The following is a 144,179-nucleotide window of genomic DNA, read 5'->3' on the forward strand; positions in this document are numbered from 1 at the left end:
TGTCACTACACGGCAGGCCTTTGCCATGCGCCACTGTAGGCAAAGTTTTTACTCTTTGCCGTCCGCCGCCGACGGCAAAGCCTTTGCCGTCAGCCACTGTAGGCAAACTGACCAAATTGGTCAGCCTCCCAGGAAGCACAGTTCCCTGCCACGTGGCCTCTTTGCCATCGGCTGCTGATGGCAAAGATCCCTTTGCCATCGGTGGCAGATGGCAAAGAGCCTGCATATTGTCTCTTTTTTCTGTTTTTTTAATCCAACAATTTTCACAGCAAATATATATGACATATATAGATATATTTAATAGCAAACATAACACATATCCAGCACATAACTCCATATACATATTACATAGCAAAGTTTCATCAACATAGCAAGTTCTATCATAGCAAGCTAGATACAATGCAAAGTTTTAGCAAAGAAAAAGCAAGCACTCCATCATAGCAAGCTAGCTTCCATGAAGTGAGTGAAATCTGCAAAATGGTAAATAAGAAAGTTAGAAATAGGTGAATAGAACAAGAAGAAGACTAGAACAAGAAGTATATGCCATTTATGAGCTAACTTAGGTGAAATGGATCATATATGAGCTAACTAAGTTGAAATGGGTTGTTTATGAGCTAACTTAGTTGAAATGGATCATTTATGAGCTAATTAGTTGAAATGGGTCATTTATGAGCTAACTAAGGTGAAGGGCATCGTTTTTGAGCTAACTAAGGTGAAATGGATCGTTTTTGAGCTAACTAAGGTGAAATGGATCGTTTTTGAGCTAACTAAGGTGAAATGGATCATTTTTGAGCTAACTAAGTTGAAATGGATCGTTTCTGAGCTAACTAAGGTGAAATGGATCGTTTTTGAGCTAAGTTAGGTGAAATGGATCATTTATGAGCTAACTTAGGTGAAATGGATCATTTATGAGCTAACTTAGTTGAAATGGGTCGTTTATGAGCTAACTAAGGTGAAATGGATCGTTTTTGAGCTAACTAAGGTGAAATGGATCGTTTTTTAGCTAACTTAGGTGAAATGAGTCATTTTAGGGCTAACTTAGGTAAAATGGCTCGTTTATGAGCTAACTAAGTTAATTATGCAATTTTTGACATAAGTAAGCTAAGTACATATCGTTTTAGAGCTAACTTAGGTAAAATGGATGGTTTATGAGGTCAGTAAGCTTATTAAGTCATTTTGGAGGAAAAGAAGCTAACTCTAGGTCATTATGGTAAGCATATTGGAGGAAATAAAGCTAAGTCTAGCTCTTTATGCATTTGTTAAGCAAAACACTAGAGAAACTTACCGTGATCACGGAGGTGTAGGAGCGAGCTGGCTCGCGCTGGTAGCTGGAGAAGGATCGTGTGATGCGTTTCTAGAGTTAAGCTGCACCAAAGATCATTTCCAATGTCTCGTTAGCATTATGACACTCAAATGTTAAGACTAGCAAGTAATGTCCATTCAAATTAAACTCACCGTGCTCCCAGGAGCAATCACTGGCATCGGCAGAGCGGTCTGACCGGACTTCTCGCACACAGACTGCACATTTGGTTTTCACAACAGAGTCATACTAGTTAGTAATGAGACTCAAATGTTAAGACTAGCAAGTAATCTGTAGAAGAAACTTACCACAAGGAGCTCGTACATGGCCCTTGCCTGCATGTCATTCCGTGCCCTCTCCTCCTCCAACATCTTTGTCGTCCTCTCCTCCAACTCCCACTGCCTCTCCGCCGCCTCCGCCAGAAGTTTCTCCGTTCTATCTCTCTCACTCTGTATAGCAGCCTGCAACACCACTCACATGACCATTTGTAATCATTGATGGAAGCGCACACAATGTAATGGAGAAAGATAGCTGAGTACGTATAACTAACCTTGAAGGCGAGTTGGACTGGCCGTTCACGAGACCTTATCTCAGGAGCGGAGCTCGACTGGCGCGCCTTGATCTCCGGGAGAGTGCTAGGACAACGGATAAGTCCATCTCCCATGGCTATGGAGCCATGGGACCTCCCGCCACCAGATATCATCAGCAGCTCTGTATCAATGGGACCCTGGCTCGGGTTAAAGTCCTCCCCTTTCCTCGCCTTCCCCTGATCTCTATGTAGCACGAGCTTGTCCTGGGCGGAGATGTTGGTGAAGTTCTTTGGATCATCGAGGTCAGACGCAGAGAATGCCTTGACTTTCTTGTAAGGGCCAGTGTGGGCCATGGCATACATGTCGTACACCTCTGGCACCTTATCCGCCTTATTGTAGCGTGCCTGAAAGAGAGAAACAAAGTAAATTAGTAATTAAAGGGCTAAAGCTAGCATGATGAATGAATTGCATGAATCATGAAGCAAACCACATACCCAGTTCCGCCCGTACTGAAATAAGTTGGAGCTGCCTTGGTGGTGTGGCACACCTTCCATTTGGCCTCTTTGTGGGTGGCCAGCCATTCTTTTGAGCACCACGCATTAACCAACACCTCCCAACAATCCATCCAATCCGCACACCATCTCGGAGGGGCCTAAGTTAGCAATAGAAACTTGAGCGCTACGGCTATGAATTACTAAATGAAGGAAGTAAGTACAAGCCCTTAAGAATTACCTTCATGTACTTCTCCTTACTCAAGAACTTATCGCGGCACTCCTGCTTGAGCTTCTTGATACCACGCCCGGTGTAGTAGTCTCGAACAGCCTGCACCCGAACCTCATGTCGTAAGTTCTGAAGTAGGCGCTTGCACTCCTTGTGGATAACATCTGCCGCCTCCTCCTCGTATCCCTCCTCACACCTGTAGAATGTCTGCAATCAAATGAGACAATATTGATTAGTACAATTAATAACTAGCTAGTTGAAGATTTTTAATTGTGTAAAGGAGCAATTACCCAGAACTTTCTGATCACCACGTCTGCCCTCGTCTTGCACAAGACACCGTCGATAATCTCACCGGGCGGGGCCGGGGCAGCCAAGTAGTGCTCCCAAGTCAATCCAACCTCTGGAAGCCGACCCTCACCAGGCAACGTGACAAACCCCGGGAAGTTTTGCCGAATCAGAACTCCAAGGACGGAGTTGGGCCGGCGGACACTTTCATGGTGGTCCCAACCCTTGCAGCATGACAAGGCCAACACATCAGTTATTTGAAGAAACGTGAATGCAGAAGGTACAAAAAGATTAAATGCACTTACCTCTCCCCATCAGGGAAAATCAACCACCTCTTCTCGCGGGTTGCCGGCACGGACGGGAGCCGTGTAGCACCACGCTGGTAGACGTTGCCCCCCTCCTCCCCCTCCTCATCAGTCGGCTCCCCGCCATCATCAGCATGGCCACTCGGCTCCCTGCCATCATCAGCATGGCCACTCGGCTCCTCAGGCTGACCCGACCAGTTAGCCCATCTAGATGTGTGCTCCTCCGGGGTCTCGTGGGCCCAAGTCTCGTGGGCCGATGGCTCGTCGACCCGAGGCTCGTGGGCCGAAGACCCGTGGACCGGAGGCTCGTGGACCGGAGTCCGTGCAGCCACCTCCTTAGATGAGTCCACCCTAGCAGTCATGTGCTCGGGTGAAACAGCTGGGGGCGGCGGTGAGGAAGGCGCCGTAAGAGTCACCCTACCTCCTCTCCCGCGACCACGTGCTCCACCTCCTCTCTTCTTCTTACCTTGTCCCCTGTTGGGCACCACGGTCGACGAAGAAGGGCACGGCGGTGTCGCCATACTGTCCAGCAACGCTCGGCGGAGAGGTGTGTGTGGAATGGAAGACCTCGCACCACGCGCCGACGAAGAAGGGGCCTCGGCGCGCTCCCGGCCAGCGCCCACCATCTTTCAACACCTGCCATGACAAAGAATAAACGAAATTAGTACAACATAAAAAAGTACCGACATGAATAATAATATGTATATCACTTAAGTGTATCATCATCAAGTACAACATAAAAAATTGAATACCTGACACTACTAATAATCTCGATCAGTATCATCAATAAATGCATAATCATCATCATCACTGTAATCAATGATGGGCTCATAGGGTTCATTGGCATCAACATGTGCAAGGCCACCTTGACGTAATCAATCAAGCATTGACAGGTCATCCGCAGCAGTAACCTCTTCTTGTTCCGGCTCTTCTTGTTCCTCCTCTGGGGGTGATGTCGGATTCATTGTCGCCGTCTACTTCAATGTTTTGGGGTGAAGTATAGTGGTTCTTGAAACTCTTTTTGGAAAGACGTGTCTCTTGGAAGAATTCTCCTTCATATGTGTCTGGGTTAATGTGAGGCTCATAATCCTCTTCCTTTGGGGGAGAAAGTCCAGCACATGGCGGCACTTCATAAACGACATCCCAACCTTTCAGATTTGGATTAGTTTGGCAGGCCCAAGGTAGATAGAATACTTGGGTCGCCTGTTGAGCTGTAATATAGACATCAGGAACATCTAAATGGGTGCTTTGGTTGATTTCAACTAGCCCTATATGTTCATGAGTCCTTCTAGTCTCCTTCGGCTGAAACCAATAACATTTGAAGACTACAACATTCGGTGGGTTTTCACCATAGAACAGAAGTTCATAAATTGCTTCAACTCTCCCATAATACTCGGTACCTCCTTCGCCGATAGCAGATACACAACAATTTGTAGACTTTCGGTCGGCCATAGATAGCTCTTTGCCATAGGTACGAAAGCGATACCCGTTGATGTCGTACTTGTCAAATGAACGGACCTTATAGTCAAAACCATTAGCGACTTGTCTCAATTCGGCGTCCATAGACTCTGAATTAGCCTACAAGTTTAATATGAAAGGATTTTTGCATTACGCACAAATTAGCGAATGAAATGAAATTGTCTAATAGAAATTACCGTTTGTTTGAACCAAGAGATGAAACCGGGATAGCCGCCTCCTTGCTTTGCGAGAAGCTCATACTCTTCGACGAAATCCTTTTGGATCTCCGCTCCATACGAGAATATGGCGACGTATCGACTGTATGACATATCCAGGAATAAGAGCAGTTCAAAGGAAATAGAAGTTGCGAAAGAATGTACCGAGAACTTACTCGATGTATGGCCGCACTTCTATCAGGTTGTTGAAGATATACAACGAAATGGTCCGCCATTCTTCGTTATCCAAAGATACTGGATGTGAAACACTAGCTGGTGCGAGATTCCCTTTGAATAGGCTGAGGTTGGATCCACCCTTTTTAGGGTCGTCAGCATTGTACCGAGGCTTCGGATTATGCAAATGACGATTTTTGGCTTCGTAGTGCGCTGTTACGAAGTTTGCCGCCTCCTCTGTGATGAATGCCTCAGCCATCGATGCTTCAATTCTACGTTTATTTTTACATTTTTCTCGAAGCGTCTTCTGCATCCTCTCAGTTGGGTAGCACCAACGATTTTGCACGGGCCCCCCAATCTTGCCTCGGTCGGGAGATGCAAAATCAAATGCTGCATTGGATTAAAGAAGCCCGGTGGAAAGATCTTCTCTAACTTGCAGATCAACTCCGGCGCCAACTCTTCCATTTCTTCTAGCACGCCAGGCGATAGTTCTTTCGCACAAAGAACACGGAAGAAATAGCTGAGTTCTGCCAGTACTAGCCATTCATCCTCAGGGATGAAGCCACACAACATCACCGGCATTACCCGCTCAATCCATATGTGCCAATCATGACTCTTGAGACCAAATATCTTCAGTTTATCAAGATTCGCTCCCCTCTTTAGATTCGCTGCATACCCATCGGGGAACATCAACTGCTGTTGCACCCACAAGATAATTTCCCTCATAGCTGGCCTTCCAAGATTGAACCATGCCTTTGGCTTCGTCCAGTTCTTCTTTCCTTTCGGTTCTTTCATGTTTTGTAATGGCCTACCACATAGCGCCTCCAGATCGACTCTAGCCTTAGTATTATCCTTTGACTTCCCATCTATGCCGAACAATGTACCAAAAGGTGCCTCGGCGATATTCTTCTCAGTGTGCATCACATCGATGTTGTGTGGGCAAAGGAGGTCTTTGAAGTAAGGCAGATCCCATAAGCATGTTTTGTGAGTCCACGCGTGCTTAGTATTATACCCCTTGAAGTACCCTGGACGTTGTGGATCTGGCTCGAGAGCGTTTAACTGATCCAGGGTCTGTTGGCCTATCAATGCAGGTGGTGCAGAGTTTTTGACAACTCTACCCCTGATGAAGTTCTTCTTGTCTTTCCTGAACTTATGGCGAGGATCCAGGAACTGTCTATGCATGTCGAAGCAAGAAAACTTGCGACCGGCCTGAAGCCAACGAAACTCAAGAGCTCCCTTGCATGTGGGGAACAGGAACCTTCCATGCACACACCAGCCAAGGAATAGCGCATACGCCGGCAAGTCATGCGTAGAGTACATGTACCAGACACGCATTATGAAGTTCCGTTTGCTAAAGGCGTCGTATGTCTTGAACCCATTATGCCAGGCTTCTTGCAATTCGTCCTTAAGCGGCTGCATGTACACATTCATATTTTTCCCCGGATAGTTGGACCCTGGAATTATCAACGTCAGGAAAATGTTCTTTCTTTGCATAATCTATCCGGGGGGGAGATTGAGTGGAAAGACAAATACGGGCCAACAACTGTATTGGGCTGCCGTCATACCAAACACACTGAACCCATCCGTGCTGATGCCGACTCGAGGATGCCTCGGATCTGCCGCTTTGTCAGCATGTAATTCATCAAACTTTTTCCATGCAACACCATCCGATGTGTGTACCATCATCAGATTCCCATCTGCATCTAGTTCGGTTCTTTTTCCTGTTTTGTGCCATGTCATCTGTCTGGCCGTCTCTTCGACCATGAAAAGTCGTTGAAGTCTTGGTACGATTGGCATATACCGAAGAACACTAACGGGGATTTTGGTCGGTGTCTTCTCACCCATACCGTTGTCTACCACAATATACCTGGAAGACTTGCAAATGGGAAAATAGTTCAAGTCCGCATAGTCAAGCCTAAATAAGGCACATCCTTTCTCACAGGCATGTATCTTCTCATAGGGCATCTTCAGTGCACGGAGGATTTTGTCCGACTGGTACAGGTTTGCAGGCATTACATGGCCTTTGGGTAGAAAGCGTCCAAATACTGTCATAATTGCGTCATAGCATTCTCTGCCCAAGTTGAACTGAGCCTTCAGAGCCATTACTTGTGAGATGGCATCCAACTGACAAAGCTCAGTGTGCTCGTGGAGCGGACGTTTTGAAGACTCCAACATTTCATTGAAGGCCTTTGTAGATTCCTCCATCTCCTTGTCCGGATCCCGAGCATCATCATAGTCTTTCACCATGTTTTCCATCCCGGTACCATGCTCATCGGTGCAACGACGATCCACCTCAGCTCGGTCACGTTGGGCAGACTCACCATGAAATGTCCACACCGTATAATCGGGCGTAAAACCACTCTTCTACAGGTGTTTTCCCATTTCAGCCTCTGTCTTCTTTTCCCAATTGCCGCACCGGAAACAGGGGCACCAGGTTTTCTTCTGGCCATTTGCAAATGCGGCTTGCACAAACCCCTTGGTTTTTCTAAACCATTCAGCGCTCCATTTGTTCTGACCAGTGTGACCGGTATACATCCACGCACGCTCACTCATCTTGACTTTCAGAGCTACTGGACACACAACAATTATATATGTAATTCACCATGTATATATTCATCAGTTGATCTACTTTGTCAATTTTATTACGTCCATGCAACCTACACTCTAATAGGTAATGATAGGTCCTAATCCGACCCGTGTATGTGTAGATTGGGTTCATTTTCCCATGCTATGCTCCGGATCCGACGCAAAATTTTGGCAGCACCTCCCCACTGTTCTCCTGATACACGTCTCTGCAATAAACAGAGAGGATGTGTACCTGGAGAACAACAGGGGAGGCACTGACAAAATTTATGCGTCGGATCCGGAGCAAAGCATATGGGAAAACGAACCCAATCTACACATACTCGGGCGGTCCATGGATAGAGTTGGACAATTTGAAAGAATCAAGGTTATAAATATGCAAATGCATGCATATTTATAACTATGACACTTTCGAACGGGAGACACATATTGGTTACGCGTACTAATGATTCAAGACACATATATAGCTAGCTATCAAGTTTCATCGGAATAGATCAAATAATTAATGGGGGAGGAGGACATGTCATTTGTGCTCACCCACGAACGAAGGGGCAGAGCTCGTCAAACGCACGGCGAGGTCATCGAACACCAAACCTCGCAGCGATAAAACAACTGCACATTTAAAACTACCCGATCAACACAATTAGATATGATGTTTTTCATAACAAAATCGAAAAATATATGACCTAACTAATAATTCACAAATATATGACCCCGTCGGCCTCTGCAAGGCCAAAGAACACCTTTTGGGAGGTGTTGGGGATCGGGGTGTCGTGTCGGTGTCGGGGTGCCGTGTCGGGGTCGGGGTGCTGTTTCGGGGTCGGGGGGTCGGGGTGTCGTGTCGGTGTCGGGGTAGTGCCGTGTCGGGGTCGGGGTTCTGTTTCGGGGTCGGGGTGTGGTGTCGGGGTCGGGGTGTCGGGTTAGGCTCGGGGTCGGGGTGTCGGGTCAAGCTCGGGGTCGATCGGGCTGTCAGGGTCGGGGTCTCGGGGTCGGGGTGTCGGGTCGGGGTGCTGGGTCGGGGTTGGGGTGCCGTGTCGGTGTCGGGTCGGGGTGTCGGGTCAGGCTTGGGGTCGGGGTGTCGGGGTCGGGCTCGGGGTCGGGTTCTCGGGGTCGGGGTGTCGGGTCTGGGGTGCCGGGTCGGGGTGCCGTGTCCGTGTCGGGGTCGGGGTGTCGGGTCAGGCTCGGGGTCGGGGTCGGGGTCGGGGTGTCGGGGTCGGGGTCTCGGGGTCGGGGTGTCATGTCGGGGTGCCGGGTCAGGGTCGGGGTACCGTGTCGGGTCGGGTTTTTTTCCCTCTTTTTTCCTTTTCTTCTTATTCCTCTTCTTCCTTTTCTTCCTTTTTTTCCTTCTTCTTCTTCTTCCTTTCCTTTTTCCTCTTCTTCTTCTCCCCCTCTCCTCTTTTTTCTTCTTCTTCTTCCTCTTCTTCTTTTTTCTTCTCCTCCTCCTCTTCTTCTTCTTCCTTTCCTTTTTCCTCTTCTTCTTCTCCTCCTCTCCTCTTTTTCTCTTCTTCTTCTTTCCTAAAACTAAACTAAACCTAAACCTAAAACTAAAAAAACAGAAAAAAAGGAAAAAACTAAATCTAAACCTAAAACTAAACTAAAACTAAACCTATAAACCTAAAACTAAACCTAAAACTAAAACTAAAACTAAACCTAAACTAAACATAAACCTAAAACTAAAGAAATAGAAAAAAGGAAAAAAAAAGGAGGCAGAGCTCACTTGGGGTGGAGGAGGGGGGCGGGGCGGCCTGGGGCAGCGGCGCCGGGCGGCAGTGGCAATGGGGCCGAGCCCGGCCGGGGCGGTGGGGCGCGGCGTCGCCCAGACGGCAGGGCGGCGGGGGCGACGGGGCGGGCGGCGGCGGGGGCAACGGGGCGGGGGGCGGCGGGGCGCCGGGCGGCTGCGGCGACGGGGCGGGGGCGGTGGGGCGGCGCGCGGGGTGGTGGGGCGACGGGGCGGCGGCGAGTGCTGGGGGCGGCGGCGCGCGTGTGAAGAAGAGAAAGAGAGAGAGAGGGGGCGGGCTGGGGCGCAGCCGTTAACGTTAGTGGGGCCCCTCCCTCTTTGCCGTCCGCCCCCCTTTGCCGTCCGCTTATTTTCTCTTTGCCGTCTGCTAGCGGACGGCAAAGAGGGGGGGCATTAGGTTTTTTTTAAGCAGCTCGTCAGTGGGGCCCCTCCCTCTTTGCCGTCCACTAGTCGATGGCAAAGAACTGGCTGATGGCAAATTAGGTCTTTGCCATTAGCCAGTTCTTTGCCGTCTGCTTTTTGGTAGCTGATGGCAAAGAGCTTCTTTGCCGTCCGCTAGCTGACGGCAAAGAGCTGGCAGATGGCAAAGTACCTGATTCCAGTAGTGGGTGTTGCTATGGCCGAAGAATCTTATTCGTCTGGAGCCGGCCGAGAGCACACCAATAACCAAACATCAACGAGCATGTGCGGAGACCACCACCCCGCCTATGCAATTACCAGCTGTTGTAGTGCCGAGTGAGAGCGGCAGACAACGTGATGAAGGGGGTGCAATAGTACTGGCTGATGTAATCGGTCCTGTAGAACAGAGAATGGATGATGAGACGGAGGTCGACCCTATGGGTTTCCACAATACAAACGCATATGACTGTGACATAGATATGATGAGTCAACCATATGACGAATCGGGCTATCAGCATGCTAATGAGGATATGGATGATATGCCCGGGCAGGAAGGTCGTTGGAAGGATTGCAAAAAGTCTCTCTTCATGAATTCCTCACACGACACGCCTGGAGATATCGCCTCAACACATGATCAACTAGCCGGGGGTCGTACAGTGCTTAGCCCGAGAACCTTGGGGCAGGGGTTAAGGAAGGGTTTGGAAGGTGTGCCCAAGAAAAAGGAGAGGAAGAGATCGGGGAACATAACTGCCTCCAAACAAGCCAGAGCACAAAGAAGCTAGATGATGCATTCTGAAGAGCGTGTACCCGTGAAAGGTGCGGCCATGTTCCATCTGACGGGCGAGCCAATGCTACCGCCGAAACCGCTGGAGGAACTATCAGGGGATCTCAGGAGACTGCACGACCATGTGCTGTCGACTGAGAAAAGCCTACTAGCCTCAAAGGATCCAGGATATCCGACATACGCGGCTCGTGTGCCCAAGGGGAAGTGCTACGTCGATACACGGCCCGCGGAGGTGTTCTTCCTGCGGTTTGACCGTATCTTTGAGATGTTTCGGACAAGGCGGCTCGATTTTACAATCGTCCGCCTTTTTGCGCTACATATGAGCTCCTTCATGAAGAGTGAAGAAGTGTCGGAAATCTGTGTGGTGGATCCGTACTACATGCACGAGTATTTATTGAGTCTCGACGACTTTGAGCGTGAAACTGCTAGGGAGTACCTCCAAAACTTCATGGTACAGAATAAGGACCGGGAAATTGTCCTCGTGCCTTATTGTCCAAAGTAAGTCAGTTTTGGACAACCCTTTCGTACATTTCAATCATTCCTTCTCTCTCATATGGGGAATAATTTGAGGTGTCTTTTCCCCGCAGCAACGGGCGCCCCATCCTTATCGTTCCTTACCCTCAAGTCTCCCACACCGTGTATTTTGACCCTTCCAGAGACTACGAGAAAAAAGACTACACCCACATAATGAATATTCTAGATGATGCTCTCCAAGGCTTCAGCATTAGAGGTGGCCACATGCAGATCAGGAAACAAAGGAACAAGAAGATGGGTTTCGCGCATAAAACTAACTTCTCCTGCATCCATGTCCCAAAACCAAGCAAGAAGGATGGATTCTACATCGTCCATCTCATGATTCAGTTTAACACGGATCACCAAAAGCTTCGCATGAGAAGCAGAAATGATGATCATATCCACAAGTGGCTATAATCTCATGGATAAGCGGATTATAAACTTAGAGATGACTTCTTTCGCATCCAAAGCGACATTGCGACGATCATCATGAAAGAAGTAGTCGATGAGAAGGGGATGTTCCACCACGGCCCTATATCGCGAGCTGACGTCCGAACTCGCATAGGCATGCAACGTCTAGACCTCACGCCATTCAAGAAGCTAGGGTCCATCATCGATGATATGGAAGGATGGAACTTCTAGTGATTTATGATGCCGATGATGATGATATGTGTCGGCTGAACTTGTATACTTTTTGTAGCGATGACACTTTGTGATGTCCACGGTCCCTGCCAAACTTGCGTAACACTACTTTGTTAGTTTGCGTATGATGACCTGCGTACCTCTAGTTAATTAATTTGCATACTGTATGTTGCATCTAGTTGCTAACCCTTTCTTTTTCGGTGTTGCTCTAGTATATTTTGTTGCATATATATGATTGTACATCCTCTTCATGAACATGCATCTCTAACAGGTACCTAGTTTCTTGATGGCGAGATGGAAGTGCTATGTCGTGTACAAAGGGAAGGTTCCGGGGGTGTACAACGAGTGGCATGAGTGTCAGGCGCAAGTGAATGGGTTCTCAGGCGCCAGTCATAAAGGCTTCAAAAGCAAACAAGAAGGAGAAGCTAGTTACTTGAGGTTCACGCTAGCGCGAGAGAGGACTCGTAACCGCCACCTCATGTACTGCATAGTTCCGCTCTGACTCATAGTGATAGCTCTTCTCGCGTATACCTTTGTTTAGATGGATGATGTTGTAGTTGCAAGTATTCAAGACTTTCATGTATCGCTATTTTCGAGATGATGACAAGATACCACTTTGTGTTGGATGATGATTATGATGAGACTATTTGTATGTATATGCTATGATTACATTTGTGGTCTTGCAGGCATTTGTATGTGTATCATGATGACATTTGTATGTGCTAAAGATTCTTCTATAAAGCCTGTTCAAATACAAAACAAATATGCCGATAAAAAAATTAGCAGTAGCGTGTGGAGAACAGTTAGCAGCAGCACGGTAGTAGCAGTAGCGCGCACAAGAGAAGCGCGCTATAGCTATTAGCAGTAGCGAGCTTCCATTAAGCGCGCTGCTGCTACACTTGTGTAGCAGTAGCGCTGGTGAGCACGCCCTACTGCTACGTGTTAGCGGTAGCGCCTTATTAGTAGCGCCGGTCCCCGCGCTACTGATACACCTAAAACCCGTGTTGCTGCTAGCCTTTTCACTAGTAGTGCATGCTCCTAGCATGCTGAACATGGAACTTTCCCCTCTCTTTCATCTGTCCAGAAAATGCCTAACACCAGGAAAACCCCTTTGGATGTTTTCCCTCTCCGTCTTCAACGTGTAGTACCGCGTTAGTTCACCTCCAGCACCGCGTATTGCCATGTTATGCCTTGTGATGCCTTGTTTTCTCTGTATTTACTGTTTCTTCCCCCTCTTCTCTCCGGTAGACCCCGAGACTAATGCTCCCCCTGTGATTGACTACGTCGACGACGACACTTCTTCCTTTTCAGCAGAGCTTCCAGGCAAGCAACCCCCCCCCTTGAGCATTCCGATATCTCCCATTTCTTTCCCTCTCATGCTTGCATTAGAACTGCTATTGTTTTCTGTATGATCCTACTCTGATGCATAGCCTGTTTTTGTTACCTGCTTATTGTTACCTTACCTGCTTATCCTAAACTGCTTAGTGTAGGTGGTTAGTGATCCATCAATGACCCCCACCTTGTCCCAGTTGCCCTGCTTTATGTTCGATGACTCGATCAACATGATCGACGTCCAGCCCCGACACCGCACATCACCCCGTAGTTGTACGACTCTACAGAGTTACCATCGAGTGCCGAGGGTGGAACCTCTTACCTCACTCCTGATGAGACCTCCGTAGTGTAGCTCTTTGGTCATCGAGGGTGATTTCCTCCTTAGCCACTTCCGATACGGCTCTGTCGTGAAACCCCTCAAGTGTGAACCTTGAGGGTGGATCCTCTTACGTTCACCCTGCTGATTACATCGAGTGGAATTCACCGGGGGTGATTCCTCGGGTTTTCCCCTTGATGTTTGGACACACGGATACTTAGACTTTACAACTGTTACTTGGAAAGGCGGATCGGCCCTGAGGGGTACCCGCGAGTGATGTGGAGACGGGTTGACCTGGAGGGTACCCAAGAGTTGAACACAAGGCGTGGCTAGGCATTCTTAGCCCTTGTCGCAAGTACTCGAGACGGGGCGACGGGGTCCCATCTTTCATGAGTCTCTGCTCGTGACCGCACTACCAACACACTAACAGTTTGGATATTTGAACCGAGGGGCCTTTGGCTTGATAGCACTAACCATCACGTGGGCATAGTATGGGCGTTCTGCGTCGTATACATCAGCCGAAGCTTAATAGACGCCAGCGACTGAGCGGCGCGTGCCGGGTTGGACTGCGTAAGCTCCTGCCTTGTTTAAGGAGGTAGCTAGGTCTGCTCACCGGCCACGTACGCAACGTGCAGGAGTTTCCGGGGAGATGGCCCATGACCCCTGGGGGCATAGGCTTAGTTTGGCGTGCTGACCTCTCTATAAAGCCTAGGTCGGGTTGCGGCGTATTGTTTGCCGAGGCCAGGCATGACCCAGAAAAGTGTGTCCGGCCGGAGTTAATCGAGCGTGGAAGGTAAGTCGGTGCAGCCCTGCAGGGAAGAAAACATCTATCAATAGCCTGTCCTACGGTAACGGACACTTGGAGTTGTATCCCGATCGATACAACTAGAACTGGATATTTGTGATGAGAAATGGATATTATGGCTCTGGGATTTCTTTCTCGCAAGGGGGTCGAGAAAGGATCTCTGGGCGAGGTTGATAACACTACTACTACTTTACTTTATGCTACTGTTATCCCTTCTGATGCTGCATGATGCTTGAAGATGCTAGTCTTCGATAGGACTAGGCTTTCCACTCTATTTTTGCATTTCTGCAGCCCAGTCCACATATACATCCTTCCTTTGATAATGTTGCATATGTAGTGTAGATCCTTGCTTGCGAGTACTTTGGATGAGTACTCGCGGTTGCTTTGCTCCTCCTTTTCCCCTTTTATTTCTTCTTGCTGGTTGTTGCAACCAGATGGTGGTGTCCAGGAGCCAGATACCACCTTTGATGACTGCTACTACTCCCGAGGGTGCCTACTACTATGTGAAGACCGTCGACGACCAGGAGTAGTTAGGAGGCTCCTAGGCAGGAGGCCTTGCCTTTTCGATCGATATTGCTTTTGTGCTAGCCTTCTAAAAGAAAACTTGTTTAACTCATGTCTGTACTCAGATATTGTTGCTTCCGCTGACTCTTGTGTATTCGAGCTTATGTATTCGAGCCGTCGAGGCCCCTGGCTTGTAATATAAAGCTTGTATTATTTTAATTTGTGTCTAGAGTTGTGTTGTGATATCTTCCCGTGATTCCTTGATCTTGATCGTACACATTTGCATGTATGATTAGTGTATGATTGAATCGAGGGCGTCACAGAAACTGTCTGGAAAAAAATGCAGTTTTTCATCGGATCATCAATTACGAGTAGCAAAGTAAGGAAAAACCAATTAAGCGATGATGACTTCAACAACAAAGAGTACATGAATTACTAGACAACAAACCCACATTAGGTAAGCAATACGCACACACAAACCATGGCCGGGTCGACACGACATTTTTTTACAGCACACACGCCGCAGAAACTAACGCGCGCCGCCCACGCGGCTAGCCAGATTGGACGGGCTTGTCCTGCAATTCTTCTACTGCTGGCTTTGGCTCCGGCTCCCCGGTGCCTACATTCGGCACCGACACGTCGTTGGACAAGCTCTCCCCGTCGGCACAGGCTCCTCCGTTGCTGCCACCTGCGCCGACGCTCCTTCGCCGTAGTCGTACCTGTAGTATTGCTGGCCACGACACACATTGATGTGTTTTCCCCCTGCGTATGCACGTGCGGTTTGCTGAAAGGAAAGTTGGTGCAAGTTTATCAATCATGTGCGCGATGATGCCCTTTCCACCGCTCCACGCCAGCCTGCGGCACGCACCCCATCAGTACAACAAGGTCAGACACTTCCCTTTCCAGCTATGCGCGCAAGATGTCACCACCGGCCAATGGCTTCGAAGTACGTATGCCGCTCCAAACTCATTCATGACCACTTTGCTAACCGACGCACATATGTATGTACATGTGGCGACAGAGCCAGAGATATAGATAGATAGATAGATAGATAGATAGATAGATAGATAGACAGATAGATAGATATAGAGAGAGTATGACTTCTGTTTAAGCATGAGAGATCGTATGACCCGTGAATATGACATATTCGTGACATCATACGAAGGTCTAATTTGCAACGCAAAATATTATGTACTACAGTGTGCATCACAATGATACAAAAGTCGGAAACCCTTTTGAAAACAAATGTGGTTTTTCACCCGGTCATCAATGATGAGTAGCTAAATTAAGCAAAAACAAATTAAACGACAATAACTTCAACAACAAAGAGTACATGAATTACTAGAGGACAATCCCACGTTAGATAAGCAGTACATGAATTACTAGAGGACAAGCCCACATTAGGTAAGCAGTACGCACACACAAACCATGGCGGGATCGACACGGCAAATTATTACAGCACACAGGATGCACAAGCTAAGGCACGCCACCAACGCGGCTAGCCAGATTGGACGGGCTTGTCCTGCGATTCTTCTGCTGCTGGCTCTGGCTCGGCTCCTCCGTGCCCTCCCCCGGCGCCGGCACATCGTTGGACGAGCTCTCCTCGTCGCCAATGGCGGCTCCTCCGTTGCTGCTACCTGCGCCGTACGCTCCTTCCCCATACCCATACCCGTAGTATTGCTGGGTCATGACACGCTCTCCACCGAACACCTGGTACTGCCCGCCGACGTTGGCTCGCACGGGTGCCATTCCGACGGCGTACCCATGCACTGGAGCCCGGGGCCCATAGATGCCCCGCTGCATCTGAACCTGTAGCAGAGCCGGGGGAGCGTACACAGGCCGCTGCACCTGATTCTGAACCTGCACCGGAGCCGGGGGAGCATACACGGGCCGCTGCATCTGATTCTGAACCTGCACCGGAGCTGGGGGCGCGTACATCGGGCGCTGAGCCTGCAGCGGCACGGCGTGGATCACGGGCCGGGCCGCGCGCGGAGGCGCACTCGTCATGGCGCGGCTGTCGCCTGCAGCGGCACGACCTGTCCCCGCCTCGGGGTCGCGCATGCGGTGCAGGAAGACGCTGAGGGGCACGACGTAGTCGTCGAAGCCGAGGCGGTTTAGGGTCCACATGATGTCTTCGGCGTTGACGGTCTTGCGGTGCTGCATGCGGCACCGTTCGTTGGCCTCGCCGATGACGAAGCTGATGAACTCCGACACGCATTCCTGGATCGCTTCCTTGGCGTCGTCGGAGATCTTGGCGTGGGCAGGGAGCGCGCGGCGCATGATGCGGATCACGTTTGCGTTTGGCATCAGCCGGTCCTGCTCCCGCCCCACCGGCGTCGCCTGGGTAGGCGCCGGCGCCGCTGGTCCGTTGGGGACGCCGTCGTTCTCCATGGTTAGGGCTAGGCAAGGTCCAATGCAGGTAGTCGCACTTGGCTTTAGGGCAGTGCTTCTGATCGAGTTGCTTCAGTGTGTTAAATAGGCTGAGATAGGTATTAGGTGCTGCCTTAGCTGTCCTTTGTGTTGCAGATCAAACGACAAGTGTCCATTGAGTGGTTCTGGCGAAGACATGTACTCATGCATGAGGCTATTAATCAGAGGAAAACGATAAATCATACATATATGTATAAATGTGATCTCATCCCCTCCACATAGGATTGAAACTGTTGGTGGTTTTGAAACTGAAATGGCACATTAAGGGCATGGGCTACGGAGGCTATAGCAAATGCTGGTCTCATCCCCTCCACGTAGGATTGCACTGGTGAAGCAATCGCTGCATGTGATTGTCCTTGTTCATCCACTCATGCAACAAGCAGGTTTCCCCCCCTTTTTCCTTTCGCTCATGCTTTCCGCGGCCAAGCAGCAGCGCCTTCTGCAGGCGACTCTGACATGCTGCGAAGCCACCGTCCTAAACACAAAGCAACAAAGCTGCAACGTAATGACAACCAAATCAATGGCGGCACAGGATTTTGGAGAAGGATATCCAGAACAAGAAAACCAATGAAACTACAAGCACGAAAGAGATTGAATCTGTAATTTGCAAGTAAAAAGAGAGTGAATGTAAAGTAAACCTATAAAATTACAAAATTTTAATAAAATTATAAGGAAATGAATATTCTGTAGAGATGTGTGTAGTAATGTCAAAAATATATAATAGAAGTGAAAGAGAGAAAAAAAAAGAAACAATACCAAGAGAAAAGTACATGAAAAAAAGTTACGAAATAAGCTGAAATAAAATGCTAGGAGGAGATACTGAATTAAACCAAGACCTCTTACTTCGATGCATAAGAAACAACTTACTAAGCTACTGTAATCCCCCTATTTTGAATTTTTCTTCTTAATTATATCGTGCCTACGAGACAAGGTGATATTAACATATTAAAGTTTGCTTACCAATATATTTTGATATTTAGCTGAATACCTATGAATTATGATTGGATTGCTCCTGAGTCAAATGGAAACGAGTAGTATCAGCGATCTCACACACCGCGGAGCTTCAAAAAAATATGGGTAGGTGCAATTCAATCTCCGCGGTGTGTGAGATCGCACATTATCTTGAGATTGACGAAGTCTCGACAGACGCCTACGTAGTTGACGAGAACGTCTCCTCTCACTTAATGCACATTGCCAAAACTTGTCAGTCTCATGAGCCACTTTGGTAGCCCCTCTCTTGACTTTGGTTAGATTGAAATTCAATAGTAGTCCAGAGATTCCGAGCACCTCTATCTTCAAACTAACCAAAGTGGATCCGCTCAAAGAGTGATTAGAAAAAATCCAATGAGCAAACATGTAATCAATCATCGAAGTAATAGGATGGTCCAAAGTGAGAGCGATGTAAAGTCCCACCAGGCATAGACGCAACTCAACCACTTCATCCTAGGTTGAAACCAAGATCTTGCCCTCAGAGCCTCTTGCCATAACTCCCGGGCTAGCCAACTGGACATTTTTAGCAACAAAGGTAGCATCCACATCTAAGTTAGTGCAACAATCGATCGGAAGTGGCTCCCACAACAGACTTCTAGAAGTTGGTTTGTCACCAAGTTGCTACGGAACACCAGTGATTTGTCTTTAAATTCAAGTACTGAAGAAGACATGGTAAAACTCAGAAAAAAGGACCAATAGTTGTCCAAAATATTAACGGATGCCATGATAGACGCATTTCCTCTCCAAAAATAACATCATTCCTTAAGGTCCAGGCCCTCCAGAATATAAATAAAATCTTGGAATGAGTGGAAGTATCAACTCTGTCCACCAAGACCAACAACCGATCCACACTTGAATTCATGAAAACATACTCATATGGGAAATTCCAAATGTTTCAGAGACCCAAGCGTAAAGTGCAACCTTCATACAAGTTACTATGACATGAAAAAGATACTCTTCGGTAGAATCACATATGAAACACACCCCACAGGTGTTTTTCCAATGCTTCTTTCTATTAACATGTACAATGAGATTGTTCGACACTCGCCAAGCAAAGACTCAAATTTCTATGGCACATTAGCCTTCAACACAAGACTCCACATCTTCCTTTCCCCATACGTCGCTGCTATACCATAACGGATGAATACCCAATATTTTGGACGTGCTGGAACGTGAAGTTACCTTAGCTTGCTAAGATATAAGCTTGTGTAGATTTTCAAAAAGTGCATTTTTGTCTTGTGCTTCAAACTTTTTTTGAGAAAATGGTGAGTAGGCAACAGATATGTCTCAAACGTATTTATATTTTTTTATTGTTTCATGCTATATTTATGTCATTGTGGTATAGCTTTGACACAAATTTCTCAGTGCCATTTATTGTTTTTGAAGTTTCCACGAAAATCATTTTTTGGGACAAAAAAAATCCAGAAAAAATCAGCGGAAATATGAAGTCTAGACGCTTCAAGGAAGCTCCAACATAGGGCAGGGTGGCACACAGGGGACCCACGCACCAGGAGGGAGCGCGTGTGGTGGGCTCATGTGGGCCCGCTTAACCTCCGATCCACCACCTCTCAGTCCCTGAGCCATTATATACCTTCGAAACCCTTCATTATTTCTAAACCCGAATTTTTTGCCACCGCACACCTCTATTTTTCACGATCCAATATAGAGGCCTTTTTCGGTACTCTGACGAAGGGGAAATTGTTCACGGTGGCCATCTCCATCAACATGAAGGCCGTCATGATCACCCGTGAGTAGTTTTGTTTGGACTATGGTTCCATAACAGTAGCTAGATGGTTCCCTTGCTTCTCAATACATCTCATGAGCTCCCCTACATGATTGCGATCCATCTAATGTAATCTGTTGGTGTGTTTGTCGGGATATGATGAATTGTCGTTTTATGATCAAATTTATTCATGAGTCTTTTTTAGATATATTTGGTTTCTTTGCTAAATAATTCTTATTCCTATATGCTCTCCGATCTATTCTTCTTTGTTTGGCCAAGTTTGGGGTTTGATCTTGAAGAGGGAGCTGTGTATGATAGTTGGCTTCAACTATGCAAGTAAGCTACCAAAGTGATAGAAAGTGGAAAAGTCTTGTATCGTGTTGTTGCCACTAGGGATAAAAATATGCTTGTGTAGTTGCCCATTGAACACATAGTGAAGACAATATATCATCTACTTCATGTCATCATACGCAGTGCAATAATCTGGTTTTACTTAATACTTTAAGATGCATGCTGGATAGCAGTCTTGCATGGATTATTAGTTATATATAGATACAGTTGGATAAAAGTCTATAGATCTACGAACGTGATGGCATCAGTGTTCACACATAGTACATTTCATTGTTGGATCTTGGCATGGCTATGTGAATCGAGAGAGGTGGAAGGAATATGAATCATGGAACCACATGCAATAATTAACATAGTTGTGAATTTGATGATTGAATGGGAGTAGACACATTCAACTCTCATGAGAGTGCCAACTCCAGCTCAACGTGAGCGGTGGCTCCCGACCGGGAACAGCTAGATCAAAGCTAATGAGGATGGTGCACTATCCTGTTTTGGGAAGAAGGGGGAGTTGTGTGGTGCTGAGAGACCACAGTGGAGCGTTTTGGGTAGGCGTGTGTCATTTTTTTCCTGTCAGCATATGTGGAACCCCGAGCGGACAAAGGTTTTGTCGTGTCATACGGAGAATCTCTTCATTTAGTGAGATTTTGAGCACCAACATGTTGTCATGCGATGACACATATACCTCTGTGTTGTTGCTTCTATCCTATCAGGACAAAGTGGCTTGCATGCATTTATTGTGTGTGCTACCTCTTGAGCACTGTGTTGGTTTTCCCTTAAAGAGGAAAGGGTGATGCAGCAAAGTAGAGTAAGTATTTCTCTCAATTTTTGAGAACCAAGGTATCAATACAGTAGGAGACTACACGCAAGTCCCTCGTACCTACACAAACAAATAAGAACCTCGCAACCAACGCGATAAAGGGGTTGTCAATCCCTTCACGGTCACTGATATCTGATAGAGATAATAATAATAAGATAAATATTTTTGGTATTTTTATGATATAGATTGAAAGTAAAGATTGCAAAGTAAAATAGATTGGAAACTTGTATGATAAAAGATAGACCCGGGGGCCATAGGTTTCACTAGTGGCTTCTCTCAAGATAGAATAAGTATTACGGTGGGTGAACAAATTACTGTCGAGCAATTGATAGAAAAGTGCATAATTATGAGAATATCTCGGCATGATCATGTATATAAGCATCACGTCCGCGACAAGTAGACCAAAATGATTCTGCATCTACTACTATTGCTCCACACATCGACCGCTATCCAGCATGCATCTAGAGTATTAAGTTCATAAGAACAGAGTAACACATTAGGCAAGATGACATGATTTAGAGGGATAAACACAAGCAATATGATATAAACCCCATCTTTTTATCCTCGATGGCAACAATACAATACACACCTTGATGCCCCTGCTGTCACTAGGAAAGGACACCGCAAGATTGAACCCAAAGCTAAGCACTTCTCCCATTGCAAGAAAGATCAATCTAGTAGGCCAAACCAAACTAATAATTCGAGGAGACTTGCAAAGATAACCAATCATACATAAAAGATTTCAGGGAAGAATCAAATGTTGTTCCTAGATAAACTTGATCATAAACCCACAATTCATCGGATCCTGACAAACACACCGCAAAAAGAGTTACATCAAATAGATCTCCAAGAAGATCGAGGAGAACATTGGATTGAGATCCAAAGAGAGAGAAGAAGTCATCTGGCTAATAACTATGGACCTGAAGGTCTGTAGTAAACTACTCCCACATCATCGGAAAGGCTATGGTGTTGATGTAGAAGCCCTCCGTGATCGATTCCCCCTCAGGTGGAGCTCCGAAAAAGGCCCCAAGATGGGATGTCTTGGGTACAGAAGGTTGCGGCGGTGGAAATAGGGTTTCGTGGTGCTCCTGGATGTTTTTGGGTTATATGTATATATAGGAGGAAGAAGTAGGTCGGTGGAGCTATGAGGGGCCCACGAGGTTGGGGGGCGCCCAGGGGGGCATGCATGCCTGCCTACCTCGTGGCTCCCTCATTTCTTTCTTGACGTCCACTCGAAGTCCCCTGAATCATGTTTGTTCCAAAAATATCTCTCCCGAAGGTTTCATTCCGTTTGGATTCCGTTTGATATTCCTTTTCTGTGGAACACTGAAATAGGCAAAAAACAGCAATTTGCACTGGGCCTTGGGTTAGTAGGTTAGTCCCAAAAAGAATGTAACAATGTATAAATAAGCCCATTAACATCCAAAACAGATAATATAATAGCATGGAACAATAAAAATTATAGATACGTTGGATACGTATCAAGCATCCCCAAGCTTAATTCATGTTCGTCCTCAAGTAGGTAAATGATAAAAACATAATTTTTGATGTGGACTGCTACCTAGAATAATTCTTATTGTAATTTTCTTTATTTTGGCATGAATGTTAAGATCCGAAAGATTCAAGACAAAAGTATAATATTGACATAAAAATAGTAATACTTCAAGCATACTAACTAAGAAATCATGTCTTCTCAAAATAACATGGCAAAAGAAAGTTCATCCCTACAAAATCATATAGTTTAGTCATGCTCCATTTTTGTCACACAAGAATGTTCTCATCATGCACAACCCTAATGACAAGCCAAACAATTTTTTCATACTTTTTTCAACTTTCACGCAATACATGAGCGTGAGCCATGGATATATAACTATGGGTGGAATAGAATATGATGATGGAGATTATGTGGAGAAGACAAAAAAAGGAGAAAGTCTCACATCGACGTGGCTAATCAACGGGCTAGGGAGATGCCCATCAATTGATGTCAATGTAAGGAGTAGGGATATTGCCATGCAACGGATGCACTAGAACTATAAATGTATGAAAGCTCAACAAAAAAAAACTAAGTGGGTGTGCATCCAACTTGCTTTCTCACGAAGACCTAGGGCATTTGAGGAAGCCCATTGTTGGAATATACATGACAAGTTCTATAATGAAGAATTCCCACTAGTGTATGAAGGTGAAAAAACAAGAGACTCTCTATCATAAAGATCGTGGTGCTACTTTGAAGCACAAGTGTGGAAAAAGAGGATACTAGCATTGTCCCTTTTTATTTCTTCTTTTTTGGGGCCTTTCTTTTTTTATTTGGCCTTTCTCCTTTTTATTATTTTTTTATTTGGGACAATTCTCTATTAATGATGATCATCACACTTCTATTTATTTACAACTCAATGATGACAACTCGATACTAGAACAAAATATGACTCTATATGAATGCCTCCGGCGGTGTACCGGGAAGGCACACTAGTAGAAAAAGGGGCTTTGGTCCAGCCAGAAAAGAGCATTAATCCCGGTTGCATTACGAACCGGGACTAATGTGAGCATTAGTCCCGGTTCAAGCGGCGAGGGCACCATACATGCATTAATCCCGGATCAAATGGGACCTTTAGTCCCGGTTCGTGGCACGAACCGGTACTAAAGGGTGCGATGCCCATTAGTACCGGTTCGTGGCACGAACCGGTACTAAAGGTCTCAACCCCATTAGTACCGGTTCGTGACCTTTAGTACCGGTTCGTGCCACGAACCGGTACTGATGGGGTTGAGACCTTTAGTACCGGTTCGTGCCACGAATCGGTACTAATGGTGCAATTTTCAAATCCTACCCCCCTGGTGCATCGCCTTTTCAGTTTTGTAAAAAGCAAAAGAAAATGATAGAAACTTCAAAATTTAAAATCCTTCGAGAGGTAGTTATGTTACTACATCTACTAGTTAGGAAAATTTAAAAACATAAATTTGGACATGTTTTGTAAAAAATGTAGGGAAAATGTAAAATGGCTATAACTTTTGCATACGATGTCGGAAAAAAACGTATAATATATCAAAATGTTCGGAACGAAAATCCGCATCCGATGGAGACCGCCTACGGCCTGTTTGCAAATTTTTAGAATCCTCAAATTCTAAAAGGAAAAAAGTTATGCTCAAATTTTAGTATTTTTTTTTGAATTTTTGTTAAATCTGGTCAAACTATGGTCAAACTACTTATTCAAGAAGTATTAGTGTTACTAAATAATTATTCAAGAATATTAGTGTTACTAAATAATTATTTCAGTTTTTTTTAAATTTTGGTCATCAAACTGTGGTCAAACTATGGTCAAACTACCTTATTCAAGAAATATTAGTGTTACCAAATAATTATTGATTTTTAGAACAATAGTTTCAAACTCAAACAGTGAAATGTGTGACTTCATGCTCAAGCTAAATTCCTGAGGGTTAATAGGATTGCCATCTTACTATTGTCAGGAAAACAACAAGTGCAGACTTGGAAACAATGGAGAATAGAACTCGGAAGTTAAGCGTGCTCAGGCTGGAGTAGTGAGAGGATGGGTGACCGTTCGGGAAGTTAGATGATTTGGAAGGATGAGGGGTGATTAGAGATTAAAGGTTAAATTGAGCAGTGATGAGGGATGATTAGAGATTACAGGTTAAAATAATTCAGAAAATTGAAATTCAAAAAAAAATTCAAAAAATATTCAAAAAAAGTTTTCAAAAAAAATCATAAAATATCCTTGCAACGGCCACGTGGAGGGCCTTTAGTCCCGTTTCCAGTTAGAACCGGGACTAAAGGGGGAGGCTTTAGTACCGACCCTTTAGTCCCGGTTCCAGAACAGGGACTAAAGGCCCTTATGAACCGGGACTAAAGGCCCTTTTTCTACTAGTGGCAATGAATCAAGAGTAACATGTATGATAAATTATGCATGGTGGCTTTGCCGCAAATACGATGTCGACTAAATGATCATGCAAAGGAATATGACAATGATGAAGCGTGTCATAAATGAAACGGTGGAAAGTTGCATGGCAATATATCTCGGAATGGCTATGGAAATGCCATAATAGGTAGGTATGGTGGCTGTTTTGAGGAAGATATAAGGAGGTTTATGTGTGATAGAGCGTATCATATCACGGGGTTTGGATGCACCGGCCAAGTTTGCACCAACTCTCAAGGTGAGAAAGGGCAATGCATGGTACCGAAGAGGCAACCAATGATGGAAGGGTGAGAGTGCGTATAATCCATGGACTCAACATTAGTCATAAAGAACTCACATACTTATTGCAAAAATCTACAAGTCATCAAAAACCAAGCATTACGCGCATGCTCCTAGGGGGATAGATTGGTAGGAAAAGACCATCGCTCGTCCCCGACCGCCACTCTTAAGGAAGACAATCAAATAACACCTCATGTTTCAAATTTGTTACACAACGGTTACCATATGTGCATGCTACGGGACATGCAATCTTCAACACAAGTATTCTCATAGTATTCAATGCACTTTCTATGATAGTTTTTATTATACCCATCTTGGATGCCTATCATATTACGACTAATTTCATAACCAAAGAAAATTACCATGTTGTTCTAAAGGACTCTCAAAATAATATGAATGAAGCATGAGAGATCAATAGTTTCTATAAAATAAAACCACCACCGTGCTGTAAAAGATATAAGTGAAGCACTAGACCAAAATTATCTAGCTCAAAAGATATAAGTGAAGCACATAGAGTATTCTAATAAATTCCAATTCATGTGTGTATCTCCCAAAAGGTGTGTACAGCAAGTATGATTGTGGTAAACTAAAAAGCAAAGACTCAAATCATACAAGACGCTCCAAGCAAAACACATATCGTGTGGTGAATAAAAATATACCCTCAAGTAAAGTTACCGATGGAAGAAGACGAAAGAGGGGATGCCTTCCGGGGCATCCCCAAGCTTAGGCTTTTGGTTGTCCTTGAATTTTACCTTGGGGTGCCTTGGGAATCCCCAAGCTTAGGCTCTTGACAATGCTTATTCCATAATCCATCAAATCTTTACCCAAAACTTGAAAACTTCACAACACAAAACTCAATAGAAAATCTCATGAGCTCCATTAGTATAAGAAAACAAACCACCACTTAAGGTACTGTAATGAACTCATTCTTTATTTATATTGGTGTTAAACCTACTTTATTCCAAATTCTCTATGGTTCACACCCTCCGATACTAGCCATAGATGCATCAAAATAAGCAAACAACACACGAAAAACAGAATCTGTCAAAAACATAACAGTCTGTAGTAATCTGTAGGTTTCGAATACTTATGTAAGCCCAAAAGTTCTGAAATAAATTGGTGGACGTGAGGAATTTGTCTATTAATCATCTTCAGAAAGAATCAACCTAATTTCACTCTCCATTAAAAAATGGCAGCAACTCTCGTGAGCGCTAAAGTTTCTGTTTTTTATAGCAAGATCGCTAAAACTTCCCCCAAGTCTTCCCAAAGGTTCTACTTGGCACAAACACTAACTAAAAGCATAAAAAACATATAAACAGAGGCTAGATGAATTATTTATTACTAAACAGAACCAAAAATCAAGAAACAAAAATAAAATTGGTTTGCCTCCGAACAAGCACTATCGTTTAATGCCCCTAGCTAGGCATTGATAATTTCAATGATGCTCACATGAAAGACAAGAACTTAAGAATAAAGAGAGCATCATGAAACACGTGACAAACACATTGATACGTCTCCGTCGTATCTACTTTTCCAAACACTTTTTCCCTTGTTTTGGACTCTAACTTGCATGATTTGAATGGAACTAACCCGGACTAATGCTGTTTTCAGCAGAATTGCCATGGTGTTATTTTCGTGCAGAAATAAAAGTTCTCGGAATGACCTGAAAATCAACGGAGATTATTTTTGGAATATATAAAAAATTATGGAAGAAAGATCCACATCAGGGGGCCCACACCCTGTCCACGAGGGTGTGGGGCGTGCCCTACCCCCCTGGGCGCGCCCCCTGCCTTGTGGACAGGGTGTGGGCCCCCTGATGTGGATCTTTCTTCCATAATTTTTTATATATTCGAAAAATAATCTCCGTTGATTTGACAACTCAGCTGCTAATACTTGAGTATATTCTTTGGCTGCCCTTGTGTCGAATCAATAAATTTGGGTTGAATACTCTACCCTGGAAAACTGTTGCGATCCCCTATACTTGTGGGTTATCAAGAACATTTTTTGGCGCCGTTGCCGGGGAGCATAGCTCTATTCTTTGAGTCACTTGGAATTTATATCTTCTTATCATTATGAAGAAATTGAAAGATCAAAGAACCAATATTTTCCCCTCAACAACGAGGGGAGGTAAGGAACTGCCATCTAGCTCTACACTTGATTCACCTTCTGTTTTGAGTAAACTTGCGACACCTACACCTGCTATTCATTCTGATATGTCGCATGTTATTGATGATGCCTCTTCTACTTTGCATGATACTTATCATGAAACTACTTCTATGCTTGATACCACTGTGCCACTTGGTGAATTTCTTGATGAACAACTTGCTAGGGCTAGAGAGAATGAAATTATTGAAACTAATAATATTGATGAAAGTGATGATGAAGATTCTCCCCCTAGATATGAATTGCCTGTTGTGCCTGATGATTATGTTATGGATGAAAAAACTTCTGGAGACTTTCTTGCCTGCAATGATAGAAGTGATCTTAAGAAACTATTAGCTAAGCTGAAAGAAAAATCTCTGAATGCTAGAATGAAATATGATCCTACTTATGCTACTTCACCTATCTTTATTAGTGATAAGGATTAGGATTTCTCTGTTGATCCTGAGATAATTACTTTGGTTGAATCTGATCCTTTCTATTATTATGAATCTGAAACTGTTGTGGCACATCTTACTAAATTAAATGATATAGCTACCCTGTTCACTAATGATGAGAAAACTCGCTACTATTATATCCTTAAATTTTTTCCATTCTCATTAAATGGTGATGCTACGATATGGTTTAATTCTCCTGATCCTGGTTGTGTGCGTAGTCCCCAGGATATGATTTGCTACTTCTCTCCTAAATATTTCCCCACTCATGAGAAACAAGCTGCTTTAAGGGAAATATATAATTTTGTGCAAATTGAAGAAGAGAGTCTCCCACAAGCTTGGGGAGGCTTATCCAATTACTTAATGCTTTGCCTGATCATCCTCTCAAGAAAAATGAAGTACTTGATATTTTTTATAATGGACTAACCGATGCTTCCAGAGATTACCTGGTTAGTTGTTCTGGTTGTGTTTTTATGGAAAGAATAGTTGATCAAGCTGAATTGCTATTGAATAATATGTTGACTAATGAAAATAATTGGACACTTCCTGACCCAACTCCTAAGCCAACTCCGAAGAAAAGGGGTATTCTATTTCTTAGTCCCGAAGATATGCAAGAGGCAAAGAAATCTATGAAAGAAAAAGGTATAAAAGCTGAAGACGTTAAGAATTTACCTCCTGTTGAAGAAATACATGGTCTTAATTCATCACCTATTGAAGAAACACATGGTCTCGATAACCCGGCACAGCTAGTAAAGGTAAATTCTCTCTATAGATTTGATGAAGGTGATATTCCCCGTAATAAGTCTGCTAGCCAATGCTTAGATGAGTTTGATAATTTTATTGTTAAACAATAAAACTTCAATGCTTATGTTGGTAGACAATTGAAACATAATGCTTATATGATTGAACACTTGAGTGATTATATGGCCAGTGTTAAAGGTGAACTTAAACTTATTAGTAAACATGCTTCTATGGTTACCACTCAAGTAGAACAAGTACCCTAAGCTCAGAATAATTTGCTTAATGAATTGAATAGTAAGAATAATGACTTTGCTATTAGAGTTGCAACTAGAGGAGGTAAAGTGACTCAGGAACCTATGTATCCTGAGGGCCACCCTAAGAGAATTGAGTAGGATTCTCAGAGAAATAACATTGATGCACCTAGTCCTTCTAAAAGGAAGAGAAAGAAAAATGATAGGACTTTGCATGCTTCTAGTGAACCTATTGTAGACACACTTGAGAATCCCAATGATATTTCTATCTCCGATGCTGAAACACAATCTGGTAATGGACATGAACCTAGTGATAATATTAATGATGATGTTGATGTTGATGCTCAACCTAGTAATGATAATGATGTAGAAATTGAAGCTGCTGTTGATCTTGATAACCCATAATCAAAGAATCAACATTATGATAAGAGAGACTTTGTTGCTAGGAAGCACGGTAAAGAAAGAGAACCATGGGTTCAGAAACCCATGCCTTTTCCTCCTAAAGCATGCAAGAAAAAGGACGATGAGGATTTTGAGCGCTTTGCTGAAATGATTAGACCTATCTTTTTGCGTATGCGTTTGACCGATATGCTTAAAATGAATCCTTATGCTAAGTATATGAAGGATATTGTTACCAATAAGAGAAAGATACCGGGAGCTGAAATTTCCACCATGCCTGCTAATTATACTTTTAAGGGTGGAATACCAAAGAAACTTGGAGATCCAGGAGTACCAACTATACCATGCTCCATTAAAAGAAACTATGTTAAAACTGCTTTATGTGATCTTGGAGCCAGTCTTAGTGTTATGCCTCTCTCTTTATATCGTAGACTTGATTTGAATAATTTGAGACCTACTGAAATATCTTTGCAAATGGCTGATAAATCAACTGCAATACATGTCGGTATTTGTGAGGATGAGCCTGTTGTGGTTGCAAACCTTACTATTTTAATGGACTTTGTTATTCTTGATATTCCCGAGGACGATAGTATGTCTATTATTCTTGGAAGACCCTTTTTGAATACTACAGGGGCTGTTATTGATTGCACCAAAGGCGATGTCACTTTTCATGTTAATGGTAATGAGCATACGGTACACTTTCCGAGGAAACAACCTCAAGTCCATAGTATCAATTCTATTGGAAGAATTTCAACAATCACTATTGGAGGTTTTGAATTTCCTCTTCCTACTATCAAGAAGAAATATGATATTCTTATTGTTGGGGACATGCATATCCCCGTTGAGGTAACCTAGTGTTATTCGAAATTTCTCCGGTTTCATGTAATTTGGAATGAGTTTGTTAATAAGACTTGATCAACCTTGTTAGCGGATTCCTTTTGATGAGCATGAGATGGATTAAGTTAGAAAGCACAACCTTCAGTACCTTCTTTTTACTTTCTGTTATTTATATTAAATAAAGTAAAAATAGAATTTTTTGTCTGTTTTCTGAATTATCCGTGCAATAAAAATTACCCCAAAAATAAAAGTTCTCCAAATGCCCTAAAAATCAAATATGATTTTTTCTAGAATATTTGAGAATATCTGGCACTCAAAACACACTAGGGGAGCAAGCACCTGGCCACGAGGGTCCAGGGCGTGCCCACCCCCTTGCGCGCCCCCTGCCTCGTGGGCCCATGGTGGCTCCCCTCCACTTATTCCAGTTACTACACACTCCTTCTTCCTCCCAAAAAATCACCAACCAGCTCAAGCACGAGTTCTAGCTCATCTTGCTACCATTTTCGATCTCCTAGATCAAAGCTCCATTCACAAAACTGCTTTGGGGGATTGTTCTTTGGTATGTGACTCCTCCAATGGTCCAATTAGTTTTTTTCTATTGCTTTATTCATTGCAAATTTTTGCTACTTAGGTGACCCTGTTCTTGGGCTTGCATGTCAGATTTATATGGTCAAAAGTAGTTTTAATGCATGATATTGCCTCTAGGCACTTGTTGGAGTAGTTGCTATCAACATTGTTGAGTTTGGTTCACTTTTATATTGAGTTACTGAAAATTTCGGAAATTTTCTGAAAAAGATGAAGAGATTTTTGAGGGGCTCATAGAGCCGAAGCTCGAAGGATAAACAAAGTGAAGAGAACAAGAAGCCCAAGTATAATTTCCCTCGCACCGCGGAGGTTTGGCCGTGTGAATGGCCTTGTGATGATTTCTTGAGAGCAGCCAGGATTTATGATGATTTCTATGAGTTGGCTGAGAACGCAGGCCTCACCGCCTTCCTCCACGACCAATGTGAACAGTATCTCTTACTCACCAATATCTTTGTGCAAAACTTTCATTTCCATGCTAGGAGATGTCACTTCGTGATTTTTGTCGGGTTTGTTTGATCCCTTTTGAGGGCGGTGTAGAGGAACCACATCGTGACGATGTGGAAGGGTTTATTGATACAATTGCTGTAGGGGAAACGAGGAAGGTTTCCGATGCAAGAATTACTAGCATACATTTTCCTGTTTTATGTTACTTTGCAATATTTGCTAGTAGATACTTAATTGGTCGCGGAAACTGTGGCAACCTTAGTTCCCCTGATATTGTTATTTTGTGCCATGCCTTTTTCCGTGATGACACATTTAGTATGGGCGCTATTGTTGCAAAGCGGTTAAATCTTAACCGTACTAAGGGCCCCATCTTGGGAGGTATCTTTGCCTCGCGCCTCGCTGCACACTTTAACATACCTATTAGGCATTATGAGAAGTAAGAGAAGTTGTTGCCTCCTGTTTTTCTAGACTATAAGAGTATGGTAGCACATGATTTTATCGTTAAGAATAAGGAAAAGATGCTTAAGTACAAGCTGATTTTTGATAAAAATCACCCTGAGACTATCACTTTGCCTGCTCCTTCCTTGTTGGACTTATCTGCAGGCAAGTACCTTGTTCCGCCGGAGGCCATTCACGCCTACCGAAACCCCACACCAGCTACAGAGCCAGAGCCGGAACCACAATTTGACCCTCACCGACAGTCTGTTTATCAGTGGAATCCAGAAGAGATCGCCAACCAGTGGCACCAGGGGGATCCTTCTTAGTATGATCCCAAGTATAACTTCGGATATCCGCCAGGCCAGCCATGGCCATAGACCAACTTAAGCCAAAAGCCTAAGCTTGGGGGAGTACGTATTTCTCACCAACATTGCATTCGACATAATTCTCCATCACCGATCCAATTCCTACGAGCTTTTCATATATTGTTCTTTGCTTATTTAATTTTCCGCTGCTACTGTTCCAATCACTATAAAACCGAAAAATATTACTTTTGCTACCGTTACCTTTTGCCACCATTACCACTACTATCATATTACTTTGCTACTAAATACCTTGCTGCAGATATTAAGTTTCCAGGTGTGGTTGAATTGACAACTCAGCTGCTAATACTTGAGTATATTCTTTGGCTGCCCTTGTGTCGAATCAATAAATTTGGGTTGAATACTCTACCCTCGAAAACTGTTGCGATCCCCTATACTTGTGGGTTATCAAGAACATTTTTTGGCGCCCTTGCCGGGGAGCATAGCTCTATTCTTTGAGTCACATGGGATTTATATCTTCTTATCATTATGAAGAAATTGAAAGATCAAAGAACCAATATTTTTCCCTCAATAACGAGGGGAGGTAAGGAACTGCCATCTAGCTCTGCACTTGATTCACCTTCTATTTTGAGTAAACTTGCGACACCTACACCTGCTATTCATTCTAATATGTCGCATGTTATTGATGATGCCACTTCTGCTTTGCATGAGACTTATCATGAAACTACTTCTATGCTTGATACCACTGTGCCACTTGGTGAATTTCTTGATGAACAACTTGCTAGGGCTAGAGAGAATGAAACTATTGAAACTAATAATATTGATGAAAGTGATGATGAAGATTCTCCCCCTAGATATGAATTGCCTGTTGTGCCTGATGATTATGTTATGGATGAAAAAACTTCTAGAGACTTTCTTGCGTGCAACGATAGAAGTGATCTTAAGAAACTATTAGCTAAGCTGAAAGAAAAATCTCTGAATGCTAGAATGAAATATGATCCTACTTATGCTACTTCACCTATCTTTATTACTGATAAGGATTATGATTTCTCTGTTGATCCTGAGATAATTACTTTGGTTGAATCTGATCCTTTCTATTGTTATGAATCTGAAACTGTTGTGGCACATCTTACTAAATTAAATGATATAGCTACCCTGTTCACTAATGATAAGAAAACTCGCTACTTTTATATCCTTAAATTATTTCCGTTCTCATTAAAGGGTGATGCTACGATATGGTTTAATTTTCTTGATCCTGGTTGTGTGCGTAGTCCCCAGGATATGATTTGCTACTTCTCTCCTAAATATTTCCCCACTCATGAGAAACAAGCTGCTTTAAGGGAAATATATAATTTTGTGCAAATTGAAGAAGAGAGTCTCCCACAAGCTTGGGGAGGCCTATGCAATTACTTAATGCTTTGCCTGATCATCCTCTCAAGAAAAATGAAGTACTTGATATTTTTTATAATGGACTAACCGATGCTTCCAGAGATTACCTGGTTAGTTGTTCTGGTTGTGTTTTTAGGGAAAGAATAGTTGATCAAGCTGAATTGCTATTGAATAATATGTTGACTAATGAAAATAATTGGACACTTCCTGACCCAACTCCTAAGCCAACTCCGAAGAAAAGGGGTATTCTATTTCTTAGTCCTGAAGATATGCAAGAGGCAAACAAATGTATGAAAGAAAAAGGTATAAAAGCTGAAGACGTTAAGAATTTACCTCCTGTTGAAGAAATACATGGTCTTAATTCATCACCTATTGAAGAAACACACAGTCTCGATAACCCGACCCAGGTAGTAAAGGTAAATTCTCTCTATAGATTTGATGAAGGTGATATTCCCCGTAATAAGTCTGCTAGCCAATGCTTAGATGAGTTTGATAATTTTATTGTTAAACAATAAAACTTCAATGCTTATGTTGGGAGACAATTGAAACATAATGCTTATATGATTGAACACTTGAGTGATTATATGGCCAGTGTTAAAGGTGAACTTAAACTTATTAGTAAACATGCTTATATGGTTACCACTCAAGTAGAACAAGTACTTAAAGCTCAGAATGATTTTCTTAATGAATTGAATAGTAAGAATAATGACTTTGCTGTTAGAGTTGCAACTAGAGGAGGTAAAGTGACTCAGGAACCTATGTATCCTGAGGGCCACCCTAAGAGAATTGAGTAGGATTCTCAGAGAAATAACATTGATGCACCTAGTCCTTCTAAAAGGAAGAGAAAGAAAAATGATAGGAATTTGCATGCTTCTAGTGAACCTATTGTAGACACACCTGAGAATCCCAATGATATTTCTATCTCCGATGCTGAAACACAATCTGGTAATGGACATGAACCTAGTGATAATATTAATGATGATGTTGATGTTGATCATGATGCTCAACCTAGTAATGATAATGATGTAGAAATTGAACCTGCTGTTGATCTTGATAACCCATAATCAAAGAATCAACGTTATGATAAGAGAGACTTTGTTGCTAGGAAACACGGTAAAGAAAGAGAACCATGGGTTCAGAAACCCATGCCTTTTCCTCCTAAACCATGCAAGAAAAAGGACGATGAGGATTTTGAGCGCTTTGCTGAAATGATTAGACCTATCTTTTTGCGTATGCGTTTGACCGATATGCTTAAAATGAACCCTTATGCTAAGTATATGAAGGATATTGTTACCAATAAGAGAAAGATACCGGAAGCTGAAATTTCCACCATGCCTGCTAATTATACTTTTAAGGGTGGAATACCAAAGGAACTTGGAGATCCAGGAGTACCAACTATACCATGCTCCATTAAAAGAAACTATGTTAAAACTGCTTTATGTGATCTTGGAGCCAGTCTTAGTGTTATGCCTCTCTCTTTATATCGTAGACTTGATTTGAATAATTTGAGACCTACTGAAATATCTTTGCAAATGGCTGATAAATCAACTGCAATACATGTCGGTATTTGTGAGGATGTGCCTGTTGTGGTTGCAAACCTTACTATTTTAATGGACTTTGTTATTCTTGATATTCCCGAGGACGATAGTATGTCTATTATTCTTGGAAGACCCTTTTTGAATACTGCAGGGGCTGTTATTGATTGCACCAAAGGCGATGTCACTTTTCATGTTAATGGTAATGAGCATACGGTACGCTTTCCGAGGAAACAACCTCAAGTCCACAGTATCAATTCTATTGGAAGAATTTCAACAATCACTATTGTAGGTTTTGAATTTCCTCTTCCTACTATCAAGAAGAAATATGATATTCTTATTGTTGGGGACATGCATATCCTCGTTGAGGTAACTAGTGTTATTCGAAATTTCTCCGGTTTCATGTAATTTGGAATGAGTATGTTAATAAGACTTGATCAACCTTGTTAGTGGATTCCTTTTGATGAGCATGAGATGGATTAAGTTAGAAAGCACAACCTTCAGTACCTTCTTTTTACTTTCTGTTATTTATATTAAATAAAGTAAAAATAGAATTTTTTGTCTGTTTTCTGAATTATCCGTGCAATAAAAAATACCCCAAAAATAAAAGTTCTCCAAATGCCCTAAAAATTAAATATGATTTTTTCTAGAATATTTGAGAATATCTGGCACTCAGAACACACCAGGGGGAGCAAGCACCTGGCCACGAGGGTCCAGGGCGTGCCCACCCCCTGGGCGCGCCCCCTGCCTCGTGGGCCCATGGTGGCTCCCCTCCACTTATTCCATTTACTACACACTCCTTCTTCCTCCCAAAAAATCACCAACCAGCTCAAGCACGAGTTCTAGCTCATCTTGCTACCATTTTCGATCTCCTAGATCAAAGCTCCATTCACAAAACTGCTTTGGGGGATTGTTCTTTGGTATGTGACTCCTCCAATGGTCCAATTAGTTTTTTTCTAGTGCTTTATTCATTGCAAATTTTTGCTACTTAGGTGACCCTATTCTTGGGCTTGCATGTCAGATTTATACGGTCAAAAGTAGTTTTAATGCATGATATTGCCTCTAGGCACTTGTAGGAGTAGTTGCTATCAACATTGTTGAGTTTGGTTCACTTTTATATTGAGTTACTGAAAATTTCGGAAATTTTCAGAAAAAGATGAAGAGATTTTTGAGGGGCTCATAGAGCCGAAGCTCGAAGGATAAACAAAGTGAAGAGAACAAGAAGCCCAGGTATAATCTCCCTCGCACCGCGGAGGTTTGGCCGTGTGAATGGCCTTGTGATGATTTCTTGAGAGTAGCCGGGATTTATGATGATTTCTATGACTTGGCTGAGAATGCAGGCCTCACCGCCTTCCTCCACGACCAATGCGAACAATATCTCTTACTCACCAATATCTTTGTGCAAAACTTTCATTTCCATGCTAGGAGATGTCACTTCGTGATTTTTGTCGGGTTTGTTTGATCCCTTTTGAGGGCGGTGTAGAGGAACCACATCGTGACGATGTGGAAGGGTTTATTGATACAATTGCTGTAGGGGAAACGAGGAAGGTTTCCGATGCAAGAATTACTAGCATACATTTTCCTGTTTTATGTTACTTTGCAATATTTGCTAGTAGATACTTAATTGGTCGCGGAAACTGTGGCAACCTTAGTTCCCCTGATATTGTTATTTTGTGCCATGCCTTTTTCCGTGATGACACATTTAGTATGGGCGCTATTGTTGCAAAGCGGTTAAATCTTAACCGTACTAAGGGCCCCATCTTGGGAGGTATCTTTGCCTCGCGCCTCGCTGCACACTTTAACATACCTATTAGGCATTATGAGAAGTAAGAGAAGTTGTTGCCTCCTGTTTTTCTAGACTATAAGAGTATGGTAGCACATGATTTTATCGTTAAGAATAAGGAAAAGATGCTTAAGTACAAGCTGATTTTTGATAAAAATCACCCTGAGACTATCACTTTGCCTGCTCCTTCCTTGTTGGACTTATCTGCAGGCAAGTACCTTGTTCCGCCGGAGGCCATTCACGCCTACCGAAACCCCACACCAGCTACAGAGCCAGAGCCGGAACCACAATTTGACCCTCACCGACAGTCTGTTTATCAGTGGAATCCAGAAGAGATCGCCAACCAGTGGCACCAGGGGGATCCTTCTTAGTATGATCCCAAGTATAACTTCGGATATCCGCCAGGCCAGCCATGGCCATAGACCAACTTAAGCCAAAAGCCTAAGCTTGGGGGAGTACGTATTTCTCACCAACATTGCATTCGACATAATTCTCCATCACCGATCCAATTCCTACGAGCTTTTCATATATTGTTCTTTGCTTATTTAATTTTCCGCTGCTACTGTTCCAATCACTATAAAACCGAAAAATATTACTTTTGCTACCGTTACCTTTTGCCACCATTACCACTACTATCATATTACTTTGCTACTAAATACCTTGCTGCAGATATTAAGTTTCCAGGTGTGGTTGAATTGACAACTCAGCTGCTAATACTTGAGTATATTCTTTGGCTGCCCTTGTGTCGAATCAATAAATTTGGGTTGAATACTCTACCCTCGAAAACTGTTGCGATCCCCTATACTTGTGGGTTATCAAGAACATTTTTTGGCGCCCTTGCCGGGGAGCATAGCTCTATTCTTTGAGTCACATGGGATTTATATCTTCTTATCATTATGAAGAAATTGAAAGATCAAAGAACCAATATTTTTCCCTCAATAACGAGGGGAGGTAAGGAACTGCCATCTAGCTCTGCACTTGATTCACCTTCTATTTTGAGTAAACTTGCGACACCTACACCTGCTATTCATTCTAATATGTCGCATGTTATTGATGATGCCACTTCTGCTTTGCATGAGACTTATCATGAAACTACTTCTATGCTTGATACCACTGTGCCACTTGGTGAATTTCTTGATGAACAACTTGCTAGGGCTAGAGAGAATGAAACTATTGAAACTAATAATATTGATGAAAGTGATGATGAAGATTCTCCCCCTAGATATGAATTGCCTGTTGTGCCTGATGATTATGTTATGGATGAAAAAACTTCTAGAGACTTTCTTGCGTGCAACGATAGAAGTGATCTTAAGAAACTATTAGCTAAGCTGAAAGAAAAATCTCTGAATGCTAGAATGAAATATGATCCTACTTATGCTACTTCACCTATCTTTATTACTGATAAGGATTATGATTTCTCTGTTGATCCTGAGATAATTACATTGGTTGAATCTGATCCTTTCTATTTTTATGAATCTGAAGCTGTTGTGGCACATCTTACTAAATTAAATGATATAGCTACCCTGTTCACTAATGATGAGAAAACTCGCTACTATTATATCCTTAAATTATTTCCGTTCTCATTAAAGGGTGATGCTACGATATGGTTTAATTCTCTTGATCCTGGTTGTGTGCGTAGTCCCCAGGATATGATTTTCAACTTCTCTCCTAAATATTTCCCCACTCATGAGAAACAAGCTGCTTTAAGGGAAATATATAATTTTGTGCAAATTGAAGAAGAGAGTCTTCCACAAGCTTGGGGAGGCTTATCCAATTACTTAATGCTTTGCCTGATCATCCTCTCAAGAAAAATGAAGTACTTGATATTTTTTATAATGGACTAACCGATGCTTCCAGAGATTACCTAGTTAGTTGTTCTGGTTGTGTTTTTAGGCAAAGAATAGTTGATCAAGCTAAATTGCTATTGAATAATATGTTGACTAATGAAAATAATTGGACACTTCCTAACCCAACTCCTAAGCCAACTCCGAAGAAAAGGGGTATTCTATTTCTTAGTCCTGAAGATATGCAAGAGGCAAACAAATGTATGAAAGAAAAAGGTATAAAAGCTGAAGACGTTAAGAATTTACCTCCTGTTGAAGAAATACATGGTCTTAATTCATCACCTATTGAAGAAACACACGGTCTCGATAACCCGACCCAGGTAGTAAAGGTAAATTCTCTCTATAGATTCGATGAAGGTGATATTCCCCGTAATAAGTCTGCTAGCCAATGCTTAGATGAGTTTGATAATTTTATTGTTAAACAATAAAACTTCAATGCTTATGTTGGCAGACAATTGAAATATAATGCTTATATGATTGAACACTTGAGTGATTATATGGCCAGTGTTAAAGGTGAACTTAAACTTATTAGTAAACATGCTTCTATGGTTACCACTCAAGTAGAACAAGTACTTAAAGCTCAGAATGATTTTCTTAATGAAGTGAATAGTAAGAATAATGACTTTGCTGTTAGAGTTGCAACTAGAGGAGGTAAAGTGACTCAGGAACCTATGTATCCTGAGGGCCACCCTAAGAGAATTGAGTAGGATTCTCAGAGAAATAACATTGATGCACCTAGTCCTTCTAAAAGGAAGAGAAAGAAAAATGATAGGAATTTGCATGCTTCTAGTGAACCTATTGTAGACACACCTGAGAATCCCAATGATATTTCTATCTCCGATGCTGAAACACAATCTGGTAATGGACATGAACCTAGTGATAATATTAATGATGATGTTGATGTTGATGCTCAACCTAGTAATGCTAATGATGTAGAAATTGAACCTGCTGTTGATCTTGATAACCCATAATCAAAGAATCAACGTTATGATAAGAGAGACTTTGTTGCTAGGAAGCACGGTAAAGAAAGAGAACCATGGGTTCAGAAACCCATGCCTTTTCCTCCTAAACCATGCAAGAAAAAGGACGATGAGGATTTTGAGCGCTTTGCTGAAATGATTAGACCTATCTTTTTGCGTATGCGTTTGACCGATATGCTTAAAATGAATCCTTATGCTAAGTATATGAAGGATATTGTTACCAATAAGAGAAAGATACCGGAAGCTGAAATTTCCACCATGCCTGCTAATTATACTTTTAAGGGTGGAATACCAAAGAAACTTGGAGATCCAGGAGTACCAACTATACCATGCTCCATTAAAAGAAACTATGTTAAAACTGCTTTATGTGATCTTGGAGCCAGTCTTAGTGTTATGCCTCTCTCTTTATATCGTAGACTTGATTTGAATAATTTGAGACCTACTGAAATATCTTTGCAAATGGCTGATAAATCAACTGCAATACATGTCGGTATTTGTGAGGATGTGCCTGTTGTGGTTGCAAACCTTACTATTTTAATGGACTTTGTTATTCTTGATATTCCCGAGTACGATAGTATGTCTATTATTCTTGGAAGACCCTTTTTGAATACTGCAGGGGCTGTTATTGATTGCACCAAAGGCGATGTCACTTTTCATGTTAATGGTAATGAGCATACGGTACGCTTTCCGAGGAAACAACCTCAAGTCCACAGTATCAATTCTATTGGAAGAATTTCAACAATCACTATTGGAGGTTTTGAATTTCCTCTTCCTACTATCAAGAAGAAATATGATACTCTTATTGTTGGGGACATGCATATCCTCGTTGAGGTAACCTAGTGTTATTCGAAATTTCTCCGGTTTCATGTAATTTGGAATGAGTTTGTTAATAAGACTTGATCAACCTTGTTAGTGGATTCCTTTTGATGAGCATGAGATGGATTAAGTTAGAAAGCACAACCTTCAGTACTTTCTTTTTACTTTCTGTTATTTATATTAAATAAAGTAAAAATAGAATTTTTTGTCTATTTTCTGAATTATCCGTGCAATAAAAAATACCCCAAAAATAAAAGTTCTCCAAATGCCCTAAAAATTAAATATGATTTTTTCTAGAATATTTGAGAATATCTGGCACTCAGAACACACCAGGGGGAGCAAGCACCTGGCCACGAGGGTCCAGGGCGTGCCCACCCCCTGGGCGCGCCCCCTGCCTCGTGGGCCCATGGTGGCTCCCCTCCACTTATTCCATTTACTACACACTCCTTCTTCCTCCCAAAAAATCACCAACCAGCTCAAGCACGAGTTCTAGCTCATCTTGCTACCATTTTCGATCTCCTAGATCAAAGCTCCATTCACAAAACTGCTTTGGGGGATTGTTCTTTGGCATGTGACTCCTCCAATGGTCCAATTAGTTTTTTTCTAGTGCTTTATACATTGCAAATTTTTGCTACTTAGGTGACCCTGTTCTTGGGCTTGCATGTCAGATTTATACGGTCAAAAGTAGTTTTAATGCATGATATTGCCTCTAGGCACTTGTAGGAGTAGTTGCTATCAACATTGTTGAGTTTGGTTCACTTTTATATTGAGTTACTGAAAATTTCGGAAATTTTCAGAAAAAGATGAAGAGATTTTTGAGGGGCTCATAGAGCCGAAGCTCGAAGGATAAACAAAGTGAAGAGAACAAGAAGCCCAAGTATAATCTCCCTCGCACCGCGGAGGTTTGGCCGTGTGAATGGCCTTGTGATGATTTCTTGAGAGCAGCCGGGATTTATGATGATTTCTATGAGTTGGCTGAGAATGCAGGCCTCACCGCCTTCCTCCACGACCAATGCGAACAATATCTCTTACTCACCAATATCTTTGTGCAAAACTTTCATTTCCATGCTAGGAGATGTCACTTCGTGATTTTTGTCGGGTTTGTTTGATCCCTTTTGAGGGCGGTGTAGAGGAACCACATCGTGACGATGTGGAAGGGTTTATTGATACAATTGCTGTAGGGGAAACAAGGAAGGTTTCTGATGCAAGAATTACTAGCATACATTTTCCTGTTTTACGTTACTTTGCAATATTTGCTAGTAGATACTTAATTGGTCGCGGAAACTGTGGCAACCTTAGTGCCCCTGATATTGTTATTTTGTGCCATGCCTTTTTCCTGATGACACATTTAGTATGGGCGCTATTGTTGCAAAGCGGTTAAATCTTAACCGTACTAAGGGCCCCATCTTGGGAGGTATCTTTGCCTCACGCCTCACTGCACACTTTAACATACCTATTAGGCATTATGAGAAGTAAGAGAAGTTGTTGCCTCCTGTTTTTCTAGACTATAAGAGTATGGTAGCACATGATTTTATCGTTAAGAATAAGGAAAAGATGCTTAAGTACAAGCTGATTTTTGATAAAAATCACCCTGAGACTATCACTTTGCCTGCTCCTTCCTTGTTTGACTTATCTGCAGGCAAGTACCTTGTTCCGCCAGAGGCCATTCACGCCTACCGAAACCCCACACCAGCTACAGAGCCAGAGCCGGAACCACAATTTGACCCTCACCGACAGTCTGTTTATCAGTGGAATCCAGAAGAGATCGCCAACCAGTGGCACCAGGGGGATCCTTCTTAGTATGATCCCAAGTATAACTTCGGATATCCGCCAGGCCAGCCATGGCCATAGACCAACTTAAGCCAAAAGCCTAAGCTTGGGGGAGTACGTATTTCTCACCAACATTGCATTCGACATAATTCTCCATCACCGATCCAATTCCTACGAGCTTTTCATATTGTTCTTTGCTTATTTAATTTTCCGCTGCTACTGTTCCAATCACTATAAAACCCAAAAATATTACTTTTGCTACCGTTACCTTTTGCCACCATTACCACTACTATCATATTACTTTTCTACTAAATACCTTGCTGCAGATATTAAGTTTCCAGGTGTGGTTGAATTGACAACTCAGCTGCTAATACTTGAGTATATTCTTTGGCTGCCCTTGTGTCGAATCAATAAATTCGGGTTGAATACTCTACCCTGGAAAAGTGTTGCGATCTACTATACTTGTGGGTTATCAAGAACATTTTTTGGCGCCGTTGCCGGGGAGCATAGCTCTATTCTTTGAGTCACTTGGGATTTATATCTTCTTATCATTATGAAGAAATTTAAAGATCAAAGAACCAATATTTTTCCCTCAACAACGAGGGGAGGTAAGGAACTGCCATCTAGCTCTGCACTTGATTCACCTTCTATTTTGAGTAAACTTGCGACACCTACACCTGCTATTCATTCTAATATGTCGCATGTTATTGATGATGCCACTTCTGCTTTGCATGAGACTTATCATGAAACTACTTCTATGCTTGATACCACTGTGCCACTTGGTGAATTTCTTGATGAACAACTTGCTAGGGCTAGAGAGAATGAAATTATTGAAACTAATAATATTGATGAAAGTGATGATGAAGATTCTCCCCCTAGATATGAATTGCATGTTGTGCCTGATGATTATGTTATGGATGAAAAAACTTCTAGAGAATTTCTTGCGTGCAATGATAGAAGTGATCTTAAGAAACTATTAGCTAAGCTGAAAGAAAAATCTCTGAATGCTAGAATGAAATATGATCCTACTTATGCTACTTCACCTATCTTTATTACTGATAAGGATTATGATTTCTCTGTTGATCCTGAGATAATTACTTTGGTTGAATCTGATCCTTTCTATTGTTATGAATCTGAAACTGTTGTGGCACATCTTACTAAATTAAATGATATAGCTACCCTGTTCACTAATGATGAGAAAACTCGCTACTATTATATCCTTCAATTATTTCCGTTCTCATTAAAGGGTCATGCTACGATATGGTTTAATTCTCTTGATCCTGGTTGTGTGCGTAGTCCCCAGGATATGATTTGCTACTTCTCTCCTAAATATTTCCCCACTCATGAGAAACAAGCTGCTTTAAGGGAAATATATAATTTTGTGCAAATTGAAGAAGAGAGTCTCCCACAAGCTTGGGGAGGCTTATGCAATTACTTAATGCTTTGCCTGATCATCCTCTCAAGAAAAATGAAGTACTTGATATTTTTTATAATGGACTAACCGATGCTTCCAGAGATTACCTAGTTAGTTGTTCTGGTTGTGTTTTTAGGGAAAGAATAGTTGATCAAGCTGAATTGCTATTGAATAATATGTTGACTAATGAAAATAATTGGACACTTCCTGACCCAACTCGTAAGCCAACTCTGAAGAAAAGGGGTATTCTATTTCTTAGTCCTGAAGATATGCAAGAGGCAAAGAAATCTATGAAAGAAAAAGGTATAAAAGCTGAAGACGTTAAGAATTTACCTCCTGTTGAAGAAATACATGGTCTTAATTCATCACCTATTGAAGAAACACATGGTCTCGATAACCCGACACAGGTAGTAAAGGTAAATTCTCTCTATAGATTTGATGAAGGTGATATTCCCCGTAATAAGTCTGCTAGCCAATGCTTAGATGAGTTTGATAATTTTATTGTTAAACAATAAAACTTCAATGCTTATGTTGGTTACAATTGAAACATAATGCTTATATGATTGAACACTTGAGTGATTATATGGCCAGTGTTAAAGGTGAACTTAAACTTATTAGTAAACATGCTTCTATGGTTACCACTCAAGTAGAACAAGTACTTAAAGCTCAGAATGATTTGCTTAATGAATTGAATAGTAAGAATAATGACTTTGCTGTTAGAGTTGCAACTAGAGGAGGTAAAGTGACTCAGGAAACTATGTATCCTGAGGGCCACCCTAAGAGAATTGAGTAGGATTCTCAGAGAAATAACATTGATGCACCTAGTCCTTCTAAAAGGAAGAGAAAGAAAAATGATAGGACTTTGCATGCTTCTAGTGAACCTATTGTAGACACACCTGAGAATCCCAATGATATTTCTATCTCCGATGCTGAAACACAATCGGGTAATGGACATGAACCTAGTGATAATATTAATGATGATGTTGATGTTGATGCTCAACCTAGTAATGCTAATGATGTAGAAATTGAACCTGCTGTTGATCTTGATAACCCATAATCAAAGAATCAACGTTATGATAAGAGAGACTTTGTTGCTAGGAAGCACGGTAAAGAAAGAGAACCATGGGTTCAGAAACCCATGTCTTTTCCTCCTAAACCATGCAAGAAAAAGGACGATGAGGATTTTGAGCGCTTTGCTGAAATGATTAGACCTATCTTTTTGCGTATGTGTTTGACCGATATGCTTAAAATGAATCCTTATGCTAAGTATATGAAGGATATTGTTACCAATAAGAGAAAGATACCGGAAGCTGAAATTTCCACCATGCCTGCTAATTATACTTTTAAGGGTGGAATACCAAAGAAACTTGGAGATCCAGGAGTACCAACTATACCATGCTCCATTAAAAGAAACTATGTTAAAACTGCTTTATGTGATCTTGGAGCCAGTCTTAGTGTTATACCTCTCTCTTTATATCGTAGACATGATTTGAATAATTTGACACCTGCTGAAATATCTTTGCAAATGGCTGATAAATCAACTGCAATACATGTCGGTATTTGTGAGGATGTGCGTGTTGTGGTTGCAAACCTTACTATTTTAATGGACTTTGTTATTCTTGATATTCCCGAGGACGATAGTATGTCTATTATTCTTGGAAGACCCTTTTTGAATACTGCAGGGGCTGTTATTGATTGCACCAAAGGCGATGTCACTTTTCATGTTAATGGTAATGAGCATACGGTACACTTTCCGAGGAAACAACCTCAAGTCCATAGTATCAATTCTATTGGAAGAATTTCAACAATCACTATTGGAGGTTTTGAATTTCCTCTTCCTACTATCAAGAAGAAATATGATATTCTTATTGTTGGGGACATGCATATCCCCGTTGAGGTAACCTAGTGTTATTCGAAATTTCTCCGGTTTCATGCAATTTGGAATGAGTTTGTTAATAAGACTGGATCAACCTTGTTAGCGGATTCCTTTTGATGAGCATGAGATGGATTAAGTTAGAAAGCACAACCTTCAGTACCTTCTTTTTACTTTCTGTTATTTATATTAAATAAAGTAAAAATAGAATTTTTTGTCTGTTTTCTGAATTATCTGTGCAATAAAAAATACCCCAAAAATAAAAGTTCTCCAAATGCCCTAAAAATTAAATATGATTTTTTCTAGAATATTTGAGAATATCTGGCACTCAGAACACACCAGGGGGAGCAAGCACCTGGCCACAAGGGTCCAGGGCGTGCCCACCCCCTAGGCGCGCCCCCTACCTCGTGGGCCCATGGTGGCTCCCCTCCACTTATTCCAGTTACTACACACTCCTTCTTCCTCCCAAAAAATCACCAACCAGCTCAAGCACGAGTTCTAGCTCATCTTGCTACCATTTTCGATCTCCTAGATCAAAGCTCCATTCACAAAACTGCTTTGGGGGATTGTTCTTTGGTATGTGACTCCTCCAATGGTCCAATTAGTTTTTTTCTAGTGCTTTATTCATTGCAAATTTTTGCTACTTAGGTGACCCTGTTCTTGGGCTTGCATGTCAGATTTATATGGTCAAAAGTAGTTTTAATGCATGATATTGCCTCTAGGCACTTGTAGGAGTAGTTGCTATCAACATTGTTGAGTTTGGTTCACTTTTATTTTGAATTACTGAAAATTTCGGAAATTTTCAGAAAAAGATGAAGAGATTTTTGAGGGGCTCATAGAGCCGAAGCTCGAAGGATAAACAAAGTGAAGAGAACAAGAAGCCGAAGTATAATCGCCCTCACACCGCGGAGGTTTGGCCGTGTGAATGGCCTTGTGATGATTTCTTGAGAGCAGCCGGGATTTATGATGATTTCTATGAGTTGGCTGAGAATGGAGGCCTCACCGCCTTCCTCCACGACCAATGCGAACAATATCTCTTACTCACCAATATCTTTGTGCAAAACTTTCATTTCCATGCTAGGAGATGTCACTTCGTGATTTTTTTCGGGTTTGTTTGATCCCTTTTGAGGGCGGTGTAGAGGAACCACATTGTGACGATGTGGAAGGGTTTATTGATACAATTGCTGTAGGGGAAACAAGGAAGGTTTCCGATGCAAGAATTACTAGCATACATTTTCCTGTTTTACGTTACTTTGCAATATTTGCTAGTAGATACTTAATTGGTCGCGGAAACTGTGGCAACCTTAGTGCCCCTGATATTGTTATTTTGTGCCATGCCTTTTTCCATGATGACACATTTAGTATGGGCGCTATTGTTGCAAAGCGGTTAAATCTTAACCGTACTAAGGGCCCCATCTTGGGAGATATCTTTGCCTCGCGCCTCGCTGCACACTTTGACATACCTATTAGGCATTATGAGAAGTAAGAGAAGTTGTTGCCTCCTATTTTTCTAGACTATAAGAGTATGGTAGCACATGATTTTAGCGCTAAGAATAAGGAAAAGATGCTTAAGTACAAGCTGATTTTTGATAAAAATCACCCTGAGACTATCACTTTGCCTGCTCCTTCCTTGTTTGACTTATCTGCAGGCAAGTACCTTGTTCAGCCGGAGGCCATTCACGCCTACCGAAACCCCACACCAGCTACAGAGCCAGAGCCGGAACCACAATTTGACCCTCACCGACAGTCTGTTTATCAGTGGAATCCAGAAGAGATCGCCAACCAGTGGCACCAGGGGGATCCTTCTTAGTATGACCCCAACTATAACTTCGGATATCTGCCAGGCCAGCCATGGCCATAGACCAACTTAGGCCAAAAGCCTAAGCTTGGGGGAGTACGTATTTCTCACCGACATTTCATTATAATATCCATGCTAGTTTATTTTCATTTTCTCTCTTTCTTCTTGTGTGTTTAATAAACCTTAGGAAAAAAACAAAAAATTAGTTGTAGCTTTTAGTTAGTTTACTTTCCATGCCTGTAGTAGTAATTAAAAAGAAAACCCAAAAAGATTTCTCTTTGTTCTTTTGCTTGTCAGGAGCTTTCGTGTGTAAATAGTTTTGTTTCTTTTCCTTCCTTTGGGGGTCGAGAGGAGAAGACCATAATGAAAATGTTGAGTGGCTCTCATATGCATTATTGTTGATCTAACAAAGAGCCCATATTACCTTGTCTTCTCTCTTGAATTGAATGCTTGCAGATTCCAGCTTAGTCTAATGCATGTGCACTATTATTATTATCCACACTATTCGGTCGTGCAAGTGAAAGGCAATAATGATGATTATATGATGAATTGATTGAGATGAGAAAAGCTGGTATGAACTCGACCTGTCTTGTTTTTGTAAATATGATTAGTTCATCATTCCTGATTCGGCCTATTATGAAAGAAACAGGTTTGCAATGACTATTAGAGATTGTAGTTGCTTATGCCATGCTTAATTAGCTAGGAGCTTATAATGATTTACCTTGCATGCCAACATGCTATTAAAATGGTTGTGATGTGGTATGATAGGGTGGTATCCTCTTTTGAACGATTCGAGTGGCTTGACTTGGCACATGTTCACATATGTAGTTGAAACAAAATCAACATAGCCTCTATGATATTAATGTTCATGGTGCATTATATCCTACTCATGCTTGCATTCGGTGTTGATTAATTTTAATGCATGTTCATGGCTGTTGTCGCTCTCTAGCTGGTCACTCCTCAGTCTTTTTCTAGCCTTCACTTGTACTAAGTGGGAATACTGCTTGTGCATCCAATTCCATAAACCCCAAAGTTGTTCCATATGAGTCCACCATACCTACCTATATACGGTATTTACCTGCCATTCCAAGTAAATTATTATGTGCCAAACTCTAAACCTTCAAATAAACATTCTGTTTTGTATGCTCGAATAGCTCATGTATCAACTAGGGTTGTCTGTATCTTCCATGCTAGGCGGGTTATTCTCAAGAGGAGTGGACTCCGCTCCTCACTCCCGAGAAAATGGCTGGTCACCGGGATGCCTAGTCCCATGCTTTATGCAAATCAAATCAAAATAACTGCAAACAAAACTCCCCCGGGACTCTTGTTAGTTGGAGGCACTCATTGTTTCGAGCAAGCCATGAATTGATGCTTGTTGGTGGAGGGGGACTATAAACTTTACCATTCTGTTTGGGAACCGCCTATAATGTGTGTAGCATGGAAGATATCGAGATCTCTCGGTTGTTATGTTGACAATGAAAGTATATTGCTCAAAATATTATTCATATCTATTTCAAAATCGAGCTCTGGCACCTCTACAAATCCCTGCTTCCCTCTGCGAAGGGCCTATCTATTTACTTTTATGTTGATTTATCATCCTCTTATTAAAAAGCACCAGTTGGAGAGCACGCCCTACCCCCTTGGGCGCACCCCCTGCCACGTGGGCCCCCTGACGCTCCACCTACCTCAACTCTAACTCCATATATTCACTTTCGGGAAAAAATCAGGGAGAAGGATTCATCGCGTTTTACGATACGAAGCCTCCGCCAAGCCCTAAACTCTCTCGGGAGGGCTGATCTGGAGTCCGTTCGGGGCTCCGGAGAGGGGAACCCGTCGCCATCGTCATCATCAACCTTCCTCCATCACCAATTTCATGATGCTCACCGCCGTGCGTGAGTAATTCCACCATAGGCTTGTTGGACGGTGATGGGTTGTATGAGGTTTATCATGTAATCGAGTTAGTTTTGTTAGGGTTTGATCCCTAGTATCCACTATGTTCTGAGATTGATGTTGCTATGACTTTGCTATTCTTAATGCTTGTCACTAGGGCCCGAGTGCCATGATTTCAGATCTGAACCTATTATGTTTTCATCAATATATGAGAGTTCTTGATCCTATCTTGCAAGTCTATAGTCACCTATTATGTGTTATGATCCGTTAACCCCGAAGTGACAATAATCGTGATACTTACCGGTGATGACCGTAGTTTGAGGAGTTCATGTATTCACTATGTGTTAATGCTCTGGACTGGTACTCTATTAAAAGGAGGCCTTAATATCCCTAAGTTTCCAATAGTACCCCACTGCCACGGGAGGGTAGGACAAAAGATGTCATGCAAGTTCTTTTCCATAAGCACGTGTGACTATACTCGGAATACATGCCTACATTACATTGATGAACTGGAGCTAGTTCTGTGTCACCCTATGTTATGACTGTTACATGATCGATCGTATCCGACATAATTCTCCATCACCGATCCAATGCCTACGAGCTTTTCATATATTCTTCTTCGCTTATTTACTTTTCCGCTGCAACTGGTACAATCACTATAAAACCCAAAAATATTACTTTTGCTACCATTACCTTTTGCCATCGTTACCACTACTATCATATTACTTGGCTACTAAATACCTTGCTGTAGATATTAAGTTTCCAGGTGTGGTTGAATTGACTAGTCAGCTGCTAATACTGAGAAAATTCTTTGACTCTCCTTGTGTCGAATCAATAAATTTGGGTTGAATACTCTACCCTCGAAAACTGTTGCGATCCCCTATACTTGTGGGTTATCACACATCTAAGTCTAACATACGTCCTGTGCATAGGCATATTATAGGAAAACAAATTATCAAGGCAAGCAAAAAACTCTCATATGCAAGGAAGCGGAACGAAACAATAGCAATCTCAACATAACGAGAGGCAATTTAGTAACATGAAAATTTCTACAACCATATTTTCCTCTCTCATAATAAGTACATGTAGGATCATAAGCAAATTCAACAATTAATATAGCTATCACAAAATATATTCTTAACAAAATCCACATGTATGAAAAGTTGACACTTCCAAAATAGTGGGATTAACAATAACTAAAGTCATGACCTCTCCAAACACACTTCTATCAAAAACTTCATAAGATTGAACATTCTCCAAATATGTGGGATCTAAAGTTGACACTCTTCCAAACCCACTTTCAGTAATATTGCAAACACCATTATCAATATCATATTCATCATGGGGCTTAAATAAATTTTCAAGATCAAAAGAAGTATCACCCCAATCACGATCATTGCAACAAATAGTAGTCATAGCAAAACTAGCATCCCCAAGCTTGAGGTTTTGCATATCATTGACATAATTGACATTAAGAGCTTTTATGATAACATCATTGCAATCATGCTTTTCATCGAAGGAACTATCAAGTATGGGTGCAATAGCAACGATCTCATGTTTAACATAGGGGACTATAGCAAACTCATCTTCATAAATATTGGTATCATGGCCACAAGAATAGCAAGCATCATGTGAAGGAAATATGCCCTAGAGGCAATAATAAAGTGATTATTTATTTCCTTATATCATGATAAATGTCTATTATTCATGCTAGAATTGTATTAACCAGAAACATAATACATGTGTGAATACATAGACAAACAGAGTGTCACTAGTATGCCTCTACTAGACTAGCTCATTAATCAAAGATGGTTATGTTTCCTAACCATAGACAAAGGAGTTGTTATTTGATTAACGAGGTCACATCATTAGTTGAATGATCTGATTGACATGACCCATTCCATTAGCTTAGCACCCGATCGTTTAGTATGTTGCTAATGCTTTTCTTCATGGCTTATACATGTTCCTATGACTATGAGATTATGCAACTCCCGTTTACCGGAGGAACACTTTGGGTGCTACCAAACGTCACAACGTAACTGGGTGATTATAAAGGAGCATTACGGGTGTCTCCAAAGGTAGATGTTGGGTTGGCGTATTTCGAGATTAGGATTTGTCACTCCGATTGTCGGAGAGGTATCTCTGGGCCCTCTCGGTAATGCACATCACATAAGCCTTGCAAGCATTGCAACTAATGAGTTAGTTGCGAGATGATGTATTACAGAACGAGTAAAGAGACTTGCCGGTAACGAGATTGAACTAGGTATTGGTACCGACGATCGAATCTCGGGCTAGTAACATACCGATGACAAAGGGAACAACGTATGTTGTTATGCGGTCTGACCGATAAAGATCTTCGTAGAATAAGTAGGAGCCAATATGGGCATCCAGGTCCCGCTGTTGGTTATTGACCGGAGACGTGTCTCGGTCATGTCTACATCGTTCTCGAACCCGTAGGGTCCGCACGCTTAAGGTTACGATGAGAGTGATATTATGAGTTTATGCATTTTGATGTACCGAAGGTTGTTCGGAGTCCCAGATGTGATCAAGGACATGACGAGGAGTCTCGAAATGGTCGAGACGTAAAGATTGATATATTGGAAGCCTATATTTGGATATCGGAAGTGTTCCGGGTGAAATCGGGATTTTACCGGATTACCGGGAGGTTACCGGAACCCCCCGGGAGCCATATGGGCCTTATTAGGCCTTAGTGGAAAAGTGAAAGGGGCTGCCCATGATGGGCTGCGCGCCTCCCCCCTCCCCTAGTCCAACTAGGACTAGGAGAGGTGGCCGGCCACCTCTCTCTCTCTTTCCCACTTGGGAATCCTATTTGGAATAGGATTGGGGGGGGGAGTCCTACTCCCGGTAGGAGTAGGACTCCTCCTGCGCCTCCATAGGGCTGGCCGCACCCCACCCCCTTGGATCCTTTATATACGGAGGCAGGGGGCACCTCTAAACACACAAGTTGATCCACGTGATCTATTCCTTAGCCGTGTGCGGTGCCCCTCTCCCACCATATTCCTCGATAATACTGTAGCGGAGTTTAGGCGAAGCCCTGCTGCTGTAGTTCATCAAGATCGTCACCACGCCGTCGTGCTGACGGAACTCTTCCCCGACACTTTGTTGGATCGGAGTCCGGGGATCGTCATCGAGCTGAACGTGTGCTCGAACTCGGAGGTGCCGTAGTTTTGGTGCTTGATCGGTTGGATCGTGAAGACGTACGACTACTTCCTCTACGTCGTGTCATCGCTTCCACAGTCGGTCCGTGTTGGGTACATAGAAAACACTCTTCCCTCTCGTTGCTTTGCATCACATGATCTTGCGTGTGCGTAGGAATTTTTTTGAAATTACTACGTTCCCCAACAGTGGCATCCGAGCCTAGATTATTTATGTTGATGTTATATGCACGAGTAGAACACAAGTGAGTTGTGGGCGATATAAGTCATACTGCCTACCAGCATGTCATACTTTGGTTCGGCGGCATTGTTGGACGAGACGACCCGGACCAACCTTACGCGTACACTTACGCGAGACCGGTTCCCCCGACGTGCTTTGCACACAGGTGGCTTGCGGGCGACTGTCTCTCCAACTTTAGTTGAACCAAGTATGGCTACGCCCGGTCCTTGCGAAGGTTAAAACAGAGTCTATTTGACAAACTATCGTTGTGGTTTTGATGCGTAGGTGAGATTGGTTCTTGCTTAAGCCCGTAGCAGCCACGTAAAACTTGCAACAACAAAGTAGAGGACGTCTAACTTGTTTTTGCAGGGCATGTTGTGATGTGATATGGTCAAGGCATGATGCTAAATTTTATTGTATGAGATGATCATGTTTTGTAACCGAGTTATCAGCAACTGGCAGGAGCCATATGGTTGTCGCTTTATTGTATGCAATACAATCGCGATGTAATGCTTTACTTTATTGCTAAGCGGTAGTGATGTTCACCAATGAAACTACTCCATCTCACGTGATGATCGGACATGGATTAGTTAAGTTGGATCACGTGATCACTTAGAGGATTAGAGGGATGTCTATCTAAGTGGGAGTTCTTAAGTAATATGATTAATTAAACTTAAATTTATCATGAACTTAGTCCTGGTAGTATTTTGCAAATTATGTTGTAGATCAATAGCTCGCGTTGTTGCTTCCCTGTGTTTATTTTGATATGTTCCTAGAGAAAATTGTGTTGAAAGATGTTAGTAGCAATGATGCGGATTGGATCCGTGATCTGAGGTTTATCCTCATTGCTGCACAGAAGAATTATGTCCTTGATGCACCGCTAGGTGACAAACCTATTGCAGGAGCAGATGCAGACGTTATGAACGTTTGGCTAGCTCAATATGATGACTACTTGATAGTTTAGTGCACCATGCTTAATGGCTTAGAATCGGGACTTCAAAGACATTTTGAACGTCATGGAGCATATGAGATGTTCCAGGAGTTGAAGTTAATATTTGAAGCAAATACCCGAGTTGAGAGATATGAAGTCTCCAACAAGTTCTATAGCTAAAAGATGGAGGAGAATCACTTAACTAGTGAGCATGTGCCCAGATTGTCTGAGTACTACAATCGCTTGAATCAAGTGGGAGTTAATCTTCTAGATAAGATAGTGATTGACAGAATTCTCTAGTCACCATCACCAAGTTAGTAGAACTTCGTGGTGAACTATGATATGCAAGGGATAACGGAAACGATTCGCAAGCTCTTCGTAATGCGGAAATTGACGAAGGTAGAAATCAAGAAAAACATCAAGTGTTGATGGTAGACAAGACCACTAGTTTCAAGAAAAGGGCAGAGGGTAGAAGGGGAACTTCAAGAAGAACAGCAAGCAAGTTGCTGCTCAAGTGAAGAAGCCCAAGTCTGGTCCTAAGCCTGAGACTAAGTGTTTCTACTGCAAAGGGACTGGTCACTGGAAGCGGAACTACCCCAAGTGATTGGCAGATAAGAAGGATGGCAAAGTGAACATGAGTATATTTGATATACATGTTATTGACGTGTATTTTACTAGTGTTTATAGCAACCCTCAGTATTTGATACTAGTTCAGTTGCTAAGATTAGTAACTCGAAACGGGAGTTGCAGAATAAACAGAGACTAGTTAAGGGTGAAGTGACGATGTGTGTTGGAAGTGGTTCCAAGATTGATATGATCATCATCGCACACTCCCTATACTTTCGGGATTAGTGTTGAACCTGAATAAGTGTTATTTGGTGTTTGCGTTGAGCATGAATATGATTTGATCATGTTTATTGTAATACGGTTATTCATTTAAGTAAGAGAATAAATTGTTGTTCTGTTTACATGAATAAAACCTTATATGGTTACACACCCAATGAAAATAGTTCGTTGGATCTCGATCGTAGTGATACACATAATCATAATATTGAAACCAAAAGATGCAAAGTTAATAATGATAGTGCAACTTATTTGTGGCACTGCCGTTTAGGTCATATTGGTGTAAAGAGAATGAAGAAACTCCATGCTGATGGGATTTTGGAATCACTTGATTATGAATCACTTGATGATTGCGAACCATGCCTCATGGGCAAGATGACTAAGACTCCGTTCTCCGGAGTGAGCAACTGACTTATTGGAAATAATACATACTGATGTATGCGATCCAATGAGTGTTAAGGCTCACGGCAAGTATCATTATTTTCTGAACTTCACAGGTGATTTGAGCAGATATGGGTATATCTACTTGATGAAACATAAGTCTAAAACATTTGAACAGTTCAAAGAATTTCAGAGTGAAGTGGAAAATCATCGTGACAAGAAAATAAAAGTTTCTACGATATGATCGTAGAGGTAAAATATTTGAGTTACGAGTTTGGCCTTCAATTAACACAATGTGAAATAGTTTCACTACTCACGCCACCTGGAACACCATAGTGTAATGGTGTGTCTGAACGTCATAACCGTACTTTATTAGATATAGTATGATCTATGATGTCTCTTACCGATCTACCACTATCGTTTTGGGGTTATTAAATAGGGCACCATCAAAATCCGTTGAGACAACGCCTTATGAACTGTGGTTTGGCAAGAAACCAAAGTTGTCGTTTCTTAAAGTTTGGGGCTGCGATGCTTATGTGAAAAAGCTTCAACCTGATAAGCTCGAACCCAAATCGGAGAAATGTGTCTTCATAGGATACCCAAAGGAGACTGTTGGGTACACCTTCTATCACAGATCCGAAGGCAAGACATTTGTTGGTAAGAATGGATCCTTTCTAGAGAAGGAGTTTCTCTCGAAAGAAGTGAGTGGGAGGAAAGTAGAACTTGACGAGGTAACTGTACCTGCTCCCTTACTAGAAAGTAGTACATCACAGAAAACTGTTTCAGTGACACCTACACCAGTTAGTGAGGAAGCCAATGATAATGATCATGAAACTTCAGATCAAGATACTACTGAACCTCGTAGATCAACTAGAGTAAGATCCGCACCAGAGTGGTACGGTAATCCTGTTCTGGAAGTCATGCTACTAGATCATGATGAACCTACGAACTATGAAGAAGCGATGGTGAGCCCAGATTCCGCAAAGTGGCTTGAAGCCATGAAATCTGAGATGGGATCCATGTATGAGAACAAATTATGGAATTTGGTTGACTTGCCCGATGATCGGCAAGCAATTGAGAATAAATGGATCTTTAAGAAGAAGACTGACGCTGATGGTAATGTTACTGTCTACAAAGCTCGACTTGTCGCAAAAGGTTTTCAGCAAGTTCAAGGGATTGACTACGATGAGACCTTCTCACCCGTAGTGATGCTTAAGTCCGTCCGAATCATGTTAGCGATTGCCGCATTTTATGATTATGAAATTTGGCAGATGGATGTCAAAACTGCATTCCTGAATGGATTTCTGGAAGAAGAGTTGTATATGATGCAACCGGAAGGTTTTGTCAATCCGAAAGGTGCTAACAAAATGTGCAAGCTCCAGCGATCCATTTATGGACTGGTGCAGGCATCTCGGAGTTGGAATATACGCTTTGATAAGTTGATCAAAGCATATAGTTTTATACAGACTTGCAGTGAAGCCTGTATTTACAAGAAAGTGAGTGGGAGCACTACAGCATTTCTGATAAGTATATGTGAATGACATATTGTTGATCGGAAATAATGTAGAATTATTCTGTAAAGCATAAAGGAGTGTTTGAAAGGAGTTTTTCAAAGAAAGACCTCGTTGAAGCTCTTACATATTGAGTATCAAGATCTATAGAGATAGATCAAGACACTTGATAAGTTTTTTCAATGAGTACATACCTTGACAAGATTTTGAAGTAGTTCAAAATGGAACAGTCAAAGAAAAGGTTTCTTGCCTGTGTTACAAGGTGTGAAGTTGAGTAAGACTCAAAGCCCAACCACGGCAGAAGATAGAAAGAGAATGAAAGTCATTCCCTATGCCTCAGTCATAGGTTCTATAAAATATGCCATGTTGTATACCAGATCTATTGTATGCCCTACCACTGAGTTTGGCAAGGGAGTACGATAGTGATCTAGGAGTAGATCACTAGACAGCGGTCAAAATTATCCTTAGTGGAATAGGAGAGGTGGCCGGCCACCTCTCTCTCTTTCCCACTTGGGAATCCTATTTGGAATAGGATTGGGGGGGGAGTCCTACTCCCGGTAGGAGTAGGACTCCTCCTGCGCCTCCATAGGGCTGGCCGCACCCCTCCCCCTTGGCTCCTTTATATACGGAGGCAGGGGGCACCTCTAAACACACAAGTTGATCCACGTGATCTATTCCTTAGCCGTGTGCGGTGCCCCTCTGCCACCATATTCCTCGATAATACTGTAGCGGAGTTTAGGCGAAGCCCTGCTGCTGTAGTTCATCAAGATCGTCACCATGCCGTCGTGCCGACGGAACTCTTCCCCGACACTTTGCTGGATCGGAGTCCGGGGATCGTCATCGAGCTGAACGTGTGCTCGAACTCGGAGGTGCCGTAGTTTCGGTGCTTGATCGGTTGGATCGTGAAGACGTACGACTACTTCCTCTACGTTGTGTCATCGCTTCCGCAATCGGTCTGCATTGGGTACGTAGACAACACTCTCCCCTCTCGTTGCTATGCATCACATGATCTTGCGTGTGCGTAGGAAATTTTTTGAAATTACTACGTTCCCCAACATCATGTTCATTAAGGGATATTTCAATCAAATCATCGGAATCATAATTATCTATAGATTCATGCATATCATTATTTTCTTTCGAAGTAATGGTCATTTTTTCAATAAATTCCTTGACATAGACATTATGAGCATAGTTTTCATGGAAATATTATGTCAAAATTTTCAGATTCATAGAGAGTGATATCATACTTTTCAATCAAAGAAGCAACTTCATAGGCACCCCTAGAAGCAACAAATTCTTCAACTTGTTCCATATCATAGTAACTATAAACACCCTTTGCATAAGAAGATAAGATTTCATTACCATTAAACTCACATAGGTAGGGGAGGTGTTTTTTAGCGTTCCTAGAGCAACAAGTAAGATCACAAATTTCACAAAGATTCCAAGCATAACATAGCAATCTCTTTATTTGATCCCATAAGAGTCTCCCTTTTTCAGACAAACGGTGAAAGCACAAAATGAGCATGCTCATCTAAAGATTTCCCATCAACTAGGCTAGTTGGGGTTCTAGCACGAGCGCATAAGGATCAAAGATGATCCAAGTAGAACACTTTAAGTGGATCCATATCAATAGATTTTTTGCAAGCAAAGATGCAAGCAAATAGAAGGCACATGGAAACACAAACAAAGATACATAGGGGAAGAAGGCTAAGAAAAGGCAAAGGTGTAGTGAGGGAGAGGAAAACGAGAGGCAAATGGCAAATAATGTAATGCGAGGGATAAAAGTTTGTGATGGGTACTTGGTATGTCTTGACTTGTGAGTAGATCTCCCCGGCAACGGCGCCAGAAATCCTTGTCGCTACCTCTTGAGCACTGCGTTGGTTTTCCCTTGAAGAGGAAAGGGTGATGCAGCAAAGTAGCGTAAGTATTTCCATCATTTTGTGAGAACCAAGGTATCAATCCAATAGGAGACTACACGCAAGTCCCTTGTACCTACACAAACAAATAAGAACCTCACAACCAACATGATAAAGGGGTTGTCAATCCCTTCACAGTCACTTATGAGAGTGAGATCTGATAGAGATAATAATAATAAGATAAATATTTTTTTGTATCTTTATGATATAGATTGAAAGTAAAGATTGAAAGGTAAAATAGATTGGAAATTTATAAGATAAAAGATAGACCCGGGGGCCATAGGTTTCACTAGTGGCTTCTCTCAAGATAGCATAAGTATTACGGTGGGTGAACAAATTACTGTCGAGCAATTGATAGAAAAGTGCATAATTATGAGAATATCTAGGCATGATCATGTATATAGGCATCACGTCCGTGTAGCGATCCAACCTCAAACGGTTGAATCTCTGTGCATAAGTGTCATCCCTGGGTCGGTAATGCTGACACACACAATACTTCGAAGGATTTATAACAGAGTGGAAATCACACACTTATTACATCGATAGTCTCAAAAGAGAACTTATTACAGTAAATAAGATAACATCAGAAGGCTTGGAAGATAAAGTGAGTCCATCAACTACAACGACATAGCTGAGTGCACGACAACGACCTAGCACACCTTACTCTTCATCTGAAAAGTCTGCAACATGATATGTTGCAGCCCAAAACGGGTCAGCACATGGAATATGCTGGCAAGACAACATGGTAGAGCAATGAAACAAGTAAAAGCTATCACTACATGAATATATGGCTGGTGGAGGCTCTATGGATATAATGTTTTTGCGAAAAGCCAATTTTTTCCTACAACAAAGGAATATATTTTATTTAACTATCATGGTAGTTCAAAAAAACATTGAGAATGGTAAAACCCCATCTCAATCCCAATTAAAAGTAATTAACATCCCAACAAATTTAATTTAGGGTGATGAGATCCACAGGATAATCCAAGAACCAGATACTCAAGATGTCCTTAACCGGGGACACGGCTAACCATGATTATTTTGCACACTCTGCAGAGGTTTGTGCACTTTTCCCCACAAGACTCGATCTCCTCCGTTGGATTCCTCACACTATGATACGTCTCCAACGTATCTATAATTTATGAAGTATTCATGCTATTATATTATCAACCTTGGATGTTTTATATGCATTTATATGATTTTTGGGACTAACCTATTCACCTAGTGCCCAGTGCTAGTTTCTGTTTTTTCCTTGTTTTTTAGTTTTACAGAAAAAGGAATATCAAATAGAGTCCAATTGACATGCCAATTTTGACGATTTTTTATGGACCAAAAGAAGACCCCGTAGTAAAAGAGTTGGGCCAGAAGAGTCCCGCGGCGTCCACGAGGGTGGGGGGCATGCCCGCCCCCCATGCGCGTGGGCCTGCCTCGTGGACACCTATGGCACCTCCTTGACGTGAAACCGATGCCAAAAATTCCTATAAATACAGAAACCTCGGAAAATTAACCTAGATCGGGAGTTCCGCCGGCTGAAGCCTCCGTAGCCACTGAAAACCAATCTAGACCCTCTCTGGCACCCTGCCGAAGGGGGCCATCATCACCGGAGGTCATGGAGGAGGATCCCGGAGGGGACATTATCGTCATGAAGGCCAAGGACTAGAGGAAGAACCTCTCCCCATCAAGGGGGAGGCCATGGAGGAAGCACAAGGGGAAGAACCTCTCCTCCTCTCTCTTGGTGGCACCGGAGTGCCATCAGGACGGGAATCATCGCCGCGGTGATCTTCTTCATCAACATCACCATCCTCATCTCTTTTACGTGGTCCACTCTCCCGCACCCTGCTGTAATCCCTACTTTAACATGGTGCTTTATGCCACATATTATGATCCAATGATGTGTTGCCATCCTATGCCTCATATCTTTTGTCTTTGGGTTGATTGATGATCTAGATTGGTATGAGTTGTATGTTTTACTTTGATGATGTCCTATGGTGCCCTCCATGTCGCGCAAGCGTGAGAAGTTCCCGCTGTAGGGTGTTGCAATACGTTCATGATTCGCTTATAGTGGGTTGGTGAGTGACTGAAACACAAACCCGAGTAAGGGGGTTGTTGCGTATGGGAATAAAGAGGACTTGATGCTTTAATTCTATGGTTGGGTTTTACCTTAATGATCTTTAGTAGTTGCGGATGCTTGCTAGAGTTCCAATCATAAGTGCATATGATCCAAGTAGAGAAAGTATGTTAGCTTATGCATCTCCCTCATATGAAACTGCCATAGTGATTACCGGTCTTGTTAACGATTGCCTAGAACAATTCCGCACACCGATCCACCATTATTCCACACTCTCTATTTATAATATTTAGTAATATATTCTAACTTTATGATAACAGCACCTACTTTTATATTTTAGCTCTCCGATATCATACAAAGTTATCCTCTTCATACCCACAACATAGTTTTATTTCTCGTTGCTAGTTGGAAGCAAACGTTCGGTGTACATAGAGTCGTATCAGTGGCAGATAGGACTTGAGAGAATATTGATCTTACCTTTAGCTCCTTGTGGGTTCAACACTCCATACTTATCACTTCCACCTTTTGAAATTGCTACGATGATTCCTTGCACTTGGGGATTATCACACTCTTTTCTGGCGCCGTTGCCGGGAAGCAATAGCGTGGAGTTGATATTCTCGTGTGTGCTTGTTTGCTTTCTTCACTAAGTAATTTTTTTCCTTTTTTGTTTGTGTTTTAGTTGTGGGTGAAATATGCAAAAAAATTAAAAGAATGAAAATACCAAAAAAATTACTTGCCCCTCATGCCTAAAAAGTTTTTCAAAAAGAGAAGTGATTGGAAAGTTATGCATTGAAGAAGTGAGGGTCGACCTTGAGCACTTTTGTTCATGCTCACGGAAACAATGTAGAATTTTTCATGGAAGTTTCTCTGTAAATAATTATCCCCTTATATATATCCATTATATTATAAAAATAATGTGCCAAGCTTTGGTTTTAGAATGATTAGATTGCTTGTTCACTATGTGCAGAACAAAAACAGAAACTTTGGCTATAGCGCGTGATTTTACATTGTTTAATGGAAAGTCAAATGGGTCTGAAATTTCTTGCACATTACTTCCATATAAATTTTTCAAATTTTCAAATTTATTTCATAATTTATTGAGTTACAAAAGTTTACTAAAGCTCCATATTACTATAGACTGTCCTGTTTTAGACAGATTATGTTTTCTATGTGTTGTTTGCTTATTTGGATGAATCTATGAGTAGTATCGGAGGTTATGCACCATGTATGAGTTGGAATACAGTAGACATTACACCAATATGAATTTAGAATGAGTTCACAACAGTACCTAAAGGTAGTGATTTGCTTTATTATACTAACGGATCTCACAAAGTTTTTGTTAAAATTTTGTGTGGATGAAGTGTTCAAAGATAGGCAAGAGCTCAAGCTTGGGAATGCCCAAGGCACCCCAAGTAAATATTCTAAGGATACTGAAGCATCTAAGCTTGGGGATGCCCCGGTTGTCATCCCATCTTTCTTCTTCAACAAATTATCGGTACACCTCGGTTTTTGTTTTGTTCACATGATGTGTGCCCTTTGTGTTTTTCTTTTTCTTTTAGAACCATGCTAGTATGAGATGTCCCTTCATCAATTTATAGAATACTTCATGCGCTTCACTTATATCTTCTAAGTATGATCTTACAGAATTTCTCTTTGAGCTTCACTTAAATCTTTTGAGTATGGTTTTATAGAATGCTTCGTGCACTTCACTTATACATTTTGAACTTTGATATTGGTTAGTCTATATTAATTGTAGAATTATCCATGAACTTCACTTATATCTTTTGGAGTATGAATAACACTATCATCTAAAGCGGGTTTGGAAGAGGGTCAACTTTAGGAATTAGTGATCCCGCTATGCCGAATGAGGAGAATTTTGCTTATATGGAGAGTAGTAAAATTTCTATGCTCGTAGATCATGAAAAGAATGCTTTATGTGATGGTTATATTGTTGAACTCATTCATGATGCTACTGAAAATTATTATGAGGGAGGAATACATGCTTATAGGAGTTGCAACAATATCAATTTTCCTCTCTATGTGCATAAAATTTTGAAGTTATACTTGTTTTGCCTTCCTATGCTAGTTGATTCTTGTTCCTATAAATTGTGTTCTCACAAAATCCCTAAGCATAGGAAGTTGGTTAGGTTTAAATGTGCTAGTCATATTCTCCATGATGCTCTTTTTATGCTTCAATTCTTATCTTTTATGTGAGCATAATTGAAATCATCATACCTAGCTAAAAGGCATTAAAGAAAAGCGCTTGTTGGGAGACGACCCAATATTTACCCTTACTCTTTTTGTGTGTTTACATGATTAAGTTGTTGTAGTAATCATGTTTTACAGCTTTTGTTTCAATAAAGTGCCAAGTAAGCTGCTGTAGTAATCATGTTTTACAGCTTTTGTTTCAATAAAGTTATTGTGATCTTGCTGTAAAAAACAGAAACTTTGCACTCACGAGATTGGCTGCCATTTTTTACAGAAGAGTGCTTTGGTGATGATTATTTTTTCAGAATATTAATAGACAAATTACTCACGTCCACCAATTTATTTCATAATTGTTTTAGTAGAAGAAGTATGGTTAGTGTTCGGATCATTACAGACTGTTCTGTTTCTGACAGATTCTGTTTTCATTGCATAGCTTGCTTGTTTTCTAGTTTATATGACTTATATTTCTCAATATAAATTGTAGAAATGATATGTTACAGTAGGCATTGTGTGATAACAATTATGAACCTTGTCTTTGACAGTACCAAAGTGAATTGTTTACTATTTATCATACTAACCTATCTCACGAAGTTCCGTTAAGTTTTGTGTGATTGAAGTTTTCAAGCTTTGGGTGAGATATCGATATGAGGAGAATAAGGAGTGGATAGACCCTAAGCTTGGGGATGCCAAAGGAACCCCAAGGTAATATTCAAGATAGACCCTAAGCTTAGGGATGCCCCGGAAGGCATCCCCTCTTTCGTCTTCAAAACTATCGGTATACCTTACTCGGAGCTATATTTTTATTCGTCACATGATATGTGTTTTGCTTGGAGCGTATTTTAAATTTTACTTTATGTTTGAATAATATCATTGGATCTGAATTTTTAAATGCAAAAGAATCCTCCCATGGCTAGTTATTTGTTTGACAACTCTGTGTCCTTCACTATTACACTACTAGAAAAAGGCCTACTAGTGGCGCACTAGTTTTGCCTACTAATGGCGCACTACTGCTGCGCCACTAGTACCACGTCACTAGTATTTTTTACTAATGGCGCACCACTGGTGCACCACCAGATACTAATGGCGCACATGTAGTGCGCCATTAGTATGCCTAGAGGTGCGCCATTACTATCTGACTTAGTAATGGCGCACCACATAGAAGTGCGCCATTAGTAATAATTTTTTTAATTTTTTTTAATTTTTTCTTAATCTCAGGTCAAATTGCACTCCGTGGTCAAACTTCCCAAAAGGTCACCCATCCTCACACTACTCCAGCCTAAGCACGCTTAACTTCAGAGTTCTATCCAACCCCAGCACCAGCTCACTTCACAGGTACTTGTTGATATATCTAGCATATCAATCCTATTAAACCTTTTTGATGTTTAGGACTTTGTTCATGTTCATGAGTGTGATGAAATTTTGAAAAAATATTTCAAACTTCCTTTCATATTACATATCATATCTTGAAAAAAATTCCCAAAAAAATCAAAACTAATTTTTTTTTCTGTTACTAGTGGCGCACCTAGCATACGGTGCTGTAACATCCCAAATTTTCAATTTGGAATGTTATACATTAGATCATCAATGCATATCATATTTTATTGCTTTTCTGGTTGATCCTAGAAATTCTACGCAACTCAAGGACCCTCAGAGAGAGTTGGGGATTTCGTTATTTTCATATTTGAGTTTTCTCAAATTTTGAAATAGGGATCATTTGATCTTCAATTATTTCTATAATCAAAATATGAGAGAGGGAATAAAATGACTTTCCCAAAATAAGGAAATATTGAGGATTTAATAAAAAATCAAAGAAGATTTTATTTTGGTTTTATTTGTTATTTTATTTGAATTTAGGAAAAATTGCACGTTTTCAAAAATTGCATTTAGAGCCAAAAAATGTTCATCCTGTTCTAAATATTTTATTTAGACGGAGAATTTTTTTTGGCATTTACAGATTTTTATTTATTTTTCTAGATTTTTTTAGGCGCAGCGAAATTGTTAAAAAAAACCCCGCGCCCGACTGGGCCAAGGGCCGAGCAGGCCGGCCCAGCCAGCCGCCGCCTCCAGCCGATCGGGATCGGAGTCCCGATCGCCGCCGCCGCCGTGTCCCGGGAGGACACGCCTCCCGAGGCCGACCCCTCCACCAAGTCGACCTCCCCCGCCCCCTTTATAACCGCCGCCACCCTCCCTGCAACCCCACACCGCTACCCCACCGCCTGCACTGCCCGGAGCCGCCGCCGCGCCGCTTGTCGCGCCGCCCGAAGCCGCCGCCCCGCCGCCGGAGAGCCGCCGCCGAGGTAGCCGCCAGCCGGTTTTTTAAAAAAAAAACCGATTCGGTTTTTTTAAAACCCTAGTTTCCGTTTTTTTTAATAAATAGATCGGTTTTTTCCGGTTTATTTATTTAGCGAGCGCCCATTCGTCCGTTCATTTTAACGAACACATTTTTCATTTAGTTTCTGTTAACGAACGTTCGTTCGTTAATTGTTCGTCGTTTTTCTTTTTATCGGATTAAATCCACTGTTTTTCTGATCGCGATCTCTGATCCGATGTTCATTCTAGTTTATCTTTTCGCTTGTTTATCGGAATCAGGCGATTCAAGCGCCTGGAGTTTCGTCTCGAAACCCTCTTTCCGTTTAACCAACTCAAACAAGTTTTTTCCACTGAAAAAAATTGCCTTAGATCTAGAATAGTAAACGAAGCTTGTTTCTTTTGCCGTTTGTCTTTCGTTGCTTCGTTCCTTTTGGTTCTTTTTGCCAACCAGAGTTCTTAAGTTGAACTTTCTGGTTAGATCTTTTGTTCGAGTTTTACCTGTGCATTAGTTGAGTACTTATTGTGTGCTTGTTTGTTTGCGATAGAGTACCCGGAGTGCGCCGCTTTCTACTTCGAATCGCTAGGTTTCCCGAATCATTAGCAAGGCAAGTAACACTTTGATCATACCTCCTACTAACCAGTTTTATTGCATTAGATCAATCCTCACACATTGCATGATTAGGATCTAATTAAATCATGGGTTTGGGGAGTAGTTGAGGTAGAACCTATTACCTGTTTATTATCAAACCTTTGGGAGTTACTCTACGTTTGCTTATTATTGCTATGCTATGCTAATAGACGTGGATTCGGTGAGTGTATCCATGACAGATGTGAGCTTTGTTAATTAATGGTTTATTTAAGGTGGCAACCTAAACACACATCTGGGTGGATTGAGGCACCTGGGTTTCCAGCGATTGCCTGTTTTCTTTTGGACCGCCACCCAGGCTGAAAGGATCATGAGATTATTCATGCTAGAAACTTCCGTGTGCAGCCACAAGCTACTATGGGCTCTAGCATAGTTGACTATGTTGTGCGAACTCTTACAGTGGTAGACTAGCAGATGTAGGGGATGTAGGTTGGTACGGTCTACCCGTTCGTAAGGTGCTAGAGCTTCTGAAAGACTATGTCTCGGTCATCCGTTTTTCAAACACCATGCAGTGCGAGAAAACCAATGGAGGAAATAAGTGCGCAAACCTCTGCGGAGTATCTAGTACCTGGATTATCATGTGAATCTCATCATGTTACTCTAAAGTTAATTGTTGGGTTTTTAATGATGATGCTTAATTGGGATTGAGAATGCTGTCAACCATTCTCAATGTTTAACAACTACCATGATAGTTAAATAAAATTTATTCCTTTGAAGTAGGGAAAAATTGGCTTTACGCAAAACTGTAACCATAGAGCTTTCCACCAGCCATATATGCATATAGAATAGCCATATTCTTGTATTACTCTCTATGTGTTACTTTGCCAGCATATTCCATGTGCTGACCCGTTTCGGGCTACAACATTAATGTTGCAGACTTTTCAGACGACGATTAATGTGCTTTAGGTCATGGTTCTATACTCAGTGATGCCGCTGGAGTTGATGGACTCACTTATCTTCCAAGCCTTCCGCTCTTATCGTTATTAGATGGCCTTAAGCCATATTTATTGTAATAACTTCTCTTTTGAGACACTCGATGTAATAAGTGTGTGATTGCTACTCTGTTATAAATCCTTCAAGTACTGTGTGGTGTCGGCATTACTAATCCAGGGATGACACCAGAGCACAGAGATTGGACCGTTTGAGGTCTGGTCGCTACAGGTGCGCCACTAGTAAGTTTGAATTTTTTTTGAATTTTTTTGCCTCCAGATCTTAAAAGCCCCGTAAATGTTTAACGGGGTTCATATAGAAAACTTTTCGAGTAGATGATTTTTCATATAGAAATTTTTTTAATCCGAGTTCGTATGCAAAAGTTATGCCCATTTTACAAATTCCAGAGATATTTTGCAAATAAAGTCGAAATTCATGTTTGTAAATTTTCCCAACAACTATACCACATATCACATGGGAAACTTATTTTCTTTTATTTTTTTTGACACTTTCATCATTTTCTTTTATTTTTTTTAAAACTGAAAAGGCCGTCCAGGGGGGGTGCATGCGAGGGAATATTTGGGCCAAGTCAGTAATGGTGCACCATGGGTTACTATTTTTAAAAAAAATATAAAAAAACTGGAAAAAAAATTGAAAAAAAATTACTAGTGGCGCACCGTGGATGTGGTGCACCATTACTAGTTTGAATAGTAATGGCGCACTATCCCTTGGTGCGCCATTACTAGTTTCGAAAAAAAATTGAAAAAAATTTGAATTTTTTTTACTAATGGCGCACCGTGTATGTGGTGCGCAATTACTAGTTAAACTAGTAATGGTGCACCACACCCACGGTGCGCCATTACTAGTTTTGAAAAAAAATAAAAAAAATCTTGTTACTAATGGCGCACAATGGATGTGGTGCGCCATTAGTATTTGGACACTAATGGTGCACCAACACATGGTGCACCATTAGTATATAGTAGAGGCGCACCACATGTCTGATGCGCCATTAGTGTCAATTTCATCTATAGCCCTTTTCCTAGTAGTGTTATCTTTTGGAGTAGATTGTCATTTACTCACGTGCTTCACGTATATCCTATGAGTAAATGGTTGAATAATTGAAATATCATTAACCTGAATTTATATATGTTTCATATGCTTACCATGGGGAGTAATGACTTCACATAGAACAATTATAGGCAGTAAACTTATTGAAAGTTAGCAAACATAGAATTGGTCACTTGAACAATTCATGAAAGAATATTGAAGGAAGAGAGATTTCACATATAAATATACTATCATGGACATCTTTTGTAATTGTGAGCACTCATTAAAATATGACATGCTAAAAGGTTGATGTTGGACAAGGAAGGCAACATAATGGGTTATGTTTTCTTATATCCGAAAACTGACAAATCCGACGGCGGCGGCTTCCGGGGGAGCTCTGGCGAGGCGCGGGGTGGCGTGACGTGGCGGAGCGGCGGTGGCGGCTGGCGGCTTCGGCGGTGGTGGCGCGGGACGAGGATAGGAGGGCGACGGGGGCTCCGGTATTTAAAGGGGGGGGGGGGCGGGGCGGCTCCGACTTGCGCGAGGGGCGACGCGGGCGGCGTGGCGCGGCCGGACTCCGGTGAGTGCATGTCGCGCCCGACTCAGGGAGGCGGCGGCGCTCGGATGGGCCGGCGGGGCCTTCAACCCAGGTCGGTCCGAAACTTTTTAAAAAAATACGGTTCCGCCGAGAAAAAATTCTAAATAAAATAAAATAATAATCTGAAAATACCAAAACAAATTTTCACCGTCTAAATAAAATATTTAGAACTTAGTGAACATTTTCTTGGCCTAAAAATGCAATTTCAAAAAAATGCATATTTTTCTAATTCAAATAAAATAGCAATAAAATCCAAATAAAATACCTTATTTGATTTTAATGTTTTTCCTCCAATATTTCATTTATTTTGAAGAAGTCATATATCTCCTCTCATATATTTTTGATATGAAATATTTTCGGAGAGAAAAATAATAAAACCAAAATGATCCACTTTTCAATATTTGAGAAATTTCAAATATGAAAATAATAAAATCCAAACTCTCTCAGTGGGTCCTTGAGTTGCTTAGGATTTTGGGATCACAAAGCCAAAATGCAAATAAAATATGATATGCATATGATGACCTATGTATAACATTCCAAATTGGAAATTTGGGATGTTACAAACCTACCCCCCTTAAGGTGAATCTCGCCCTCGAGATTCGGGTTGGCTAGAAAATAGGTCTGGGTGGTCTTTCCGTAGATCATCCTCTCATTCCCAGGTGGCTTCATCCTCGGTATGGTGGCTCCACTGAACTTTGCAAAACTTGATAACCTTGCTGCGTGTGACTCGGCTGGCAAACTCGAGAATCTTGACTGGTTTCTCCTCATAGGCCAGATCAGTATCCAACTGAATTTCTTCCAGGGGCACTGTATCTCTCAGAGGAATATCGGCCATCTTAGCATGACACTTCTTCAACTGGGAAACGTGAAACACATCATGAACTCCTGATAGTCCTTCGGGTAACTCCAACTTGTAGGCTACTTCACCCATACGTTCCAAAACTCGATATGGTCCTACAAATCTTGGGGCTAACTTTCCCATAACTCCAAAACATTTAACTCCTCGCAGTGGTGACACACGAAGATATGCTCTGTCTCTTATTTCATATAATACCTCCTTGTGTTTTGAGTCTGCAAAGTTCTTCTGCCTGGACTGAGCTACGGCCATCAGTCTGTCTCGAATCAACTTAACCTTCTCTTCTGACTCTTTGATCATATCTGGCCCAAACAACTGGCGGTCTCCAACTTCATCCCACATCAACGGTGTTCTACACCTTTGTCCATACAAAGCTTTGAAAGGTGCCATCTTCAGGCTAGCTTGTTAACTGTTGTTGTATGAGAATTCTGCGTAGGGCAAATTATCATCCCAACTAGAACCATAATCGAGTGCACAAGCTCTCAACATGTTCTCGAAAATCTGATTGACTCTCTCGGTTTATCCATCTGTCTGCAAATGAAAGGTTGTACTGAACTCTAGCCTGGTGCACAAAGTCTGGTGCAGCTGGTGCGAAAACTTTGAAGTAAACTATGTTCCTCTATCTGATACGATAGTCCGCGGAACTCCATGCAGATAGACGATCCTGGTCATATATATTTTGGCCAACTTTGCACTTGTATAGGTGGTTTTCACTAGGATAAAGTGAGCCACTTTGTTCAAACGGTCCACTACTACCCAAATAGAATCGTATCCCGATCGGGTCCTGGGTAATCCGGTGATGAAATCCATGCCAAGCTTGTCCCACTTCCATTCGGGTATCGGCATAGGCTGTAGTAATCCTGCTTGCTTTTGATGTTCTTCCTTCACCCTCTGACATACATCACATATGACTATATACTCGGCAATATCCTTCTTCATACCAGTCCACCAGAAACGCTCCTTCAAATCCAAATACATCTTGCTGTTTCCGGGGTGTATCAAGTATGGCGAGTCATGAGCCTCCTGAAGTATCAACTTCCTGATCTCTGCATTATTGGGTACATAAACACGGTCCTCAAACCACAAGGTGTCGTGCTCATCCTCACGAAAACCCTTGGCTTTTCCTTTGCTCATTTTCTCCTTTATCTCTGCAATTCCCTTATCATCCTTTTGAGCTTCTCGAATTTTTCCCAATAATGTCGACTAAATTTCAAATGCTGCAACAAAACCTCTAGGGACTATCTCCAAATGTAGCTGCCTGAGATCTTTAGCTAACTCTGTTGGTAATCCTCCGCTTATGAGGTTATTGGCGTAACTCTTTAGGCTCAAAGTGTCTGCTACGACAATGTTCTTGCCTGGATGATAGTGACACTTCATATCATAATCCTTTATAAGCTCCAACCATCTCCTCTGCCTGACATTCAACTCATTCTATGTGAAAATGTACTTCAAACTCTTATGATCTGTGTACACATCACAATGATTTCTAATAACAAAATGTCTCCAGATCTTAAGTGCATGCACTACAGCTGCTAACTCCAAATCATGTGTGGCATAATTCAACTCATGCGGTCGAAGCTGAAGTGAGGCATATGAGACAACTCTTCCGTATTGCATAAGCATGCCTCAAAGTCCTAAGCGAGATGCATCGTAATACACTTGGAAATCCTTGTGTAAATCTGGCAGAATCAACACTGGTGCTGTAACCAGACGTTTCTTCAACTCTTGGAAACTTGCCTCACATTCATCTGTCCACTTGAACTTGGTGTCTTTCTTCAACAATTCCGTCATGGGCTTCGCTATCTTAGAGAAATTCTCAATGAATCTCCGATAATATCACGCGAGTCCAAGAAAACTGCGGATCTCTCCAACTGAGGTGGGTGCCAACCACTCAGTGACTGACTGAACCTTAGTAGGGTCTACTAGTATACCTTGTCCTGATATAACATGTCCAAGGAATCCAACTTCTTTCAACCAAAACTCACATTTTCTAAACTTGCCGTATAACTGATGTTCCCTGAGCTTCTCGAGAACTAAACGCAAATGCTCCTTGTGTTCCTCTTTATTCTTCGAGTACACCAAAATATCATCAATGAACACCACAACAAATTTATCCAAGAACTCCATGAACACCTTATTCATCATACTCATGAAATAGGCACGGGCGTCTGTTAGTCCAAATGACATAACTGTGTACTCATATAGCCCATACCTTGTGGTGAAGGCTGTCTTGGGTATATCCTGTTCGCGGGTCTTCAGTTGGTGGTATCCAGATCGAAGATCGATCTTGGAAAATACTTTAGCTCCTTGCAGCTGGTCAAACAAATCATTGATCATAGGCAATGGGTACTTGTTCTTGATCGTCACTTCATTCAATGCACGATAATCAACCACCATTCTCAGAGATTTATCCTTCCACTACTAGGAAAAGGCTAAATATGAAATTGACACTAATGGCGCACCAGAGAAGTGGTGCACCACTACTATATACTAATGGCGCACCAGGCACACGGTGCGCCACTAGTAACAAAATGTTTTTTTCATTTTTTCAAACATACTAATGGCGCATCCGGGCAGAGTGCGCCATTAGTAGTTAGAACTACTAATGGCGCACCAGCCATAGAGTGCGCCACTACTGTATTTTTTTTACTTTTTTGCAAAAATACTAATGGCGCACCATTGCATAGTGCACCATTACTAGTTTAAACTAGTAATGGCGCACTGTGCCACGGTGCGCCATTAGTATAAAAATTATTTTTTTACTTTTTGCAAAACTACTAATGGCACATGTCTGTGTGGTGCGCCATTAGTATGTTGGGTTACTAAAGGCGCATGGCTGTGTGGTGCGCCATTAGTAACCTGGGACCAGCTAGATATTTTTGGACCGCCACACCTACACACTCACTTTCCCCACCTCATTCCCCCCACCTCCTTCTCTAAGCTTGTCGGCTGCCTCCTCCTCCTCACCTCATTTGCACCATAGATTCATCAAAATTAAGTGTTGAAATTACCTTTTTTGATAGGTAAGTAAGGGGAAAGCTATCTTCATGCTGTAGATCTACTTTTTTTCTCCCTAGCTCGCTCCAACAACGTGCACATGCACTTTTTTTTGCCTAGCTAGATCTATGTATGTTTGTGGTGTTGCATATGTTTGTGGTGTTGCATATATGTTTGTGTTTGCAGGTACCGGTATTTGAAATATGATAGTTGCCAATATTTTGCCGGAATGTTGATTCATTTCCGTTTCGGCGACAATTTTGGCACTATGCATTCTTTTTGGTCCTATTTTTAGGGAAAGTCGTGCCAAATTTTTTCTTGGTTCTAAAATATCGTTTTGCTCTACCCCGCAGGCGACCATGGTCCGCACGATGACCAAAGGCATCGTGAATAGGTTTTTGAGCTCAGAGAAGGCCGAGATGCTTCAAAAGAACGAGACGGAGATAAGATGTCTGTGTCGAAGATGCAAGATGAAGAGCCTTATTGCGAACCCGGATTCCGGGCAGGTGCGGGACCACCTGCTCTTGCGTGGTTTCATGGATGGCTATCGGTGGCAAGGTGATGAAGATGACTATGAATTCGTCCATGGGGGCCAGGCAAGAAATGAGGAAGGGCAGCAACATAACCACCGCGGCTCGGGCGAGCGAGAAGATGAAGAATCTCCAGGACATGATCACGACGGTGATGCTGTACACAGTCATCATGTAGAAGATGCCGGACATGATGATGAGGAAGATGCCGGAGCAGACGAAGGCCATGATCATGAAGATCAAGATGCCGGAGGATCAGACGACGATGGACCATCGATGGGCTGGGTGCAGGACCCTCATATTCAAGAGCTGCTTCTCAAGCAGACGGATAACGCAAGAGCTGCCGCCCGATAGAAAGCCAAGCTGGATCAACTGGAGATAGACGCAGTTACTCCATTGTATGAAGGATGTAGACCCGAGGATACCCGCCTGAAAGTAACTCTCATGGCTTTGGAGATGAAGGTAAAACACAAAATGACCGACGCATGCTTCGACGAGAACATGTCATTCTGGCACGAACGTCTTCCCAAGGGGAACAAGTGCCCGACCAGTTTCGAGGAGGCGAAGAAAGTCGTGTGTCCTCTGGATTTACCGCACGTGAAATACCATGTGTGCATGAACAATTGCATTATTTATCGGGGCGAGCACGCGGAGTCTACCATATGTCCGGTGTGCGTCGTCACTCGATACAAGAAGAGGAAGAAAGCTCCTCGAAAAGTGGTGTGGTACTTTCCGTTAACTCCTCGTCTGCAGCGGTATTTCGCGGACCCTAAGGTAGCAAAGCTCCTACGTTGGCACGCGGATAGGGATGAGAAGAAGCGAGAAGATGACGCAAATGATCTGGAGATAAATAAAAAAGACAAGATGCTGAGTCACCCTAAGGATGGGAGCCAGTGGCAAGCGTGGAACTTCAAACACCTAGAATTTGGGAAGGATCCAAGGAACATCGTGCTGGGCGCGAGCACCAATGGAGTCAATCCGTTTGGCAGCCAGAGAAGCACACATAGCACCTGGCCTGTGTTTGTGTGGATGTACAACCTTCCCCCCTAGTTGTGCATGAAGAGGAAGTACATTCACATGAGTATGCTAATTGAAGGGCCGAAACAACCAGGGAACGACATCAATCTGTATCTGGGGATGCTGAAAGAGGAGCTAGACACGCTGTGGAAAACGCCAGCCAATACGTGGGACGCCGCAGAGAAAGAATATTTCCCTATGAGAGCCGCACTGCTCACGACGGTGCACGACTATCTCGGTTACGGATATCTCGTGGGGCAGGTGGTCCATGGATTTTCTGGATGCGTCAGGTGCATGGATGAAACAACGTATCGGCAGCTAGATAGAGATCCCGGGTCTTCCAAAACCGTGTTCATGGGACATCGAAGGTGGCTTCACGACGATGACCTGTGGAGGAAACGCAAGGATCTGTTCGATGGTGAAACCGAACTCCGAAGACGCCCGCGTACGAGGAGCGGCGAGGAAATAGACGGGCTATTCAAAATTTGGAAAGATTGCCCACTGCCGGGAAAGAAGCAAAAGGCACCAGAGCTAGGAAGGAAGTGAAAGGCGCCAGAGCCGCTGCTGAAGGTATGGAAAACGAGGTCTGTTTTCTGGGACTTTTCGTACTGGAAGATCCACCGTGTGCCTCACAGCCTTGATGCCATGCATATCACAAAGAATGTGTGCGAGAGTCTGCTTGGTACCCTGCTCAACATGCCAGAGAGGACCAAAGATGGGCCGAAAGCAAGGGCAGACTTGAAATCAATGGGCATCAGGCAGGAGCTTCCCGCTAATGATGATGATGATGATGATGATGATGATGATGAGGCGAAGCAGGACACAGAAAGTCGTCGCAAAGGCAAAAAGGCCAAGAAGACCGGAAATGACTATCCTCCCGCGTGCTTCACTCTAAGTGAGGAGGAGATCGAGCAGTTTTTCACCTGCCTCACAGGAGTAAAACTTCCTTACGGTTACGCGGAGAAGATAAGCAGATACCTAGACCCAGCGAAGCAGTAGTTCAGCGGGATGAAGTCTCATGACTGTCACGTGCTGATGATGCAGATACTTCCAGTTGCAATCCATGGGATCATGGACGCGCACGTCCGTGAAACGCTATTTGGCCTATGCAACTTTTTCGACGTCATCTCTCGGAAGTCGGTTGGCATGAGGCAACTCAAAAGGCTACAGGAAGAGATCGTGGTGATACTATGCGAGCTTGATATGTACTTCCCGCCCGCATTCTTCGATGTTATGGTGCGTCTACTGGTCCATATCATGGAGGATATCATCCAACTCGGGCCGACGTTCCTGCACAGCATGATGCCGTTCGAAAGGATGAATGGTGTCATCAAAGGATACGTTCGCAACATGTCACGTCCAGAGGGAAGTATAGCCAGGGGCTTTCTGACCGAAGAGTGCATCTCCTACTGCACGAATTATCTAGGCATCGAGAACCCCATTGGTCTGCCCGTCAACAGGCACCTTGGTAGGCTCGCTGGATGGGGTCACCGTGAGGGTCGCCGTGAAATGCATGTCGACTTCGAGGGTCGACTCGCCGACTTTGAAAGAGCAAACCTAGTCGCGCTACAACACATAGACATGGTCGATCCTTGGGTGGTAGAGCACAAAACCTTTATTGAGAAGACGTACAATGACCGAGGCCAACAGAGGACGGACGGAGATATAATCAAAGAGCACAACTCATGTTTCACGCGTTGGTTCAAGCAGAAGCTTCTGTCGTACCCTTTACATGAGGATTCTTCCGCGGAAGAACAACTCATATTCGCCTTGTCACAGGGCGCCGAGCACAACCTGATGACCTATGAGGCGTACGATATCAACGGCTACACATTCTACACCGAGGACAAGGACATGAAGAGCGATGGTTATCAGAACTCCGGGGTAATGATGGAATCCTACACCGTCGGTAACGACAAGGACAAATACTATGGAAGGATCGAGGAGATCTGGGAGCTGAGCTATGCTGGAGAGAAGGTCCTGATGTTCCGTGTCAGATGGGCCAAGAGCGTCCTAAAAGAAGACCGGTATTTCACCACCATGGTTATACGCGAAGCCAAATCCAAGACCGTGGGCGCAAACGTCACCACGAAAAATGAGCCATGGGTACTGGCTTCACAAGTGGACCAATGCTTCTTCATTACCGACCCGTCAAAGCGCAGTCGTGTTGTGGTGAGGAGAGGCAAAAGGAAGATCATTGGAATGGATGGAGTAGCCAATGAGCAAGACTTCGACAAGTACGGCGACCCAAAGATCGAACATGACGACGACGATGAAGTAGCAGCATACACCACAAGAAGAAGCAGGACCACCCTACCTAAAGGACGTCCGTTCCACAGAAGAACTCCATTTGTGAAAAAGAAGGGCAAGAAGATTGTGAATAGATAGCTAGCTAAGATCGATTGTATTTAAATTGTAGCCTTCATTTCTCGGGCACTTTTTGATATCATGAATATTTTTAAATTTCATGGGCACTTTTTGAATTCATGAATATCTTTTCAAATTTGATGATATTTTTTCATATTCAATATGAAAAAATATTGAATATTCATGAGGAGACTTGATCTCGATCCCCCTCCCTCTCGATAGCTATCCCCCTCGCCAGATCCCCCTTACCGCCGAGCACCCCCCGCACCCTCCCCCCGCTCCGCCGCCGCCGACGACCCCCGCACCCTCCCCCGCTCCACCGCCGCCGACGACCCACCGCACCCTCCCCTGCTCCATCACCGCCGACGACCCACCGCACCCTCCCCCGCTCGACCGCCGCCGATGACCCACCGCACCCTTCCCCGCTCCACCGCCGCCGCCGACACCCCGCACCTTCCCCGGGCCCGCTCCACCGCCGTCACCGACACCCGCACCCTCTCCCACTTTTTGAAGATATTTTTAAATAACAAATTTGATGATATTTTCAAATAAGAAATTTGATGATATCTTCAAATAACAAATTTTATGATATTTTCAATTAAAAATAAAAAAACAAATTTGATGATATTTTCAAAAACAAAATTTGATGATATCTTCTGTTCTAGTCCTCATGAAAATAACAAATTTGATAAAAAAACAAATTATTAGATGCAACAAGAAATCATGAAAAAAGAGTTACTAATGGCGCACCAGAGGAGGGTGCGCCATTGCTGTCAGAAAAAAAAGTTACTAATGGTGCACCAGAGGAGGGTGCGCCATTGCTATCAGAAAAAAACTACTAATGGCACACCAGAGGGTGGTGCACCATTGCTATAGTGTCTAGCTGGATACCCCTTTGCCCGATCCCCCCTTCCCTCTCCCTCGCCAGATCCCCCTTCCCTCCCCCGCTACGCCCGCTCCGACGACCCCCGGCCCGCTCCAATGACCCCTGCGCCCGCTCCAGACCCGCTCCGGCTCCCCCGCCTGCCGCCACGACTGCAAGCCCGACGCCGCGATGCACCCAGCCGTCCGAAGCCTCCGCTGCCCCACAGCTGGCACAGGAGCCCAGCAGCGCCTCCCTCCGCCGCCCATACTGCGCCGCCGCCCGTCCTCCTCCGCCCGTAAGCCCCCCTCCTCCTCCGCCCGTCCTCCTCCGCCCGTAAGCCCCCCTCCACTCCAAACCCCTGACCCCGTCTTGTCTCGTCTCTACAGGTAGACCGCGCTGGCAAGCGACCAGGACAACGCCCGGAGAGGAGAGGAGGGCCTTCTCCTCACCGTGTAGCCGCCGACCTTGTCCTGCTCAAGGAGGAGGAGCAGGAGGGGCGCACCCAGCCACCATAGTCGCCGCAATCAAGGGCTTCTTCCACCTAGACCTCTAAATCCACGGCGCCGTTGTTCAGCCACCCAAGGTGAAGGTGCCCCCAACTCCCCTCCATCCCCTCTCCCCTCCTTGTTTCATTCGATCTAGCAGCCATGGATTTGGGTTCCTCAAGGCTACCTAATTACTCTACCATGTGTTCCTACTACTAGCTCTAGCCATGGATTAGGGGCTAGTGTAGATGCAAAATAAGGTCAAATCCCTCTCGAATTTAGGTCAAATTAGGGTCAAATCCCTCTGAAATTAGTATGTAAAGCTCATTGTTCTGAAGTTCTGATCAGTTCAGTACCTTAGTAAGCAATAACACAAGCTTGCTGCTAGTTCAGTACCTTTTGCTGCTAGTTCCTCAAGGAGTTCTGCTCAAAATTAGCTCAACAAGTTGCATCTGGCTTTTAGAAAGTTGTTTTGCTTTAAGGGGATAAGTTGTTGTATATACTATCATAAAGTTTAGCAAGAACAGGGCATCAACAGTGCTACTCTAGTATCTAGTCTGGGAGGGACAAAATGGACAGGGCATCACTGTAGCTGTACTGCACAACAAACTATTAGTCTTAGGATTAACACTCCTCATATGACATGAGAGGATTTTTTTATATGGCTTTTCCCTCTAGCTAGCTTTAAATGGCATCACTGTAGCTGCCAATTCAGATAAACCTGAATTAACTTTTCCAGTGATGTATTTGTCCCCTCGGATTATTGTAAATTATATGTAGTGAAGCATGCAAATTGGATTTGCTATAGTCAACCATTTAATATTTGTCAGTTTTGAAAATTCAGTTTATTCGGTTACTGAAAATTCAGTTAATTCAGTTAGGCACAAAATTTCAGAACTTTTGTGTGCCCTAGTACTTGGTGTTTGTAGAAAATTCAGTTAATCCATCGAGGTGAGCACTGATGCTACAAAAAGAGAAGACATGTATGAGTTTGGAGAAAGTGCCAATTTGATTTTCAGTTGCTAGCTACCTGTGATTTATTGTTTCAATTTGGATTCCAGAAATGTTACTGTGTGTTACTATGACCCAACTTTATCTGTACCATAGCATGCTACTATCAGTTATTTTTGAACATCAAATTCAGTCTGTATCTTGCGTTCTTTTTTTGTTCAAAATTTCTCAAACTCTGAATAAATAAAATTATTTGGAAAGAAGCACATGAGTATCAACAATAATTGTTTCTTTCTGCTTGAATGAATGCAGTACAATACAAGTTCAGGAACAAGGGACATTTTTTGCAATTGTGAACTCTCAATGCTCAAGTATGGAAGTGTTTACAAATTCAAAGAGTTCACATGACTACTGGTCAAATACTCTAGTGTATTTAGTGTAAATCTAGTCTGAAACTAGTAGAGCTCTTGTTGATTTGCAAATTCAGTTTAAATAAAAATTTGGTACATGACTACTTATCATGTATGAAAGATGTTGCTACTGGATGAGCACAAGAACTAATTAGTAGATTTTGATTTTGAATGATTTTGAATTTTTATGACTAGTGATCAGGTTTCAAATGATTTTGAATTTTTATGATTTTTATGCACATAGGTGAAGCCACTGACTACACTTCAGGTTCTACTCCTGGAACACTTCAGGAATTTTACTTCATAACTGGAGCATTTTGATGATATTGGGGGGTTTTGTCTCCGACCATGGTGTCGTGATGATATTGTGGGGTGTTGTGGGGTTGCAGCTGGGTGGGGGTGGGGTAATGAATTTGCAGGTACCCCGAGAGGCCCTTGAGTTTGCTGGAATGTCGATTAACTTCCGTTCCGGCAAATTCGGGTACTCCATATGTCTTATTTTCAGCAAAAGTCATGCTGAAATTTTCCGTGAATTTTAGCATGACTTTGCTAAAAATAGGACATATGGGGTACTTGCGACTAATGCATGGGCCGGGGTATCTTAGTACTTAGTTAAGTAGGATCAACTGCCCCGCCATTCTTGCTGCATTAAACCATAGGTGGCAATAGAGCCAAGTGATTAGGCCCAACTTAGAATTCTCCTTAGCATCGATAAACCCTAGATGATAAACCCAACATAGGTGGCAATAGAGCCAAGTGATTAGTGCCAAGTGATTAGGCCCAACCTAGGGTGCCTCGGCATCGATAAACCCTAAATGATGAAAACTTAACTTGGCTTCTATAGGGTGCCTCGGTGTCGATGAGAACCTAAATGATGCACGCTTAGGCTTTTAGGGTGCCTCGGCGTCGACAAACCCTAAATGATAAAAGCTTAGCTTTTAGGATGCCTCGGTGTCGACAAACCCTAAATGATGAGACCATGATCTTGTTCCTTGACAATAACCAACTTTTTGACCAAACTTTTTTCCTATTTAGAGCAAAACATGGCCCACAACGATGAGGCCGGCGGTTCGGGCGGCAAGCAATTCTGGGAGCTGTCCCAGGAGTTGGAGGAAGAACCTCACCGCTATGAGGACACCGCGGAAGACACCGATCCTGACTACACAACCCCTAGTGGCGTCGGGGATGACACCACTGATGATGGCGCCACGGATGCCACCACTGATGATGGCGGCGCACGCACAAATGGCAGCCAACCGAAAAGGCAACGGAAGGACCGGCGCCGGAATGTGCTCGGCACCGTCAGGGAGGAATTTACTGAAGTGAACACCGATGGGCATCCGACGCCGCTCAAACACGTAGTCAAGGGGTACTCGGTTCAGCTCGGGTGCATTCTCCGGAGCACCGCCTCGATCAACACCGAGAACCTAAGGCATAAGGACCGAGGGAATTTGCGCAGCCTCCTCTTCACGAAGCTGCACGAACGATACAAGTTCCCCGCTAAGTTCGCAAACACACGCCTCTCGGGGAATAAAGTGAACGGTGCCGCCCTCACGAGGATGAGAACGGCCCTGTCTACTTGGAAAAGCACGGTGAAGGCAATGATTGACAAAGGTGATAGTTATGAGAAGATCAAGGCGAAATATCCTTTGATTAGCGAAGATGACTACAAGGAGTTCAAGATCAAGTGCAAGAGCCCCGCAACCTCCGAATGAAGTCGGTGGGGGAAAGAAATGCGGCAGTTGAACATAGGGGTCCACCAACTCGGTCCCGGCAGTTACAGAGTGGCGGAGCCTATATGGGACAAGGAGGACACGGAGCGTGTCGAGCAAGGCCTACCGCCCTGCTTCGAGAAATACCATGACAAGCAGACCAGGAACTTTCTCAGGGCCCGGTACAAGGAGGACCCGGTAACAAAGGAGCTTACCACGGATCCGAAGACCAAGGCGCTTGAGCTTGTTCTGGTAAGGAATACACCCCCGCGTAATTAGCTCCATATGGTTCCATTCTAATTAATCCCCAATATTTCTAAATGGTTCACGTTCCTTCCGCAGGACAAAGAAAGCAGTAGCACGGGGTCATCTCAGAGCACCCCTTTCGACACCCCTTTGAATAGGGCATTGAACGTAATGAAAAACAAGGATAAGCTCAGTAAGCCAACGTCAGCTGGTCGTGTGGCCGGCAAAGGCTTGTCCACAAAATGGTCGTCATACTATACCGCTGGTGGGCGAAAGGAGAAAAAGACCAGCTCGGAAAGCCAGTCGCACGAGGTTGAAGCACTCAAGGCGCAAGTGGCGCGGATTCCGGAGATGGTCCAAGAGCAAGTGCAACAACAACTAGGATTGACGCTCACCGGCATTATGCGTACCTTGATTCATGGGATAACGACGTGGATTGCGGGTGGCCAACAAGGGCCGCCCCCGATTCCTAGCTTCACGGCCAGCAACTCGCACAACGCCCAGGCGGCGCCATTGGTGTCTCCGGCGGCGGTATTGGTGTCTACGGCGACGGCGCCATTGGTGTCTCCGACGGCGGCGGTATTGGTGTCTCCGACGCTAGCATTGGAGCTTAATGCACCCGGGTGTACGTCGGTCAGCACCTCGCCAGCAAGCGGCCCCTCCGTCAGTTGCACGCCCGCCGTTGGTGGTGCCTCGACATTAGCCGAGCTCGACGGCATCATGGTAACTAAGCCTCTCGGCCGAGGACTTCATCTCCTTGCCTTTGACTGAGCATCCTTGACGCCCTACATGTTTTCGCAGGGCGCCGCCGACGTTCCTTGCACTCTCCTGCACTTCGTGGGCGGCGAGTTGGTCGATGTCGCCATGGGCAGAATCGTTCAACCGGGCAACCCCGTGTTCCACGGTAATCCGATGGCACCCACAATGTATAGGATTGAAGTGGTTCGGGTGCTGCCAGGCTGCGATGAGCTGTTACCTCCGATTCGACCTGCTGGGGCCGACGAAGAAGATGAGATGACCGTCAGCGCCCGCGTAAGTTGGCCCCTGCTTTGGCCGAAGAGCCAGATTCGTTTGGGGGCGGGGGACACCACCCCACAGACAAGACCGCCAGTCATGCCGGTGCCAAGCCATGGCAAGAATGCCGCAACGCTACCGGACATGCCAGACATCCCTATGGCACAGGATTCCGACATGCATATGGCACAAGATCCGGACGACGATGACGACGGTACATTTACCAACATCGATGAGTACTTTGCCGAACATGGGTATGATGACGAGTTCTGCGGGCCTCCTTCTCAAGAACCCAACCAAGACGACCGCGATCTAGCTGGTACGTTGGAGAAACCCAGTTGCAACAGGCATCGTCTGGCGTTCTGTTCTCAGGAGACGCCTCCAGCTGCCGCCTTTACCGAGCCTCAGATAGCTGAGGTGCGAAATATTATCAGCCCCAACATGCTCAAGAAGGCGGTCTTTGAGCAGAACTCAGTCCCATTACAACAGATCAAGAAGAAGAGCCAGAAACGGCAGACTAAAAAGGGCGCCGGTGCGAGCCAGCCGGCACCGAGTACGATCCGTGCTCAGGACGGGCCACCTTCACCTAAGGATATCTCGAGTAGGGTGCATGTGGCGGGTAGGGCGGTGCTACCGACAAATATGCTCAATGCTGCAACCGGTGCTATGCGGAGTCTGCACGATAGTGTTCTTTCCTTGGAGAAGCGGCGTCTAAGAGAGAATGATCTGGAATACCCGGTTTTTGTGGCCAATGTGCTAGAGGGCAAGGGCTTTGTGGATGGCGACATCACGGGTACGATCGTCCTGCGGTTTGATGACATCTTTGCTATGTTTAACCTTCATCCGCTGCACTACACCTTCGTTCGGCTGCTTTCGCTGAGTATGGAGATGCGGATCATTAGAGACAAGACCCTGGACATCGTGATCATCAACCCCTTCTACATGCGTGCCAAGCTCTTGAGCAGCGCTGGGGACTGCCAAGTCGCGAGTTCACGCCTCGAAGACGTCATTCTGGCAAACCCAGATAAGGATAACTTCCTTGTGGCTTACTTTCCCGAGTAAGTCATCCCTTAACCACCCCGTAACATATGATTTCTTAGATTTCGATCGTTCTTTTTTTTCTAACATTCCATGTTCTGTGCAGTGACACACATTGCACACTCATCATCTTAAGCCCGAAATATTCCATGGCCACGTATTTCGACCCGAACCGTAACTCCAAGATAGACTACACAAATATTAAGAAAGTTCTAGATGATGTTCTCCCCGGCTACGCCAAATCTGGAGGAACCTTCACCAGGGCAGTTCGTAAGTACGGCAAGCACGTGTTCGCCCACAATACGATGTTCTGCTGTGTCAAGCAGCCGCCTGGCGGTCAGAAGGATGCCTACTACGCCCTCCATCACATGCGGGCGATTGTAAGGGACCATCATCACCTTCTGCTACCAAATAATCTCAAAGATTGGGCCGCGAGCTTGTCGGCAATCCAGGACGCGGACATCAGACAAGAATTCTTTCGCATCCAGTCGGAGTTTGCGGACATCATCCATCAAGATGTCCTTCATACCTCGGGGTAGTTCTACCTCAGATATCAACCGTCCAACAGGGAGATAGACGGAACGCTACAAATGCAGGTTGACAACGCCCGCGATTGCATGACCATCACGACAGACGGCGGCTTCATCCACGCTCCGGTCCCATGAGTCGAGTCGACAGTAGTGATGCTATGTGTAGTTCTGAAACATTGATTGGCTCATGTTGTAATTAAACTTTAATGAACTTGTATGTCTCTTTGGTTTGGACAGTCGTTCAACTTAGATGTAATCGATGCTATTTATTAGTAGGACCATGAATGGTGCTATTAATGTCATGTCTTTCTTTTCTCTTCAGATCCTTTTGTTGCATACTTATATATTGCGTATGTATGTATTGTCTGTTGTTTGGCTTGTGCATAGAGATGCCGTCGTATGTCGTGTACAAGGGTAAGGTTCCCGGAGTCTACGACGACTGGGAGCAGTGTCGGAGATAGGTTCACCATTTCAGCGGTAACAGTTACAAAGGGTACACCACTAGGGCGGAGCCGGAATCTCGATACGCCCGCTATCTAGCGGGAGAGAGGAGGGAGCGTTGGAGGAACCGGATGAAGACCAGTTTCATCACGATGATGCTCATCGTGATGACCGCAGCTCTCTTCTATGTGATGGTAGTTTAGATGATCGATATCGACTTGTAATGTGAAGACAAACTCGATACTCGCGGTCTCGAGACTTGTAATGTTTTATCTTTGTTCGGTCTTTTGAATTCGGAGACTAATATGATGAACTGTATTCGGAGACTAATCTTCTATTATATTCGATGAATCTGCTGTTGCTGTGTGCTACTGTCTATATTCTGTCAAATAATATATTTTGTAACCTATGCAAAAATCAGAAAAGTAAAAAAATAAAACCTAATATTCATACTAATGGCGCATCACTACAAAGTGCGCCATTAGTATGCCAAAGTATACTAATGGCGCATCACCAAATAGTGCGCCATTAGTATGCCAAGTATACTAATGGCGCATCCATCCGCAGTGCGCCATTAGTGTGCCAAAGCATGGTTAAATATGGCCCCTGGGAGGCATACTAATGGCGCATGGTGTTATATACTAATGGCGCACTGGGTGGTGCGCCATTAGTAATAAATACTAGTGGCGTGATACTAATGGCGCACCAGTGATGCGCCATTAGTAGTCAAAACTGGTGTGCCATTAGTAGGCCTTTTCCTAGTAGTGTTCTTCTCAACCAAGAGCATTGGTCTCCCCATGGTGACGAGCTTCGTCGAATGTAACCTTTCTCCAATAACTCCTTAATATGTTTCTTAATCTCTTCCAGATCATTAGCGGGCATCCGGTATGGTCTCTTCGATATTGGTCCGGTGCCTGGCAACAACTCTATCGAAAACTCAATGTCTCGATCCGGTGGCATGCCTGGTAGTTCCTCTGAAAATACATCCAGGTAATCCTTCACTACAGGCACTTCCTCCTGAACAACGCTTGTGAGGTAGTTTAGGTGAGTCCTCTTTGGGGTATGCCTGGATACATACTTAATCCTTTTTCCCTCCGGGGTGGTTAGTAGAAATGACCTACTAGCACAATCAATGTTTCCTCCATACTTCGATAGCCAATCCATACCCAGTATCACATCCAATCCTTGTGACTCCAAAATTATTAGGTCTGAGGGGAAAATATGGCTGCCAATGTTTAAGGGTATCCGGTCGCACCATCGGCTGGCCATATACTCTGCTCCTGGTGAGCTTACTAACAAGGGGGTCCTAAGGGCTAAGGTTGGTAACTTCAACTTGTCCACAAATCCCCTTGAAATGTATGAATGCGATGCACTAGTATCTAAAAGAACGAGAGCGGTAAATGACTTAACCAAAAACTTACTGATAACTGCGTCTAGCTGCTCTTCAACCTCCTCCATGTTCACGTGGTTCACTTGGCCCTTATTGAAAAGGTTGGGCTTCTTCCCAGAGCTTCCATTGCCATTTCCATTCTTGAGTTCAGGACACTCATTGGCATAGTGTCCAGTCTTCCCGCACTTAAAACAAGCAACATGACTTTGGTCCTTCTTGGCGGGTGTGCTTGGGTTAGAGCGGTTCTGACTGCTTGCTCCACTCCCATTTCCATTCCTAGATCCATTGTGGTTATGCGAACTTCCTCCATTGTGGTTATGGCCTCCATGGTTACGGGTATATCCTCCCGAGTTTGGGGTGAACCAAGGTTTCTGCTGAGCTCCTGAATTGTACTTTCCTTGTCCATTCTTCCTTTTGTGGCTCTCAATCTGATGCTGCTTTCCTTCAATCATAAGAGCCTTATCTACCAAATCCTGGTAGTTGTTAAATGTCGCCACCATTAACTACATACTCATCTCATCATTCAACCCTTCCATAAACTTCTCTTGCTTTGCGGCATCTGTGGCCACATCATCTAGGGCATAACGGGCTAACTTACTAAGCTCATCCACGTACTGCCCCACAGTACGGTTGCCCTAGCGTAAGTTGTGAAAATCACGCTTATTCATGCTCATAGCTCCAGTTGAGACATGAGTAGTGCGGAACGCTTGCTGAAACTGCTCCCAAGTAACATTGGCTATAGGGAATGTGGCTGTGTAATTCTCCCACCATGAGGCTGCAGGTCCATCCAATTGGTGTGCGGCAAAATGCACCTTCTCAACATCTATGCAACTTGAAGTGGTTAACTCCCTTCCAATCCTGCGTAGACAGTCATCAGCAACTATGGGCTCGGTGCCACTGGAAAACACCGGCGGTTGTAACCTCAGAAAACGGGCTAAGTTGTCAACTGGAGGGGGTGGCGGTGGGTTGTTATTATTGTTCTTGTTGTTGTTGCCTTGGTTCTGGACTAGCAATTGCATCAGTGTATTCTTCTGTCGAGTCAACTGAGTCAACTCGGTGGGAAAGCAAATTCGTGGTCACGTCTCGGAGGCATCTGATGGGTTTAGAGGGGAGAGATTAGAATAGAATGAGGTCTAGTGAGAAAACACTACCCATGTGCACATGAGACAAACACATACATATCACACCAAAACAATTTCAAGCAAGGGCATACAATCGATCTAACTATCATTACAGTGCTCGGACTACTAATATATACATGGGGGAAATACTACTAATAGTATGGTGGTCTACTAGAAATTTTGATCAGTAGATGACTCCATGATATCTGCTCCAGCTTCGTCTTCATAATCATTATCAATAGGGTCGGAGTCGGTGTCATCGATGATGATGTAGTCCTTGTGTTGGTCGTCATCTCCTCTTGGCATAGGGTCTCCCATGAATACTCCTAGCTTTCTTATCACGTCATCGTTCATCTCCACTAGTACGGTGATTTCCTCCTTGTATCCATCGTGTGTAGACTTTAGTTCTTCTTCGAGCTCCATGTTCCTAGTCATCAACTTCTTCAGATCTATCATGCTTGCGCACATTTGGTTCTCCTGGCAACGAATGTGTTGGTTTAACTCCTGGATGTAAGCTGCAATGGACCTGTCCTTCCTGGTGTTGATCATCTCGCATTGCTCATCTCGGCGCCCACATATCTGGTAGATAGTGTCCTGATACGTCCATTTTGCAGCATGCTTTTATATCGATATTTATTGCATTATGGGCTATTATTACACATTATGTCACAATAGTTGTGCCTATTCTCTCTTATTTTACAAGGTTTACATAAAGAAGGAGAATGCTGGCAGCTGGGATTCTGGGCTGGAAAAGGAGCAAATATTAGAGACCTATTCTGCACAGCTCCAAAAGTCCTAAAACTTCACGGAAGTTATTTTCAGAATATATAAAAAATACTAAGTGCAAGAAGTACCAAAGGGGGGCCATTCACCAGCCACGAGGGTGGGGGGCGCGCCCCCTACCTCGTGGGCCCCTGGTGGCCCTCTGATGCCCATATTCTACTATATGGAGTCTTTAGTTGAGGAAAAAATCATAAGCAAGCTTTCGGGACGAGACTCCACCGCCACAAGGCGGAACCTTGGCGGAACCAATCTATGGCTCTGGCAGAGCTATTCTGCCGGGGAAACTTCCCTCCAGGAGGGGGGAATCATCACCATCGTCATCACCAATGCTCCTCTCATCGGGAGGGGCCCAATATCCATCGACATCTTCACTAGCACCATCTCCTCTCAAACCCTAGTTCATCTCTTGTATCCAATTCTTGTCTCTAAGTCTGGGATTGGTACCTGTAGGTTGCTAGTAGTGTTGATTACTCCTTGTAGTTGATGCTAGTTGGTTTATTTGGTGGAAGATCATATGTTCAGATCCTATATGCATATTAATACCCCTCTGATTATGAACATGAATATGCTTTGTGAGTAGTTACATTTGTTCCTGAGGACTTGGGAGAATTCTTGCTATTAGTAGTCATGTGAATTTGGTATTCGTTCGATATTTTGATGAGATGTATGTTGTCTCTCCTCTAGTGGTGTTATGTGAACGTCGACTACATGACACTTCACCATTATTTGGGCCTAGAGGAAGGCATTGGGATGTAATAAGTAGATGATGGGTTGCTAGAGTGACAGAAGCTTAAAGCCCTAGTTTATGCGTTGCTTCGTAAGGGGCTGATTTGGATCCATATGTTTCATGCTATGGTTAGGTTTACCTTAATACTTTTGTTGTAGTTGCGGATGCTTGCAATAGAGGCTAATCATAAGTGGGATGCTTGTCCAAGTAAGGACAGTACCCAAGCACCGGTCCACCCACATACCAAATTGTCAAAGTACTGAACGCGAATCATATGAATGTGATGAAAATTAGCTTGACGATAATTCCCATGTGTCCTCGGGAGCGCTTTTCTCTATATAAGAGTTTTTCCAGGCTTGCCCTTTGCAACAAAAAGGATTGGGCCACCTTGCTGCACTTTATTTACTTTTGTTACTTGTTCCTCGTTACGAATTATCTTATCACAAAACTATCTATTACCTATAATTTCAATGCTTGTAGAGAATACCTTGCTGAAAACCGCTTATCATTTCCTTCTGCTCCTCACTGGGTTCGACACTCTTACTTATCAAAAGGACTATGATAGATCCCCTATACTTGTGGGTCATCATGTAGTTAAGATCCTTGTGATAAACTTCACTGATGCATCCTATGGCGATGTGAGCTGCCATGCTCTTTCCTAGACTCCAGGTTGGTGCATCGAAGGAAAACTCTATGGGCTCAGTTCCTGGCATGAACATCCTTCCTGTAACTTGAACTCGAATCATCCAACGCTCCTCTTCTGGTAAGGTGGCGGTGTAGGTCCCGGTGAAGCTTGGTATTCCAATGTTTAGGTATCTAGTGACTTCCTTCAAGTGTCGTCCAAAAGGTGTGTCTTCATCCGGCTGTGCAAACTTATTCCTCGTGTCCGCCATCCTATAGAGTAGAAAATGGAGAGAAGTCAGAAATGAGTAGAGAAGAGTGACCTATGGTTCATCTTAGTGGTAATGTCCTACATTCAGCGTGTGCTCCGATACCATCTTATAGCGTTCCAACCTCAAACAGTTGAATCCCTGTGCATAAGTGTCATCCGTGGATCGGTAATGCTGACACACACAGTACTTCGAAGGATTTATAACAGAGTGGAAATCACACACTTATTACATCAATAGTCTCAAAAGAGAACTTATTACAGTAAATATGGCTTAAGGCCATCTAAATAAGATAATAGCGGAAGGCTTGGAAGATAAAGTGATTCCATCAACTCCAACGGCATAGCTGAGTGCATGACAACGACCTAGCGCACGTTACTCTTCGTCAGAAAAGTCTGCAACATGATATGTTGCAGCCCAAAACGAGTCAGCTCATGGATTATGCTGGCAAGATAACACAGTAGAGCAATGAAACAAGTAAAAACTATCACTACATGCATATATGGCTGGTGGAGGCTCTATGGTTATAATGTTTTTGCGAAAAGCAAATTTTTTCCTAAAACAAAGGAATACATTTTATTTAACTATCATGGTAGTTAAAAAACATTGAGAATGGTAAAACCCCATCTCAATCCCAATTAAAAGTAATTAACATCCCAACATATTTAATTTAGGGTGATGAGATCCACAGGATAATACAAGAACCAGATACTCAAGATGTCCATAACTGGGGACACGGCTAACCATGATTAGTTTGTACAATCTGTAGAGGTTTGCGCACTTTTCCCCACAAGACTCGATCTCCTCCATTGGATTTCTCGCATTACATGGTTTTTGATAAACGGATGACCGAGATACAATCCTTCAGAAGCATTAACTCTAAACCAGGGTAGACAGTACCAACCTACATCCCCTACATCTACTAGCCTACCACTGGAAGAGGTCATGCAACTTACTCCACTATGCGAGACCCATAATAGCTTGTGGCTACACACGGAAGTTTCTAGCATGAATAATCTTATGATCCCTTTGAGCCTGGGTGGCGAACCAAAAAGGACAGCACTGGTATATCCCCAGGTTCCCGCAACCAATCCACCCAGATGTGTGTTTAAGTAGCCACCTTCAGTAAACCATTAATTAATAATATCACATCTGTCATGGATCCACTCAAACCCAATCCACGTCTACGAGCATTGCATGGCAATAAAATAGGATAACGTAGAAGTAACTCCCAGGGGTTTGATAATAAAAGGGCAATAGGTTCTACCTCATCAACTACTTCCCAAAACCCACATGTTAAGAGATCCTACTCATGCAATGCTTTGGGGTTGTAACTAATGCATAAAAACTGGGTAATAAAGGGGTATGATCAATGTGTTACTTACCTTGCTGATCATCCGCAAAACCTAGTGACTTGTAGTAGGACGCTGCGCACTCCGGGAATTCTATCGCAAACAAACAATAGCATACATAAGAACTTAAGAAAAGAGGCAAGGGTAAAACTTCAAATAGGAAGATCCAAACTGAAAGTTCAACTGAAGAGGTTCGATTTGCAAAAAGAATAAATCAAAACGGAGGTACGAAACTAAAACTACGGTCAAAAGAACTTCGAAATCAAATCTGCTTGAAACCAAATTTTAAATTTGTCAAAACCTTTTTCAAGTTGTCTAAACAGAAAGAGGGGTTCGAGACGAAGATTTTCACATTGGTTTCACTGGATTTGGACATAGGGTTAAGAAACAGCGAGGGTTTGAAGATCAGGGGCTAATCTGCGATAAAAATTATCGCGGATAGGTCCCTGGCCGAAAATAAAATAAAAAGAAAAGACTAACGGACGAATGTTTGCTGTTTGAACCTAACTGGTGAACAACGTTCGTTAAAACAAATGAATGGACAAACATCCGGTAAATAAATAAATCAGCGAAAACCAGGAAAAAACTCATCTAGGGTTTTAAAGAAAAATCGGCGATTTTACCTAAAACAAGAAAAAACCGTGACCAAAACCGACAAATCTGGCGGCGGCGGATCCGGCAGCGGCGGCTTCCGGCGGAGCTCCGGCGAGGCGTGGGGTGGCGTGGGGCGGTGGCGGGTGGCAGGCGGCGGCTGCTGGCGGCTTCGGCGGTGGCGGCACGGGACGAGAAGAGGAGGGCGGCGGGGGCTCCGGTATTTAAAGGGTGGCGAAACGGCTCCGACTTGCGTGAGGGGCGACGCGGGCGGCGTGGCGCAGCCGGACACCGGCGAGTCCGTGTCGGGCCCGACTAGGGGAGGCGGCGGCGCTCGGATGGGCCAGCTGGGCCTTCGGCCCAGTTCGGTCCGAAACTTTTTTTAAATACGGTTCCACCGAGAAAACATCCTAAATAAAATAAAATAAACATCTAAAAATGCCGAAACAAACTTTCGCCGTCCAAATAAAATATTTAGAACTTAGTGAACGTTTTCTTGGCCTAAAATGCATATTTTTCTAATTCTAATAAAATAGCAATAAAATCCAAATAAAATACTTTAATTGATTTTAATAGTTTTCCTCCAATATTTCATTTATTTTGAAGAAGTCATATTATCTCCTCTCATATATACTTTTGATATGTATATTTTCGGAGAGAAAAATAGTAAAACCAAAATGATCCACTTTTCAATATTTGAGAAAATTCAAATATGAAAATATTAAAATCCCCAACTCTCTCTGTGGGTCCTTGAGTTTCTTAGGATTTTGGGATCACAAAGCCAAAATGCAAATAAAATATGATATGCATATGATGACCTATGTATAACATTCCAAATTGGAAATTTGGGATGTTACAGTCCGTGACAAGTAGACCGAAAAGATTCTGCATCTACTTCTATTACTCCACACATCGACCGCTATCCAGCATGCATCTAGAGTATTAAGTTCATAAGAACAGAGTAACGCATTAGGCAAGATGACATGATGTAGAGGGATAAACTCAAGCAATATGATATAAACCCCATCTTTTTATCCTCGATGGCAACAATACAATACGTGCCTTGCTGCCCCTGCTGTCACTTGGAAAGGACACCGCAAGATTGAACCCAAAGCTAAGAACTTCTCCCATTGCAAGAAAGAATAATCTAGTAGTCCAAACCAAACTGATAATATGAAGAGACTTGCAAAGATAACCAATCATACATAAAAGATTTCAGAGAAGAATCAAATATTGTTAATAGACAAACTTGATCATAAACCCACAATTCATCGGATCTCGACAAACACACCGCAAAAAGAGTTACATCAAATAGATCTCCAAGAAGATTGAGGAGAACATTGTATTGAGATCCAAAGAGAGAGAAGAAGCCATCTAGCTAATAACTATGGACCCAAAGGTCTGCGGTAAACTACTCACACATCATCGGAGAGGCTATGGTGTTGATGTAGAAAGCCCCCGTGATCGATTCCGCCTCCGGCGGAGCTCCGGAAAAGGACCCAAGATGGGATCTCTTGGGTACAGAAGGTTGCGGTGGTGGAAATAGGGTTTTGTGGTGCTCCTGGATGTTGTCAGGGTATACGGATATATATAGGGGGAAGAAGTAGGTCGGTGGAGCTGTGAGGGGCCCACGAGGGTGGGGGGCGCCCCCAGGGGGGCAGGCGCGCCTGGGCCCTCGTTTCTTTCATGACGTCCACTCCAAGTCCCCAGGATCACGTTTGTTCCAAAAATAACTCTCCTGAAGATTTCATTCCGTTTGGATTCCGTTTGATATTCCTTTTCTGCGAAACACTGAAATAGGCAAAAAACAACAACAATTTGCACTAGGCCTTGGGTTAGTAGGTTAGTCCCAAAAATAATATGAAAGTGTATAAATAAGCCCATTAGCATCCAAAACATATAATATAATAGCATGGAACAATAAAAAATTATAGATACGTTGGAGACGTATCAGTGTGGTAGCCATCTTTTGACGTCAACTCATGGGCAAACGCTTCCAAATTTTTATGTGGGCATTACTATGCAATTTATGCATTCAAACTTTAGAGGTCCAGATGGGATGTATGACAACCATGAACAGTGATTTATTTTCATATTTCAAATGGAAATTTTTGGTTGGGTGTGACTAATGTGAACCTTGTCTATTCACATAACTAATGGTATTTTTTCAAACATATATAATCCCATGAATTGAATGAGGATATCATGAGGCATGTTTCTATCTAAGTATTTGTTAATTAAATGAAGACAAACTCTAATGATTAATGAGGTGCATGATGTACACCCTATATGTTGTATGGAGAATCTAACGAGCACCAATATGCGAGAACAAGTCATTCCTTCCATCATATCACAAGTTAGTTAATTGTTAGCATGCATTTATGCATTCAAATCATTGTTCATGTCCATGCATAATCATTCACTTTCATATGTTTGATATCGATTTAAACGCATAGAGCGCAAGTAGGTGAATCAAAAACTTCCATTTGTTTTTGTACTTGATTAGTCTATGGATATTTATGATTATACACTCTATATAAGTTGTATTTTCCTAACAGTGCACCCATGGTTGAATTAGATCAAGACATCCAACCCATAGATATATTTCCTTGTAGGTTAACCTGCTCAAAATTTGGCAAATTGATGTTTAAAAGAGGGTAAGACCCCCCGAACTTTGCATGGATTTATGCACACTGCCTTTGGTATTTTTACGTGCTCACATCATCTATCATGGGGGTACTTCATTGAAGATAAGTGGAAACTTAAACATAGTACTGCCCATGTGCACGTTGTAACACCCACGATGCGGCTATATCTCCCACGTGTCGGAGCACGACTTAGAGGCATAACCACATAGTAGGCATGTCGCAAGAGGGGTAATCTTTACACATGCCATGTACTGAATAAGAAAGGGATAAAGAGTTGGCTTACAATCGCCACTTCACACAAAACATAAATATATCATACATCATCCAGAATACAATCAAGGTCCGACTATGGAACCAAAATAAAGAAGACAACCCCAAATGCTAGATCCCCGATCGTCCCAACTGGGCACCACTACTGATCAACTGGAAACGAAACAACACAACAAACACGATCTTCTTCGAGCTCCCACTTGAGCTCGGTTGCATCACCTGCACTGGTATCATCGACACCTGCAACTGTTTGGAAGTAACTGTGAGTCACGGGGAATCAGCAATCTCACACCCGCGAGATCAAGACTATTTAAGCTTATGGGTAGGGAAAGGTAGTGAGGTGGAGCTGTAGCAAGCACTAAGCATATATGGTGGCTAAAATACGCAAATGAGAGCTAGAAGAGAAGCAAAGCATGGTCGATAAGCTATCATGATCAAGAAGTGATCCTGAAACTACTTACGTTCAAGCATAACACGAGACTGTGTTCTCCTGTCGAACTCTACCAAAAAGAGACCATCACTGCTACACACGCAGTTGATGCATTTTAATTAAGTTAGGTGTCAAGTTCTCTACAACCGAATATTAACAAATTCCAATCTGTCCATAACCGTGGGCACGGTTTTCGAAAGTTGAAAACCCTGCAGGGGTGTCCCAGCATAGCCCATCACAAGCTCTCACGGTCAACGAAGGATATTCCTTCTCCCAGGAAGACCCGATCAGACTCGGAATCCCCGTTACAAGACATTTCGACAATGGTAAAACAAGGCCAGCAAGAATGCCCGATGTGCCGACATCCCGATAGGAGTTGCACATATCTCGTTCTCAGGGCAACACCGGATGAGTGCTCCATACAACTAAAACCAGCCCTCAAGTTTCCCTGAGGTGGTACTGCAAAGGACCCTAGTTCGGACCAACACTTAGAGAAGCACTGGCCTAAGGGGTTAAAATAAAGATGACCCTCGGGTTGGCCGACCCGAGGGAAGGGTAGGTGGTGGTGAGGCAAATGGTAAAACCAAGGTTGGGCCTTGCTGGAGGCGTTTTATTCAAAGCGAACTATCAAGGGGTCCCCGTAACACCCAACCGCGTAAGGGACGCAAAATCAATGAACATAACACAGGTATGACGGAAACTAGGGCGGCAAGAGTGGAACAAAACACCAGGCATAAGGCCGAGCCTTCCACCCTTTACCAAGTATATAGATGCATTAATAAAATTAGAGATATTGTGATATCCCAACATATCCATGTTCCAACATGGAAGAAACTTCAGCTTCTGTAACACCCCCAGTGTCATGCTACAGTAATCCGCTGTTGATGCTGCCATGTCATCACACTACTGTTGCTAATCTTCACTTGATCCAAATCACAATTCAAATTCAAATCCAATCTAAAGTCAAAAATCCATATTTGTCTGACATGAAAACTAAAATGTTCATCATGTGGCAAATAATCATTTGTTAATATTGGTGGTGAACCAACTTTTTGCAAGGTGTTTAAATGGCCTACACCAATTAAAGCAGTGGCTAAAACAATAGATTAAATGGCTTTCTTAATTTATAAAAATTTCAAACTATTTCAAAAGCCTCACAACCTTGTTATGGCAGTGCTAACTAATGCAATGTAATTATGTGGCCAAGTCCCACATTTCACAAAATCCTTTTGGCACCCCAAATATTACCATGTTTTTTCTGTAAAAAGAAAAGAGCAAAAGTAAAAGACAAAAAAAGAGGAAGCACCCCCACACTGGGCTCCGGCCCAGCTGGCCTACCCAACTGGGCCAAGGCCCACCCCCACTGCATAACCACCCACTCCTCCCGTACCCCAAACCCCACCCACACCCACTCTCCTGCCTCGAAATATCTCCCTCCTCCTCTGTCCCGATTGGATCGGGAGGGGGGAAACCGGCCGCCGCTCGCCGCCCGGTGGCGGCTCGCTGCGACACCGCCGCCTCCACCTCACTGGACTGCTCCTCTCCGTCGCACCGTCTCCGTCCTCCTCCTCGCCCCCCCGTTGCCCCGGTCCCTACTCCTCTGTGAGCTCCCACTCCCTCTTCTCTGCCGTGTCCACGCCCTCTCCCCCGCGCTCGGCTCCGCCGCCCGACGTCGCTTGTGAACAGCTCGGCGCCGGCCGCGTCCTACCGTCCCGCCGCTTGCCGCACGCGCATGCGCGCGCTTCGCGCCATCCCGCTCACCGCCTCGCTCGTGTGTCGTCCGACCGCGGCCACCATGACCCCCAGCCGCGTCACACTGCACCTCGCCCCACAACCGTCGCTGCCTTCCCAACCTGCCGCGGCTCCACCTCCCGCGCACCACATTCCCGCCTGCGCCTACGCGCCTCCTCCTTTCTCCCTTGCTGTGCCGCCCGCGCCCTGCTCCTCTGCTGCACGCGGCATCGCCACTCCTCGCACCGCATCCACTCGTCGCCCGCTCACCCGTGGCCTGCTCCCCCACCACCAGGCCCGCCTTCGCTGACGCCTGCAGGACCGTGCGCCCGCGCGCCGCTGCCAGCACCGCTGAGGCCGCCCCATGCTTGCGCGCCCGCCCGTGGCCTCGCCCGGGTCGCGCCTGCCGCCGGAGCCCCTCGACCGCGTCGGGACCTCGCCGACATACACAAGCACGCATGCGCGTGATTAAATGGCGGTTGACCGCTGACTTAGGGGCCCACCTTGCCTAATTAGCCTTTAAAAAAAGAATATGCCCTAAACAGACACTGCCAATGGGCCCCTCATCTTATTAACCTAAATTAGATTATTTGAAATGAATAGTTAATATTGGGTGCATAACACGTGGGACCCATGCTCCCTGTTTGAGTGGATAAGGCCGAGCCAGTCAGCATGTGCTGACTAGGCTGTTGACCCAGTCAATAGTGGCCCACCAGTCAGTCCCTGAGTAGCCTGGGTGGGTACACTTCTGTGTACATATAGCATTTTTGCTATTAAATTGGGATTAATAATATTTCAGAAAATGATTTAAAACTTTAAAGATTAATATAAAATAATTCGTAACTCATATGGAAAATCTTTGTACATGAAAGTTGCTCAGAACGACGAGACGAGTCCGGATACGCAGCCCGTTCATCCCCCACGCATCTCTAGCATAGTGAACACGCAACTTTCCCCCTCTGGTTCGTCTGTCTGAAAATGCGAAACACCGAGGATAATTTCTCGGATGTTTCCCCCTTCACCGGTACCACCTCGTACCGCGTTAGGGCACACCTAGCATCACGCTTTGTCATGTCATGCATCGTCATGCATTTGTTTGCATTATATTTATTGTTTCTTCCCCCTCTTCTCTCGCTAGACACCGAGACCGACGCCGCTGCTACCCAGTACGACTAAGGAGTTGACGACCCCTCTCTCTTGCCAAAGCAACCAGCCAAGCAAACCTCCCTTGAGCATTCCGATATCGCCCATTTCTTTCCCTCTCATGCTTGCATTAGAACTGCTACTACTTTCTGTATGATTCTACTCTGATGCATAGCCTGTTATTGTTACCTGCTTTCATACCTTACCTGCTTATCCTAAACTGCTTAGTATAGGTTGGTTAGAGATCCATCAGTGACCCCCACCTTGTCCCAGTTGCCCCGCTTTATGTTTGATGACGCGATCAACGTGATCGACGTCCAGGCCCCGACACCGCACATCACCCCATAGTTGTACGACTCTGCGGAGTTACCATCGAGTGCTGAGGGTGGAACCTCTTACATCACTCCTGATGAGATCTCTGTAGTGTAGCTATACGGCCGAGGTCATCGAGGGTGATTTCCTCCTTAACCACTTCCGTTACGGCTCTGTTGTGCAACCCCTCAAGTGTGGAACACCTGGCAGTTCTTCTGGAAAGACATCCAGAAAATCTCGGACTACCAGAACATCCACAAGGTCTGGAAGGGGGTTGGCATTTAGGGAGTAAAGCTGGTGCTTGGCCACTCGAGTTAAGACATTGACTGTCTTGCCCAATGGGTGAGTAAGTTGAACGGTTCTAGTGGCACAATCAATCTTAGCATAATGAGCTGACATCCAGTCCATACACAAGATGATGTTTATGTCCGAGGACTTGAGAGCTATTAAGGATGCAAGGAAGACAAGTCCATCGACAAGAATTTCGTTCCCATGGCTTACTCTAGAAGTTTGCCATCTAGAGCCAGGGGTTTGAATTTCCATGGTAGAGGGCATGTCACAGAATGTCGTGTTATGCAATCGAGCATAGTTCTCGGATATGAATGAATGAGATGCTCCAGTATCGAAAAGAATAGATGCCGTATGGCAGTTAACAAGGAGCGTACCAAGGACGACGTTAGGATCCTCATGAGCCTCCTCGGCTGAAACATAGTTGACATGGCCACGGGCAGTGGTGACCGGCTTGGCGTAGAATGTCTTTCCCACGGGCTTACCACGGCCAACGGACTTTCCAGTTTGATTGGGGTTGTTGTTCTGGGGACACTCTCGGCTATAGTGACCCGGCTCTCCACACTTGAAGCATGTCACCACATTGGGGCGTGGAGCAGCATTAGCAGGAGGGCCACCATAGGTCTTGGGCGGTGCAAACTGCTAGTTGGGACGAGGCGCCTCAAAGGATGGCCTTGGAATAAACCTGGGTGGCAGTGCCGTGCTTGGGATCCACAACCTGGGTGGCAGAAGAGCCAAAGTCACGTGAGTGCTTGCGTGAAGCGTCATAATCAGTCTGGCCTGTTTCAGCACTGATGGCTTTATTGACCAACTTCTGAAAGGAGGTGCACTCGTGCAGACGAAGATCGCGGTGAAGCTCAAGGCTAAGTCCCTTGCGGAACCTTGCCTGCTTCTTAGCGTCAGTAGATACCTCTTCAGGGGCATAACGTGCCAGATTCCCAAATTCACGACTATATGCATCCACAGTCAGTCTTCCTTGGGTGAAATTGCATAACTCCTCCCTCTTCCGAGGTTTCCAATCCAAAGGATCTCTGGCCGAGGTGGACCCCTCCCATTTTTGCCAGGGGTTTTAGCCCAATCCAGAAATGATGAACATTTTGTGAAGGGCATTTTGGGTTCATTGAAAATAATTTTAGTAAACCCTAGTTGTTTCCAGGGGGGTGTGGGGTTTTTGTCTTCCCCATTTCAAATTTAAGGGAATTTAAACATGATGCACACTCTAATGCTTGAACTAGCTAGGGTGTGACAGAACCTTGAGGGTGGATCCTCTTACATTCACCTTGATGATAACATCGAGTGGAATTCTCCGGGGGTGATTCCTCGGGTTTTCCTCTTGGTGTTAGACGCACAGTTACTATGGTTACTATGACCTTACACTGAGCCATGTTACTAAAGACGGGTCGACCCTGAGGGGTACCCGCGCGAGCTTAATAGCGAGTGATGTGGAGTGGGGTTGACCTGGAAGGTGCCCGCGAGATACTTACGAGGCGTGGCCGGGCATTCTTAGCCCTTGCCGCAAGTACTCGAGACGGGGCGACGGGGTCACATCGATCGTGAGTCTCTTCTCGTTACCGCGCGTTCCTAATCCACTACGATTTGGATATTTAACCCGAGGGGCCTCTGGCCTGATAGCACTAACAATCACGTGGGCATAGTATGGGCGTTCTGCGTCGTATACATCAGCCGAAGCTTAATAGACGTCAGCGACTGAGCGGCGCGCGCCGGGTTGGACTGGAAAGCACCTACCTTGTTGAAGGAGGTAGCTAGGTCTGCTGACCGGCCGCGTACGCAACATGCAGGAGTTCCCGGGGAGATGGCCCATGACCCCTGGGGGCATAGGTTTAGTCCGGCGTGCTGGCCTCTCTTAAGCCTAGGTCGGGTTGCGGCGTATTGTTTGGCCGAGGCCAGGCATGACCCAGGAAAGTGTGTCCGGCCGGAGTTAATCGAGCGTGGTGGGTAAGTTGGTGCACCCCTGCAGGGAAGAAAACATCTATCGATAGCCTGTCCTACTGTAAAGGACACTTGGAGTTATATCCCGATCGATACAACTAGAACTGGATACTTGTGATCAGAACTGGATGCTGATGAGAATTGGATTGTGATGATAATTGTATAGTATGGCTCTGGGATTGCTTTCTCGCAGGGAGTCGAGAAAGGATCTCTGGCCGAGGTTGATAACACTACTCCTACTTTACTTTATGCTACTCTACTCCCTCCTGTTGCTGCAAGATGGTGGTTTCCAGGAGATGCTAGTCTTTGATAGGCTAGGCTTTCCCCTTCCCTTTTGGCATTCTGCAGTTTAGTCCACAGATACAACCCATTCCTTTGATACAGATGCATACTTAGTTTAGATCTGATGTAAGTCTTGCGAGTACTTTGGATGAGTACTCACAGTTGCTTTGCTACTTCTTTTTCCCCCATACCCGATTGTTGCGACCAGATGACGGATCCCAGGAGCCAGACGATGCCACTGATGACTACTACTACCCGGAGGATGCCTACTACTATGTGACGACCGCTGAGGACTTGGAGTAGTTAGGAGGCTCCCAGGCACGAGGCCTTGCCATTTCGATCGTTGCTGCTTTTGTGCTAGCCTTCTTAAGGCAATCTTGTTTAACTCATGTCTATACTCAGATATTGTTGCTTCCACTGACTCTTGTGTTTTCGAGCTTATGTATTCGAGCCTTTGAGGCCCCTGGCTTCTAATATAAAGCTTGTATTATTTTAATTTGTGTCTAGAGTTGTGTTGTGATATCCTCCCGTGAGTCCTTGATCTTGATCGTACACATTTGCATGTATGATTAGTGTATGATTGAATCGAGGGCGCCACAAGTTGGTATCAGAGCTGACTGCCTGTAGGAATCCCCCTTTCCAACTCCTTGGCCCAAGTTGAGTCTAGAAATCGAAAACTATTTTACTAACTTGGCTGTGTGGCTTACGGGCCCACGTCGCCATTGGGTGGTATTAGGATCTTTTATTCCTTGTCTATACTCTGGGACTCTGATCTCTCTTCCTTTCGGGTTAAACGATTTTGCTAACTCTAACATTAGGATCTTGTAACTACTTCCTCCTGGAGAGCCCCTTATTTCAAATGATCGCCTGTTGCATCAGAAGATTCCGAAGATACTCTATGATATTCTCCTGAGACTTTGCGCGTGTTGCCTTTGCAATTCCCTACAACCGAAATATCCTTATGGATAACTACACACACTGACCAATCTTACATTCTATCCCATTGATCTTGTCATTACAAGATGCCCTGAACTACTCTCCTTTGTTCCGAGATTCCTTTGAGCTTACTGCCTTGCAGTTCCTTGTCACCTGAATACCCCAACGGATAACTTCGTGCACCTACCGAGTATCCGCTCACCCTCAGTTGATTCATGTACTTCACAAAAGTCTTCGTAATACCATTCGTTCTTGTGAAAATCCTCAACAGCCTATTGTTCTTGAATTTCTTGCTTGCTTGCATTATGGTTAATACCATAAGTCTAGTAATCTTGTCATCCTTTGTCTTTGTCATTTTGAGTCCGTTGATACAATATGTTGCGAATGCTCGCAATCCTCAATCAGATCCTAGAATTCAACCTTCCAGCACAGACGTCATTTTAACATGTGCTGGGTCTCGACCAATCAAATCGCCATCGAGTGTACCCCTCAGGCTATTCTACCTATCCTTCCCTAATCAGAGCATTGCTTCTGATCCCTTGTTTTGGAAATCATAATTCCTTTGAAATTGAGCTTTGAGTTAGTTAGTTGTTTCTATAATCTAGTCTCCTTGCATTGTTTTACCTCAGGTTGAATACTGATGCTCACATGAAATCCCTTGTGGACCACCAGACCCCCTTTTTTGGATTTTATCCGACAACGTCCTACATATTCAATAAGCTTGTGGGCCTTTCCTCGGATACATAATGCTTTTGGAGAATAGTATCCTCTGCTTTCTCAAGCATACTCTACTACCGAGCTTGTGTTATTTATTCTCGAAATTTTGGATATATGTTCCTAAGATGCCCCGATGGGTTGAACCTATGCCTTCCCTAATCTGTGTGAACCCGAAAGTTATGCGGGTTATACGCTACTGGCTTTTCGTCAGATAAAATTTCAATACTACAACTTCATCAAGAGTGAGAAGTAAAATGAAAGGTTATGCATTATAGAAGTGGGAGTTGACCCTGAACCTTTGTGTTCATGCCCATGGACACGGTGTGGAACTTATCATGAAAGCTTCTTGCAAGGATATTTAATCATTTGAATAATTCTTTAGGTATCGTAAATTGGATCCCTTGCAGTTATGGTCTCGACCATATTTTCTCCTTGATCTCATTCACTGGGTAAGTTAAAATTACTTATCCTCTGCAAATTTGTTCCCCTGTCCAACCTCTACTCCGATTTACCTTCTGGCATTACACCTAGTACTTGATACTGGGAAGCTTTATACCCCATCACATCATTCCTAGCCTGATCGGCTATATGTTTGTTATGTCAACTTTTTAACTGTGCTACCTGGTCCTTATGCCCGGAGCAACTTCCGACGATGAGCTAAGCTTACGTCAATCTTCCTCATCTTATCATTTCACCTCGAACAACAATCTTGACTTTGAGCTTGTGTCGAATCCGTGGTTCTCAGAGCCCTTCACTTCTTCCTTCCTTTTCTTCTCGGTGACATCTTCATGAAATCTCTCGACAAATGTGTCATGATCATCATCAACATTCTGAGCTTTTCCAGGATAATAATCGAATTCATGGTGAGAAATACAATCCCCCCCCCTCGATGATTTATGTTATCATCATAACATTCTTGCCTTCCCCAACACTAACTTGTTCATATAATTTCGGAAATACATCCTTTTGGCATGTCGATGGATTGTGGATGAGCCCGTCGGCCAAACCCTCATCTTTTCCCTGCTAAAATTGTTTGACTTATTTTCTAAGTCCGACCTTGCTTGAAGACCATGTCAATGCTATCTCGAAGCTTGTCTGTGGTACTCCGATTTTCAACAAGCCCAATGCTAAATGTTTCCTGCTCAATTACCCAAACACCACTTTATGGGTAACGTCATGAAATTCCTCTCCCCTTACCTAAGTGGTTTTCTACCTTCTATCCGGTATTGGATATCATACTTTGCTTGTTCTTGGGAAGGATATACCCCTGAAATAAGTGTTTAAGCACATTTTCCTTTCCATTGTTCTGTTTAATCTGGTAATCACATTTTCCTTTCCATTGTTTTGTTTAACCTTCTTGAGGTTTATATGATCTAAGAAGTAATACGTCACTGCTTTTATAAACACCTCGATGTACTACTGGGTCAGAATACGCCTGTTACTATTGATGGTGGCATTCCGGTAGCCACCGATGGACGAGAACTTTGCCTATTGGTCCGCCTCGTTCAACGAGGAGGAAAATGTTTCTCTTTGTCCCTCGCCCTTGGTACCAACGTTGTTGCTGACATAACTGACAGGCTACCCTCTGACATGCCTTTCTATCATAATCGTGCAAGATGTCAGCACTCTTCCTACTTTTAACCCACATGGTGGGCCCATAACCCACAGTTCCACAGGATCGAAACCTGACTCTCCTGTACCCCCTGTTTCTAAGGTTATTCCTCCCGCTTGGCTTCGTATCATGTCACGAGCCATCTTCCGAGAGATGATCTATTCCTGATGCTCTGAACCCCTTTCTCACACTCTGTTTAGGTATCGATCGTTTGTCCATTCGCTTGAAACTTCCTATTGTACCTTCATATTTTGCTCTCGATGTTTTATTAAGTTTCAACTCGAGGGATACTTTTGCCACATTCCCTGAATTGTTCATCTGATAATTAACCCTATAAGGGTCAGTTCTCCCGAAATTACTCTTTACTTCCCCACTTAAATCTCGGAACGAGATTTCTTGTAGTGGAGGAGATTTGTAACACCCCCAGTGTCATGCTACAGTAATCCCCTGTTGATGGTGCCATGTCATCACACTACTATTGCTAATCTTCACTTGATCCAAATCACAATTCAAATTCAAATCCAATCTGAAGTAAAAAAATCCATATTTGTCTGACATGAAAACTAAAATGTTCATCATGTGGCAAATAATCATTTGTTAATATTGGTGGTGAACCAACTTTTTGCAAGGTGTTTAAATGGCCTAAACCAATTAAAGGAGTGGCTAAAACAATAGATTAAATGGCTTTTTTATTTATAAAAATTTCAAACTATTTCAAAAGCCTCACAACCTTGTTATGGAAGTGCTAACTATTGCAATGTAATTATGTGGCCAACTCCCACATTTTACAAAATCCTTTTGGCAGCCCAAATATTACCATGCTTTTTCTGTAAAAAGAAAAGAGAAAAAGTAAAAGACAAAAAAAGAAAGAGGAAGCACCCCCCCACTGGGCTCCGGCCCAGCTGGCCTACCCAACTGGGCCAAGGCCCACCCCCACTCCATAACCACCCACTCCTCCCGTACCCCGAACCCCACTCACACCCACTCCTCCCGTACCCCGAACCCCACTCACACCCACTCTCCCCCCTCGAAATATCTCCCTCCCCGTCTGTCTCGATAGGATCGGGAGGGGGGAACCGGCCGCCGCTCGCCGCCCGGTGCCGGCTCGCTGCGACACCGCCGCCTCCACCTCGCCGGACTGCTCCTCTCCGTCGCACCGTCTCCGTCCTCCTACTCGCCCCCCGTTGCCCTGGTCCCTACTCCTTTGTGAGCTCCCACTCCCTCCTCTCTGCCATGGCCACGCCCTCTCCCCCTCGCTCGGCTCCACCGCCCGACGTCGCTCGCGAAAAGCCCAGCGCCGGCCGCATCCTACCGCCCCACCGCTTGCCGCACACGCACGCGCGTGCTTCGCGCCATCCCGCTCGCCGCCTCGCTCGTGCGCCATCCGACCGCGGTCGCGTCACACTGCACCTCGCCCCACTCCCGCCGCTGGCTTCCCAACGCCCGCTCCTGGACGCGCGCGCTGTTGGCCGCGTCGTGACCATGTCCGGCCACGCCAGAGCCGCACCAGGGCTGCGCCTTCCGCCTCGGCCGCGGCTCCACCTCCCGCGCCCCACATGCCCGCCTGCGCCTGCGCGCCTCCTCCTTTCTCCCATGCCACGCCGCCCGCGCCCTGCTCCTCTGCTGCCCGTGCCATCGCCACTCCTCGCGCCAAAGCCACTCTTCGCCCGCTCGCCCGTGGCGTGCTCCCCCACCGCAAGGCCTGCCTTCGCTGACGCCTGCAGGACCTCGCGCCCGCGCGCCGCTGCCAGCGCCGCCGAGGCCGCCCCGTGCTCGCGCGCCCGCCCGTGGCCTCGCCGGGGCCATGCCTGCCGCCGAAGCCCCTCGACCGCGTCGGGACCTCGCCGACATACACAAGCACGCACGCGCGTGATTAAATGGTGGTTGACCGCTGACTTAGGGGCCCACCTTGCCTAATTAGCCTTTTAAAAAAGAATATGCCCTAAATAGACATTGCCAATGGACCCCTCATCTTTTTAACCTAAATTAGATTAGTTTAAATGAATAGTTAATACTGGGTCCATGACACGTGGGAGCCATGCTCCCTGTTTGAGTGGATAAGGCCGAACCAGTCAGCCTCTGCTGACTGGGTTGTTGACCCAGTCAACAGTGGCCCACCAGTCAGTCCCTGAGTGGCCTGGCTGGGTACACTTCTGTGTACATATAGCATTTTTGCTATTAAATTCAGATTAATAATATTTCTGAAAATGATTTAAAACGTTAAAGATTAATATAAAATAATCCGTAGCTCGGATGGAAAAACTTTGTACATGAAAGTTGCTCAGAACGACGAGACGAATCCGGATACGCAGCCCGTTCATCCGCCACGCATCCCTAGCATAGCGAACACGCAACTTTCCCCCTCTGGTTCGTTTGTCCGAAAACGCGAAACACCGGGGATAATTTCCCGGATGTTTCCCCCCTTCACCGGTACCACCTCGTACTGCGTTAGGGCACACCTAGCATCACGCTTTGTCATGTCATGCATCGTCATGCATTTTTTTGCATTATATTTATTGTTTCTTCCCCCTCTTCTCTCGCTACACACCGAGACCGACGCCGCTGCTACCGAGTATACGACTACGGAGTTGACGACCCCTCTCTCTTGCCAGAGCAACCAGGCAAGCAAACCTCCCTTGAGCATTCTGATATCGCCCATTTCTTTCCCTCTCATGCTTACATTAGAACTGCTACTGCTTTCTGTATGATTCTACTCTGATGCATAGCCTGTTGTTGTTACCTGCTTTCATACCTTACCTGCTTATCCTAAACTGCTTAGTATAGGTTGGTTAGAGATCCATAAGTGACCCCCACCTTGTCCCAGTTGCCCCGCTTTATGTTCGATGACGTGATCAACGTGTTTGACGTCCAGGCCCCGACACTGCACATCACCCCCCTAGTTGTATGACTCTGCAGAGTTACCATCGAGTGCCGAGGGTGGAACCTCTTACATCACTCCTGATGAGATCTCTGTAGTCTAGCTATACGGTAGAGGTCATCTAGGGTGATTTCCTCCTTAACCACTTTCGTTACGCCTCTGTTGTGCAACCCCTCAAGTGTGAACCTCGAGGGTGGATCCTCTTACATTCACCTTGATGATAACATTGAGTGGAATTCTCCGGGGGTGATTCCTCGGGGTTTCCCCTTGGTGTTAGACGCACAGTTACTATGGTTACTATGACCTTACACTGAGACATGTTACTAAAGACGGGTCGACCCTGAGGGGTACCCGCGCGAGCTTAACAGCGAGTGATGTGGAGTCGGGTTGACCTGGAAGGTGCCCGCGAGATACTTACGAGGCGTGGCCGGGCATTCCTAGCCCTTGCCGCAAGTACTCGAGACGGGGCGACGGGGTCACATCGATCGTGAGTCTCTGGTCGTTACCGCGCATTCCTAATCCACTATGATTTGGATATTTGATACGAGGGGCCTCTGGCCTGATAGCACTAACCATCACGTGGGCATAGTATGGGTGTTCTGTGTCGTATACATCAGCCGAAGCTTAATAGACGTCAGCGACTGAGCGGTGCGCGCCTGGTTGGACTGGAAAGCACCTACCTTGTTGAAGGAGGTAGCTAGGTCTGCTCACCGACCGCGTACGCAACGTGCAGGAGTTCCCGGGGAGATGGCCCAGACCCCTGGGGGCATAGGTTTAGTTCGGCGTGCTGGCCTCTCTATTAAGCCTAGGTCGGGTTGTGGCGTATTGTTTGGCCGAGGCCGGGCATGACCCAGGAAAGTGTGTCCGGCCGGAGTTAATCGAGCGTGGTGGGTAAGTTGGTGCACCCCTGCAGGGAAGAACACATCTACCGATAGCCTGTCCTATGGTAACGGACACTTGGAGTTGTATCACGATCGATACAACTAGAACTAGATACTTGTGATGAGAACTGGATGCTAATGAGAATTGGATTGTGATGATAACTAGGTAGTATGGCTGTGGGATTGCTTTCTCGCAGGGAGTCGAGAAAGGATCTCTAGCCGAGGTTGATAACACTACTACTACTTTACTTTATGCTACTCTACTACCTCCTATTGCTGCAAGATGGTGGTTTCTAGAAGATGCTAGTCTTCGATAGGCTAGGCTTTCCCTTCCCTTCTGGCATTTTGCAGTGTAGTCCACAGATACAACCCATTCCTTTGATACAGATGCATACTTAGTTTAGATCTGATGTAAGTCTTGCGAGTACTTTGGATGAGTAATCATGGTTGCTTTGCTACTTCTTTTTCCCCATACCTGATTGTTGCGACCAGATGACAGATCCTAGGAGCCAGACGACGCCACTGATGACTACTACTACCCGGAGGATGCCTACTACTACGTGACGACCGCCAACGACTTGGAGTAGTTAGGAGGCTCCCAGGTAGGAGGCCTTGCCTTTTCGATCGTTGCTGCTTTTGTGCTAGTCTTCTTAAGGCAATCTTGTTTAACTCATGTCTGTACTCAGATATTGTTGCTTCTACTGACTCTTGTGTTTTCGAGCTTATGTATTCGAGCCTTCGAGGCCCCTGGCTTGTAATATAAAGCTTGTATTATTTTAATCTGTGTCTAGAGTTGTGTTGTGATATCCTCCTATGAGTCCTTGATCTTGATCATACACATTTGCATGTATGACTAGTGTACGATTGAATCGAGGGCGCCACAGCTTCACCTGTAACTAGCAACGCTATAAGAGGGGCTGAGCAAAGCGGTAACATAGCCAAACAACAGTTTGCTAGGAAAGGTGGGTTAGAGGCTTGACATGGCAATATGGGAGGCATGATATATAGCAAGTGGTAGTTATCGCGCCATAGCAATAGAGCGAACAACTAGCAAGCAAATATAGAAGTGATTTCGAGGGTATGGTCATCTTGCCTGAGATCCCGCAAGGAAGCAGAACGAGTCCATGAAGAAGACAAACGGGCGTAGTCGAACGGATCCTCACAAACGCGACGTTCTCGGAACTAACCCGAAGAAGCAAGACCGGAAAGAAGCAAACACCATAGTAAACAACCACCACATAAACATGGCATGATGCACAACCAAGTATGATGCATGTCCGGTTTAATGAGGGCATGGCATGGCAAAGTGCACAAACAAAACTACAAGTTTAGTGGAGCCCAATATGCAATGAGTTGCATATTGACGAAACACCACATCAATTATTTAGTTCACTCCCGGTTAGGTACTCAACAATATTAAATGTTGTTAAGCATGGCAAGGGGTGAAACATAAGTATAACTACCTATTTAGGCCAGTTTAAATAAGGCCGGAAATATCAAACAACAATTCCGAAAATCCTCATGTGCTTTAGCAATTTAATGCAACAACAACATTAACCATTTTAAATGTTATTATCATGATGCGGATGACAAGTTCAAGTTTATGCAATTTTTATGAAAAATGTTGATATGAGCATGATGAAGCATTAGTCATCGTAGCGGAAACGAAAGGGGTGCCACGGCAACACTCCGGTTCCAAAAACCCGATGGAGATGCTGGTGCAAAAGGAAAAGTGACGGGAGCGTGGCATGCAAGGATGATGGGGTGCTCCCGGATACCGTGTTCCCACATGTCGGTGACAAAGAAAAAGAGGGGCAACGTGCACCGACAGTTCAGACTCGAGGAGAACAAGGGTGCATCTCATACAACATGCATTCATTCGTTCACAGGCGTCGTCTCGGGGTTATACCTTCGTAGCGTGCATTCTGGGGCGGACCAAGTTCAAAGTAATGGAGGTGTTCATGGATCGTCGGAAGTAGTCGTTTTTTCGACGGTAGTGGAGCAGCGGTACACGTTCGTTTCGGAGAGGTACTTGACAAAACCAACGTCTTCGGGGTGACAATATTTATACACTTGGTTATGTCAGATCCACAGTGGCAGCAGTGGTACATCTCGTAGTGGAACTTGGCGGGTCCGAGGGCTCCGGGCGTCGTGGTACTTGGCGACATGCACGGGATGGTAGTAGTACACGGTCATCGTGGGAAGTAGTGGTACACACGAAGGTAGTAGAACTTGATGGTTCCGTTATACAGGTCTTGTCAGGACCGCATTTTCAGGATATTAATTTCCCAGAAAATGGCCCTTGTGCTCACCAGCCCCAGGATTACTGTTAGCTGATGAGACACCAACTTGATACAGAAACTCCAAGCAGAATACAAAATGTGTAGTACAAGACCATTCTGGCCTATGAGTACAACAAATGGTTTCTACTGGTTGATGGCGGAAGCGGTTTGTGGTTCCTCAGCGTTCTATGGGACTCCATTTCCCACAGGAACAACTGACCTGGATAACTCATATCTTCACGAGGCTGCTATCACCATTGCGTAGGTTCCGGGGCTGTCATCGCAATGCTCCTCTCCATGCAAGGAATCTGGCAAGACAATAGCCAGGGACAAGCCAATGAGTAATTTGAATGTACTTGCAAACATTATGAACACAGGTATAATAATACAATTGATAATCATGCTCTGAAATATTTTATGATCACAACGTCAGTCACAGAATAAGAATCCATGATGCACGCAAGTAGGTTATTCATATACAACATGAATATGCAATAGGTGAGTAGAAATAGAATGCAGCGATTGGGTGTCTGAAGCGACGCCTCGAAAGGATAATAATATAAAGCATGCCTCAGTCGGGCGTATGAGCGACGTCACATAAAGGGCTTATAAAGGAAATAAGTAGCAAACATGCCACAGTCGGGCATCTCAGTGACACCACATAAAGGGCTTATAAAGTAAATGAATAATAAGCATGCCACAGTCGGGCGTCTCAGCGACACCACATAAAGGGCTTATAGAGTAACCGAATAACAAGCATGCCACAGTCGGGCATCTCCACGACACCACATAAACGGCTTATATGAGAGTTATCACAGTGAATATCTAGGAGGTAGAACCATCCCAGGGATACTCAATAATTCAAATAATGTAAATGGTTAGTCCATAATAATAGTAATCATAATCATCATAAGTCACAAGTCATGATCCATGTTCTGGTTTAGCAGTTTTTTTTCTCCGAAGACCGACTCTAAGACCGACAGTTGACCCATCCCAGACTGTAGTCCTTAACCATGGACACGGCTATTCGAGTAGATATAATCTCTGTAGAGGGTGTACTCTTTACCCACAAGTAACGGATTCCTTTAGTCCATCGGGATTAATTCCGTCTATGGTCTTTTAGTTGAAAACTCACCTGACCGCACACACCAGCCTAACTTACCAGTGTCTGGAATCACCCACGACACCCGTTAAGCGAAACTCTAAGTGGGGAGGCTACAACCTCGACTAGCATGGGATCACAAAATTTATAACGCGCACAGACTAGGGGAGCTACCCCCTCGGCACCAACCGGAAACACCCATGCCCCCGGACCAGGTGGCATGCCTACCGGATGCAGCCGGTATCTTCCACCATGGCCTCTCTGTACGGTGTGTGCTAGGAAGGGGTTGACAACTTACTGAACCGTACCCCACCTATGGCAGGGACAAGTGCTAGTACGAAACAAGTGTGGGGGTTACGGGAACAAGACTCGATCTATGGTCGACTCATGATGTTAAAGCATTTCCTGCATGATTAGCATAAGAAATATATTTCACACCAATCAGACAGAATCACCACTCATCATACCTCACCATGCCTTACCGGACACAACCGTCTCGACGAAGAACTAGAGACAAGCTTGTGTCTACCCAAGACAGAGGCTTTCCCGGATTCCTTCCGGTAGGCATGAAAGGCGTATGAGGGTGATTATTATCACAAACATATCAAATTCCAACAGCACGGAATCATCAATATGCACTCATGAGTATGATCATATCATCACATAAAATAACGACCACTCCGAGTCAAGGTGGTGTTGTAACCGTATCAACCAACACACAACAATATTATGCTAGGGTTCAAAATGCTTGCCTTCAAGAGTATGCAAGTGGGGTGCATTTTTTGAAAGTTGCCTCCCTCTCCAAAATCCTATTTAAGAAAAATTCAAATTAACACATAGTTTCAAAACAATACAAAAAAGTTGTTTGAAATTTTTTTCAAATATGAAAATAAACTAGACAAAATTTGAGAAACAACAGAAAAAGAATCAAATCAATTGGACTTGTATTTAGAAAGTTACAGCTAGTCAAAGTTTAGTCAAAATCTGTTTTTAATAAAAACCAGAAAAAAGAAAACGGTTCGGCGGCACGTATGTTTTCTTCTAGCGAAGGCGTATTTGGTGGAATGCGCTTCCACTTAATACACGCTTCGGCGGGGCTGGGTCACTGACAGTGGGTCCATCAGGCCCATTGGTCCGAGCGGAGGCGGGGCTCCGGCGATCTCCGTCGACGAACGGCGGCTCTCCACGGGGTTCCGAGGGCAGGGATGGATCCGCCAGTCCAGGGCGATCCTCCCGGTGGTCGAGAGGGTCATGGGGAAAGAGGGGGTCGTCGACGGCGAGCTCCGCGGCGGACGGTGGCTTCGGGAGGATTTGGGGTCTCGAGCTACGGTAGCTCCCAATCGGGTTTGAGAGGTGGGGTGGCTCCGCAAGGTCTAGGGGAGTCGGACGATGGCACTGGATGGACGGGGGAGGCTCTGCTCGCGATGCACGGCACCGGAGCGTGGCGGCAGCCGAACTGGCCGGAGATGGGGAAGAAGGCCTCCCTCCGTCGATTGCTGGCTGTGGGGGCTCTAGAGGGATGGCCTGAGGTTGCCTGAAGGTCTGGACGGGCTCGGGGGCTCCTTTTATAGGCGGTCGAGGTCGGTTCCGCGGCGGCCGGGGATAAGATCGACGGTGAGCTGGTACTGTGGCCGTAGACGACGTGGTGATGCAGGGGGTGGCTTGGAGGAGCGACTGGATGAGCTCGAGTTGTTCAGGGGCGAGCTGGCGCGCGGCTATGGCTCGGGCGGCGCCGTCCATGGCAGAGGCTGGCGGAGCGGCGGTGGCAGCTTGCGGTGGTGGCGCTGTGGGGTGTCAGGAGGTGGCCAGGGCGGCTCTACGATGAGGGAGGGGTCGGGGCGTGATGGCTGTGAGCGGGCACGGATCAGAACGGGCGCGGGGAGTCGACAGCGGGACGCGGCGACTCGGGCGCACGCACGTGCAAAACGCGCGCTCTGGCCACGCCCAGAGCACGCACGCGATGTGCTCGGCAAAATGCCAATGCCTGCCAAGGGGCTCTAATCCACATGAGGTTTAGCAGGGTGGTGCTATAGACTAAGGTAGAGCCATGAGACATGTTGTTTAGGAAAAGCAAGCAGGTCCAACGTGCAAACTAAAAACTATGTCAAATCTGGCCATGCACACAAGGTGCTAGACAGAATGCCATGGGCCTCTACGCATCTCTTCTGGTGGCCAAAAACTCCAGATCATAGTCTCTTTAGAAGATAAAGAGGGTGGCAAGGTTAGTTTGACAAAAACAAAAACTCCCAAGTGCAACCTTTTGAGAAAACCAAATCTGGACAGAAAATAAAGGCTATTATTGCATGGACCAAAAATATTCCAATGGGTCCAATCTCTTGGACTTAAGGGTTTGGTAGGGTGGACTATAAGCAGGAAATATCTCATGGGCACTAGAGCAAAACAAAATAGAGTTGCAGTAGAAAATACCAAACTGGGCCAGAGAGCAAAAGAGGATGATTTGCTCAAATTTTTCAAAGAACTCCAATGGGTTTTTGCATAAATTTGAATTATATACTCCTACTAACATCTCCCAACTTTGGTGGAATTTTTAAAGAAATATTTAAATAGGTTGCAGTGCAAACCACAAACTGATCAAGATTTGAAAACTTGAGGTAGGGCTCAAAATTTCCAAATGACTAAAAGAGGTTTTTGCATAAAAGTGATGTGGGAACATCACATGACATCCCAAAATTTTGGTGGGGATTTTAAAGGAGTATCTGAAAGGGTTGTAGTGCAAATGGAACCCTAAAACTTATGAAAAATCACTTCAAAAGAAATAAAGCTCAGGAAAAATAATTGTAGAAATAATTCCACTGATAAAAAGAAATGGTCTTGGGAAGATATATAAGCCCAATAATATTTTTGAAAGGTTTCCACTTGGGGTGAGAACTCCACAATTTAGGAGAAAAGAGTGGTTCTGAATTAAAAGAAAATCCAGAAAACAAAAATTTAATTTACCATAGCAAAATTTTAATTAATAAATCATGGTTAAATTTTTTGGGTGTTATAGGTCTTCGGCGGCAGTACTCGTTCTCGTTCATTCCGAGAGGAGCTCGACATTTCCATGTCCTTCGTGGTCATCACGTAGTCGTTTATGACGCAGTCGGACTTGATGCAAAGCACGCTCGCTATAGACGTACACGTTCTGAGAGGCACTTGTCATCGAGGGACTTGGTGCATCCAAGATCTTTGGAGTCACGGTACTTGGCCCTAGAGGTTCCAAATCCTGTTTGAAAAGCGTCCACGCAAGACATCACAGGTGCAAAGAGGCAACAACTTGGCGCAGTTCTGGTCATCGCGTGAGGGTGCTCCCGGCGCTCGGGGACGGCGTGTGGAGGTGCAGGAAGGACGCGACGGAGGCGAGCGGTTGGGTCGTAGTGGAGACAAGGGCTCGGCGTTGGTTGATGCAGGCGAGCGGAGGCATGTCCTCCTCCCGGCTCGAACGAAGCAGAGGTAGGGCACGGGGCTTGGACATGTAGAGGCGCTGGAGGTGACGAGCCCCTGGACTTGGCGCGGAGGAGGCTGGTCGATGCGGGCGAGCGGAGGCGCTGCGGAGTGAGAAGAACGGCTGGAGCTGCAGGGCGCCGGCGGCAGTAGACTTGGAGGCGGGGCGCCGACGTGGTCCTGGTGGAGTGCGGCGGCAGCGTCACAGGCCGGCGTGGCAGAGGCAGGGGAGTACCTCGGGAGGTTGAAGACGCCGGCGAACACGGGCGATGCAGGGAGCAGCAGGCATTGCTGAAGGGACCAGCAGGTGGCGCCATGGGTCCTGGACGGCGGAAGTGCATCTGCTGGCAAGCGGCTGCGGGGTGGAACGGGCAATGGCACGGAGAGGTCCCGGTGCTGAAGCTTGACGGTGGAGGGAGGTGGGTGGCACCCCGGCTTTGGTCGCCGCCGAGTGGTGAGGTCGAGGGATGGGGATCGGGCGCTGTGAGCTGCGGCCCTGTGCACGAGCGAAGAGAGGGAAGGAGATGGGGATCGGGCAGGAGCGCGATGGGGATCGAGGGATACGGCGGCGCTGCGGGAACGAGGGAGATAGTGGGGTTCGGGCTCAGGGAGGCTAAGGTTAGACGGGGCGCTGGGCCTAGGGTGCAAATAGCCTAGGTGGGTCGGCGCAGGAGGTTGGAAGGCCCAGCTGGGATGGCTTATCTCTCTCTCTTATTCTCCTTAGAAGAAAGAGAAGAAAAAAATAGAGAGAAGAAATAGAAAGAGAGGGTTAGGGAAAGAATTTGCGCACGAGGGTAATTTTCCTGGACTCACAAAAATGTGAGGAATTTAAATAAAATGGTAAGAGGATTTTTGGAGGAAAAATAGACTCGCACATGTTGAATTTAATTCAACATGTTTGAATTTTGAAACCCATTCGAAAGGACTCTAGATGGACTGAGATTTTTGAGGAGCCTCGATAAAACGATAAAAGAATACGAGAACAAGTCGGAGACCGAGAATTTAGATATGGAAGGCATTGGGATTTATTTGCAAGTGTGTCACAGTAATTCCACATCCATGGAATACTTTATAATAGCTCCCTAATATTGGGAGGATAAGTTAAAAAGAGAAGTCACCCTTCCCTCGATTTAAATGGATCAAAGATCAATACGATTTATTTAAAAGAGTTTTGAAACGGTTGCAATATTAATGGCATGATGACATGATGCAATGCAAAATATGCAATGATGCATGCAACAGACAAAATAAATCACCCGATGAAACTCGGAAAACATGGAAGGCATCTGAAGCTCCGGTCTTGGGGCGTCATAACACTCCACCACTACGGGAGGATCGCGTCCCGAGGTCTAGGATGGCAGTGGAGAGAAACAGAAGAGGAAGAGAAGAGGTAAAACTAAGTTGCTTCTTGGACAAACGAGTGAAACCACAAACCTTGAGAGGTTGAACAAATTGAAAGAAAGAATACAATGAAGATGAACAAAGTTGGAAACACTCTGTTATAAAAGAGGAACAAGGAACATTACGAAAACCTTGTAGGTTGAAAGACATAAGAAAATGGTTGCAATGGACAAGAAGTACGTGCAAGCACTCCGGTAGAGACAAGATATACAAGGAACGATAAGTATCAATTACGACAACACTCCGGTTGGACATGGAAGGCATAAAATATAAACTTGGCAAAACGAAAGCACTTGGATGAGACTCCAGTTAGAAGAGGAATGATAGACACAACATTCCGGTTAAAACAAGATAGAGAAGGAATAAGAATGATATAATTTGGGCAGCACTCCGACCGAAAAATGGAAGGAATTAGAATCATGAAGTTGACAAGATGAGAGAATACTGGACGAAATCAACAACACACTGCCTCCGGAACCATTGAAAGAATGGCACAATGGGTGAGAAAAATTTTAGACTTTACTCCGGTTGAGAAGGGAGACAAAACTTCATAAGATGAGAGAACCTGAATAGAGGGCACGACACTCCAATTGAATGGATAAGCAAAGGAAAGAACATGATCTTAACAAAACAAGATGATGCGTCGAAGAGAGCAACATCACAAAGTCTCCGGAACAAATGTAAGAATGGAATCGAAAGAACGGAGGAGAAAACAACATATTCTACCTCAAATGAGTTTGAAAAAAACATCTTTAGGCGAAGGGTCGAACGGAGTTGTTGGAAAACCAATAACGAAAAGAGTACGCTTGTTGTGGGCTTATGGAAAACATCTCGAAATCTTGAGGTGAAATTTTGCCACTAACGAAAACAATAGGTTGGATTGATATCAACAAGGAGATGAAAACTCCTTCATCGAGATGAAAAGCGGAAATTGGATCATAGATAAGCACCATAATGGCAACATTCCCAATGGAAGGCTTTTAGGTGAAATCTATACCAAGATAACTCCAAGGAAGAAAATGATGGATTTAATTATCCCATTCCTGACAACTGTTGAATCACGACATATGAAGAGAAATTGTGAAAAGTGACATAACACCACCTCAAAAGATGAGATATGAAAGAATTGCACTTCAGAATGCAAGATGAAAAATACTTGAACTCCTTAGAACAAACATGTGTTCAACACCATGTTTAATTTTGAGTAAAGCTTGGTGGACCTTAACTTCGAGAGAGATCTTGAAGAGCAATTGAAGAATGAAAAGAATCCTTGACGAACCACCATGTAGAGTGTCGGTGTCAAAACGGGCGGATCTCGGGTAGGGGGTCCCGAACTGTGCGTCTAAGGTGGATGGTCACAGGAGGTAGGGGACACGATATTTTACATAGGTTCGGGCCCTCTTGATGGAGGTAAAACCCTATGTCTTGCTTGATTGTTCTTGATAATATGAGTAGTACAAGAGTAGATCTACCACGAGATCAGAGAGGCTAAACCCTAGAAGCTAGCCTATGGTATGATTGTCTGTTGTCCTTCGGACTAAAACCCTTCGGTTTATATAGACACCGGAGGAGGCTAGGGTTACACAAGGTCGGTTACAAAGGAGGAGATATGCATATCCGTATTGCCTAGCTTGCCTTCCACGCCAAGTAGAGTCCCATCCGGACACGGGACGAAGTCTTCAATCTCGTATCTTCATAGTCCAACAGTCCGGCCAAAGGATATAGTCCGTCTGTGCGGAGACCCCCTAATCCAGGACTCCCTCAGTAGCCCCTGAACCAGGCTTCAATGATGATGAGTCCGGCGTGCAGTGTTGTCTTCGGCATTGCAAGGCGGGTTCCTCCTCTGAATACACCACGGAAGAGTTTGAATACAAGGATAGTGTCCGACCCAGCAAAATAAGTTCCACATACCACCGTACAGAGAATAATATTTCCACAAATCTAATCTGCTGACACGTTTTGGCAGCATGACATCACGCCACGGCCCCGTAATTATTTGAACCGTTTTTCTTTCACTACTAGAAAAAGGGCTATAGATGGGATTGACACTAATGGCGCACCAGACAAGCGGTGCGCCATTAGTACATACTAATGGCGCACCACCTTCTGATACGCCATTAGAGCTAAAACTACTAATGGCGCACCTGGCCCAGGGTGCGCCATTAGTATCAAAAAAAAATTTGAACTAGTGCGCCTGTCCAAACATACTAATGGCGCATCCAGACACAGTGCGCCATTACTAGTTACAACTAGTAATGGCGCACCTGTCGGAAAGTGCGCCACTAATGTTGTTTTTTTATTATATTTTTTATTCCTTTTTTGCAAAACTACTAATGGCGCACTGTTCGACCTTGCGCCATTACTACTTTAAACTAGTAATGGCGCACTGTGGAACAGTGCGCCATTAGTATTTTTTTTTGCAAAACTACTAATGGCGCACCACCTGAAGGTGCGCCATTAGTAACCTGGATTACTAATGGCGCATTTAGAGTTGGTGCGCCATTAGTAAGTGGGCAGCAACAAGATATTTTGGACAGCCTCTCCTACCCACACTCACTTTCTCCCACTTCATTCTCTCCACCTCCTCCTTGTCTCGGGTGCCTCCTCTTTTTCACCTCATTTCCACCATAGATTCATTCAATTTAAGTGGTTAAATTACCTTGTTTTGATAGGTAAGTAAGGGGGGAAGCTATATTTATGTTGTTCTCCCTACAACAATGTGCACATGCACTTTTTATGGCCTAGCTAGATCTATGTATGTTCGTGGTGTTGCATATGTTTGTGGTGTTGCATATGCGTTTGTGTTTGGAGGTGTACCGGTATTTGAAATGCGATAGTTGCCAATATTTTTCCGGAATGTTGATTCATTTTCGTTTCGGCGAGAATTTTGGCATTAAGCATTCTTTTTGGTCCTATTTTTAGGGAAAGTCATGCCAAATTTTTTCTTGGTTCTAAAATATCGTTTTGCTCTACCCCGCAGGCGACCATGGTCCGCATGATGACCGAAGGCATCGTGAATAGGTTTTTGAGGTCTGTGAAGGCCGAGATGCTTCAAAAGAACGAGACCGAGATAAGATGTCCGTGTCAAAGATGCAAGCTGAAGAGCCTTATTGCGGACCCGAAATCCGGGCTGGTGCGGGACCACCTGCTCTTGCGTGGTTTCATGGATGGCTATCGGTGGCAAGGTGATGAAGATGACTACGAAGTCATCCATGGGGGCCGGGCAAGAAATGAGGAAGCGCAGCAAGACAACCACCGCGGCTCGGGCGGGCGAGAAGACAAAGAATCCCCAGGAGATGATCACGACGGTGATGCTGTACACAGTCATCATGTAGAAGATGCAGGACATGATGATGAGGAAGATGCCGGAGCAGACGACGGGCATGATCATGAAGATGATGATGCCGGCGGAGCAGACGACGCTGGACCATCGATGGGCTGGGTGCAGGACCCTCATATTCAAGAGCTGCTTCTCAAGCAGACGGATAACGCAAGAGCTGTCGCCCGAGAGAAAGCCAAGATGGATCAACTTGAGTTAGACGCGGTTACTCCATTGTATGAAGGATGCAGGCCCGAGGATACCCGCCTGAAAGTAACGCTCATGGCTCTGGAGATGAAGGTAAAACACAAAATGACCGATGCATGCTTCGACGAGAACATGTCATTCTGGCACGAACGTCTTCCCAAGGGGAACAAATGCCCGACCAGTTTGGAGGAGGCGAAGAAAATCGTGTGTCCTCTGGATTTACCGCACGTGAAATACCATGTGTGCATGAACAATTGCATCATTTATCGGGACGATCACGAGGAGTCTACCATATGTCCGGTGTGCGGCATCACTCGATACAAGAAGAGGAAGAAAGCTCCTCGAAAAGTGGTGTGGTACTTTCCGATCACTCCTCATCTGCAGCGGTATTTTGCGGACCCTAAGGTAGCAAAGCTCCTGCGTTGGCACGCGGATAGGGAGGAGAAGAAGCGAGAAGATGACGCAAATGATCCGGAGATAGATAAAAAGACAGGATGCTGAGTCACCCTAAGGATGCGAGCCAGTGGCAAGCGTTGAACTTCGAAGACCCAGAATTTGGGAACGATCCAAGGAACATCGTGCTGGGTGCGAGCACCGATGGAGTCAATCCGTTTGGCAGCCAAAGAAGCACACATAGCACCTGGCATGTGTTTGTGTGGATGTACAACCTTCCCCCCCCTGGTTGTGCATGAAGAGGAAGTACATTCACATGAGTATGCTAATTGAAGGACCGAAACAACCAGGGAACGACATCAATCTGTATCTGGGGCTGCTGAAAGAGGAGCTTGACACGCTGTGGAAAACGCCAGCCAATATGTGGAACGCCGCAGAGAAAGAATATTTCCCTATGAGAGCCGCGCTGCTCACGACGGTGCACGACTATCTCGGTTACGGATATGTCGCGGGGCAGGTGGTCCACGGATTTTCTGGATGCGTCAGGTGCATGGATGACACAATGTATCGCCAGCTAGATAGAGATCCCGGGTCTTCGAAAACCGTGTTCATGGGACATCGAAGGTGGCTTCGCGACGATGACCCGTGGAGAAAACGCAAGGATCTATTCGATGGTGAAACCGAACCCCGAGGACGCCTGCGTACGAGGAGCGGCGAGGAAATAGATGAGCTGTTGAAAAATTGGAAAGACTGCCCACTGCCGGGAAAGAAGCAAAAGGCGCCAGAGCCAGGAAAGAAGCGAAAGGCGCCAGAGCCGCTGCTGAAGGTATGGAAAACAAGGTCTGTTTTCTGGGACTTGCCATACTGGAAGATCCACCGTGTGCCTCACAGCCTTGATGTCATGCATATCATGAAGAACGTGTGCGAGAGTCTACTTGGTACCCTGCTCAACATGCCAGAGAGGACCAAAGATGGGCTGAAAGCAAGGGCAGACTTGAAATCAATGGGCATCAGGCAGGAGCTTCACGCTATATATGATGATGATGATGATGATGATGATGAAGATGATGATGATGATGATGATGATGAGGCAAAGCAAGACACGGAAAGTCGTCGCAAAGGCAAAAAGGCCAAGAAGGCCGGAAATGACTACCCTCCCGCGTGCTTCACTCTAAGTCAGGAGGAGATCGAGCCATTTTTCACCTGCCTCGTAGGAGTAAAACTTCCTTACGGTTACGCGGGGAAGATAAGCAGATACCTAGACCCAGCGAAGCAGAAGCTGAAGCGGGATGAAGTCTCACGACTGTCACGTGCTGATGACGCAAATACTTCCAGTTGCAATCCGTGGGATCATGGACGCGCACGTCCATGAAACCCTATTTGGCCTATGCAACTTTTTCGACGTCATCTCTCGGAAGTCTGTTGGCGTGAGGCAACTCAGAAGGCTACAGGAAGAGATCGTGGTGATACTATGCGAGCTTGAGATGTACTTCCCGCCCGCATTCTTCGACGTTATGGTGCATCTGCTGGTCCATATCGTGGACGATATCATCCAACTCGGGCCGACGTTCCTGCACAGCATGATGTCATTCGAAAGGATGAATGGTGTCATCAAAGGATACGTTCGCAACATGTCACGTCCAGAGGGAAGCATAGACAGCGGCTTTCTGACCGAAGAGTGCATCTCCTACTGCACGAATTATTTAGGCATCGAGAACCCCGTTGGTCTGCCCGTCAACAGGCACCTCGGCAGGCTCGCTGGATGGGGTCACCGTGAGGGTCGCCGCGAAATGTATGTCGACTTCGAGGGTCGACTCGCCGACTTTGAAAGAGCAAACCTAGTCGCGCTACAACACATAGACGTGGTCGATCCTTGGGTGGTAGAGCACAAAACCTTTATTAAGAAGACGTACAATGACCGAGGCCAATAGAGGACGGACGGAGATATACTCAAAGAGCACAACTCATGTTTCACGCGTTGGTTCAAGCAGAAGCTTCTGTCGTACCCTTTACATGAAGATTCTTCTGCAGAAGAACAACTCATATTCGCCTTGTCACAGGGCGCCGAGCACAACCTGATGACCTATGAGGCGTACGATATCAACGGCTACACATTCTACACCGAGGCCAAGTACATGAAGAGCGATGGTTATCAGAACTCTGGGGTAACGATGGAATCCTACACCGGTAACGACAAGGATAGATACTACGGAAGGATTGAGGAGATCTGGGAGCTGAGCTACGCTGGAGAAAAGGTCCCGATGTTCCGTGTCAGATGGGCCAAGAGCGTCCTAATAGAAGACCGGTATTTCACCACCATGGTTATACCCGAAGCCAAATCCAAGACCGCGGGCGCAAACGTCCGCGAAAAATGAGCCATGGGTACTGGCTTCCCAAGTGGACCAATGCTACTTCATTACCGACCCGTCAAAGCCCAGTCGTGTTGTTGTGAGGAGAGGCAAAAGGAAGATCATCGGAATGGATGGAGTAGCCAATGAGCAAGACTTCGACAAGTACGGCGACCCGAGGATCGAACATGACGACGATGATGAAGTAGCAGCATACACCACAAGAAGAAGCAGGACCACCCTACCTAAAGGACGTCCGTTCCACAGAAGAACTCCATTTGCGAAAAAGAAGGGCAAGAAGATTGTGAACAGATAGCTAGCTAAGATCGATTGTATTTAAATCGTAGCATTCATTTCTCGATTGTATTTCATGGGCACTTTTTGAACTATCATGAATATTTTTAAATTTCATGGACACTCGATCTCGATCCCCCTCCATCTTGATCGCTATCCCACCTCGCCAGATCCGGTCCCCCTCGCCGCCGAGCACCCCCCGGTCCACCGGCCGCCGCCGCCGACCCCCCGCACCCTCGATTCCCCTACTCAACCGCCGCCGCTGACCCCCCGCACCCCTCCCCTACTCAACCGCCGCCGCCGACCCCCCGCACCCCGCGCACCCTCCCCCGCTCCACCGGCATTACTGTTTGATGAGATTTTTTTAAAAATTATTACTGTCTTATAAAAAAATATTACTGTTATGATTTAAACAAGTTTGAACATATTTAAACACAAATAAGTATCAAACAACATTTTAAATGCATAAAAAAATTTGTGGAGCCTGGGAATCAAACCCAAGACCTCCTGGTGTGAGAACTGGCTGCTGACCAGTCGAGCTAGTAGAGGAAACTTGGTGTGGATCAAGTCAGGTGGAAGATAACCTGTTGGCTCGAGCAGAAATAAAAAAAATACTAATGGCGCACCACAGTGAGGTGCGCCATTAGTATGGATGTACTTATGGCGCACCGAGGGGTGGTGCGCCATTAGTATTGTGCCATTAGTATTGACAAAGAGATTTCACCTAACAAAAAAGGTCAGCGCCCACGCCATCCTCTTTCTCTCCCCTCTGTCTCTCTCCCCACACTGCGCCGTCCCCGTGCCCGAGCCGCTCCCGTCGCCGCCGACCCCCACCGCCCTCGCCGCCGCTCCCGACCCCCACCACCCTCGCCGCCCCTGACCCCCTGCCGCCCCGCCACGCCGGTCCACCACCCCCCACCCCGCCCGAGCCGCCGCCGCCCCGACACCCTCGGCGCCCCGCCGCCTCGACAACCAGGCGCCCCGCCATCCCGACGCCCTAGCCGCCCCGACACCCCGCCGCCCCGGTGCCCCGATGAGCTTCCCCCTGTTTTTTCTTTTAGTTTGTGATTGGGCTGCATAGAATGTTTAGGATGTTAGTTTACTCGTAGATTTTGTCTCAGTGGTCCCTTAATTGCCTTGTCCGATGTAGATTGCACGGTTAGCCTCTCTGTTCTGGGATTAGATTTAGAATCTGTAGCCTGTTTTGATTTGAACCCATCTGCTGTGCTAATTTTGTTTGCAAATCCGCGCGACGTGTACTGTGTTACGTCTATGGTAATCTGTCAAGTCAATTAAGCCCAATCCATTTGGGTTGAATCGAACTAAAGTCAAGAGAAGGCCTCCCAGCTGATACGTTCAACGCATATATACCACTGTTAAATCCCTTAGCATTATCGCAAACTTGTCAGGTCCATAAACTTGTAACAAGTGGCAAAAGTAGTGCTGTAAATTGGCAAATTATGCCACTTTGATCACTACAACATTGAGTTAGCTAAAATGTTTGACCAAAGTAATGTCGAAAACACGGTGTCCAATGCTGATGAGTTTCTGATTTAGTTTGTTTGGCATCTTCATGCTGCAATTTTGCTTCTTTAGTTGTTCTCATCAATTTGCACAAGTTTGGCGTGAGTTTTCTAGCATCTTAGTAAAACTGCTTGTAGTGTTAAGATTTATTGGGGGCAGCTTTCAGCCGGACTTGCAAAGACTTCTTAGCACCCCCTTCGATGGGCTAGATTTACCTGCACGAAAAGGTATTGACTGACTCACAAGATCAGCTGCAGCATAGCCACAAGAAAAGTAGCAGCGTAATTTATTGTGGCCATGGCGATCTCACTTTCGCATCGCAACTATGCAACCATTAATATGTACTGTAGAATCAAAACAGTCATGACTTGAAAACAAATAATATCCTTGGGACATAAGCTGTGTTCACTTTTAAAATCCCATATATTGTCCTCTAAAAAAATCCCCATATACTTGCAAAGTTGCACTACTGCCTGACCTGAATTTCCCGAGCGAAGTTGGAAATAGTGCTTTTGTTTCTGCTAAACTGTCTATGGTAGATAAACTGAGCGTTGTGGCCATGCTTGGTTCAAGAACTCAGGGCACAGGTGGCGCGGATTCCGGAGATTGTCCAAGAGCAAGTGGAACAACAACTCGGAAGGACGATCACCGCCATTGTGCCTACCTTGATCCAACGGATTAGTGCGTGGATTGCGGGTGGCCAACAGGGGCCGCCCCCGATTCCTAGCTTCACGACCAGCAACTCGCAGAACGCGATGGCGGGGCCATTGGTGTCTCCGACGCCGGCACGGGAGCTTAATGCACCCGGGTGTACGCCGGCCGGCACCTCTGCAGCAAGCGGCCCCTCCGTCAACTGCACGCCCGCCATTGGCGGTGCCTCGACATTAGCCGAGCTCGACGCCATCATCACGGTAACTTATTAAGCCTCTCTCGTCCGAGGACTTCATCTCCTTTCCTTTGACTTGGCATCCCTGACGCCCTACATGTTTTCGCAGGGCGCCGCCGATGTTCCGTGCACTCTCCTGCACTTCGTGAACAACGAGTTGGTCGATGTCGCCAAGGGCAAAATCGTTCAACCGGGCAACCCCTTGTTCCACGGTACCCAGATGCCACCCAACTTGTTTAGGGTTCAACTGGTTCGGGTGCTGCCAGGCTGCGACGAGTTGTTACCTCCAATTTGACCCGTCGGGGCCGATGATGATGAAGTGATGACCCTCAGCGCCTGCCTGAGCTGGCCCCTGCTTTGGCCGAAGAGCCAGATTCGTTTGGGGGCGGGGGACACCACCCCAAAGACAACACCGCCAGTCGTGCCGGCGCCAAGTCGGCCCCATGGCAAGACCGCCGCAACGGTGCCGGACATCCCTATGCCACTGGATCCAAACATGCATATGGCACAGGATCAGAACGACGACGACGACGATACATTTCCCAACGTCGATCAGTACTTTGCCGCTCATGGGTACGGTGGCAACTTCATGGGGCCTCCTTCTCAAGAACCCAACCCAACAAAAGACGTGCGCGATCTAGTTGGTACCGCGGAGAAGCCAAGTTGCAACAGGCGTCGTCTGCTGTTCAGCTCTCAGGAGACGCCTCCAGCTGCCGACTTCACCGAGCCTCAGATAGGCGAGGTGCGAAATATTATCAGCCCCAACACACTCAAGAAGGCGGTCTATGAGCAGAACTCGGTCCCATTACAGGAGAAGAAGAAGGAACGCAAAAGAAATACTAACAAGGGTGCGGGCCAGCGGGCACCGAGTACGATCCGTGCTTAGGACGGGCCACCTTCACCTGAGGATATCTCGAGGAGGGTGCATGTGGCGGGTAGGCCGATGCTACCGAGAAATACACTCGATGCTGCAACCGGTGCTATGCGGAGTCTGCATGGCAGTGTTCTTTCTTTGGATAAGCGGCATCTCGGAGAGAAGGATGTGGCATACCCATTTTTCATGGCCAAGGTGCCAGAGGGCAAGGGCTTTGTGGATAACTCCATCGGGGGTACGATCGTCCTGCGGTTTGATGACATCCACGCTATGTTGAACCTTCATCCGCTGCACTACACCTTTGTTCGGCTATTTTCACTGAGTATGGAGATGCGGATCATTCGCGACAAGACCCCGGACATAGTGATAGTCGACCACTTATACATGCATGCCAAGATCTTGGGTAGCGCTGGGGACCGGCAAGTCGCGACTTCTTACCTCGAAGGCGTCATTCTGGCAAACCAAGATAAGGATAACTTCCTCGTGCCTTACTTTCCTGAGTAAGTCCTCCCCTCAACCGCCCCGTAACCTATGAATTCTTAGATTTCAATCGTTTTTCTTTTAACATTCTGTGTTTTCTGCAGTGACACACATTGCACGCTCATCCTCCTAAGCCCCAAATATTCGATGGCCACGTATTTCGACCCGGACCGTCAGTCGAACGTAGACTACACAAATGTCAAGAAGGTTCTTGATGATGTTCTCCCCGGCTACGTCAAATCTGGAGGCACCTTCACCAGGCCTATTCGTAAGTACGGCAAGCACGTGTTCTCCCACAATACGACGTTCTGCTGCGTCAAGCAGCCGCCTGGCGGTCATAAGGGTGCCTACTACACCATCCATCACATGCGGGCGATCGTACAGGACCATCATCAACTTCTGCTACCGAGTAAACTCAAAGATTGGGCCGCGAGCGTGTCGGCAATCCAGGACGCGGACATCAGACAAGAATTCTTTCGCATCCAGTCGGAGTTTGCGGAAATCATCCATCAAGATGTCCTTCATACCTCGGGGCAGTTCTACCTCAGAAATCAACTGCCCAACAGTGACATCGACACAATGCTACAAATGCAGGCTGACAACGACCGTTATTTCGTGACTCCCACGATAGACGGCGGCTTCATCCACGCTCCGGTCCCTTGAGTCGAGTCGAAAGCAGTGATGCTGTGCCTAGTTCTGAAACATTGATTGGCTCATGTTGTAATTAAACTTTAATGAACTTGTAGTATGTCTCTTTGGTTTCGAGAGTCGGTCAACTTAGATGTAATCGATGCTATTAATGTCTTGCTTTTCTCTTCCGATCGTTCTGTTGCATACTTATATATTGCTTATGTATTGTCTGTGAATTGGTACTAGTGTTTCATTTGGCTACTGCATAGCGATGCCGTCGTATGTCGTGTACAAGGGTAAGGTTCCCGGAGTCTACGACGACTGGGAGGAGTGTCGGAGACAGGTTCACCGATTCAGCGGTAACAGTTACAAAGGGTACACCACTAGGGCCGAGGCCGAATCTAGATACGCCCGCTATCTAGCAGGAGAGGGGAGGGAGCGCTGGAGGAACCGGATGAAGACGAGTTTCATCGTGATGATGCTCATCGTGATGACCGCAGCTCTCTTCTATGTGATGGTAGTTTAGATGATCGATATCGACTTGTAATGTGAAGACAAACTCGCTACTCGTGGTCTTGAGACTTGTAATATAATGTTCTATCTTTGTTCGGTCTTTTCAATTCGGAGACTAATATGATGAATTGTATTCGGAGACTAATATGATGAATTGTATTCGGAGACTAATATGATGAATTGTATTCAGAGACTAATCTTCTATTGTATTCGATGAATCTGTTGTTGATGTGTGCTGTCTATATTTTGTCCAATTATACATTTTGTAACCTGTGCAAAAAACAGAAAATTAAAAAATAAAAAAACCTAATATTCATACTAATGGCGCATCACATCACAGTGCGCCATTAGTATGCCAAAGGATACTAATGGCGCATCATTAAACAGTGCGCCATTAGTATGCCGAAGTTACTAATGGCGCATCTTGTTGTTGTGCGCCATTAGTATGCCAAAGCACCTGGGTATACATGGCCCCCTGGGAGGCATACTAATGGCGCACTATTGTATATACTAATGGCGCATCTGAGGTGCGCCATTAGTATACCAGATACTAATGGTGCACCTGTGGTGCGCCATTAGTAAAATATACTAATGGCGTGGCACTAATGGCGCACCACTAATGCGCCATTAATGGCCAAATTAGGTGCGCCATTAGTAGGCCTTTTCCTAGTAGTGTTTAACCAGCCCCACACATAACGCGAGGCGGTTTCTTGACACGTCTTGTCAAAGCAGAGATCGTGTTCCCCTTATCACGGGATTCTCATCAATACAAACGTGGGTAACCCAACCGTGCCTGTTGGTATGACTCCTAGATCTTAGGTAAGTCTTGAACGGCCACGAGGAGGATGCCTGATATTCATCCCCTTTATAAAGGGACAAGGCTTTTTCTTTTTTCCCTCCCGTGCTCAATCGAATCCTTCCCCCGCCTCGAGTTCTAACACCCAAGGCCCAGGTCAGGTGCTTCGGACCTTCAATCATGTCCGGATCCAGCCTTCAAGGTTGGTGGATGTTTTCCTCCGTCACGGAGGAGGACAGCAAGAAGTTGAGGGAGGCCAGATATCTGACCGCCGAAATTTCGCATAGGCTGCCCACCCGAGGGCAGGTCGTCCCTACTCCCGAACCCAACGAGAGCATTGTGTTCGTCTCCCACTTCCTCCGAGGACTAGGCCTCGCTCTGGATCCCTTAGTTGGCGGTCTTATGTTCTATTACGGGTTGGATTTTCATGATCTGGCCCCGGATTCCCTTCTTCACTTCTTGTCATTTATTGTCGTTTGTGAGGCCTTCCTCCGCATTACCCCTCACTTCGGCCTGTGGCTCAAGACCTTCAATGTGAAGCCGAAGATGGTCGAGGGGCAGTACGCAACGTGCAGAGGTGCTCTAATAAGCAAAATTGTTGACGCTCCATGGCCAAAGGGATCCTTTCCAGAGGTGTCCGGATTGTGGCAACGGGAGTGGTCTTACGTCACAGCTCCCCGAAGTGCCAAGTGGGTAGCTGCCCCCACCTTTCGCTCAGGCCCTCCACCACAACTGATGTCATGGATCAGCAGGGGGCTGAGCTGGGGTCCAGCCAAGGACGTGCCAATACTGTAGAGCCGTATTCGAGATCTCTTCGAGGGAGATTTCAGTCTGGTTATGGTAATGCAAGTTATGCTGGTTCGTCGAGTCCAGCCTTGCAAACGCCGGCCCCTCCGCATCTAAGAATACAACCCAGAAGGACCACGCACTATTCAGAATTTCATCGTCAGGACCCACGAGGAGATGTACAAATCGTTCTTCGGACCCCAAATAGAGTGTCCGGACACTACCGAGGACATGGGCCTGAGCTGCAACCGCCCCGCCGCCCAAGTAAGTAATCCCATGGCCGAACACACTGTCCTTTTATTTATCATGACATCATTCTGAAGAATCGCTCTTTGAACAGGACTGATAACAAAGGCGAAGATGATCCGGTGTTCGGCCCCCCTTCCTGAAGGCTTGGACAATCCGGTGCTAGAAAAGATGCTCGAGCCAGCACCTTGTCTAGTGCCCTCAAAGGAAGATGAAGGGGGGAATAAAGAGGGCGAAAGCAGGCCTCCATCACTACGTATTCCAATCGAGGGAATGAGCGCCTCCACGAGGGAGGATAAGCTAGGGGAAGAATCTGACATTCTCTCTCCCCGGGGAAGGAAGAGGACTACCTCTGAAGATCCAGAAACTAAGGTTTCCAAACGGGAGAAGAAATCTCCGCTAGAGGGTCCCGCCTCAGAGGGTATTCTTGACGCACAATGTCCGCGCGGGGATCAGCCCTCTACCGAGCTGTAAGTAATCAAAAAGTACTTAATAGTGAAGATATCCTACCTTACTTCCGATGCTTGTAAATTGAAGTCCGGATCGCATCCCTTCTCGATAGAGTTCATCTTCGGGGGATCTTCTTCCAGAGATGATGGAGAGCGAAACGCCTCCCCTAGACTCCCCAGCTCAAGAAGCGGGCGACCTTGAAGTGTCGTCGTGAAGGGTATCTCCGGATCCAATATCGCGAGAGGGTAACCCTTTGGCTGCCCGGCATCCCCAGTATCCGGCTCCTAAGGAGAGCGACAGCAAGGGTCCGTACTGTGTGCGGTCGGACGCCCTGAAGGATCTTCTGGGGAAAGCTGTCGTCTTAGAAGTGCATCGTATGCTAATGGGTACGGTAATTGAAAGGATTTCATCTGCCGGAAGCGGTTTGCACGAAGCTTTTATGAGTCTGCTGAAAGGCTTCGAGGTACGTAAAATAATGTATTCCTTTAATAGTACTGCATACGTTAGGTATGCCCATGCAGATAGTAGCCCCTGAGACTCTGGTTGTCGTCGAGAACGGCGGCAAACAGAGGATCATAGTCCCAGGTAATAACCAGACCGCCTTTATGTGCAGGTGGTTGAAGCTCTGGTGGCTAGCCGGACTGATGGATTTGCCAAACTAAAGCGGCAACTGGATGCGACAGATGCCGACATCGTGCTTGTCAACAAGTGGCTTGACGAGGCACTGGGTCAGTGATTTTTCTGGTGATTGTCACATAATAAGAGCAGCATGATGCCAGTATCTTTAATATGTTGTGACTGCAGATGGAGCGGCCACCATGGAGACCCTTCGGGCGGAGCTTGCCCAAGCCAAGGAGCAAGCAAGGAGTAGCAATGCGGCCGCTTTACAGGCGGACGAAGAGTTAAGGGCTGAATAGGCCGCACATTGCGAGAGCAAAGAAAAAATTGCCAAGATGGCCGTGGAGTTAAAAGATGCTGCTGACCGTTACCGGCTTCTTGAAGAGGAAATCCGGGCGAAGGAGACGGACCTGGAGAAGGCCCGGGTGGCTGCCAAGGAAGCCTGCTCCAAAATTAGAGCGACGAAGGAGGAGCTGAATCAAGCTGCAGATATCATGTCTGGGGAACCCTTCTTCTTGCGGACTAAGTTCGGAGATCCGAAGTATGCTCCTCTGGACTGGCTATGGTGTTCTGCGGACGCATACATGGATTTGGCTGCAAGTGCTGCTGATGCAGCCGAGTACTTCAAGGATCAGAAAGGTCCCGAAGTGGAAAAGATGTTCTGGTCACAGTTTCACGCTCCAGTTCGTCCGCTGCTGCTGAATGAGCGATTGACCGGTTGGGCCGAGCTCCATAGGTTGTCCGGACTTGCCATGAGGTCCGTTGTGGATCACCTGTGGCCGGGAGGGCCAAGGCCGAGTAGCTCCTTTAGCTTAGTGCAAAAATTCCTTGAAGTCATGCCACGCATCGATGCTATAAAGAGATCAGCGTGCATAGAAGGTGCGCGGATGGCCCTTGCCCGTGTCAAAACATACTGGGTGGAGATGGAGGCCACCACTGTTGCGGCACAGGGTTCGGCCATAGGCCGAGTGGCTGCCAAGCACTACTTTGAAGAAGTCCTTAAAAGCGCTCGTTCGATAGAGGCTCAGTGCTCAAAGAATATTATTTTCCAGTGACATATAGTCCCATTATACAAACAATGTTTTATTGAATTTATCAAGGCTGTATTTATACTTTTGCCAGAAAGTGCTATGATGCCTCCTGTGCGGCCGTTTATGTATATATGTATATAACCTGAAAGATGGCGGTCGTCGGCTTCAGCCCCCACGCATATAATGCGGGGGTGTTCGCAGAAGACGCATGTTCACACTTGATCCAACGTCTTGGTCCATTAAGGAGGTGATAGCGTAGCGAACTAGGCAACCGGACTATAATGCTTTAACACTTTCACTTAGCCAGAGGAGTTTGACAGTGGGGCTACTATATAGCCCCTGGTGGCTCCGTGCTCATGCGGATTCGGGGCGCGTACATGCCTCGCCGGGAAACAGCCCTTCGTTAAGGCGGAGGAATCCCAAAGGTTCCGCTAGGTCACCGAGTGGTTGACCAGTCTCACACTATATCATGACAGTTAGTTTTCAGCTTTCTCTACTGAGGTGCTCGTCCGGATGAACCAGGGCACAATCGCAGTAGTTCTCCTGGTGCCGCTTTAGCCGATAGAGCGGAATGTAAAGCAGCAAAACACAGGAGCCGGGCAAACCCAACATTTGACCAAAGACATGATTCAGAACTGATGCATATAAGGCCAAACTCGCGACGCCGAACACTCCCTAGGGTATTCGGTCTTTATGTTGTAAACCGGGTCAAAACAGTGCCCTTTGTAATAAGCCCCTGGTGTCTAGGTACGTGCAGTATTCTGACGTGGACACATGCCAATACGTCAGCATCCTTCTCAATTGTACTGAGAATCCGAGGGATGTGTATCAACAAGAGACAGTAAAAAAGGTTTACGCAGGGTCTTAATCTAAAAAGAATCCTTGGAACGGGTCCCTGCTGCACGTCTGCGCCTGTGTCTCCGTTGTGCCATATTCTGGACAGGTGTAGCACGATGGTCATCTGAAAAAGAAAGGTACTTAATTGAGAAGTTGTCGTGCAAAAGGTAGGTCATACTAAATAAACCATGTACAGTTCAAAATGAGTAAAGTTGAGCCTAATTGCCACTTGTTTGCGCGCGTTGAGCCCCTTGTATTGTAATAGGGTATAGCCATCAAACCTGTATCAATTACATATAGCTGCACTGGACTCGTCCATCCGCGTCCGTGGTCTTAACGACCTGTCAGATGCTTTAGTTGGTGAGGCCGTTTAGTGTGCGGCACCCAAGGCAGTCGCACGGTCTTCCGCGTGCAAGGAGTGCTCAATACTTCCATTTACTGTAATGATGCCACGTGGACCGGGCATTTTAAGCATGAGAGAAGCGCAATGCGGTATTGCGTTAAAGCGAACGAAAGCTTCGCGTCCGAGTAGTGCTTGATAACCACTTTGGAACGGAGCGATGTGGAACGTTAAATTTTCGCTGCGGAAGTTATCGGGAAAGCCGAATATAACCTCTAGTAGCAGGGAGCCCGTGCAATGGGCCTCTGGGCCTGGCGTTACTCCTTTAAAGGTAGTATTGCTGCGGTTAATTTTTGTTGAGTCTATCCCCATTTTGCGGACTGTGTCCTGATATATCAGGTTTAAATTGCTGCCACCGTCCATCAGGACTTGTGTGAAGTGGTATCCATCAATTATTGGGTCTAATACCAAGGCAGCCCATCCTGCACGGCGGATACTTGCCGAGTAATCCCGATGGTCAAAGGTGATCGGTTGGGACGACCAGTGGCAGAACTCCGCGGTGATAGGCCCTGGGGCATGTGTCACTAGGAGTGCCGCTTTGTTTGTCCCCTTTGTTACGTGTAACACGTTTACTGTTTTGACTTCTTTTGGGAATTTCTTCTGTTCCCCAGTGCTTTGCTTGCGAGGCTCGTCCTCGTCTTCGCTTGGTGTATCCTGCCCCTTATGTTCAGCGTTGAGCTTGCCGGACTGCTTGAAAACCCAACATTCTCCATGGGTATGATTTGCATGCTTATCGGGGGTGGTGTGGATCTGACATATTTTATCCAGAATCTTGTTTAGGCTGGACAGTTCGTCTCTGTTCCCTTTGGAGCGCAACTTTTGCTGACCTGGCCGAGAGCTTCTAAATCCGGCGTTTACCGCCGTGCTCTTTGTGCTGTCTTCTTTATTCCGGCACTTGTTTTTGCTACGTCGTGGTTTCCCGTTTCCGTCCCTGACTTCGGGTGTACTTGGGCCGCTGGTGCTGCATCGGGCTAACCAGCTATCCTCGCCCGTGCAAAAGCGGGTCAGGAGGCTTGTTAATGCTGCCATTGTTCTCGGCTTTTCTTAGTAGAGGTGTCTGGCAACCCATTCGTCTCGAACGCTATGCTTAAAAGCTGCTAAGGCTTCGGCGTCCGGGCAGTCGACTATTTGGTTGTTTTTAGTGAGGAACCTATTCCAAAGCTTTCGGGCTGACTCTCCGGGCTGTTGAGTTATATGACTCAAATCATCTGCATCCGGTGGTCGGACATAGGTCCCTTGAAAATTTGCCCGAAAAGCATCTTCGAGCTCTTCCCAACTTCCAATGGAGTTTTCGGGGAGGCTTTTAAGCGAGTGCCGAGCTGGCCCTTTGAGCTTGAGGGGTAAGTACTTAATGGCGTGGAGATCGTCTCCTCGAGCCATATGGATATGGAGGATGTAGTCCTCAATCCAGACCCCAGGGTCTGTCGTTCCGTCGTACGCCTCTATGTTTACGGGTTTGAATCCCTCTGGAAATTCGGGGTCCAGCACCTCATCGGTGAAACATAGGGGGTGTGCGGCACCCCTATATTTGGGTGTACCGTGGTGTTGGGATGCTTGTTGTGTTGCATTGCATGCTGGAGCGCGCTTGCATGGCCCGTAGATGGATCTGGTTGCGCCGTCCTTTTGATCCGAGCCCTCATGCGGATCGCGTACTGGCTTATGTGTGGCGCTGTTTGCCGCTCTATGTTGGCCACGAGGTCGTTTATCTGACCAGATGGCCGTTTTGTTTTTTGATTGTGGGGGATCTAAGGCCTCCTCATCGAATTCAGGTAGCAACTTTCACTTCGGGTAGCTCTTGGTGTGGCGATTACCGCCGTACTTCGCTTCAGTGTTGAGTACTTCACTCCATCTAATTCTGAGTGTGTCTTGTGCAGCCCTGAGCCTTTGCTTCTGCTTTTTTAGACTCCTCGCAATGGCAACAAGCCTTTTATGGGTATTCTGTTGCTCCGGGTGCCTATCCGGTGTGATGTTATCCAGACTGTTATCTTCGACAGAGTCGGGTTGTTCGGTTTGATTCTCCGTGTTGCTGTGGTCGGACGATGGTTCAATGTCGTATTTGTCGTCCGCTGGCTCGCCTTGCTCTATCGCTGGGTTTATATGATCGCTGCTTCTGCCGAGGCGGGATTTGGAGCAGCGCTTACGCCGCCGCTTTGACTGCTTCTCGAGGGAACAACCCTGCGTTGCGTCCTTCTGTTCTTCGTCGTCGTTTTCTCTGGGTGTGTCCACCATGTATACATCATATGATGAAGTGGGTGTCCAGTGCCCTGTGGGCAGTGGTTCCTGTTCGTCTCCTGTGTCATCATCCATACCGTCGGTGCCTTCGGAGTCGAAGTCGAGCATGTCGGTCAAATCGTCGATAGTGGCTACTAAGTGGGTGGTGGGTGAGCGGCGAATTTCTTCGTCTTCCGCATCCCAATTCTATCGGACATGGTTCGGCCAGCGCTCTCCTGACAGAGAGAGAGACCTTAATGAGTTCAGTATGTCAGCGAAGGGCGAGTGCTGAAAGATATCCGCGGAGTCAACTCCATGATCGGCGCCCAGTTGGATTCGATAGGCATGGGCGCAGGCGGTTCGGAGTCCGTGGCCGAGGAAGAATCCGGCAGTTTGGCATCATGGCTCTCGTGAAGGGTAAGGTTGATACTCGGCTCGATCGCCGATGAGAGTGCGGCCTCCGTGGTGGGGTCTATCCACCCGTCACTGGATGGCGCAATTGGCTCTGATTTGAGGGTCGGAGCGGTAGCCGGTGGGATCTCCCGAACAATGTCCGATGGTAGAGCTAAGTCGTGCTCATCGCGACCGTGCGACACACTCGGCAAGGGCTCGAATCCGTCGAAGAACAAGTCTCCGTGGATGTCGGCTGTGTAGTTCAACTTTCCAAATCTGACCTGATAGCCAGGGGCATAGCTCTCGATCTACTATAGATGGCCAAGCGAGTTGGCCCGCAGTGCGGAGCCGCCGAATACAAAGATCTGTCCGGGGAGAAAAGTCTCACCCTGGACTGCATCGCTATCAATGATCGAAGGAGCCATCAAGCCTCATGATGATGACACAGAGGAACTCTCAATGAAAGCACCAATGTCGGTGTCAAAACCGGCGGATCTCGGGTAGGGGGTCCCGAACTGTGCGTCTAAGGCGGATGGTAATAGGAGGCAGGGGACACGATGTTTTACCCAGGTTCGGGCCCTCTTGATGGAGGTAAAACCCTATGTCCTGCTTGATTGTTCTTGATAATATGAGTAGTACAAGAGTAGATCTACCACGAGATCAGAGAGGCTAAACCCTAGAAGCTAGCCTATGGTATGATTGCCTGTTGTCCTTCAGACTAAAACCCTCCGGTTTATATAGACACCAGAGGAGGCTAGCATTACACAAGGTCGGTTACAAAGGAGGAGATATGCATATCCGTATTGCCTAGCTTGCCTGCCACGCCAAGTAGAGTCCCATCTAGACACGGGACGAAGTCTTCAATCTCGTATCTTCATAGTGCAACAGTCCGGCCAAAGGATATAGTCCGGCTGTCCGGAGACCCCCTAATCCAGGACTCCCTCATAGAGCCTCCATGAAGAACTCCGGTAATAAAAGGATGATCAAACAGAATGAAGGATGAAGAGAATAAGGTTGAAGCCTTGCAATGATCAGATGGATCTTCGCGATGATGAGAGCTTGGCACTCCGGGAAAAGAAAAGATGATCCAATTGAAACCGAGAATTTGATGAACCTCCGGAGTAAGGAATTGAATACACTTGATGAAACAAGAATAAGAATTGCATTATGCTTATCCTTCACCAATTTAGATAGATGACAAGCAATGGATTTGGCATACTACTTATTCTCGTAGAAAATATTAAGAGAGATATAGTGCAAACTTGAAGAGTCCTTCAATGAACCACCGGTAGGATTGAAACAACGAATAAATTGATATCATAACCAAGGAAGCGAACTCTTGAACGAACCACCGTAAGAATTGGAAATGAATGAAGTAAAGGGATGAATCACTGGTAAGAATTAGAGAACAAATGAAGATACTTGAGGGAATTTGATACAAGAGAACGAAGAGATCACGAGCTGATTATAGAATATTTGAATGATGCACCGGTAAGATTTGCGGAACGAGAGCTAAAAGATGGAATGAATAATTCTAAAATGATGGGCTTTGGACGAATAAAACTGAAAAGAATCTTAAATTGCTCCGGATAGGTGAAAATAATTCTCACAATCAAAAACAATTATGAGACGATGGTATAAAGCTAGAACCACGCGTCTCTAAGAGCACGGATAAGATATGGAGGAAAAACTCTTCTTCGGTCTTCAAAACACGAGAATGACGACGAGAAATAGAAAGGTTGAACCAACGATGAAAAGAATTTGAAAGATCTTGGAGAAAGACATTTGACTAATGAAAACTCATTCTTACATCAAACTTTGAAATGATTTTTTTAATAGCTCCGAAAAAATTAGAAGAGTCGGGTATGATCCTGGGAAAAGACCTGTGGGTTAGGGCCCACTCAAAAGATACACCATTGAATAATTTAAAAGACAGATTGCGTCGGTTGAATTAAATAGCTAGAATAAGGTAAGACCTCGAAATAGCTTGAACGGATGCAGAGTGGAAACATGAATCTTCGAGATATCTTGAGCACTCCGGAACAATTGAATAGCGAGAAGTGGATGATTAGGAGGTGCAACGGCATGAGAAAGCATTTGCAACGAGGAAAAGATATGATCGACAAAGCTTGAATTTGAACCCACCGGAGAATAAAAAGAATGAGGAATGACGAACTAGAAGCTCCATTAGGATCTTCATGAGAATCACCGGGTAAGAACATTGACGGAAAAGAATGGAGAGACTTCACATGAATAAAATGGATACTTGATTAAGATATATGAGTCCTTGTAGAAAAAAGGGTGGGAGGGCGGGAAAACAAAGGCAACTTGGGGACAGATGAAACGAACAACGTTGGGAAAACCGAGAGGTGATCTTGCGGATGTTGAAATGATCAGATCCACTTGAAGAGATACACACCAGTTGGAAATAATTGACATGACAATCTTGATGATCAAGAAGTATTGGTAATCACATAGGAGTATGAGAATACCGCTTAGGAAAAATATGGAATCAACACTTGACATTGAAGCTACTCGAATACCACAACAAAAAAAAACAAGGGATTGACTTGCAAAATAAGGCGGAAACAAACATATAATAGATACCATATCATATCATGTGTTTGTTAGAAAGATATTCTAGGAGCTACTTGAATTCCCACTTATAAACTCCCGAAACTTTCTGGTTATGCAATCAGGTGTTGGGGATACAGGGGAAGCATAATATCTCACCCAAACTAACAATACCTACATCCAGCTGTATCCATCGTTCAACACATAACCAAGAAACCTTCGGAAATCATCTACCTCAACCTTCGAAAAGCATCTGTTATACGAGTTATGGCAATACTCCTGACCTCCCGCCCCAGTACTAGGAGGCATCGAGGTTATCTCACCAACAACCACATAAAGGAGATTTTCGATGTCGGTGAACTCAGGTATTCCAGAACTGCAACGATGAAATTGTGACGACAACACCTCGGAGCTCAACTCCCTGGGACACTGGCACAACCCCTAAATGTCAGGAGGCACCAAGAACAATGTTATTGTCACAAAACCATCGGAACGATTCCAAGATACCCGCGTGATCCTAATAAAAATCGTGAAATTTGAGAAGAGAAGAGTCAAAACTCTATGTCAGGAGACCTCACTAGAGCGACGAAGAGACTGAGGATTAAAAAGAATCCTACTCTCCGATATATATAATCCTAAGACTCAAAACATTTTGTTCTAGACTCAACAACGTCAGCGATTTGATCAAGCAGGGGGCTCCTAAGTCAGGGATGGCTCTGATTACCAACTTGTAACACCCACGATGCGGCTATATCTCCCACGTGTTGGAGCATGACTTAGAGGCATAACGCATGGTAGGCATGTCGCAAGAGGGGTAATCTTTACACATCCCATGTACTAAGAAAGAGATAAAGAGTTGGCTTACAATCGCCACTTCACACAAAAGCATACATAATCCAGAATACAATCAAGGTCCGACAACGGAACCAAACTCCAAATGCTAGATCCCCGATCGTCCCAACTGGGCACCACTACCGATCAACTGGAAATGAAACAACACAACGAACACGATCTTCTTCGAGCTCCCACTTGAGCTCAGCTGCATCACCTGCACTAGTATCGTCGACACCTGCAACTGTTTGGAAGTAACTGTGAGTCACGAGGACTCAGCAATCTCACACCTGCAAGATCAAGACTATTTAAGCTTATGGGTAGGGAAAGGTAGTGAGGTGGAGTTGCAGCAAGCACTAAGCATATATGGTGGCTAACATACGCAAATGAGAGCGAGAAGAGAAGCAAAGCACGGTCGATAAGCTATCATGATCAAGAAGTGATCCTGAAACTACTTACGTTCAAGCATAACATGAGACCGTGTTCTCTTCCTGGACTCCGCCGAAAAGAGACCATCACGGCTACACACGCGGTTGATGCATTTTAGTTAAGTTAAGTGTCATGTTCTCTACAACCGGATATTAACAAATACCCATCTGCCCATAACCGCGGGCACGGCTTTCAAAAGTTCAAAACCCTGCATGGGTGTCCCAACTTAGCCCATCACAAGCTCTCACGGTCAACGAAGGATATTCCTTCTCCCAGGAAGACCCGATCAGACTCGGAATCCTGGTTACAAGACATTTCGACAATGGTAAAACAAGACCAGCAAGACAGCCCGATGTGCCAACATCCCGATAGGAGCTGCACATATCTCCTTCTCAGGGCAACACCGGATGAGCGCTCCATACAACTAAAACCAGCCCTCAAGTTTCCCCGAGGTGGCGTTGCAAAGGACTCTAGTTCGAACCAACACTTAGAGAAGCACTGGCCCGGGGGGGTTAAAATAAAGATGACCCTCGGGTTGGCCGACCCGAGGGAAGGGTAGATGATATGTCTCCAATGTATCTACTTTTCCAAACACTTTTGCCCTTGTTTTGGACTCTAACTTGCATGATTTGAATGGAACTAACCCGGACTGACACTATTTTCAGCAGAATTACCATGGTGTTATTTATGTGCAGGAGCAAATGTTCTCGTAATGACCTGAAACTTCACGGAGACACTTTTGAGAAAATAAGAAAAATACCTGCCAAAGATGAAGGCCAGGGGGCCCACCACCTTGCCACGAGGGTGGGGGCGCGCCTTTCCCCCCTATTGCGCGCCCCCTACCTCATGGGCCCCCTGTTGCCTCTCTAACTCCAACTCCACCTCCATATATTGAGTTTCAGGGAGAAAAAAACCAGAGAGAAGAAATCATTGCGTTTTATGATACGGAGCCGCCGCCAAGCCCTATGTAACGCCCGGGTAATCAAGCTACAGTAATCCAACGATAATCGCGCCACGTCACCCCGGTTACTAATGACAATCTACCGATTAGGCCAGAACCGAGTAGTTTTCAAACATTAAAATAAAGTTAAATTATAAAAGTTTCAAAATGTTAAACTAAAATGTTCGGAGTGTGCAGTTAAATGCCAGGGTAATTATAATGAAGCAATCACATTTTTATAAAATGCCTAAATAATTTAAAATGATTTAAAACAGAAGAGGAAATAAAGAAAAGGAAAACAGGAAACAAAACCAAAAAAATAAAAGGACCCCCCCCCCACTGGGCCAGACGGCCCAGCCGGCCAGGCCACCAACCGGCCCAACTGGGCAAAGGCCCAGCCGCCCCCCCCCCCCCCCCCCCCACGCCTCCCTTATCCCCCCCCCCCCGACCGAACCCTAGCACGATCCCCATTCCCCCTCGCACTCCTCTCTCTCCCTCCTCTGCCCGATCTAGATCGGGGCGAACCCCCCCCCCCCCCCCCCCGATCCCATCGGCCCGACGCCGCCGTCGATCCCCGTCGCCCCGCCGCCGTTCACCATCGCCACCGCCGCCCACTGCCTCTTCCCCTCCCGATCCAGAACCCCACTCCCCTCGCTCCTTCCCCCTGGATCTGGATCGGGAACTCCCGATCCCCTCGCCCCCGCACGACGACCGCGGCGCCCGGCGCCCCGCTACCTACCCCGCCGCCCCGGCAACGCCAGGCACTCGCTGGACCTCGTCGGCGCCGTCCCATCGTCTCTTCCCCGCCGGACCCCCTCGAGCTACGACGCCGCCATCACGACGCCGACTTGCCGGAACACGCCCTCGCCGGACCGCTCCGCCGTCGTCCACGACCTCCTCCTCGTCCCCCGTTGCCACTGGCCCTACGACCTCGCCGTGAGCACCGCTCCTTCTCCTCTTCCCCGCTTTGCCACACACGCATCGGCCGGCCGCGCCGCTGGCCTCCCACCGCCACTGCCGCTCGCCCGCTGGTGCCTCACTACGCGCGCGTCGCGCCATCCGTGCCTCGCGCGTGGCCGCCTCTGCTCCCCGTCGACGCGCCGCCGCCCGTGCCGTTCGCTGCTTCAGCCCTGCCGCAGCCTGCGCCCGCGCCATCGCCCCGCCGTGCCTGGCCGTCCGCCGCTGCTTCCGGCGGCTCCGGCGAGCCACCCCCGCGCGCATCGCCGCCTCTGGCCGGGCCTCTAGCGCCCTGCGTGCATGCCACCGCGCCTCCCTTCGCTCCGCCAGCCTCGCCGTACGGTCCCGCTCCGGCCACGGTCGCCGGCGATGGGTCACGCGCCGGCCCCCTTCCCCGCTGGCCACATCGCCCTGTTGGGTGGGCTGTCGCCCGCCTCCGCGCTGCGCTGAGAACCACTACCCATATGCCCGTTAAGGGCCTTGGCCCTATGACAAGGGGGCCCCGCCCCAGAACGATTAAAAAAAGGAATTAAAATTAATAATAATAATAAAATTAATTAATTAATTAATTAAGGAATTAATTAAGTAATTAATCATAATTAGATTAATCAAATTAACTAATTAGTCTAATTAAACTGTGATTAGTTTAGCTAAAAACCTGATTAGCCTAAACAGGGTATGACAGGTGGGCCCCGCTGGACCCACACGTCAGTTTGACCAGTCAACGCCCCTGTTGACTGCTGACGTCATGCTGACGTCATGATGACGTCAGCAAACACTGTTTTGGATAATGTTATATTTAAATAATTAATTAAATTCCAGAAATTATTAAAATCTTTAGAAAATCATATCTTTTAATCCGTAACTCGGATTAAAATATTTTCAACATGAAAGTTGCTCAGAACGACGAGACAATTCCGGATACGCAGCCCGTTCGTCCGCCACACATTCCTAACCTATCCAACTCGCAACTTTCCCCCTACGGCCCCTCTGCCCGAAAACGCGAAACGCCGGGGATACTTTCCCGGATGTTTCCCCCCTTCACCAGTATCACCTCATACCGCGTTAGGGCACCTCTAACGCCGTTACTTGTCATGTCATGCATCACTATGCATCTGCTTGCTTAAATATTTATTGTTTCTCCCCCCTCTTCTCTCGATAGACACCGAGACCGACGCTGCTGCTGCCCCGATCGACTACGGTGTTGACGACCCCTCTCTCTTGCCAGAGCAACCAGGCAAGCCCCCCCCCTTGATCACCAGATATCGCCTACTCTTCTCTATACTGCTTGCATTAGAGTAGTGTAGCATGTTACTGCTTTCAGTTAATCCTATACTGCTGCATAGCCTGTCCTTGCTACTACTGTTGTTACCTTTACCTGCTATCCTACTGCTTAGTATAGGATGCTAGTATTTTCATCAGTGGCCCTACATCCTTGTCCGTCTGCCATGCTATACTATCGGGCCGTGATCACTCGGGAGTTGATCACGGGTATATGCTATATGATTTATACATGATACATATGGTGACTAAAGACGGGTCGGCTTGTGGAGCACCCGCGAGTGATTCACGGATTGGGGGCTGAAAGGACCTTGTCCCAACGGCCCTCTGTGTGGATCTTTGAGGCGGAGCGACAGGGCAGGTTCCGACCACCTAGGAGAGAGGTGGGCCTGGCCCTGGTCGACGTTCGCGGATACTTAACACGCTTAACGAGATCTGGGTATTTGATCTGAGTTTGGCCATTTGGTCTATACGCACTAACCATCTACGCGGGAGTAGTTATGGGTATCCCGGCGTCGTGGTATCAGCCGAAGCCTTCTTGACGTCAGCGACGGAGCGGCGCGCGCTGGATTGGACTGGAACGCCACTAGGCTAGGTCTGCTTCCGGCCGCCCACGCAACGTGCAGGTGTGCTAAGGGCGATGGGCCCAGACCCCTGGGTGCTTAGGTTTAGACCGGCGTGCTGACCTCTCTGTTGGTCTAGGTGGGGCTGCGACGTGTTGATCTTCCGAGGCCGGGCATGACCCAGGAAAGTGTGTCCGGCCAAATGGGATCGAGCGTGTTGGGGTATGTGGTGCACCCCTGCAGGGAAGTTAATCTATTCGAATAGCCATGATCTTCGGTAACAGGACGACTTGGAGTTGTATCTTGACCTTATGACAACTAGAACCGGATACTTAATAAAACACACCCTTCCAAGTGCCAGATACAACCGGTGGTCGCTCTCTCACAGGGCGACGAGGGGAGGATCATCGGTTAGGATTATGCTATACGATGCTACTTGGAGGTCTTCAGTCTACTCTCTTCTACATGCTGCAAGACGGAGGCTGCCAGAAGCGTAGTCTTCGACAGGACTAGCTATCCCCCTCTTATTCCGGCATTCTGCAGTTCAGTCCACATATGATACCCCTATTCCATTTGATACCCATGCATATGTAGTGTAGCTCCTTGCTTGCGAGTACTTTGGATGAGTACTCACGGTTGCTTTCTCCCTCTTTTCCCCCTATCCCTTCTACCTGGTTGTCGCAACCAGATGTTGGAGCCCAGGAGCCAGACGCCACCTTCGACGATGACTCCTACTACACCGGAGGTGCCTACTACTACGTGCTGCCCGCTGACGACGACCAGGAGTAGTTAGGAGGATCCCAGGCAGGAGGCCTGCGCCTCTTTCGATCTGTATCCCCGTTTGTGCTAGCCTTCTTAAGGCAAACTTGTTTAACTTATGTCTGTACTCAGATATTGTTGCTTCCGCTGACTCGTCTATGATCGAGCTCTTGTATTCGAGCCCTCGAGGCCCCTGGCTTGTAATATGATGCTTGTATGACTTATTTTATTTGTAGAGTTGTGTTGTGATATCTTTCCGTGAGTCCCTGATCTTGATCGTACACGTTTGCGTGTATGATTAGTGTACGATTAAATCGGGGGCGTCACACCCTAAAACCTCTCAGGAGGGCTGATCTGCAGTCCGTTCGGGGCTCCAAAGAGGGGAATCCGTCGCCATCGTCATCATCAACCATCCTGCATCGCCAATTTCATGATGCTCACCGCCGTGCGTGAGTAATTCCATCGTAGTCTTGCTGGACGGTGATGGGTTGGATGGGATCTACCATTTAATCGAGTTAGTTTTGTTAGGGTTTGATCCGCAGTGTCCACTATGTTCTGAGATTGATGTTGCTATGACTTTGCTATGCTTAATGCTTGTCACTAGGGCCCGAGTGCCATGATTTCAGATCTGAATCTATTATGTTTTCATCAATATATAAGTGTTCTTGATCCTATCTTGCAAGTCTATAGTCACCTATTATGTGTTATGATCCGTTAACCCCAAAGTGACAATAATCGGGATACTTACCGGTGATGACCGTAGTTTGAGGAGGTCATGTATTCACTATGTGTTAATGCTTTGTTCCGGTTCTCTATTAAAAGGTGGCCTTAATATCCCTTAGTTTCTGTAAGGACCCCGCTGCCACGGGAGGGTAGGACGAAAGATGTTATGCAAGTTCTTTTCCATCAGCACGTATAAATATATTCGGAATACATGCCTACATTATATCAATGAACTGGAGCTAGTTCTGTGTCACCCTAGGTTATGACTGTTACATGATGAACCGCATACGGCATAATTCTCCATCACCGATCCATTGCCTACGAGCTTTCCATATATTGTGCTTCGCTTATTTACTTTTTCCGCTGCTATTGCTATCATCACTACAAAATACCAAAAACATTACTTTTACTACTGTTTCCTTTTGCTACCGTTATCTCTATTATCATATTACTTTGCTACTAAATACTTTGTTGCAGATATTAAGTTTCCAGGTGTGGTTGAATTGACAACTCAGCTGCTAATACTTGAGAATATTCTTTGGCTCCCCTTGTGTCGAATCAATAAATTTGGGTTTAATACTCTACCCTCAAAAACTGTTGCGATCCCCTATACTTGTGGGTTATCAAGACCATTTTCTGGCGCCGTTGACGGGGAGCATAGCTCTATTCTTTGAGTCACTTGGGATATATATCTGCTTATCATTATGAAGAACTTAAGAGATCCAAAAACCAAGATTTATCCCTCAACTACGAGGGGAGGTAAGGAACTGCCATCTAGCTTTGCACTTGATTCACCTTCTGTTATGAGTAAGTTTGCGACACGTACACCTGCTTCTGCTATTCATTCTGATATGTCGGATGTTATTGATGATGCCACTTCTGCTATGCATGATACTTATGATGAAACTACCTCTACACCTGATACTACTATGCCACTTAGTGATTTTCTTGATGAACAACTTGCTAGGGCTAGAGAAATTGAAAATATTGAATCTGATGATACTGATGAAAGTGATGATGGAGAACCACTTGCCATTCCTAAGGGTTATGTATTTGATCAACATGCTTCTTTAGCCATTTTAGCTTGCAGAAATAGAACTGAACTTAAAAAATTATTAGCTAAATGGAGTAAGCAATTCCTAAATGATAGAATGAAACCTGACCCTACTTTTGCTACTTCACCTATCTTTGTTACTGATAAGGATTATGAATTCTCTGTTGATCCTGATATAATTACTTTGGTTGAATCTGATCCTTTTCATGGTTATGAATCTGAAACTGTTGTGGCACATCTTACTAAATTGAATGATATAGCTACCCTGTTCACTAAAGATGAGAGAACTCGCTACTTTTATATCCTTAAAATATTTCCATTCTCATTAAAGGTTGATGCTAAGATATGGTTTAATTCTCTTGATCCTGGTTGTGTGCGTAGTCCCCAGGACATGATTTATTACTTCTCTGCTAAATATTTCCCTGCTCATAAGAAACAAGCTGCTTTAAGGGATATATATAATTTTGTGCAAATTGAAGAAGAGAGTCTCCCACAAGCTTGGGGGAGGCTTCTCTAATTACTTAATGCTTTGCCTGATCATATTCTTACGAAAAGTGAAATACTTGGTATCTTTTATAATGGACTAACCGATGCCTCCAGAGATTACCTG

General features: G+C 45.1%; 1 pseudogene; it reads right to left on the reverse strand.

The window, feature by feature from the left end:
* Nucleotides 1-15,953: 15,953 nt before the first annotated feature.
* On the reverse strand, nt 15,954-17,033 carry LOC125524508 (uncharacterized; annotated as a pseudogene).
* Between the last annotated feature and the right edge of the window lie 127,146 nt (nt 17,034-144,179).

This window comes from Triticum urartu, chromosome 7A (assembly GCF_056163025.1).
Source record: "Triticum urartu cultivar PI428250 chromosome 7A, HENAU_Tu73, whole genome shotgun sequence".
Lineage (NCBI taxonomy): Eukaryota > Viridiplantae > Streptophyta > Magnoliopsida > Poales > Poaceae > Triticum > Triticum urartu.